General features: G+C 50.1%; 6 protein-coding genes and 1 long non-coding RNA gene across 14 annotated transcripts; 4 read left to right on the plus strand and 3 right to left on the minus strand.

Annotated features, from left to right (window-relative positions):
* Window positions 1-1,073: 1,073 nt before the first annotated feature.
* MPL (MPL proto-oncogene, thrombopoietin receptor) lies at window positions 1,074-14,592 on the plus strand. The gene is made up of 12 exons (XM_042996854.1): window positions 1,074-1,211; window positions 1,361-1,493; window positions 1,800-1,978; window positions 2,526-2,824; window positions 3,218-3,380; window positions 3,635-3,761; window positions 7,812-7,990; window positions 8,152-8,294; window positions 9,918-10,077; window positions 10,242-10,338; window positions 12,454-12,541; window positions 12,758-14,592. The coding sequence occupies exons 1-12, from the start codon at window positions 1,133-1,135 to the stop codon at window positions 13,151-13,153; spliced, it is 2,043 nt and encodes a 680-aa protein (XP_042852788.1). The 5' UTR covers window positions 1,074-1,132; the 3' UTR covers window positions 13,154-14,592.
* A 3,042-nt stretch (window positions 14,593-17,634) lies between these two features.
* Window positions 17,635-22,167, plus strand: CDC20 (cell division cycle 20). 3 transcript variants are annotated; one of them, XM_015535373.2, is made up of 11 exons: window positions 17,635-18,220; window positions 18,392-18,580; window positions 18,693-18,841; window positions 18,940-19,036; window positions 19,220-19,348; window positions 19,448-19,644; window positions 19,758-19,852; window positions 20,001-20,085; window positions 20,380-20,505; window positions 21,436-21,553; window positions 21,920-22,167. In XM_015535373.2, exons 1-11 carry the CDS (start codon window positions 18,091-18,093, stop codon window positions 22,096-22,098), a joined length of 1,494 nt encoding a protein of 497 aa, XP_015390859.1. In that variant the 5' UTR covers window positions 17,635-18,090; the 3' UTR covers window positions 22,099-22,167. The 3 variants fall into 3 exon arrangements, with proteins under 3 accessions (XP_015390859.1, XP_007077404.1, XP_007077405.1); XM_007077342.3 differs by having other exon boundaries at window positions 17,636-18,220; window positions 20,001-20,229; XM_007077343.2 differs by having other exon boundaries at window positions 18,131-18,220; window positions 18,351-18,580; window positions 20,001-20,229.
* Window positions 22,168-22,309: 142 nt separating this feature from the next.
* Window positions 22,310-41,003, minus strand: ELOVL1 (ELOVL fatty acid elongase 1). 3 transcript variants are annotated; one of them, XM_042996855.1, is made up of 9 exons: window positions 29,748-29,827; window positions 29,517-29,573; window positions 24,451-24,510; window positions 24,079-24,269; window positions 23,824-23,904; window positions 23,623-23,679; window positions 23,429-23,534; window positions 23,203-23,339; window positions 22,310-23,045 (listed from the first exon to the last, which is right to left on the minus strand). In XM_042996855.1, the coding sequence occupies exons 2-9, from the start codon at window positions 29,530-29,532 to the stop codon at window positions 22,824-22,826; spliced, it is 870 nt and encodes a 289-aa protein (XP_042852789.1). In that variant the 5' UTR covers window positions 29,533-29,573; window positions 29,748-29,827; the 3' UTR covers window positions 22,310-22,823. The 3 variants fall into 3 exon arrangements, with proteins under 3 accessions (XP_042852789.1, XP_042852792.1, XP_042852790.1); XM_042996858.1 differs by lacking the exons at window positions 29,517-29,573; window positions 29,748-29,827 and adding an exon at window positions 40,980-41,003; XM_042996856.1 differs by lacking the exons at window positions 29,517-29,573; window positions 29,748-29,827 and adding an exon at window positions 27,044-27,160.
* Window positions 40,660-45,726, minus strand: MED8 (mediator complex subunit 8). The gene is made up of 7 exons (XM_007077332.2): window positions 45,657-45,726; window positions 44,210-44,328; window positions 43,381-43,525; window positions 42,714-42,854; window positions 42,437-42,518; window positions 41,832-42,080; window positions 40,660-41,040 (listed from the first exon to the last, which is right to left on the minus strand). Exons 1-7 carry the CDS (start codon window positions 45,660-45,662, stop codon window positions 40,976-40,978), a joined length of 807 nt encoding a protein of 268 aa, XP_007077394.1. The 5' UTR covers window positions 45,663-45,726; the 3' UTR covers window positions 40,660-40,975.
* A 74-nt stretch (window positions 45,727-45,800) lies between these two features.
* Window positions 45,801-97,698, plus strand: SZT2 (SZT2 subunit of KICSTOR complex). 3 transcript variants are annotated; one of them, XM_007077329.3, is made up of 72 exons: window positions 45,801-45,893; window positions 55,814-55,939; window positions 56,713-56,886; window positions 57,186-57,356; window positions 61,439-61,570; window positions 62,311-62,452; window positions 62,837-62,943; window positions 66,444-66,654; window positions 66,885-67,055; window positions 67,470-67,704; window positions 67,895-68,024; window positions 68,776-68,918; window positions 69,152-69,304; window positions 69,443-69,557; window positions 69,772-69,989; window positions 70,086-70,301; window positions 70,687-70,765; window positions 71,010-71,104; window positions 71,574-71,742; window positions 71,943-72,057; window positions 72,172-72,285; window positions 72,454-72,624; window positions 72,791-72,885; window positions 73,133-73,256; window positions 73,360-73,524; window positions 73,614-73,818; window positions 74,115-74,230; window positions 74,341-74,587; window positions 75,476-75,617; window positions 75,779-75,871; window positions 76,023-76,101; window positions 76,207-76,497; window positions 76,646-76,787; window positions 76,975-77,082; window positions 77,170-77,233; window positions 77,456-77,641; window positions 77,988-78,155; window positions 78,247-78,325; window positions 78,460-78,531; window positions 78,714-78,915; window positions 79,710-79,809; window positions 80,490-80,619; window positions 82,393-82,545; window positions 82,628-82,730; window positions 82,820-82,925; window positions 83,012-83,123; window positions 83,750-83,868; window positions 83,973-84,137; window positions 84,391-84,475; window positions 84,634-84,798; window positions 84,887-85,054; window positions 85,409-85,554; window positions 85,979-86,145; window positions 86,273-86,370; window positions 86,462-86,594; window positions 86,706-86,836; window positions 86,940-87,040; window positions 87,114-87,290; window positions 87,494-87,761; window positions 87,843-87,922; window positions 88,010-88,135; window positions 88,260-88,459; window positions 90,568-90,658; window positions 90,804-90,884; window positions 90,967-91,041; window positions 93,495-93,708; window positions 94,114-94,267; window positions 94,421-94,543; window positions 94,652-95,057; window positions 95,187-95,303; window positions 96,621-96,689; window positions 96,826-97,698. In XM_007077329.3, exons 1-72 carry the CDS (start codon window positions 45,867-45,869, stop codon window positions 96,967-96,969), a joined length of 10,299 nt encoding a protein of 3,432 aa, XP_007077391.2. In that variant the 5' UTR covers window positions 45,801-45,866; the 3' UTR covers window positions 96,970-97,698. The 3 variants fall into 3 exon arrangements, 2 of the variants coding, with proteins under 2 accessions (XP_007077391.2, XP_042852793.1); XR_006221334.1 differs by lacking the exons at window positions 93,495-93,708; window positions 94,652-95,057; window positions 95,187-95,303; window positions 96,621-96,689; window positions 96,826-97,698 and having other exon boundaries at window positions 94,421-94,509; XM_042996859.1 differs by lacking the exons at window positions 45,801-45,893; window positions 55,814-55,939; window positions 56,713-56,886; ... (4 more) ...; window positions 66,444-66,654; window positions 66,885-67,055 and adding an exon at window positions 67,084-67,384.
* Window positions 97,696-100,390, minus strand: HYI (hydroxypyruvate isomerase (putative)). The gene is made up of 8 exons (NM_001290583.1): window positions 100,166-100,390; window positions 99,951-100,062; window positions 98,817-98,931; window positions 98,564-98,642; window positions 98,424-98,473; window positions 98,241-98,310; window positions 97,972-98,106; window positions 97,696-97,851 (listed from the first exon to the last, which is right to left on the minus strand). The coding sequence occupies exons 1-8, from the start codon at window positions 100,362-100,364 to the stop codon at window positions 97,778-97,780; spliced, it is 834 nt and encodes a 277-aa protein (NP_001277512.1). The 5' UTR covers window positions 100,365-100,390; the 3' UTR covers window positions 97,696-97,777.
* A 24,694-nt stretch (window positions 100,391-125,084) lies between these two features.
* Window positions 125,085-137,059, plus strand: LOC122241333. Of its 2 annotated transcripts, XR_006221413.1 has the most exons (6): window positions 125,085-125,164; window positions 128,606-128,738; window positions 129,012-129,145; window positions 129,967-130,181; window positions 132,226-132,450; window positions 136,531-137,059. It is a non-coding gene; the product is annotated as an uncharacterized LOC122241333 (long non-coding RNA). The 2 variants fall into 2 exon arrangements; XR_006221414.1 differs by lacking the exon at window positions 132,226-132,450.
* The last annotated feature ends 649 nt before the right edge of the window (window positions 137,060-137,708 follow it).

Consider the following 137,708-nt stretch of genomic DNA (forward strand, 5'->3'; position numbering starts at 1 on the left):
CAGGAGGAGGAGAGAAAGGTGATATTGAGGCCACTTAGCCTGCAGAGCCAGCAACGGTAGCCCCAGAGGGGCTAAATATGGGAGTTAATGTGACCTGCACTCCCCTCTACCCCTGCAAGAGTCGAAGCTCCTGAGAGGTGGCATAAAAGCCACCCATAATTAGAGCAGTCCCTGCCTGGGCTTTGGACAAGGGATCATACCTACTCTCTTGCTACTGATGTGAAGAAGATAATCACAAGCTGAGCCACTGAGACCAGTGCTTCTCAAACTTAAATGTGTATTTGAATCATCTGGGGATTTTGGTAAAGTGCAGACTCTGTTTTAGTAGGTCCAGGGTGCGGCCTAAGATCCCACATATCTAACAAGCCCCCAGGTAATGCTGTTGCTGCTGGTCTACAGACCACACTTTGAGTAGCAAAGGACTAGAGGCAGCAGTGGAGACTACACACAATGGAGGGTGCACATCCAGTTTCAGGGAGAATGTGTGCACAAAGTTACAGAACCCATTAAAGTGGAAATAGCCACCATTTTGTTATGGTTGTGAGGCAGTCATTTCCCGGTGGATTTACACCTTCCAGTAGCGTGGTGTGGTCATTAAGCACTTGGATTCTGAAGCTTGACCTCCTGAGCTTTACCTCTCAGTAGGTCTGTGATCTTGGGCAAATCTTTTAACTTCCCTGCATCTCAGTTTCCTCATCTCTATAATGGAAATAAGACTATTGTGAGGAGGAGCTGAGTCAATAGATATAAAGTCCTTAGCACGTAACAGCATAGTAAGTGCTCAGTAAATGTTGCTATTCTTGTTGATAATACGCCCTTCTATAACAGTTGACATAGAAACACACAGAGGCTTAGTCTCCTCCCGGTACACAGTCAAAAATGTAACCCCCATCTCCCTCCCAAAAGACCTGTATCTTCTCTTTCAAATTCCTCCTACCCTCCTGCCCACTCCCACTCTCCCTCCCCTGGCCCTTGGCCCCAGTGTGGTCTGGATGGGCCCCACAGGGGCAGGGACAGGGACAGGACGTGGGGCTGTATCTGACAGGAACCTGAGGGGCTGGCCCGGGAGGGGATTGGGGCCCGGCTTCCTGAGAGGAGGATGGGCTAAGGCAGGCACACAGTGCCGGAGAAGATGCCCTCCTGGGCCCTCCTGGTGGTCACCTCCTGCCTCCTCCTGGCCCCCCAAAACCTGGCACAAGTCAGCAGCCAAGGTGAGGTGTGTGGAGGGTGGAGACCACTTGTACCCAGGAAAAGGGAGCCCTGGGAGGGGTGCAAGGTAGGAGGCTCCCACTAGTCCCCTACCCTTGCCCATAAACATGCCTGGGAGGACCCAGGGCCCAACTCACCAGCTGTTCCTCAGATACCTCCTTGCTGGCCTCGGATTCAGAGCCCCTGAAATGTTTCTCTCAAACCTTTGAGGACCTCACTTGCTTCTGGGATGAGGAAGAAGCAGCACCCAATGGAACATACCAGCTGCTGTATGCTTATCCAGGGTATGTGCTGGGCTGTGCCACACTCCCCTGTATCTGTCCTGTACTTACCTCAGCCGAACCCAGCCCCTGTACCTTCCCTGCATTTGGCCCTATAAGGGGACATGCCCTCAGTAGCTACTTAAAGAACAGATGTGCTTTGGATAGTACCAGTTCAGCCCCTGCATAACCCCCAATCCCACTTATCCCAGGCACTGAGAAGAAAAATGACAGTAATGGAAATAGAAGTTGGGCTTGGGCCCAGACTTGGGTCCTCAGAGCCTGTCATGGTGGCCATGTAGGTAGAACAGACTTCTCCTACTCCCACAGGGAGAAGCCCCGTGCCTGCCCTCTTAGTTTTGAGAATGTGCTGCCCTTTGGAACTCGATACGTGTGCCAGTTTCCAGCCCAGGATGAAGTTCGCCTCTTCTTTCCACTGCACCTCTGGGTGAAGAATATGTTTCTGAACCAGACTGTGACCCAGCGGGTGCTCTTTGTGGATAGTGTGGGTAAGGGCCATCCTCATGTCACCCTGGCCCCTCTATTTGATGCCCTCATCCAGCTCCTAGGATCAGACTGGTTGTGCTCTCTTGGGGCAACATGGATGCCCTTCATTACCAGATGCTAGAGGCACCTCAAGATCCCCTTATCATTCTTCCCAGACTTGGCATCCAAAACTAGACTTCATTTCACACCAGAGACAACCTGTGCCCCACCCCCCATCATTAACCTATTCATCTACTCATTCAACAGTTACAGACTACCTACTATGTGCCAGGCACTGTGCTAGGTGACAAGGATACAGAAATGAAGAGATCCCTGCTCTTGAGGAGCACTGAGTCTAACAAACCTGAAAAGAGGCCACTGTTCTAGTGATGAAAGGAGAAAGGATAAGGAGTTTCCTTGCCCTGGCTTCCAGGAGAGCAATGGTCTGTGATCCTCTAGAACCCAGGGGCTGCCTGCAATCCAGCTTCCAGCTCCTCCCTCTACAGTCCATGGGTTGAACCATAGACTGTGGCACTCAGAGAGTTCTGATGTACCCTGTCTTGCCCTCAGGCCTGCCAGCTCCCCCAAATATCATTAAGGCTGTGGGCGGGAGCCAACCAGGGGAACTTCAGATCAGCTGGGAGACCCCAGCTCCCGAAATCAGTGCTTTCCTGAGGCACGAACTCCGCTATGGCCCCAAGGATCCCAGGAATTCCAGTGCTCTCACAGTCATGCAGCTGCTGCCCACAGAAACCTGCTGTCCAGCTCTGCAGAGACTAAACCCAGCCCCAGCTCCGCACCAGCCTCCGTGTGCTCAGCCCATGATGCCCCAACAGGATCGACCAGAGCAGACCTCCCCAACTAGAGAAGTATCCTGGCCTTCTTCTGCCCTACCTCCTATCTCCGACCCCTAATTTTGCCCCAAGAAAGGACAGGCTGTACTTCAGGGATTCCAGATTGGGTTGGTCTTTGGGGAGTTAGTATGGGCGTGGGAACCATGTCTATTTAGGAATCTCCCACTTTGGGTCATTCATACCAACAAAATTGAGTGTTTCAGGCCTTTGAGGTCATGGGGCTTTCCCTAAAAGTTCTGAACACCACTTGAAACCCACCTACCTGGCCCCTAGTCTGTGTGCATATCTATCCAGTGGGGAACTGGGCATCTCTCAACAGGTACACTGTGGGGCTTCAAATGTAAGAGATGGAGGCTGTCTTGGTTGAGAGGCAGACCTAGATTCTGAGGCTGGGATTCTTCTCCCAAGGCTTCATCTCTGACAGTGATGAGTGGAAGCTGCCTCATCTCAGGGCTCCAGCCTGGTAAATCCTACAAGCTCCAGCTGCGCAGCCAACCTGACGGGGTCTCCCTCCATGGCTCCTGGGGATCCTGGTCCCTCCCCACAACTGTGGACCTGCCTGGAGATGCAGGTGAGTCGACAAAAGAATGGGAAGATGGGGAGGAGATGGAAAAGATCTCTAGAGAGGCCTGGACTGGAAATGGAAGCTCTGAGAGCCACGGTCCTTCCTGATGACCTCAAACTTGCCACTGGACAGAGTGTACTGTATTCAAGGAGAGAACAATGAATGAAAGTAAATATTCCAAGTTATGTGTGAAGATGATCTGGATGCTCTGTAGAGCGGGAATGTGTTGGCCCTGATGGGACTTCCTTCTGTTAACTTAGTGGAGATTGGACTGCAGTGCTTTACCTTGAACCTGAAGAATGTTACCTGTCAGTGGCAGCAACAGAACCACACTAGCTCCCAAGGCTTCTTCTACCACAGCAGGGCGCGGTGCTGTCCCGGAAACAGGTGAGAGCTGAACTGCTGATTGAGCTTGATGTAGTGAGAGAGAGACAATCACACAGAGAGAGATTGTTCGTGGTCCTCTTCACTCCCCTCCTTTATCCCAAAGCCAACTGGCCTCCACGCCCTAATCCTCGGATAGATACTTTACCTTCTTAATCTCCCTCCATCCCCACTGGAATGCCTTGGTTTCGTTCAGATTTAATCATGTCACCTGGACCACTGCAACTGCCTATTTTCTCATTCACCTGCAATTTACCCCTCATGCTGCTGACAGAGTGACCTTTGTTAAACTCAAACTTTGAATGGTCTCCCCTACTCAAATAAGTACTGCAGCCCTCCATTATCTATCAAATCCAATCAAAACCTCGCCTTCAAGAATTACCACCAAGCACCTCACTGATCTGTCACCCCTCCCATATCCAATCTAAAACCATGTCTTATTGATTTTACCTATTAAATATCTCTAGAATCTGCCTGCTTTTCATCACTGCCATTCCCCTAGCTCACTTGGGCTACCAGGAAGACTTATTAACTGGGCACCTCTTGAATCCTCCAAATCATTCTCCACATAGGAACTGCAGTGATTTTTTTTTTTTTTTTTTTTTTTTAGAGAGAGAGAGAGAGAGAGCTGGAACAAGTGAGTAGGGGAGGGGGGCAGAGGGAGAGAGAGAATCTTAAACAGGCTCCTGAGCTAAAATCAAGAGTTGATCAGACATTCAACTAACTGAGCCACTCAGATGCCCCTGGAGTGATCTTTTAAAGTGCAAACATGAATATAACACTCTTGGCTTTAAAGTCTTCAATAGCTTCCCACTAATCTTGGGGAAGGAAGGAAGGAAGGAAGGAAGGAAGGAAGGAAGGAAGGAAGGAAGGAAGGAAGGAAAGATAAAGAACCCTATTGTGGCCTTATAAAGTACCGAAAGACTTAGCCCCTACCTATGCCTTCAGCTTCACCTTACATTATGCTGTCTTTTCCTCTCTGACTCTTTGGTCCCCTGTTATCTGCCATAGTCTCTCCTGCCTCTGGGTCTTTGCACTTGCTATCTACCCAGCCCTCCTGTCTTAACTTCTACTTACCCTTCAATTTTCAACTCAAATGTCACCTCCTCAGGGAACCCTCCCCTGATCCTCCCCATTGGGTCCAATTATACATACTTATTGTACCATACACCTCTCCTTCTTAAGTACTTATCATAGTTACAATTTTACATTCATACTTTATGGAGTTATTTGACCGACATTATCACTCTTTCTCAGAACTCCAATTGAGAAAGGCTGATCTTGACTATACATGATCCCTAAGGGCAAAGTCAATGTCTGCTTTTACTCACCAATGTATTCTCACCTACCACAGTGCCTAGAACATAGAGGGTACTCAGTAAACAAATGTTAAATTAATGAATACTGAAAAGAACCACCATTAACAGCTTTAATGTATTCTTCCAGTTTTTCTATGTACTTAAACATGTCTATACACAACATTTAATTTTCAATATAAGTTGGATCCCATTATATTTGTGGTTTGCTAACTTACTTTCTTTACTTAAAAATATGTCTTAGAGGGGCGCCTGGGTGGCTCAGTTGGTTAAGCATCCAACTTCAGCTCAGGTCACGATCTCACAATTCATGAGTTCGAGTCCCACATTGGGCTCTGTGCTGACAGCGCAGAGCCTGCTTGGGATTCTCTCTCTCTCTCTCTCTCTCTCTCTCTCTCTCTGCCCCTCCCTCGCTCATGCTGTGTGTGTGTCTCTCTCTCAAAGATGAATAAACATTAAAAAAAAATTTAGTATGTCTTGGAGCCCATTACAAAAAGATGTAACTCATTCTTTTAAATAACTGCACAGATTTCCATAGTCTAGAAGTGCCATGAATGGATTAAAGAGGAGCAAAACTGAAGTCATCATTTCTTCTACCAAAAGCTGCTCCTCCTTCTTTGTCTTCCACCCTACCATCAACTTGGTTTTTCAGGCCTGAAACATGGGAATCACTCTGGACTTCTGCCATTTCCCCACCCTCCAGATCCAATCAGAAATGGTCTTATCATTTCTACCTCTTCAGTAGCCCCTCAACCCATATATTTTACTCCACCCCCATTGTCACAACCCCAGTTCAGGTCCTCATCACCTCATACATGGAAACCATAAAAGTGTCCTAATAGATTTCCCTGCTTCTAGTCTGCCCTCACGAATTCTTTCCTACGACCTGCAGTTACAGTGATCTTCCCAAAGTACAATGCTAATTATGACAATTTTTCAGTTTAAAAGTCTTAAATGTCTCCATAATCACTGTAAGATTAAGCTCAAGCTCTTTACAAAGGTCATAAGGCCATCTATGACCTTAGTCTGCCCTCTCCCATTTACCACTCGCCACTAGGCCCTCTAAGCTAAGAGCATTCTGCACACTTCTAATTTCCCCCAAAGCACTATATCTCTTATCTGTGCACAAGCATGTGCCTCGTATGTCTCTTTGTCCCCTCTGCCTATCCTATTTACAGTCCAAGATGCAGTCTAAGCACTGCCTTGTCCAGGAAGTATTCTCTGACCCTCCCTGTCTGGGTTAGATTATCCTCCTTGATATGCCCCCCCAACCAGCCAGTGCACACCACAGAAAAATACCATCTGTCTGTTTTTCTGCCTCTTCCACTGGAATGAGAGCTCCTTGATTATTCCTCTATGTATTCATAGTGCCCAGCACAGTGCCTGGCACATGGTATCAATTATTTGCTGAATAAAGAAGTAAACATATAAATATATTAATAAATAATTTTAGTAACAGCTAGCCATTTGGGCATTATAATCAGGAAGGAGACATGATTCACTTGTGCAATAAACGGTTATTGAGGGTGACTATGTGGCAGGCATTGGAATAGAGTAACAAATGAAACAGAAAAGTTTCCACAATGTTGGGGCTTACATTTTAGTCAGGGGGAAAGGAAGGAGTGACAAAGAAGTAAAGAAATCAAGAAACAAGGTTATATGGTAGAGACTAAGTGGGGTGGGGGGTGGGTGCTAATCTAGACTTTATGGTCTAGAGAACCTAGAGACCACACCTAAGTGGCAAAAAAGAATGAGTCACATGAAGACCTAGAGTCAGAGCAACCCAGGGCAAGGTGAAGTGCAAAGGCAGTACATGTGGCATATCCATAGCACAGAAAGAAGGCCCATGTGGATGAAGGGTGGTAAACGGGTGTGAGAATTATAGGAGAATGGCCAGGTAGGGAAGAGTTAAATCATATAGGGCCCTGTGGTCCCCGGTATGGAGTTTGGATTCAAGGTGGGACAGAGAGCCATTGAAGGATTTTAAGCAGAAGAGTGACGTGATGTGATTTTCATTTTAAAAAGATAGGTTTCTCTGTGAAATTATAAAGAAGTACAGACAGAAGCAGAGTCACCAGTTAGAACTTTGCCTTAATCCAGGCAGGAGACAGAGGTAGTTCATCTCACATGGCAGTGTTAAAGATTTCAGTAAGTGGACAGATTTGTGATATATGCTGGACATTAGCAGATCAACACTTGGGAAGCAAATTCTGGTAGCTATGTGGAGAACAAACTGAAAGGAGTGGACAATGAAGGCAGTAAAGCCAGTTGGGGAGAATGTTGTAATAATGTTATAGTAAACTAATATATAGAGGTGACTAACAGAGCTGCTGTACAACAGATTAAAAACATAAGTATGTTTCCACCAGACAGATGAAGTCTCTTTGAAACAATCCAGTGAAGTAGGTGTTATTAATCCATTTTATCGATGAAGAAATGGAAGCAAAGATCAATCAAACAATCTACCAGAGTTGTATACCAATAAGCCAAGACATGAACTCTATAGCTCATGCTATTTTCATGTATCATCTAGCTCTTTCCCTAAGAGTTAGAGGCTGGACACCAAAGTAAAATTCAGAAAACAAAACACCATGGCAGGAAGACAGAGAAAGGTCTGGAAGCTGAGGGAGGAGTCACATTATGGTCCCTACAGGCCATATCCCCTGTGGGATGGGAATTATCAGGATTAGTCTCTGATGCAGGCCTGATTCAATAACTCTATGGGGATGATTCTTAGGGACCCCATCTGGGAGAAGTGTGAAGAGGAGAAAAATCCAGGATTACAGCCCTCCCAGTTCTCTCGCTGCCACTTCAAGTCACGAAATGACAGTGTTATTCACATCCTTGTGGAGGTGACCACAGCCCAGGGTGCTATTCACAGCTACTTGGGCTCCCCTTTCTGGATCCGCCAGGCTGGTAAGAACTTTCTTCCCTTCTCCTCCCACATAGTTCCTGCCCCGACCACTCCTGACCCCTTGCCCAGCATCACCAGTTCTGGTACTTCTGACCCATGGCCCTGGTGGCATGATATCTCATGCACAGAAGGGCTTAGGCCAGTCCTGCTGGCATCCCTGTAGTGCTCATCCCCACTCCAAACTTGCACTGGAGGGAGGTCTCCAGCGGGCAGCTGGAATTGGAATGGCAACACCCATCATCGTGGGGAGCCCGAGAGACCTGCTATCAGCTCCGATACACAGGAGAAGGCCATCAAGACTGGAAGGTACGATCGAGGGGAAAATGCCCACAGACGTCACTACACACGGTATTCCTGAGTTTTATTGGATCTGTTATCGAGAGTGAAGGTGTCCATGTATCTATGTCTGGGTTTGTAGATCTATGTTTATCTGATTCAACTGGTATCTTAATCTCTCTTTGACATTTGATACTGTTGACTACTGCCATTTAAAATTTTGCCTTCCCTTTGCCTTTGGGATCAGTTTCTCCGGATTCTCATACTATTTCTCTGGCTGAACCATCTCACTCTTTCCTGCTTTTATTCTCATTAACCACACATATATACAACTTCTTACCAGACAGCTCTACATAAAAGCCCCCAGGGGCATTTCAGACCCAGTATATCCAAAACTAAACTCATCTTCCTCCCCAAGCTTATTTTACCTTTTTATTGAGGTATAAGTTACATTCAGTAAAGTACACAGATCTTAAATATACGATTAATTTGTACATGTATACACCCATGTAACTATTACCCACATCAAGATAAAGGTTATTTCTAGCATCCCAGAAGCTCCTTGTGCCCCTTACAGTCACACACCCCCCCAAGGCAACTACTATTTTGACACCACTACTATTTTGATAAGTTTTCGCTGTTGTTGAACTTAACAAAATGGAACCATACAGTATTTCATCCTCAAACTTACTTCTCTGTTCCCTATCTGACAATGGCACTACCACTTACCCAGTTATCCAAGCCTGGAGTCATACTGGACTCTTCTTCCTTTTCCCTTGTCCCTTCCCTCCATTTATCAACAAGTAAGTTGAGTTTATTGTACCGACAGTCCTCACATCCCTACTACCACTGCCTTCGCCTCATCTTTGACCACCCAGCCTGGCCCTCCATGCTCTTAGCACACAGAACTACTCTGTAACCCCCAACCAAGCAACTCAGGCAGCCTGACATGCTTCTTCATGTTCCTATAGTCCCCTACTTATATCATCATTATAGCACTAATTACTTGTAATAATTTACTGGTTTGCATGTCTTCCTCATTAGACTTGTGAGAAACCATGTTTCATTCATCCTTTTCCCCAGTGCCCAGCCCAGCACTTGGCATATCACCAGCAGTTCCTAAGTGTTCGCCACATGATTGCTAGTCTCCCTGCCTGTCCACACGACGCTTGTTCTCTCTGTTTGGAATCTGTCCTTGTGCCCCCAGCACCTAGCATCCGCTCCTGGATGCGTGTTACTTGTGAACAATCTGTGTGGCCCTGAGTATCTGAATGTGCCCGGGGTTTCCATCGCCCGACCTGGACCCTGGTGAGCACCTCTGGCGGGATGTCCGCGTGTCCTGGTCAGTGTGTGTGTGCTTTGGGGTCAGGATGAGTAGTTAGTTCTCCGTGCAACGAGGTCTGTGTGCCAGCGTGTGTGTCGGGGCGCGTCTAAGGCCTGGCGTGCCTGGGGAGGGCGAGACCGCTGTCAGGGAGAGGCTCTCCGCCAGGATGCATGTTTTCTGTCAAGGAGGCTCGTTGAGGGGAGGGAGGGAGATCCCCGAAGATTCAAAGCTGTACGCTTCTGGCCAAAAGGATGCCAGGCTCTCGAGGCCGCGACGCCGGCAGGCCGCCGCCCGGAGCCTGCCCACCGGCTCCTTCCCCCTCCGCGCAGGTGCTGGAGCCGCCTCTCGGCGCCCGGGGAGAGACCCTGGAGCTGCGCCCGCGCTCCCGCTACCGCTTACAGCTCCGCGCCAGGCTCCACGGCCCCACCTACCAAGGCCCCTGGAGCGCCTGGTCAGATCCAGTGAGCGTAGACACTGCCTCCGAGACTGGTGAGGGCCCGGCCGGGGCAAGGCGCTCTGCGTCTGCGCTACTGGAGGGGCGCTGGCGCAGCGAGGGGCGGGCCGTGAGGGGCGGGGCCGGGGTGGGGTCTGGCCGGCCTGGGGGCGGGGCTCCAGCCTGGGGCGGCAGAGGTCAGACTGGTTTCGTCCCTTAGCCTGGATCTCCTTGGTGACCGCTCTGCTCGTGGTGCTGGGCCTCAGCACCCTCCTGGGCCTGCTGCTGCTGAGGTGGCAGTTTCCTGCGCACTACAGGTACCGCCCCGGTCACGCGGGAGACGGGACCGTGGTCCGGGTGGGGCCAGAAGCCTCTAAACAAGCATCCCAGGGTTTCTCAATGACACCCGCCCTCCCGAGGACCGCAGGGCCACACCTGTGGCTTCAGCCACCTCCGGCACGTCTCCCCTGGGAGTCGCACCGCCTGCTTACACTCTAACATGCCCGCTATCCTGGACACCTCAAACAACCCCACCTCCTGGCTCCTCATCTCAGCAACAAGGCTTCTGTCTGTCCACCCATCGCTCAGACCAGAACACTGGACACCTCCCTCCCCTTTATCTAGTCTGGCCTGGTCTGGTCATTCCACCTCCTAAACCTCCCTCAAATAGTGGCCCCCTTTTTCTAGCCCTACAGACACTACCGGGCTCACTGAAACAGAACCTCTTCTCCCTCCAATCTAGCCTCTCACAGCCACCCAAATAGTCTCTTTAAAATGCACACATGGATTGGCTACTCTCCTCCTTAAGTCTCATGACTAGCTCCCCAGGGTAGAGTCCAGACTCTGGAATGACAAGCAAGGCTGTGTAAAATCTGGCCCCTGCCAGAATTTGCACACCCTCACCCCCACACTGTGCTTCAGCCTTGCCAAACTGTTGGTGATTTCCTCCACAAATCAAGTGGTTTTACTTCTCAGTGCAGGGGATATGATGTCCCCTCTGCCAGGAATACCCTCCCTGGATGACTAATACCCTTTTACCTTTAAATAACTTTCTCCACCAACTCCTAGAAAACTTTCCTAACCCTAGCCTCTTGGCTACTCTCTTTGTGCCCAGTACAGACTTCTATCACAGTACCAGTAGCATTTTACGGTATTTATTTCTTTATATGTCTTCCCTCTACCTTACTTGGTCATCTTTAAATCCTCAGCACAAAGCCTGCCAAATAGCACATCCTTAAATAAATATTATTAATGACTTGTTTATATGGGAAGACTAAGGCTGAGAAGAAATGCCATTGGAAGTTATAAACAACTAAAGAGAGAGAAAACAAACAAAAACATTAGGATAGTATCCTTACGCTTCAGTCCCTCCATTGGTAACATCTCTTGGTTCTTGAAGGCCTAGCTCAAAAGACAAGTCCTCCAAGCAGCCTCTTTTGGTGACCCTAGGCTAGGTTAGATGTCCCTCCTCTGTGCTCCCATCTCTCCTTGAACATACATGTCTTTCTTTGAATTTTTAATCCACTCATATGTATGAGCAGACCAGATTGTAGCCTCTATGCAGGTAATCAGACCCAACAAAAAAATTGGGGGAGAGGAGGAAGGTGATGCTGCTGAACCAGGCATACTCAGTTCCTTGTCCCCAGTTTGCCAGATAAATCACTCCTCCCCTTGGAGAGATATGAATGAGGTAGCAAAAGAAGCCTGAAATGTTCAGCTAAAGTCTTTCCATGTGGAAATATGAGCCGAAAGAATTGGAGGTTCCCCCAACATACCTTAATCCATACTCTTCCCAGAGAGACCACCTTCCCCAGTGACTTGGTAATAAACCCCTCTGGTTCTCTTCATTCACCCATTCAGCTAATTTTTTGAGCACCTACTCTGGGCCAGATAGTGTTCTATACCCTGGAGGACTGAGCAAATAGACAAACTCTTTGTGCTCATGGAGTTTATATTTTAGTGGAGTGAGACAGACACCGCCCCCCCCCCCTGGCAAAATGTGTAATAATATAATACATATACAATAAGTGCTATAAAGAAAAATAAAGCAGAGCGGGAAATAGGGATGGGGAAGGGAAGTGATAGTATTTTAGACATGGCAGTCAGAGAAGGCCTCTCTGACAGGATGACATTTGAGCAGAGGCCCAAATGAAATGAGGAAACAAATCAAGAGGCAGAGAAAATGGCAAGTACAAAGGCGCTGAAGCAGGGGTGTTTGAGGATACTCAAACCCCTTTTTTGAAACTCCCCACCACTGACTGCCCTTCCCTCCTTTTCACCTATGCTCCTCTACCTTCCTTTATTGCCTTGACTACACTCTTACCTCTCCGAGCCTTACTCCCTGATCTCAGCTGCACGCCCACCTCAGTGGTCTCCTCCTCCCTCCTAATTCACTCCTGTAACTCAGTCTCCTTCTCTTCCTTCTCCCCAAGGAGTCTGAAGCATGCCCTGTGGCCCTCACTTCCAGACCTGCACCGGGTCCTAGCCCAGTACCTTAGGGATACTGCAGCACTGAGTCCAGTGAGTGCATTCCCTTCCACCCTCCCCACCACCAGCCCTGCCTGCACCCGGACCCTTTCCCCACGTACGCTTTTCCAAGACCCCTGCCCACCAGCATACCATCCCTAAGCTCTACCCCCAGCCTAACCCTCCTTCCTGCACAATCCAGGTCTTCCTCCCACAGGACCTGCTCTAATCTGGACTCCTTCCCCCCCCCCCCCCGCCCATCTCTCCCAGCCCAAGACTGCAGTCTCAGATGCCTGTGAGGAAGTGGAACCCAGCCCCCTTGAAATTCTACCCAAGTCCTCAGAGAAGACTCCCGTGGCCCTGTGTTCCTCCCAGGCCCAGATGGACTACCGAAGACTGCCTCCTTCTTGCCTGGGGACCATGCCTCTGTCTGTGTGCCCACCAATGGCTGAGATGGGGTCTTATTGTACCACTCACATTGCCAACCATTCCTACTTACCTCTAAGCTGCTGGCAGGCCCCTCTCTCCCAGTACCCTGGACAGATCCAAACCCACCAGACCTCTTTTCCCAACCTCCCTACCCACTCCAACCCCACAACACAAACCTCTCAGACCTCACGTCCATCCCCCTCTGTCTGTCCTCATAGTTGGGCTCCACGACACTGACCACTGATGACGACCTTTGGTACTGCTGCTGACATAAAGCCAGGACCCTCGCTTCTCACGCCAGGCTCATTTGACCAAGCTGTTCTAATTTTCACCCGTTTTCTCTCTCCTCTCTAATGCTGGACTCCTTGAAAAGACATCTCCACATCCCCACTTCCCATTTGCTCTTCAGATTAGTTAGTTCCCCTACTTTGCTAAGGAAACTACCCAGGCAGAGTTCACTTCAAACTATGAAATTGCAAGATCAAGTAGGATCTTATCAGTCCTCAATTTATTTGATCTCTCTGTGGCATCTGTCATGGTAGCTACTCATTTCCCCTTTAAATTCTCTCCTACCTTGGCTTCCATAATATTGCCATCTCTCCTGGCTCTGAGTATAGGAGTAGTGAAAGCATAAACTCTGGAATCAGAACTGGGTTCAATTCCTCTCTTACCCACTTGTTAGCTGTGTGACCTTGGGCACATAACTTAAAGTCTTTGAGCCTTGGTTTCTTGTTTATTAAAATAGGGATAACGACAGAACCTCACAGACTTGTGAAGAGAATTGAGATAACCCAAATACAGCACAATGCCTAGGACATAGTAAGTGTTTAATATATCTGAACTATTGTAATTATTCCTTCCTATTATTCTCTTATCCAGGCATGTTTTCCACCCCTTAATTATTATAGTTCTTCAAGAGTCTATTGATTTTCCTATAAGCTGATCATTCCAAAGTTCTTATCTGCAGCCCTGACTTCTACTACAGTACCTGTGATGCTTTATGCAAGTGACTGTTTACATGTTTGTCTCCCACTACTAGATTGTGAGCTCCTTGAAGGCAAGCAATGTGATTTATTTGTCTTTTCCCCCCAGCACCTAGAGCAGTGCTTGGCGCATGGGAGTAGGCCTTCAATAAATGTTTTCTAAATGAAGAAAATCTTTCTGGACAATGCCCCCTTAACCTCATGCCAAGCTCCCTCATTCTCTAAGCCATTCATTTTCAGCAGTAAATGTGCTTAGGCCATTCTGTTTATAGATTCCCCTGACTCATTCAAATTCACAAATAAATGGTATTTTTTGCTGGCTCCAAACATACCCACTGTATTAGTCAGGGTCTTGGCAGAAAGAGTACACTCGAACTGGGCATCTTGATGAGTTTAATAAAGGCCATAGTTATAAAGATAAGGCAGGATTTAGGAAAACCATCAAGGACTAGTGCAGCACCCAAGCCCTAGCAATAACTGGGAGCTGGTACCACCCCTAGGCATCAAGGGGTAAGGGGGGAGTGTGGTTACCAGATAGTGAGAGAGTAGCTCTAAGAGAGGGCTGCCTGACAGGAGCAGTGGCCTTTGGTAGAAAGATACAACCAACCTGTAGGGACATGGCAGGGAGGGAGCCGGGAATAAATAGCTCATGCTCACTCTACCCCCATCCTCTGTTCTCCTCTGTATTAGTTTGCTAGCACTGCTGTAACAAAGTACCACAAAGTTGGTGGCTTAAACAACAGAAATGTATTGTCTCACGGTTCTGGAGCCTGGAAGTTCAGGGTGTCATTAGGGTTGGTTCCTTCCAAGAGCTGTGAGGAACAATCTGTTCCGGGTCTCTCCCCTAGCTTCTGGTGGGTTTCCTGGCAATCTTGGTGTTCCTCGGCTTCTAGAAGCATCACCCCCAACTCTGTCTTTATCTTCACATGGCATTCTCCTGTGTGTATCTGTGTCTAAGCTTCCCCATTTTATAAGGACACCAGTTTCACTGGATTAGGGCCCACTGAAACAACCTCATCTTAACTAATTATATCTGCAATGATCCCTATTTCCAAATAAGGTTCCACTCTGGAGTATTGGGGTTAGGAATTCAACATATGAATTGGTGGGGGGTGGGGAGACGCAATTTAATCCATAGTATCCTCCCATTTGTGGAACCCAAACAGAAACCAAAGCCCAAGGTAATCCATTGAGGTAAGCCATATAAATCAGCCTCACAGGGTACAGCGCATGGTAGATAGGGACAAAGAGTGGGTCTGAATGGGACAAATGGATGACATCCAGTATACTTGTTTTCCAGAATTCCTTCCACTAGCTATGGTCAAGGCTCCAACTCTATTCCTAGGGACTCAAGACTAAGATTAGAGCCAAACCACTAAACTTCTCACCTTTACACCCACTCAGCCATCATGTCCTCACCACTTTTACTTCCTAGGGTCCATCTCCTCCATCTCTACTGAGCTATTGCTACAGCCTTCCAACTAATATCTCTGCCTCCAGTATCTCTCCTTAAACCCAACCTGTATGTTACCTCCAGACTGACTTTCCTATTCATCCCACTCCATACCTCTAAATCTTTAGCTTCACTCTTCAGAACCTGATCTCCTCCTCTTCTAGTGTTTCCCTACATTAGGATTAAAAGTGTTAACACAACGCAAAGCACATAGTAAATACTCAGTGTTTATTGAGCTATTTTTATTATCCCAACTGGGTTCTTCTACCCCCTGGATGTCACCAAATTTTATTCCTTCCATACCCTTTGCTTTCCTAGATTCAAGTCCTTCAGGTGGGAGTTCCCCCATCTAATCAGCAACTTGGCCTCTAATTATCCTTCTTTAAAGCCTTGTTCTCCTTCCCTCCAGCCTAAGACTAGTGCAGTACCCCAGCACTAGCAATGGTGGGGAGTGGGACTACCCCTAGGCATCAAGGAGGGAGGGGGGAGGGGAGTGTGGTTACTAGATTGTGAGAGAGTAGCTCTAAGAGAGGGCTGCCTGACAGGAGCAGTGACCTTTGGTAGACTAGAAAGCCTTCTTTCTTTCCTAGACTGGAAAGCTCCCTGTGTTTTCTATCCCACTTCTTCCTGGGTAAGGTAACCCAGGCACCTTGTTCTATCAGCTGGCCCTTGCCTGACTTCTTTCACCTTCCTTGGCTCTTTTGCCTTCACCTTCAAATATGCATAGGCCTGTTGGTACTGGTTCCCTCAAGTTCCCATGCTCTGCCCCTTTCTCAGTCCCAAATTTCTCACATAAGTATCCCATGCTTGCCGCCTCTACTCTGTCCCCACCCCCACCCTTCTTTCTGCTGCCCCTTCCCCAAGTATGCAGTCTTCTGATCCAGCTCTCTCCCAGGTCACTGATGACTTATATGTCAGTGGCCAAATCTGGCCTTTTCTGTCATGATTCTTCTTGACCATTTTGCATATATGAAATTCCTCCCCCCTGAAGGTCCATGTCAGTATAATCTCCACTGGCTTCTTTCATTCTTTTATTTTAAAATGTATGAATTCCCCAAGGTTGTCCCCTTACTTACCCTTTCCTTTTTCTCTACAGTTTCCCTTACTCCAGAAGCTTGCTGGCCCTGTCCTGCATTCAGATATGTTTTGTTTGGCCCTTCCCTATACAGAAACTCACTGATTCCACAATGCCCAGCAGATAGAGTTCAAACTCCTTAGCTTTTAACATTTGAGGCCCTGACCAGCCTGACTCTAGATAACCTTTTCTCTGGGTTTCAGGGGCTCCCGGTTGCCAACCCCAAGTCGTCTAGGTAATTGGAAATAAACAACAACAACAACAAACAGGAATGCTTCAAAGTCAAAGATAATAACGATAGTAAGTTTGGGCTAAGAGCCCTAGATTTTTCTCTATCATCATCAGAGTTGATCTAAGGTAATGATTGAAAACATGATTTTTCTAGCCTCTCTCTGGGACAGTATAGCATTTGGTTAGGAGTGCAGGGGCTAGCCAGATAGTTTGGCTCCACTATTTATTTTGGGCTATATGACTTTGGGCACATTTCTAACCTTTCTCTGACCCAGTTTCTTTCTCTATCAAAAGGAGATAGAGTATCTGCCCTATGGGATTAAGGATTAAGCTCAATAATGTGTGTAAACTGTTTAAACACAGTCGTTAGTAGATGGCCAATAAATGGTACCCATTATTATCTTTATTATTGCTGCTTCACCTCTAAGCACATTCACACAATTCATTCAAGTCATTATTAGCAGATTTGACTGAATGGGAGTCAAACCTGGCTTCCCACAAACTGTGTGGTCACAGGCAAATCCCTTCCCTGGGCCTTGGTTTTTCCATCTGTAAAATAGGGGTATGTTGCCAGAATGGGGAGGATGCACCACGCACAAGTTAGCCTAGTGGATCTTCAAAATTCCTGACACCTCTAAAGCCCCATGGGGGTAAAGCCACAATGTCTTTCAGAAGGCAGTTCAATCCTATCTCCAGACAGGCAAGTCTGAATCCTGATCTTTTTTCTTAACCTTAAGGAATTCATCCCTTTTTCAGCTTCATTTTCCCTGTTTGTAAAACAACAACAAAACAGTTTTTTAAAACTAACACACGTGGGGCGCCTGGGTGGCTCAGTCGGTTGAGAGTCTGGCTCAGGTCAAGATCCCAGGGTCTACGGATAGAGCCCCACATCCGGTTCCCTCAGAGAAACCCTGTTTAGGATTCTCTCTCTCCCTCTCCCTCTGCCCCTCCGCCCCCTCTCAAAAAACAAAAACAAACAAACAAACAAACAAACAAAAACCCCACACACGTTACGTCCTTCCTGGCAGTGTTCCTACAGGCACCAAACTAACTAGGTCTGACCTTCTTTCTGCTCCTAAGCTTCTCAACTCGTTCCCCACCCCTACCCACCTGCCTCCTTTCCCTTCTCTGAAGGGCTCAAGTGCTTTAGGTCACTTCTGCACTTCTGCATCATAAATACGATCCACATGGACGCTTTAACTATGAAGGGCCGAAGAGGGCAAGCTAAAGAATGAATGGAAGCGACTCCGGAATGCAGCGGCAGCTCAGGCCCCGCCCCCAGGCGCGCCCCTCCCCGCCCCTCTCTCTTTCCGACACCAGTTCTCTGGAGACAGGCCTCAACTCTCTCTCTTCAAATCACGCTCCATGACTGGATTCTCGTGAGACCTGTGACTTGCACCGGAAGACCCGCCTCCTGTGCCGTGAAAGGCCAATGGGTGAAGGCGACGGTTGCGACGGTTGGGTTTTGAAGGAGCCAATGAGTGCTCAGAGCGGAGAGTTTAAGAAGCGGAGGCCGGCACTGCAGAGACCGGTCTGGGATCGGAATCTAGTCGGAGCTGGAGGTAAGGGCCGTGTGGGTCGAGCTGGGGTGGGTATGCAGCCCGTGCTCCGAGACCCGGACGGGCTGGGGCCGACTTGGTTCTGAGTGTGTGGCCGGCGGTCCCAGGCAGAGCACGGTCGCCTCTTCCTCAGGGCTCCGCGGGCATCCACTCCAAGGACCCCTTCTCCTGCAGACGCTCCCATGGCGCAGTTCGTGTTCGAGAGTGACCTGCACTCGTTGCTGCAGCTGGATGCACCCATCCCCAATGCACCCCCTGCGCGCTGGCAGCGCAAAGCTAAGGAAGCTGCGGGACCGGCCCCCTCACCCATGCGGGCCGCCAACCGATCCCACAGCGCAGGCAGGACCCCAAGCCGAACACCCGGTCAGTGGGGTGCGGCGGGACACGGGGAGGAAGAGGGAAGGGCTGAGAGCGGCCTTCAGGCCTCCTCCCTCAGGAGACTGCTCAGATTCTGGCTTCCCTCTCCCCGGCCCAGGCAAATCTAGCTCCAAGGCACAGACCACTCCCAGCAAACCTGGTGGTGACCGCTATATCCCCCATCGCAGCGCTTCCCAGATGGAAGTGGCCAGTTTCCTCCTAAGCAAGGAGAACCAGCCTGAAAATAGCCAGACGCCCACCAAGAAGGTATGTGGCCCAGAGGGGCTTAAGGCAAGAGTGTACTTTGTGTAACTCTGTGTACTTTGGATCATGCCATCCTGCCTCACCACCACCCTTTGTGCCAGGAACATCAGAAAGCCTGGGCTTTGAATCTGAACGGCTTTGATGTGGAGGAAGCCAAGATCCTTCGGCTCAGTGGAAAACCACAAAATGCCCCAGAGGGTAAGACCTGAAGTTCTTCCTTCTTGGAGGGAGGTGTTGGCCCATTCCCAGGGTTAAGGGGAGATGCCTGTCTGCTCTTCCCACCTAAGACTGAAGGGAGGGGAGGTGCGTCTCTGGCCTTCCTCACCAGGAGCAGGGGAGGAGTCAGTTTTCCCACTGTCAAGACGTATTCGGTTGCCACAGGTTACCAGAACAGACTGAAAGTGCTTTATAGCCAGAAGGCCACGCCTGGCTCCAGCCGGAAGACCTGCCGTTACATTCCTTCCCTACCAGACCGTATCTTGGACGCCCCTGAAATCCGGAATGACTACTGTAAGTGCAGCCTTCCCTTTGCCCATTGGACAGAGGAAGAGGGCCTGGGGACCAGACGAACAAGGAAGCTCATTCTCCTCCCTTTCCCTGCTCTGGCAGACCTGAACCTTGTGGACTGGAGCTCTGGGAATGTACTGGCTGTGGCGTTAGACAACAGTGTGTACTTGTGGAGTGCTAGCTCTGGTGACATCTTGCAGCTGCTGCAAATGGAGCAGCCTGGGGACTATATATCTTCTGTGGCCTGGATAAAAGAGGGCAACTACCTAGCTGTGGGCACCAGCAGTGCCGAGGTGCAGGTGAGACTTATCCCTGTGCTGCAGTTCTGTTGTGCCCAGACAGGGGGCTTGTCCAGCAGGAGGATGTTAATGGCAAGTTGCAATCTCTGATCCTAGCAGCCTTCTCTCTCTAGCTATGGGATGTGCAGCAGCAGAAGCGGCTTCGAAACATGACCAGTCATTCGGCTCGAGTGGGCTCCCTATGCTGGAACAGCTATATCCTGTCCAGGTTAGTGGTTTTAGCTAGTCTGTTGCAAAATCAATGTGCGATTTTTGCCAGCTCTCCCCAGATGTACACCTCTGAATGGAAGCAGTTCAGTCCTGCTGGCAGTGTTTGGCCCTGCCACAGAACCTGATTCCGTTCTTCCCTCCTGCAGCGGCTCACGCTCTGGCCATATCCACCACCATGATGTTCGGGTAGCAGAACACCATGTGGCCACACTGACCGGCCACAGCCAGGAGGTGTGTGGGCTGCGCTGGGCCCCAGACGGACGACATTTGGCCAGTGGTGGCAATGATAACGTGGTCAATGTGTGGCCTAGTGCTCCTGGAGAGGGTGGCTGGGTTCCCCTGCAGACATTCACCCAGCATCAAGGGGCTGTCAAGGTGAGAATGGGGCTAGGTTGGGTCCTCTGCTTACCCTCACCCAGAACCTGGGGACTGTTAAGGGGAGATGGGACAGCAGGATTAGACGGGATAACCCTGTGACCAGTGTCTAGCTCTAGTACCTGCTGACCCCACCTTTATCCTACCTAGGCTGTAGCCTGGTGTCCCTGGCAGTCCAACGTCCTGGCAACTGGAGGGGGTACCAGTGACCGACACATTCGCATCTGGAACGTCTGCTCTGGGGCGTGTCTGAGTGCTGTGGATGCCCAATCCCAGGTAGTCTTTTACCTGTTCCAGCCCCTCCCTCCCAGAAGGTGTTCTCACTCTGTGTGGTCTTCCGTGGGCAACTGTGTTCCTTCCAGTGGCTTCATCAACTCTATGCCCGATGGTTTCCAAAATTCTGACTCCGCTCTCATTCATGATCTCCAGGCCACACTTCTGTCTGTGGCTTGACTCCAACCTCAGGTCCTATAGGTGGCACCATCCTAATATGCCCTAAATTAAATTTGTCACTTCTTATTTCCCTGAAATGTGTTCCTCCTCCTCTTAATTGTTTGAGAGGGATAGAACTTACTCAGAAATCTGGAGAACTTCCTAGAATCTTTCATTATCTTCCCTTAGTCACCAAGACACATCATTTTTGCCTCAGAATATCATTCACGTGTGTCTCTCCCCTAAGCCTCACTTTTCTTCTCACTGGAGGCCCCCTGCACTGGTCTCACAGCATTCTTTTCTTATCTTCTGCAGTCTGTCCTCTGCACTGGGTCTGGGTGGTCTGTGACTGTGCTAAAGCCCTGCAGTAGCTCCCTATCACCTACAGCAACTTAATCCACATCCATTGGAATGAAATTTGAAGCCCTTGATGGTGGGTCTCCCACCCACTCCAGGTTCCTCCCCTTCTACCCTCCTCTCCCCCATGCAGCCTTCATTCTAGACTTTGACTCTGGAGCCAGAGTTCAAATTCTGGCTCTGTCACCTTCTAGACTCGCATGTGATCTTAGGCAACTTGCTGAAGTTCCTTCTGCTTGATTCTTTACCTGTAAAATGGATAACAATTTTTTAACTCTGAAAAAACTTTTGTAAGAACTGTGGTTATTCAAGTCTGAGTCTGTGACACCTGGCAGGGTGCCTAATGCTCGAATGGAGTTAGTTCTGATTTGAGTAGCATCGGCTCTGTTGAGCCCACATGCCATTCTCTCTCCACAGGTGTGCTCCATCCTCTGGTCTCCCCACTACAAGGAGCTCATCTCGGGCCACGGCTTTGCCCAGAACCAGTTGGTTATTTGGAAATACCCAACCATGGCCAAGGTGGCTGAGCTTAAAGGTAGGTTCCAAATAACAGGAGCCAGACACAAAAGGCCACATATCATATGACTGTTGAAATGTCCAGAAGAGGCAAATGCAAAGAAATAAAAACAGACTGATGGTTGCTAGGGGCTATGGGGAGAAGGTGGTGAGGAGTGATGAAAATGTTCTGGAATTACTGTTGTGATGGTTGCACAACTTTGGGAATACTAAAAGCCAATGAATTGCATACTTTAAAAGGATGAGTTTTATGGTATGTGAATTAAATACCTCAGAGGTGTTTAAAAAAAAAAAAAAAAAAGGTAGGTGGCCCTCAATATTGGAGGCTGTAGGTATGTCTACATTCCTATGCTCTACTCTCACTTTTTTCATCCTCACGCCCCAGGTCACACTGCCCGGGTCCTAAGTCTGACCATGAGCCCAGACGGGGCCACGGTGGCATCGGCAGCAGCAGATGAGACCCTGAGGCTGTGGCGCTGCTTTGAGTTGGACCCTGCACGGCGGCGGGAGCGGGAGAAAGCCAGTGCAGCCAAAAGCAGCCTCATTCACCAAGGCATCCGTTGAGGACCAACTCATCACCTCAGTTTTTTGTTTTTGTTTTTTATTTTTCTAATAAAGTCATGTCTCTCTCTCTCCTCCTTGCATGACCTCTGTCCCAGCCTTCCCAGAGCCTCCTCTCTGCTGTCTGTCATCAGAGAGCCAGAACCATCCCTCCTGTTTGCAGATAATAAGGCTAGCACCTCTTTCATTCACACATGTACACACACAGCCTCGGTGGTTTTCTCTGTCACTTTTAATGGAGACATAAGCGAGGGAGCAGCCTCCACAGGCTGTATTCCCAGGCCCCCCACCCACCCTGACCTTTGGCCAAGAAGCTTCTGCTTCAGCGTGGGTAGAGGAGGGATCCTGGGTCCACAGTGACAGATTATTGCTGACCTCTTCGGTGTGAGGAAAAAGGCCACAAGACCCTGGTTGAGGGCCAGTCCTGAGTGCTCCTCTCCCAAGTTTAAGGCAGGGAGGGGGAAATAAGTATCCAGCCCTTTCAAGCCCCCAGCTCCAGAGTGGCAGAGGGCAATGAGGCCACATCCTTGGAGCTGGCCAGGAGAAGTGGGTGAGGAACGGAAGCTGTGGTCCCTGTGTACCAGCTGTGGGGAGGGGAGGACCTGTCCCCTGCTCAGTCCTGACCACATAAGCCCTGGTCACAGGTATAGGTGGGAAGAAAAATGTCAGATGCTGCCCAAGGCACAGTCCTGAGGCACTTAGGTGGGCGCCTAGGTAGGCCATGTTTCTCAGTTGGCCTTGACTTTGGCAGTACCTGGAGCTCCATTTTGCTGAAGTACACGGGGGAGCCGTTTGCCTTTGGTGTAGGAGTGATACCAGAAGTTGGAGAACAGCACGAAGAAGATGGTACCGTACATCCAGATGAGGTGGATGATGACCGGATACTGGTAGTTACAGCTAGGCATGAAGTAGTATTGGGAGATGTGCAGGGAGACCAGGACGAACTGGATCTAGAATGGAGGAAGGCAAGGGTCAGAGGGAACAGTGAGAGGTGGCAGAGAAAGACTGAATGTGGAGTGTGGAGGGATGGGGTCAAAGGTAAGGCAAGTTGGATAAAGGTAGGATCCAGACCAGAAGGTTGGGACAGTTATGGGCCAGGCCCCTCACCAGCTGGATGGCTGTCATGTGCTTTTTCCACCACAGGTAAGGCTGAGCCACAGGGCCAAGGGCAGACAACCCATAGTACAGGTACATGACGACATGCACAGAGGAGTTGATCATGGCGTGGAAAGAGCCCATTCCTCCTGTGAGGGTACAATGAACGAGGTCAGAAGAATTGAGCTGCTGGTCCTCAATGCCCGCCCTTCTTCCCCCGGTGGCCTTCACCACTCACCTGGGGCAATTTTTACCCCCCACCACCAGCTCCAAGGAAGCACTGAGTGGTGGAAGACATGTAGAAAGGTCACCTGTCCGTCTTTTTTCCGGAGGATAAAGATCACCTGAGAAGAGTGGGGAAAGGAAAGGGGTTTCTGAGCCAGGGCCTCTCCTTTCTCCCTACAGGTTCTCACCTCTCCTATAACCACTCACCGTGTCCATCAGTTCGATGAACTTGGAGAAGAGGAAGAGCCAGGCCACTCGAACCATCTGCAAGAAGTCAGGCAGCCTTAGGACACCCATGCTACTCCAAAAACTTCCCTAAATTGGGCCAGGAGCCCAAGTCACACCCAAACTCCTATCCCCAGGTTGCTTATAACCTAGCCACCCCACACTACGCCTGTCCCTACTTACCCTTAGTGCCTCCGGGCTGTTGGAATAGTCCACAGGATCGCAGCGCCAGGTGTAAGTACTCAGCCAGCCAGACATCAAGAACTAGGAAGGGGTGTGGATTAGACCACCAGAGTTCCACCCTGCCCAATCCCTCTTGCTATCTAGCTGAAGAAATGGATTTCGGCCTCTCTGGAAAGGAGATGCCATGCTCTGGCCACAAGGCCTGCCCCTTATCCTGCCAGCAGGAATTAAAACCTAGACATGCCAGGGGCCCACCTCATAGACAATGTAGAGGGAGAGCGCCACCAGGGAGAAGTTGTAGACAATCATGAAGCCCCGGAGCTGGAAGGGCTTCCGATTGGCCATGATGCGAGGCCCAAGTGAGAGAACGAAGTACACGTAGGTCAGGAGGATGGAGGTCATTAGCAGGGGGGACCCCATCAGAGGGTAGCCCTGGACCCGAGGATCTGTAGAATAAGGGTCAAGGAGTCAGAAAGGGTCACGGGGTCCCAAAGGGTGCCCACCAGGTGTACAGACATGGGGCCAGGTCACAAAGGGTCAACGGGTTCACAGGGACTCTCCATTAGGAGACAGCCCTAGATCCAGGGATCCCAGGACAGGAGAAAAGAAGGGTAGACGGCATCTTACCTGCATACTTCATCATCTCCTGGTACAAGTTCACAACTGCCTCCATCCTGGCTAAGGATTCTGGGGAGGTATGGAGGGTGGGTGTCAGGGCTGACCGTGCCCCCATCCCACCCTTGACCCACAGACAGGAAGCAGACCAGATGAGACAACTCCCGACACCTCCCTGCATAAAGGACAGAAGACTGACAGGAAGGAATTGCTGGGGATTGGGGGTAGGAAGCCGTCTGGCCAGGGCACCGCTTCCCCGCACATCCCGCCTGCCTGCTGGGAAGGACAGATCCCGCCCTCCGCTCCACACCTCACTAGCCTCCCCTCACTCTCTGCTCCTCCAGAGATTCTCACCCCCAGACCTCTCCTCCCCTCTTTCACTGCAGGGGAACTCTCCAAGTCCGGTCTCTTTCCGGAGAGTCTTACCTCTCCTCTCCGGAATGACCGCTTCTCCCTTCCCCACCAGTCTCCCACCTCTTCAGCTCTGGTTCTGTCTTCTCCCCAGGGATCCTCCCCTTCAACCGCTCCGGTCCACCTTCGGGATGCTGGTCTCTCGGGACGCCGGTTCCCTCCTGCCCCTTCCTCCTCTCCTCTGCCCTCCCGGGCTCTCACCTCCAGCGTCTCTCGCAACTCCTGGCTCTCCTCCTCTCCGGCACCCCTTCCAGCCCTTCCACTCCGGAGCCTTTGAGACTGAGGAGCCTTTGAGACTCCAGCCCCGGCTCCACCTGTCTGACTAGATCTGGCAGAGCCCCGCCCTCCGCCCGCCCCCGCTGCACTGCGCATGAGGTGGAGGGTGGGGCCAGGCCACAGGTCAGGGCCCGGAGGAGCAGGACCCACCAGGATTGAGAAAGCCAAGTAAAGCATGGGGCTCACCACCTACCCACCCACCCACCTTGGACAGCCAGATGACCTAAAGCTCTAGCTTAGTTTTGAGTCAGAAACCTCACGGGACTTCAGCCCAGGGCTCACCTTGGCCCCAAGAGAACTGCTGAAAACCCACACCCAGCATCTTCTCCTAAACTAGCCAGAAAGTCTCAGTTTGTCCTGCTTCAGAATGGGTGCAATCACCCTTCTCTCCCTGGGAGGGGCAGGGAAGCCAGTGGCATGTGAGGAGGTGGGTGAGTGGGGGAGGTCTCAGGAATCTTCCCCTCCTTTAGGGAGGGTCCTAATGAGCTAGGCCCTCTCCCCCTCAGAGCCTGAAGGAATGTCGGGGGAGGGCGCACTGGGACACAAAAGCTCTGGCCGGTCCCCAGGAGAGCCTGGGATGCCGGGGCGGTCCCTGAGGGACGAGCCTTGCCCTAAAACGGCCAGGGCAGCAGATGCTCTGCGAGCTGCCTGCCCGCCAGTCTGCCAGGTTCCCTCCGTCCAGACAACAACGTGAAAAATACAACGAGTGAAAAATACACCTTCTGACACATCCACTGAGGCTGCACCCGTGCCCCTCCCACACTCACGGGGCACACATCTCACAGATGCTCCCCCAGCCTCCGTGACGACCCCCAGCTGCACCCACCACTGTCAGGCCCCAAGTCCTCCTGTATGCACAGAGCACCTCTAGCATGGCTCTCCCCACCACCACCATCGACAGACTGACCACCGCCCCCCCCGCCCCCCCCCCGCGCACATATGTACACACGGAGCCCTCACACCTCCTGCTGGTGACAACCACCCTCCTCTGACACACCACCCAAACAAGCCTCCACGGACTTTGACATGCAGTTCCTGATACTCAGACCTGCTCCTCACTCCATTCACGCTGGCAACACACCCAGAACACTCTTCGTTGGTCCTGCATCACCATGTGCAAACGGCCCACACGCAGGTTTACGGGTTTACTCACACGTACGCGAGTCACAGATAAATGTGGTCACAGACATAAACTCGAACACTCCACTTTGAGGTGAATGAACATAAAACCACCCACACCGCACGCAGACACACACCTGCCTTGGGTCATGCATGCAGGTCTCTTTTCATGGATGACCTTCGTCATTCATTCATTCCCAACCAGATTTTGTTGGTCCGCTGCCTCTCCTGTGGTAGGGCCTACCTGGCATAGGCCTGCACTCAGACACACAGTTCCTCCCTGACCCATGTGAGTTTGCCAGCTGGTTATCTCTCCCGCTCTCTCTCAGCCACCACTCAAGTTCACCTCCCACAAACACTCATGCGCCCTGAAGGTCAGGAGTGGCTCTAGGCTCCGGAGAGGACCTCTCCCCAAGCTTGAGAAGCACTGGGTGTGTCTCCGGTAGGGGAACTCGGTTGGGTGCTTCCTTCCTTTAAGATGGATGGAAGGGAAAAGGAGACAGGCAAAGGAAGGGGGAGGGGAAGGGAGAAGAGAGGAGCAGGGAGCCAAGGAGAGGGAGGGTAAGAGGCACCGGGGGACGAGACCCAGAGGTGGTGGAAGAAGGCCTAGGTTTGAGCAAACGGGAGCCGGGATCGGAGGGAGCCTGCCGGCCAGGGCCGGCCCCAGAGAGCTGGGACCTCCCACCCACGGTCCGGGAACAGCCTCGCCCACAGGCTGGGCAGGGCAGGGCAGGGCAGGGCCAGCTAGGCAGGGTGCCCGGGCACGTGGGCAGCCCGCCCGTGGAAGGTCCAGACTCACCAGTGGGGGGCCAGGCGGGCAGGAGTGGAGGGCTTGGAAGGAGCAGGGCCAGAGAGAAGTCCCCAGGGCCAGCCTGCCTGCCACTTCCTCATCTGCTGGGCCGACTTTCTGTCACCAGAGGGGGACAGGGCGGGCCGGGCGGGGGGCGCCTGCTGATTGGCCCCGACTGGGCTCGGCCCGAGGGGCGGGCGCAGGGGCGGGCCGCCAGATTCCGGGGCAGGAAGCACGCCCAGCCCGGACTCCCCACCCCTTCCCTCGGCATCTGGCCGCTCGCCTCCATCAGGTCGCCCTGGGCCGGCCCTGGCCCGCCAGAGGTGCACCTTGCTTCTTCCCGACCCTCAGTCTTATTCTGGGCCCTCTGGTGACTGTCCACCCACGTGACCAACACATCCTCTGTTTGTGGCAGGCCCACCCAGCTTAGGACCCTGAGGAAAGTTCCAGGACTAAGCAGACCTCTCCCCCTGAGCTTTCACTCCAGAGGGTGATGGGAGGGTTGGACCGAGGCAGTGTGTGTTCTATGGGCTGACCTGGGGTGGCAGGGAGGTCTCAGCCAGAGGGAGCAGCTGTGTAAGGAAGCCTTCCCTGGGAGCCCATAAACTTGGATGAACCCTAGCATTAGGGACTGCTAGGAGGATTTGGCTGTGGGAGAATACAAATGACCCGAGGTGGGAACAGTGAATCACTAGCTAAACTGGCCTTGAGGGTAGTGAAAAAGGGGGGGGGGGGGGAGGGGGGCAAAAGGAAGTGAAGCCAGCTGTGGCTGAAAGGCCCTAGGGCCTGAAGGCCAACCAGGGCACTTTGGTTCTATTCTGGAAGTAGAGGAGAAACAGCGAAGCTTTCTGAGGAGGCTGCAATGAGGCTTGTATTATCAAATATTTATTGATATTTGTCTCACACTTACCGTGTGTGAGACTGTGGCAAATACCAGGGACACATCAATGAACCAGGCAGATGCTGTCCCTGCATGGGGTTTGGGTTTGCCTCTAGCTGAGTCATTTCACTCTGGCAGCCAGGGTGATGAGGCTATTGAGGCAGCCCAGGTGAGAGAAAACAGCCTGACGTAAGAAGGTTTGGAAACTGATGGGATAGGAGAGGCAGACACTGGAGATGTCCCAAGACAGGTGCACTCTCTATATATACTTAGCTGTCCATCCGCCTTCCTGCACTCTCCCCTCCTAGCTCCACACACTAACCTACTAGACTGAACTGGGATAAGGGCTAAGTTTTAGCAAAATGAAACCTGTATCTCTGGCAGCTCCTGGAGCAGTCCTTTGCATATAGTGACCCAATAACTGCTTGTCAGATTGGATGGTGTAGATGTGGACAGAAAGGGAATTCGGAAGAAACAATGGTTTGGAAGAAACAGTAGTGCGTAAATGGTGGAATGTATCTGTGCGAAAGTTTAGTCTTAGAGGTAAGAGGTCAGAGCCAAAGAACAGCTATGATCCGGCCCATTAGTAACTACCCTGGAAAGGAAATAGCAGAAGGACTCAAAAGGCTCAAATTTCTTAGTGTTGTTACACTAAGGCCTCCCTGATCTGGCCCCGTCTCCCACTCTACCTGTGTCCTGTGCATATCCTGTGCTTTACCTTCCCCAAGGATGTCAACATCTGTCACACACGCCCACTGCTCCAGGCCTGGCCCCTGGCTCAATACAAGGTATAAACAGCTCTCCCAAGGTAGTAAATCACTCCACCCCTCACTGAAAGCCTAATGTGTTCCAGGTATATTTTAGTGGCTTTGGGGTCACACCTGACTCCACAGGCCCAAGTTTAAACCTTCCAGGGAGTACATGCGTAACCTTCTGCGAGTTGCCGAACCTCTATGAAATGGGAGCCACAGTGCCTACCTTGCTATGGCGAAGATTAAAGGAGTGAGGTCACGTTAAGCGCTTGGCACTGTTTCTGTTCTCACTGGTTCATAGATAGGGTGGAGAGCAACTAGCACATCAAGAATACACCAATATAGGGGCACCTGAGTGGCTCAGGTGGTTAAGCGTCCAACTCTTGATCCTGGCTCAGGTTATTATCTCACAGTTCGTAAGTTTGAGCCCCGTGTGAGGCTCATGCTTGGGATTCTGTCTCTCCTTCTCCTTATCCCTCACCTGCTTGTGCTCTCCCTCTCTCTCAAAATAAATAAATAAACTTAGAAGGAGAAAAGAAGAAGAAGAGGAAGGAGGAGGAGGAGGAGGGGAGCCTGGGTAGCTTAGTCAGTTAAGTGTCAGACTTTGGCTCAGGTCATGATCTCACGGTTTGTGAGTTTGAGCCCCACATTGGGCTCTCTGCTGTCAGCATGGAGCCCACTTCAGATCCTCTGTCCCCCTCTCTCTCTCTGCACCTCCCCTGCTCACACTCTCTCAAAAATAAAATAACAAAAGCATTAAAAATGAATACACCAATATTAATAACCAATATGTCAATATTGTATGCATATTCATGAGCATTTGTGTAACCAGTATTTCCTACATGCATACCGTGTGCACACACCATTCTGAGAGCACTACTGGAGGGGCTTTGGATTCGGCGTCCATCTAGAGGCGAATTAGAAACAAACGAAGCAGATTATCAGGGATGATGTAACAGTCCCAGAGGTCAAACATAGTAGAGACAGTTGTAGAGACTACAACTACCATTTATTCACCCGTGGTACATGTCCACAGCAAGCCCCCAGTCAATGTTGACAGATTAAGTGAATGAACACGCACCAAGGCTCACTTCGCTCAGTTCCTGTCCTGGTCCTGGGAGAAAGCATCTTCCAATATCTGAGAGAGGTCATCTAGCCCCAAGTCCTACCAAATGGCATCTGCATGGCCCTGGGTTTCCTGCAAAACATTCGCGGTCTAGAGGAGAAGACAGATGTCTGAGTAACCAATTATAGTGGCATGTGGTGAGTGTTCCCACAGAGATAAACCCAGAGAGTTATGAGAGCATGAGGAGGGGCACCTCACCCCAGGGTGGGGGTGAGTTCTTGAAGGCTTCACAGAAATGGCACCAAAGCTGAGCCTTAAAGGACACGTTCTAAAGCAAGGAAATGCATTGCCGGCAGAGAGAAGCAAGTGTGTGAAGGCATAGAAGCAGGAGATGTGGTGGGTTTGGGGAGCTCTAATAGTCTGATGTGGCTCAAGCTCAGAGGACATAGAGGTATGGGCAGGAATTGGTTTATAAAAAGCCCTGTATGCCAGGGTAAGAAGTTTGGATTTGTGTTATTCAGCCCTGGCTGCACACTGTCTATCACCTGGGGAGCTTTTAAAATATCAACGTCTGGCTCTCACCTTCTAATGGCTGTTTTTAATGGGAAGCGGCTTGAGCACGTTTACGTGCTATATGGAGAAAGATCCAGCATCCACATGGAGAGATTAGCCTTTGGCTAAGGGGAACACCTCACAGATGGCCACGTCAGGGGACTCTCAGGGGACTGGGAGAGAAGGAGGCTGTTTGGGGCCTGCAGAGAAGCTGGGTGGAAGGTTACCAGCATGAGGGGCAGGCTGATGAACTGGAGAAACTGAAGGGGTCCCGGAACTCAGTCTTGATAAGGATGAAGGCCAGGTGGTGAGGAGGGGGTGTGGGGGGAAGAATGCCCAGTAGAGCTGTCTAACAACTCCCCCTCCTTCATGCGGCCTTCCTAATTGGAAGTAAGGTGACTTCCCCCAGGGTCCCACACGACCTGACTCACTCCTCACTCACTGCTCTCTCAGGGGCCCTTCTCCATCCTCATTCCCCAGAAAACCACTGATGTACTTTCTGCAAGGGTTCAATCTGAAACCACCCTCCGTGTGGATGCTAACAACTCAGTTCCCTTGATTATCTGAGGCTTTACATGTTCCAACAGAAAAATGCAAAGGAAGCGGGTCAAAGAAGCAGGAACAACAATGAGGAACAAATGGGAAAAGGCGTGCCTGTGCGCGCACGCGTATGTGGGGTGGGGGGGCGAGCAGGTGGAGCAGTGGGTGGGGGGACAGAGCATGGAGACACAGGGAGTCGTGGGTTAAAGACAATAGGAGTTGAGGGTCGGGGCGCCTGGGTGGCTCAGTCAGTTAAGCGTCCGACTTCAGCTCAGGTCATGATCCTGTGGTCCGTGGGTTCGAGCCCCGTGTCAGGCTCTGTGCTGACAGCTCAGAGCCTGGAGCCTGTTTCAGATTCTGTGTCTCCCTCTTTCTCTGACCCTCCCTTGTTCATGCTCTTTCTCTGTCTCAAAAATAAATAAATGTTAAAAAAAAATTTTTTTTTTAAAAATAGGAGCTGAGGGTCTATAGGCTAACAGACACCAGGACCCTCCCCTGTTCATGCTTTCTCTGTCTCAAAAATAAATAAATGTTTTAAAAAAAAATTTTTTTTTTTTAAATAGGAGCTGAGGGTCTATAGGCTAACAGACACCAGGAGTGGCAGGTGGAGACGGAAGCAGTCTCCTGGGGGCTGGGACAGACTTCCCTTCACTGTCCTGTAAAGGACAAAGGGCACTTTCTACACCCTCACCACACAGAGGAGTTGGGGGGAGGGCTGAGTCCGTGAGGACAGGGGAGTAAAGAAAGGGTGAAGGGTTTGTCAGTTAATCATTCTGCATATCCCTGGGCCTTCACCAGCTAGTTAGTGTCCTCCGCCTATGGCTGAAGGAACCAGGGCTGGAAAGACATCCAGCTGGCAGAAGGGAGAGGATGCGTGCAAGCGCTCATCACAACTGTCAGTGGGTAGCCAATGCCTACATGCTGTGGGCAGCATTCAGGGTTCACAGAACAGAACTAAAGACACTCAGGTAGGGGGAGAGGACTGTGATAGAACCTGCAGAAAAGGCTCTGGAGGGAGAAAAGGGGAGACTCTTTCCTCCAGGGGAAGTCATCAGGATGGAGGAAAGACAGGTAGCCAGATCTGGAAGATGTGTGAGCAAGGCCGAACGGCGAAGAGAGAAAATGTAGCTTATTTTCAATACCTTCTCCGGCAAGAATGGGGCCAGCTGCTTTCCATATGCTCTTATGGTTCAGTCCCGTAAGGTAACTACTGTTATCACTGCTTTGTGGATGAAAAGAACAGAATCAGAAAGGGTGATGGAGTTTTCTCAAGGCCACGTGGTAAGTAAGGGAGAAGCAACACAGGTGCTCCAGGCTGAGGAAAAGGTGTGGACAAAGGGATGGAAGTAGGAACACGCAGGACAGGTGTAGAGAATCGCTGCACCTGATGCTGCTTGGCCAAAGGATATGCTGCTGAATAAGAGGCCTTCATATGCAAGAAGGTTAAGAAGTAGGCCGGCCCCAAACCATGAAGTGGTCTGAATGAAAGTAGGAGGAGTTTTGTTTGTACTGGGGTGTCCCCAAGGATTTTTAAGAAAGGGGTTGGTAGGATCCCCATTGTTCTTTACAAAGACAAACCTGGAGACGGTAAGATATATAACATCAGGGGGAAAGGAAAGGAAGGAGGGCCAGCTGGGAGACCAGCCCCGATGCACAGGTGTGACACGCCCAGGGCTGTATCTAAAGTAAGGGGAGTGAGCAGGGAGAGAAGACAGAGCAGAGAGAAACCCAGAATTGACAGTAAGATGGTTGTGCGGGATCACTCAGGTGGAGCAGGGTGAGGAATTGAATACCTTTGGGGACACGTGGATTGTGAGGGAGGGTTGCACACTGCACAATCTTAAATACAGTTCTGTAAGTTTAGAAGAACAGGTGGGGCTCGAGGCAAAAAAAGAAAAAAAACATCCAAAGATTCTCTGAAATCACACAAAGTGGACTGTGGGAGCTCAGACACTTCCCCCACCCCCTTGTTTTCATTTCCTTTAGGGAATCCCTGCCCCACTCCATTGGCCTGGGAATCATGGTTCTTCCCACTTCCCCCAATCCAAGCTCCTCATGGCACAGAATCCCAGCAAGAATAATCAGAGTTCCTGGGTGAGATGAGCCCCTACTGTTGTCAAGTGGAAAAACACAGAGACAGAGAGCCTCGGACATCGGACATCCATCGGACATCGGACCCTTGAGCCCACCTACAGCCAGTCACCTTTCAACTTCCATTCCACATAACCCAAACACAATGGGGGCCCCCTTCCTTTGTTTTTGGTTAGGCTAGTTTAATTTTAATGTGCTGTAACCAAAGCACTCTAACAGGCCATGATGCAATAAAAATGAAATTCCTCAGGAGAGAGTAAGGGAAGAGAATAGGAGTTTGCATTTGAATGCTGACTCTATACCCAAATGGCCTTTTATGCCCTTCTAAGAAGTTTGGACCTTACCCTGTAGAAAAGCAAGAGCTACTTAAAGTTCTAACTTTAATTTTCAATATGTTCAGTTGCAGGTACGTTTTTGAGGTCTGTGCTATAATCCCATCTTACAGAGGTGGAAACTGAGGTTCTTGGAAGTGAAGTAACTTGCCTAAGGTCACACAACAGATGTGTCCAGGTCAGGAGGTGGTAGGCGACAGGAGTAGGGGACACTGGAAGGATGAGTTATTCACTAGATGAACAAGGGGGCCTGGAGCAGGAAAAAGAGAGGGCAGACAGTCCAAGGAGAGGGTAGGGCATGTGCAAGCTGTGGAGGTGTGAGACAGCACCTGACTCCCAGGTCAAGGCCTGGCTGAAGCACTTCCAGCGTAACGGCAAGAACAGTGGAGTTGCCGTGACAAAACAAGGCCCGTGGAACTGGTGGGAGTGTGAAGAGAAGCAAGCAGGAGCTCAGGACTGCGATTCCCCGGGGGTGGGGGAAGACAACAGCAGCCCAGGAAGACCTGAGCACACACCTAGTAAGCGTGGACAAATGAGGAGGGAACTCATCACACCTGCACAGAGACATCTAGGAGAGGAGTAGGGCCCCCGGTAGGGTCAGAATGTAGGCAGACTGTGGACTGAGTCTTCAGCTGGTTTATTCAGTTTAGAAGGGAGGACACAGAACATTTCAGGTGAGGGAGCTTGTCATTTGGTCTCAAATCAAAATCAAAGTATACAGTGGGAGAGTATAGGTGTCAAATAAGGGGGAGAAAGAAAATTCACTAAAGTAAATTCAAAAATGACTTATCACACCAGGTAAACCAATGTAAAAATGTTCCAGGGACTGCTCTGCATGAGCTGAGACACGGTGGGAGATCAGATGTGCACAGAGGATCTCTTAGGAGGCGGAGCTCCTGATGGCAGGCATGGTGTGAGCACACACAAGGTGCAGAGGAGGGAGAAGTTATGTCCTCACAAAGGGACTCATGAATCACTGGTTTAAGCAGCAATTCTGGACATTAGAGTTCTAGACACTACCCTGAGGATAGTGGATATTTATTGAGCTTCTATTGTCAGGCACCATTCTGAGCACTTTGTACGTATTCATCTATTTAAACTTCACAGCAACTCTACAATATAGCCACTAATATTATCCCCAGGAATAAGGAAGTTGAGGCAGAGAGAGGTAAATTAACTTGTCCAAGTTCAAACAGCTAGTAAGTGGCACAGTTAGGATTAGAATCCAGGCAGTCTAAACCTGTTCTCTTTTTTTTAAATGTTTATTTATCTATTTTGAGAAAGAGACTGCAAGTAGGGGAGGGGCAGACAGAGGGGGAGAGAGAATCCCGAGCCGCTTCCACGCCATCGGTGCACGAGTCTGACACAGGCCCAATCCCATGAACGAGATCATGACCTGAGCCAAAATCAAGAGTGGGACACAACCAACTGAGCCACCAAGGCCCCCCTGAACCTGCTCTTTTAACCAAAATGCTACATTATACTCTCTCTCCAAAGTCAACCAAATCATCATACCACTGATAATAGCAGCGGCTACTATCAGATGCTATGATGGGTCTGATGCTATAGTGTGCCAGACACATACATCTCATGCCAAAGCTCACACAGCTAGCTATCAGGTAGAACTGGAATTCAAATGCTGACAGTTCAGTCTGCTTGAACTTGGGGGACAATAAAAAGCATAAAAGAGAAGGTAACTGACCTTACTTAGTTGGCGTGGTGCTGAGTTGTGCCCACACTGGGTTGTCAGGAGGCTTCACAGAGGAATGGGTCACTGGCTGAGTTTTGAAAGATGATTGGGTATTCATCAGACAGAATGATGGGGGCAAAGTGTTACTTGCAGAGGGATCAGTGGGAATAAAGGAATGGAGGCCAGAAAGAGTTTGTCACTTTCAGGAAATCTCCAGCAGTTTGTATGGCTTGGAAATAGGGTGGATGGCAGGACAATATGGAAAATAAGTCAGGAGAAGCAGTCAGGGGGCTAGATCACATAGAATCTTACTTGCCTTTCCAGGAAATGTGAGCTGCTTTTTCAAACCTTTCCAATGAAGTAAATGTAATGACAGAAAGAAAGAAAGAAAGAAAGAAAGAAAGAAAGAAAGAAAGAATCCTAGGAAATCTGGTAGCTTACTCTGAACCCCTTCAGAGTAGGACTTTCTTGAAGTGTATTTTCTCTTCATAATGCATACATGATAGTTTTGTGTTGTCTGTTTAAATTACTCCTGGGAAAAGGAGTGTACCAGCATGATTTGATCCTGGTACTTTGTGCCTTGGCCACACTGCCCCACCAACCTGCCAGCTATGTGGACTCCAGCTTAAGAAACACAAGGTGGGAACTATCAAAAGAATTTTCATCAGGGGCGCCTGGGTGGCTCAGTCGGTTGAGTGTCCAACTTCAGCTTAGGTCATGATCTCACAGCTCGTGAGTTCGAGCCCCACGTCAGGCTCTGGTGCTGACAGCTCGGAGCCTGGAGCCTGCTTCAGATTCTGTGTCTCCCTCTATCTCTGCCCCTAACCCACTCACATTCTGTCTCTGTCTCTCTCAAAAATAAATAAACATTAAAAAAAAATTTAAAAAAAGAATTTTCATCAAAGGGAGCAATGTGATCAGATCCACAGTTTACCCGGGAGCCAATGCAACCCGGCATATGCGTTGGAGTGGGAGACAGGGAGTCTGAAAAACTCTTTTGGGGAAAGAGGCCTAAGTTGCAGGGCGGGATGAACAGATATTGGGGAGCCAGAATGGGCAGAATTTGGTAACTGACTGGGTCATGGGGGGACCAGGGACACAGAGAATGAAGGGTTTAGGATGGCTTCCACAGACTTGGCTTAGGTCACACCCAGGAAATGGAAAAAAAAAAAAAAAAAAAAAACAGGTTCAGAGGGAAGGATGGCTGGACTTAAACGTGCAGTATCTGAGGTACCTATGGATCCTGGGGCAGAGAGCTCTGAGCTGAAAATGAAACTTAATTTGAGTTACAAACAGAAAACGTAGTGGTCACAGAGACAGCAGGCAGAAGGACAGAAGGCCAAAAGCTGCAGAGAAGGAATGGTTAGTGAGGTAGGCGCCAAGTGGGGAGAAAGATGAAAAGGTAATGGTCAGCACTGTCAAACACCATGGAGATGACCTAAGATGGGCATTGAAAATAATTCTGGATTTAGCCATGAGGTCAGCAGTGATGTCTGAAGAGGAGTTCCAGAGGAGTGGTAGAAGGAATGGGAGGGGTGGAGGAAGAGGCAGTGATTGGAGCCCTGTATATCAAGAGCCTGGCTGTGAGTCAGTGAGTAGACAGGTGAGGTCAAGGAGTAACATGGAAAAGACACAGGACACAGGGGGCCATGAAAATGGGAGCAGCCCAAAGTAGTAAAAAACAAACAAACAAAAAACACAGGTAGTGCACGTGCAGGGGTGTGGGCAAGAGAAGACCTCAGACAGGAGATTCAGGTGAGAACAAGGGAAGGTGGTAGAGCGGCAGAGGGCAGGCAGGGAGGGGAGCAGCCCAGACTCTGATCAGGTTCTGATTCAGTAGGACAGGCTATCATCCCATGGAAAATGTCATTCACTGCTTTCACTGGAAGAGTCTCTCTGGTACACAGATTTTGCCCAGGGGATAGAGAGGGATGCTGGACAGTGGGAAGGTAAATTCTGACATACATCCATGTGTCTCTGGGGTAACTTACCACCTCTTTGATGAATTTTCACTAGAGAACCAGTGCAAGCTAGAAAACAATTGAGGGAAGTGGTCTAGAGGGAGGCTGGTAATGTTAACTTGCAGGTGATGGAGAGGGAGCTTCAGGGATAGTTTGTAGGGGGTTGAAGGATTCAGGGGCTGAGCTAGGAAAATTTCAGTTTATCTTATATAACATAGGCAATGTGGAAAACAATCAAAATGTATGGGGACAGGACAGGTAGGCTTGGGAATCATGGCCAGAGACTTTAAAGCTAGGAAGGATATCTGGGATCAGCCAGGTGAGAAAACGGAGACCCAGGGAAGTCAGGTGCCTTGTCCATAATGCACTTGGGGAAGCTGCCATGTCCAAATGGTAGGTGGCACTTGAGAGCTTGTGAACTCATGTAGAGACCATTATAGAGATCCAGCTCTGCCTCAGTGACTCACAGGAGTTCAAGAACAAGAGAGAGAGAAGTTAAAGGGGAAAAGAGAGGAAGAGAAAAAGAAGGTCCTGTGGGACACATACACACATTGAAGGGATAGGCGCCATGGCCCCCATCAGATGGGCTGGAGAGGGTACCTTCTGTTTCAACTAGAAAGCCCCACGTGAAGAGCGGCAAATTCTTTCCGACTGTTCCCCCTGTGTTTGAGGCCATCAAGCCAGAGCCACATCAAGCCTCCATGGGTTGGCATGATGAACTCTCAGGAGTGATCCGAAAAGGGACCGCAGTCTCTGGCCCATTGTTAAACTTCAATAGGCTATCCTCCCAAATTTGGAACAGATGGAAGAAAATGTACATCCCTTAATCATTTCTCTGGATAGTAATCAGGATTTGACCCAGGGTGGGCGTTTGGAAGGATTCAGCCTCCGTCCTGCCCGGTGCTGGGATCAGCTCACACGGCTCCTGTGTCCACAGGGCACAGAGAATACATTGTCCCTAAGGGGGATTATTCTGTACAAGAAGCTCAGACAAAGGGAGAGGTTGTTCCCAGCTGCCTGGGGGAGGTGAGAATGGAGTGGGAAAAGGGCCCAGCCTTGCACTAGGGCATTCCTGCAGAGTTCAGCTTCATGCCTGACAGCGGCACAGGAGGTATGTAATACAGCCCTTCCAGTTCAGTCCTAAAGCCAGAATCTCTTACAGAGCTGGAAGGAGCTGTTTCACAAGAAGGTACAAGGTCAGGTAAAGTTGGCTAGGTAGGGCAGCAATAGACATCGTAAGAGAAAGAGAATAGGGTGACTGGAGCAATGAGTAAACAGGAGGATCCACAATGACAGAATGCCAGCCACAGGGCAAACCTGGAGAGGAAGCAGTCCTAGACAATGGTTGTCATGTCAGTGTGGATTAAGTAAGCTTCTGCCTTAAGCAGGGTGAACTCTGTGCTGCAGTAAGATCTCATGGTTTCACAGTTGCGTCTTTCTCCATCCTAGGCATAAACCTGGGGTACAATGACCTAATCTCGTTCTCCAAGGGCCCAAGAGGAGAAAACAGTCCCCAAGCAAAACAGAGCAGTCAGAAACAGGAACACCATCAAAGTGGGGCAAGAGAGCCATCTTTTACGAATCCTACGTCTGAACAAGTAAGCAGGTCCTGTCCTCTTCTTCAAAGGGAATTCCATATATATCCCCTCCTGAGGGAATGAGTGTGTGAGCGGAGGGAGATACCATCCGCTGAGGCGTTTACTGGGCTGTCTGAATCCTGAAGCTGGCGATGCTACGTAGGTGTGTGTACTCCAGAGGATCTGGGAGTGGGAGGGAGTTGCAAATGAGAACATGTGCTTCCAGAGTACAGAATACAGAGATGTGAGTGCCTTCGGAGTAAAGAATGTGTGCTTCAGGTCACCAGATGTAGGTGAGGTCCTGCATGTGTTCCCGTTGGGGCAGGAGGATATTTCCACTCTGGGAGGACAAGGAACCCATTTCAAATGGGATTACCTGGGACAACAAAGAAACTTCGGGTTGGTACCTCTCAATAGGAGGGAATCTTCTGGTGGAATTAAGGACAGCAGTCACCAAAAGATGATCCAGGGCTTGTGGAGAAGTACCACTTGAACTCCACTCAACATGATAGTTAGCTCTGAGACTTCCAGCAGGAAGGGAAAAGGTAAGATCAGGAACACCCCAGTGGGCTGACAGAGTAATAAAGCAGTACTGTTGAAATGGAGGAAAGGTCCGGCATTGTCTTAGAGCTGGTAACAGGACTCCCCGCGCTATTGTGTGCTACGATTAGTGCGCTTTATGGGTACCATTTCTTGTCTTGATGGAACAGGAATGGATGTGACATCAGGGACCACTTTTCCAGTACTTTGCTGCCACAGCCTGGCAGAACTCTGCCCGGCACCAAACAAATGCCAGAGTACTGGTGTGCGACAGAAGAGAACAGAAAAAAGGCAGCTGGAAGGTATGAACAGGCTCTCCTCAAACCTCTCGGGACTTTTAGATCAAAGATAATCAGAGCTAAGAAAACGTTTGAGAGAGAACAAATTAGAATTGCCTTGCATCAACTTTGAAAGTCTCTGACATATAGTCTCTGACCTCGCTATAGCTCTCTTATAAATCGCTATCGGCTAACACTGACACGATGGCCATCAATTTAAATAACTTTATTCAGGGGCACCTGGGTTGCTTAGTTGGTTAAGTGGCCGACTTCAGCTCAGGTCATGATCTCAGTTCGTGGGTTCGAGCCCCGCATTGGGCTCTGTGCTGACAGCTCAGAGCTTGGAGCCTGCTTCGGATTCTGTGTCTCCCTCTCTCTCTGCCCCTCTCCTGCTCACATTCTGTCTCTCAAATATGAATAAACGTTAAAAAAGAAAATTTTAATAATTTTATTCAGAGAAACCCTTTGGTCTTCTGCTGACTCAACACCTGCCCCTGCCTGCAAAGGAGCCCCCTTAGGCTACAGACCTGACTCACTCTGCTCTTCAGCTTTATAAAAGCAGGCGAAGGTACTGGTGGCTGTTCCCACCCACCAGCAGTCTGGCTCAGGTTTGATCACAGTTTCAGTGGACTGGAGGAAAGCCATCCTGGCTGGAGTCCAGGAATTAGGTACTATTATGAGGATAACTAACCCCTGATGAACCATGGTGTGAAGTGGAATTCCCCTCCCCCTCCAAAGTAAGAAAATCTTTCGTGTGTATGGAGTGGGGTAAAGGACAGAGGACTTTGTAACTAGCTCCCAGGGAACAGCTGAACTGGCTTCTTAGAGGAGAGGAGGAGAGCAGGCCCAAGCTTCACCAGAGCTGCAGCTGGACCGTCAGACCCAGTTCAGAAGACTTGTTGCCTGCAGGTTGGAGAGACGGCCGGGATGGAAGCTGAGCAGGGAAGCCTACAGAGCCAGTGTGCCTCTAAGGACACATAAAGGTTGTGACAGTTTCCGGGAGCACAAAATCAGCACAGGCTTTCAAACAGAACAGAGCAGTCCATGACCTTGTGTCTAGCACCTCACCACTGACACGAAGCACTATCACATCACCCTAAGTTCTGGATCGAGGATTGAGGAGGGCAGTAGGGAGATGTGGCTGTAGAAGCTATCATTTATTGGGGCGCCTCGGTGGCTCAGTCAGTTACGCATCCGACTCTCGGTTTTGGCTCAGGTCATGAGCTCACAGTTTGTGGGTTTGAGCCCCGCGTTGGGCTCCATGCTAACAGCGCGGAGCCTGCTTGGGATTCTCTCTCTCTCTGCCCCTCCCCTGCTCGCTCTTTTGTCTTTCTCTCTCTCAACATAAAAAACAAAAAAAAACAAAAAAAAACCACTATCATTTATTGAATACCCATTATTTCACACACTGTACTAAGTGTTTTACATTCATTTTCTCATTTTAATCCTCACAACAACCCTATGAGGTAGGTTATCACCATTTATAAACAAGAAAACGGGTTCAGAAAAATTAGGTCACTTGCCCAAGGTCACACAGTCAGTCAGTGGTGAAGCTGGGATTTGTCTGGTGCTGAAAGCTCACATTCTTTTTATTGTACACATCTAGTTCCGCTTTGGGCAAAAGGCAATTTCACTGCCCACCTCTGCAAAGAGCACCTGGGAGTGGGGATTGCCAGCCACACTCACCGCTGGTAGGGATGCATTGAAGCTGACTTGATGTTGGTTTTTATTCCACTTGGCATTTTTCCTGAAAGGAACACAAAGAAAGATACCTGAAGCACAGTAAGATTTTCACGATAAATCAGACAGGTGGTCTCTCAAGTTCCCTTCTGCCACCACTCTCATCTCAGAACCTCTGCAGCCCCGGGTAGCAACGATCAGAGGTGTGGTTCTTGACCAGCCCTCTCCCTGAAGGTGTCTGGGAGGGAGGGGCTCATAGGGAAGGGGTCAGAACACACCCCAGCAGTCTCCTGCTCAGCTACTCCCAGACAAAACAGCTAGACCCCATTTAATGTCACAGGTGGAAGAGTATGTTCTCTCTAATTGTAATTGTTCCTTTTCTTAGACAGCTTTGAAAGAAAATGCCTCTTCCAGCTACTCACGTCTGAATTCCCCCACACCGTTCTCGCAACTATCAACTGGAAGCAGAAAGACAAGACACAGAGAAGAGTACGTGGAGCTTGCCTATTTGTCAATCCTCAGTGCACCTAGCAGATGGTCTCCACTGAAGGTTGACCATTGCTTTCTTTAAGAAACGACCCTGACGGCACACATGATACCCAGAGTAAATGGGACAGAAAGGTATTTGAGACAGAACTCTATAATGGGGATGGGAGGTGCAGTCTCTGCTGCTCCAAGTTCTTCCTTTCTCTGGTGCCTGCTACAGAGTCGCAAATGAGATTTTTACTCCTGAAAAGTGTTTTCTGGGTCACAGTTCAAAAAGAAAAGGAGAAAATCTCCAGCTCTGAGATGGTGGGGGCCCATTCCATCCAGCTTATCCCTACTTCCCTGCTCAAGGTCATCCCCTGCCCACCTTACCTGTTTGACCTGCTTGGGCCATCTGCACCCCACTGAGCATTGGCTGCTGCTGGCTTGGAGCTCCTGCCATCTGCACTTGCTGTAATCCTGAGGCTCCTGCAAGGATTGTGCCGGCTCCTGGCTGGCCTGGCTGGCCAGGACCACTGCTACCTGAAGGTCTCCAGTTAGACAGCCCCTTCCCAAAGGCCACAGCTGCTACTAAGGCATTGGTGTCTGCAGGGTTAAAGGTCTGCTTGTTCGGCCGAAGACCTGAAGAAAAAGGTTAAGCGAGGAGCCTGAGGTTCGCCTCTGACCCTGGACTGAACGTAGCAGCAGGAAGACCAATATGGGCACCAGGGCCTGAGCAGCGTCCACACTCAATGGCAGCCCCGAGGAAGAGCCAAAAGACCCCCACAACTATCTGGGAGCTCTCCCTTCTCATTTTACCCACACCCTCCACCTGCTCTAGGGCAAGCCCTAACTACAAAAAGCTAACAGAACGGAGCATACCCTTTCCTAAGCAGTTCATTCTTACGTCCTCACCTCGCCACTACCCAAACCACCATTCCTATCCCAATGATCTATCCTCCTTTTCCTTCTTCATTTCGCCACCAGTCCCTCCATACCTCCACTCTCTGATTCCCGCTCCTCTTTGCTGATTTTCTCCAGGAGGTTTGAGCACATTTTATTCAAGCTCTGGATCTGCTTCTGTAACAAACATACATTTGTGCAGAGATCAGGCCATTGACCAGAAATGATGACGGTGAAGTTTCTTCCTTGTGCTCCTCCAGGGGCAACTTATGGGTAAACCATGCATCCCTACCAGGTGCACACGGTAAATCCTAGCTTCTCACGATGGGGTTCGGGGCGCTAGGGGGCAGCAGGGCAGGGACTCAGTCCAACCTGAGCCACATCAGCACCAATACGGGCAGCATCTGTTGTTAGTTGCTTCTCTTGCTCTTCAACCTCAGGATCAGGCTTGGTTCTCAGATGGTCAGGGACCACCTCATGGCTGAAAACAGGCACTCGTCCTTCAGTCTGCCGCTGTAACACACAGATTTTACTGATCCTCCTATGCAATTCACGAAGAGTTGATCTGGCCCGATATACAGTTCCTTCCATAGGCAAATAGTACATTTTCAGGGAAGACTACACCTGACACTTCCAATACCTAGCTTCCTAGGACACTAGTCCGCTTACTCCATGCTTCATTTCTGTCTCCTCACACAGGTTTCTACCAGACCCAGGGGCAAGTTTCCCTTCGCTACATTTTAATAAAAGATTGAAATAGACAAAATCACAACAGAACATACCTCTTGCTCAAGATAGGTCTTGGAGAAGAAAGATCTTTGCCTTGGGGACATAAGCCTCAGGGTTATTTGGTACTATTGGGGAGTGGCTCCTCAACTCTAGAGGGACAAAAAGCAAGGTCTCCAAAATGCAGCCTTTGCTTTCTACTGCCACAAACTACTCCTCATTCAGAACTTCTAAAGTAACCCAGCAACAATTATGCTCTAAGTTCTCATCTAAGAATTTAATTTCCCACACTGTACCCTTCTCCTCTTCTTACCATGAGATCCTCATCTCGGTCTGGGGACAACACCAGAGGGATGATAACCTGGTTACGGAACAGTGGTGTCTTTTCGTGCTTCAAGACCTTGTTCAAAGTATTCAACTGTCCAGAGAGCAAGGCAAAGCTGTCCAGAACAGAGGGCCTGGTGGTGATAAGGAAGCGTCAGAATGTCTCAGTCAAGTAGCCTTGAAGGGGTCCTTCAGACTAGGAACACCCAGGCTCACCCCAAAAAGACTCACTGCACTACAGCTGGACTGGGCAGGTACCAGACTGGCTCCCAGGGATTGTGGGGTTAGGAAAGAGGGACATACTTTCAGTTTCTAGCAGAGATGGAGAAATAAGGCAGTTTGTTACTTGAATGGGGTGAGATCCAGTGGCAAAATAAGAACCATGGCTATATTTATCACTAAAAACTCAGAAACTGGGTAAAATTCTCCTTTCCGGCCTGAAAATAGGATCCACACTTCCATAGTAGGTTGAACCTGAAAAGACTCAGCAGCAACTGTGGTAAGAGACCCAAGATGAACACTGCATTCTTACTATAGTGGGTGGATTACTGAGGGAGTACCTCCTCCCAGAGATGTCAAAGGGTGAGAATCAAAAGCTAAAAAGACCTTGGGTTGGGAAACTAGGCATTTCTCTACTTCCTTGCCACAGAGGCCCTAAGCCAAATTTCACTTGTTAAACGTTGGGAAACCCAGCTCTTACCAAACCAAAAGATGTTTGCAAAGTGATAAACTGTGATATCACTGGAGATACCCGGTCCACCAGGAGGCCTAGCCCCCCACCCATGGAGCCCTCCTTGGCTTACCCTGGCAACCCTTACCAGGTCAGCCGGTCATACTCGTTCTCCAACTTGTAAATGAAACTCCCCAGTGAGTTCTTCAGATCAGCCACTTGACTCAGCAGTGCATCTAATGATGCCTCAAGCTGCTTCTCCTCCCTCTGCACCAACAGGAACAGGTGGGTTACCCAGATAGGTGTATGACACATACAGAGGAAGGCTGAAGAGCCAGGATGGCAGTGTGCAACACCAGTCGAGAAACACAGGATCTCACTGGCATAGGAGAGCGTGGTTTTCTATCTTTGGTATTTGGGTTACAGACAGCATCAACCCTCAGACCTTTCAATCCATTCGCCTGACCTCAATTCCTCCTTTCTCTCATCGTCTCCTAATTCACGTCTGGCTTTTCTCTGTGTTAGATACACTCTATACTCTCTCACTGAGACATTTTCACCAGACCTAATGCCTGGGCTTTATAATCTTTTGTGAACCCCTGCAGCACGTGTACTCCAACTTCTCCTGTACTAGAACCTGCCTTGTGAGCGTGGCAGTCTTGCCAAAGACACAATCCCTGGGAAACCTACCTACACATGAAGGTTTCCCTGAATACCAGGCTTGTACCACCACCGCCCACCCCCACCCCCACCTCCCACTCTTCATTTGCCCTCAGCATTTGATGTTTTCAAGCTTCTTCTTGCTGAATTAATCGGCACCCATTTTTTTCTCAATGCCAGTATTTCTGTATCTCTTTCACAAGCTCAGTCAACTGAACAACATTTACTGACAGCGGACCAGGTGCAAGAAAGTAAGTGGCAAGTGAAAAACAAAATAAAACAAAATGCATATGCTCCTGAGCACCAGAGAAACAATTTTAAATGCTAGGGTATCCGCAAAGCGTTTTCCTCCATCTGGGGTCTCCAGTTTTACTTCATTTCTCCATCCTTAATAACTAACCGGCTCAGCCTGGGAAGAAAGATGCAAAATTGTCTTGCAAACTCGCCAACGTTCAAGACAGGGGCCTGGATCCTGGGTTCCACCCACAGCCTCAGATTATAATTAGCTTAGCTTTTGGCCACCGCCCCCCGCCCAACAATTCCTTCACCTCTCGGGCTGCTCTCCAATTCCAGATCCCCTGTTACGTCTGCATCCAACAGAGTCCATCCAACGACCTAGGCCGGGGCCTGAGCCAACACGCCTCCTTCTTGAGCCATCTTCCTTGGATCGCATTTCAACTTTGCCAGTTTACAGCCTGACCCTTTCGCGCACCCCAGCAAGTCAGCGGGGCCTCTTTCCACACGACTCGGCAGTCCGGGCCCCACCCCCACCTCTCCAGTCGGTCGCGCCCCCCATCCCGCGGTCCCTTACTCGTCAGCTGCGGGCTCTAACCCCTCCTCTCAGCCCCAACTCCTCACCCTCCCCTCGGCCAGCCCGCTATCGACCCCGCTACCCGAAACCAGCTAGCGGTCAACAGTCCCAAGCCCGCTCTCACCTGCATTGCGGCGTCAGTGTAGGCGGCAACGACTTCCCCTTCCGGTTTCCTAGTCCGAGAGCCTCGCTGAGAGGTCTTCGTCCCCCAATCAGGAAACTCAGAACTCGGTCCTCCCACTCACTTCCGGTTCCTGCGGGACGCTTGTAGCCGGGTCAGGGGTCACGAGTGGAGCATCTTCTCTGGCCCGGGCCGGCGCGGGAGGGCTGTGTGATGGCCTCGGAGCGCCCGGAGCCGGAGGTGAGGGGCGGGCGGGTGCAAGGCTGGGCACTGGGCCCCGAGCTCCGAGGAGGAGGATCCGGCGGCCTGGCACGGCGGTGGCCTCCTCCCCGTCTGGGGGAGGCCCTGCCCCGTAGGCCCGACCATTGAACCTCCTTCCCTCGGCCCGCAGTTTTGTCGGGGGGCTGGAGCAGAAACCCGTCGCCGTCGCTTTGTTTTGGTTACTGAAATTTCAGACACGTCGCTGACTCTGGGGCTTTCGTATTCTTTGATCTTAATAATGCTATTAACAAAATCTGTAGTTTGATTTTCTGCTGCAGTTTCCGTGGGCAGCACGGCAGTAGACATCGATGGTTTATGCATTTCTCCAAACATCGGAATGCCGTAGACAGCATGAATTAATTTAGTTCTAGCGCTCGTGCATTTGGGGAGCAGCTTTGGTTTCGCGAAAAAACATTTTTGACTCGGAGTGAAACCTCGTCCAGCATTGGCACTGCCATTTAGCTATCTGTGCAACTTTGGGCAAGTCTTGATTTCCAGGATCCTGTTTCTTTCTTCATAAAATACCTGTCTTATGGTGTGTTGTGAGGACTTGACGTGTTAAACCAGAAAATGCACAGGAGGCATCGATTAGGTGCCAAGGACCACGCGAGGAACTCATACATGCATTACGTTATTAAAACTTAGGCGAAGAATGTGGCAGTATCCGTTCTCATTTACAGATAAAGGAATTGAAAAGTGAGGGAGGTTAAGTACCTTACCCAAGTGCTCCTCAGCTGGGGACTAGCAGAGTTGAAGTTAGAAGACCTGAGCATAAAATCTCTCAGCTTTGGAAAAAACGGAACACTAGAACAGGTGCCCAGTGATGTAGGAGAATATATGAGTAGGTGGGAAGGGTCAAGGATGTGTAGAATGACAAAAATAGAAGTCATTTATTGAATGAGTACTGCATGCCAGGCACCATTCTAGATGCTTTGCCAATATCAATTAATCCTCTTGTCCTAGACACTTTTATCATCTCCCATCTTTCAGTTGTGGAAATTGAAACACAGAGATCCTTGCAGCATAGTTACACAGCTAGTAAGTAGGGGAGCCAGGACTCCCAAAACAGGTGGCCTGGTCCCAGATCTTGTGTTTTTAACCATAGTGATTATAGTGTAAATAATAAAATAGCCACAGGATGGTAAGTCTCCAGTTTGTTGGGATTTGGTGTTATGAAACCCAAGATTAAGTAGGAAACTCTACCCTATTTTAAAGAATCAGACATGTTCACAAAGAAGCCATACATCTGAAATGTCAATACTGAGAAAGACTGAAAGAATTTGGAGTACCTCTCCGCAAGAATTAAGATGAGAGGAAATGGAGGCACCTGGGTGGCTCAGTAGGTAACGGTTAAGCGGTTAAGCATTCAACTTAGCTCAGGTCATGATCTTTCGGTTCACAAGTTCAAGCCTCGCCTCAGGCTCTGTGCTGACGGCTCAGAGCCTGGAGCCTGCTTCAGATTCTGTGCCTCCCTCTCTCTCTGCCCCTCCCCTGCTCTCTCTGTCTCTCTGGTCTCTCTCTCTCTCTCTCTCTCAAAAATAAATAAACATTTAAAAAACAACAGCAGTGGGACGCCTGGGTGGCTTAGTTCGGCTCAGGTCATGATCTCGTGGTCCGTGAGTTCGAGCCCTGCGTCGGGCTCTGTGCTGACAGCTCAGAGCCTAGCCTGGAGCCTGTTTCGGATTCTGTGTCTCCCTCTCTCTGACCCTCCCCCGTTCATGCTCTGTCTCTCTCTGTCTCAAAAATAAATAAACGTTAAAAAAAAAAAAAAAAGAAATGAACTTTTAAAAAAATAAAAATTAAAAAAAATAAAAAATAAATAAAAAACAACAGCAGCAAAGATGAGAGGAAATGGGATGTTGTAGCAAAATACGACATACCTTTCAGGCAGGTGGTGTAAAACAGCACTGTCCAATAGAAATCTAATAGAAGGCGTGTATGCAAATTTTCTAGTAGACACATTTAAAATGGTAAAACGAAACAGAGGAAATCAATTTTAATAATGTATTTTATTTATATATATTTCCAAGATATTATTTCAACAGGTAATAAGTATTAAAAACTATGAGCTACTTATCATTCTTTTTTGTACCAAATCTTTAAAAATCCAGTGTGTATTTTACACTTGGAGCACATCTCATTTTGGACTTTTGGACTCACAACATTTCAGGTTCTCAGTAGCCCCATTTGGTAGTGGCTACCGTATTGATCAGTGCAGATCTATAGTAGCTTGGAGTCAAGACACATACTTCTGGGAGCCTCATTCAGCCAAATGTTAAGCATCTGTTAAGTTCTTGATTTGCATTCCTGAAAATTTTATCTCAGAAAGTAAAGGGAGTGAAGTTTGCCCCTGGGCAGAAAAGTCACTGACTTTGAGAGGTTGTTACAATCCGAAGAGACAAAATTGGGCATAGTCAGATTTAAGAAATCATTCATTCATCATATATTTAAAATAGTTTATGAGTGCTGTGGATTCAGAATCGTTCTAAGTATCAGGGTGGATACCGAGCAGTGTGAGACAGACATGTCCTCTATTTTAATAGAGTAAACAAACATTGAATTATAATAAGGGCTGCAAAGGAAAACTACAGAATGAATGAGTGTTTAAAAGAGGTTCTTAACTGACTTTGTTAAGAAGTGTGTGGGGCGGGGGTGGTTTGGGATGCCTTCTCAGAGAAATGACACTTCAGCCTGAAGACCAAGTAGAAGTTGGCCACGAGAAGAGGCAGAGCGCATCACAGGCAGAGGCAATAGTGAAAATCCTGATGTGAGAAGGAGCGTAGAGCCCTCAGAGAACAGAAGCAGCAGCTGCTAGTGTGGGTGCAATGTGACAATGAGAACAGCTAACACTTCCAGAGTGCTTACTAAGTATCACCTAATCCTTGTAAAATCTCCACAAAATAGGCACTATTATTTTCCTGATGGCACAGATGAGGAAACTAAGGCACAGTAACTTCACCAAGGCCTTGTATTAATAAGCAGCAACAGAACAAACGTTTGATCCCTCTAGGTGCTCTAAATTGGCAAGAGATTGGTAAGAGATGAGAAGAAGATTCAGGCTGAGTCCATGCTAGAGGTTCAGGACTTATGTGGCATAAGTCCAGTGGTAAGGAGCCTTCAGACAGTTCAAGGGAGAAAATGTCTACATGACTTCATGGGATTCTTTATTTTTATTTATTTATTTATTTTTTTTATTAGCATGAGCGCACGTGAGCGGGGAAGAGAGGCAGAGAGAGACAGAGAGAATCCCACGACCCTGGAATCATGACCTGAGCCAGTGTCAAGAGTCGGATGCAGCCGACTGAGCCATCCAGGCGCTCCTCATGGGATTCTGTTAGAAAACAGCATAATGGTTGGAAAAGGCTTCAAAAATTATTTATACCTTAACCACAAAGGGACAGGTGCAAAGAACAAACAAAAAACAAATTGAGACGGGCGATGTTTCCGTCATCCTGATATATATGGTATGCAGTACAGTGCCTAATAATGTATTATTCATCTTGTAAATGGTATGTAGGCCTCAATAAATGTTCCAGAGAATGACAGGCTTCCTCTACCATTGTTCTCATTCTCACGTTTAATTGCAGCAACATCCTTATGAAGTAGATATTCTTACCCACATGTTATCGATGAAGAAGCTGAGTCCTGGAAAAATTAAGTAACTTGTTCAAGTTCACATAGATAGCAAGTAGTAGAACCAGATTTCAATCCAGGTCTCTGACTCTGAAACCCTGCTTTCTCTTTGCCAGATTAGTCCCAAGAGTAATGCATTTCAGACTCAGGGAGATTACGTATTAGGGCATTGAAGCTCCATGTGAGTGTGGATGCCGAGAGAATACAGCTAAGTCAGGGTTTGTCAAAGCGGAAGAATCACTTGGGGAGCTTGTTAAATTTAGATTCCTGAGTCCTGTCAACTCGAATTCGGTTGGTTTGGCTGGGGCCCAGGAATCTGTATCTTAATAAGCACCTTGCCACTCTCATGCACCTGGTCCTTGGATCATACTATGAAAAATACTATTTTAGCTGCTTAAATTCTTATGTTTTCTGGTTCTGATCAATTACATCTTGAATGTGAGGCAAACTTCAAGATGATGGTTTGAACATGTTGCTGTTGACTTTGAAGGGTCATGTTTGAGGGAGAAATGTGAGAAAGATTAAGTTGGGCCAATGTTCCTGGTTTCAAGAGAGTGGATTCTGTAAGAACTGGTTGATGAACTAACTACGTAAGCTTCACTTGGCCTTGGACAGTCAGTCCATCATTCAAAATAACCTTTGTTTGTTTGTTTGTTTGTTTGTTTGTTTGTTTTAGTTTGAGACAGCATGTGTGAGCACAAGCAGAGGAGGGGCAGAGAGAGAGAGAGAGTGAGTGAGTTCCAAGCAGGCTCCACACTCAGCAGGAGCCTGACACAGGGGCTTGATCCCACAGTCCTGGGATCAGGACCTGAGTCAAAACCAAGCATCAGTCGCTCAACCGACTGAGCCACCCAGCACCCCTGTCATTCAAAATAACTTCGAAGACAAGGTAGAGAAATGGAAGCTGTACTGTAATGAAATTAAGGTGTCTACTAACTAATAATCTAAAGAACATTTACTAATAGCACAGCACCCATCTGTGTCTTCCATCCGCTTTATCTCCCCTTTTCCTCTTCACTTAGCAAACCCTAGTCAACCTTCAGTGTCACTGTCTCCTAAGATCCTAGCTTGGGTCAGGTTACTTTGTTATATGCTGCCATAGAACCACTTTCTTTTCCTTTGGCACACTTACTCAGTTTGTAATCATATAGTTAGTAGAATGATTATTTGATTAATTTTTTCTCCATTACAGGGTAAATGTTATGAGAGCAGAGAATGCCAGTTTTTGCTTTTCATGGTATCCTTAGGACCTAGCCTGGTGCTAGCCTGTAGCTGGCCCTCCATAAATTTGTTGACCGATGAATGAATGCACACCCACCTTGTCTTTGTCCTCTTTGGACAGGAATGAGGACTTGATGGCATCCTGATGAAATTAGCAGGGAAATTAAGCTGGAAAGAGATTTGCTAAAAGACAAAACAGGACTCTAGGTTTTACAATAGAATAAGAGACTGAATTTATCCAATATAACAGGACTAATTGAATAACTGGATGTGTCCCAAAAAGCCAGCTGCATGAGGACAGAACAGAGGATGTGTCTTAACAGCAACACAAGTGAAAAAGTTACGGAGGTTCCCTGCGCCAACAGTATGGTAAAAGTCAGTCGAACTTAGGAGACTCTGAATCTGTGCCCTCACCTGGGTATTGTGTTCCATCCTAGCCCCCACATTTTGAGTTGAAAAACAGACCAGCCAGAGTTCATAGGCATATGATCTAAGATATAGTGGGGAAACTTGAAACAATGCTCTTTAAGATTTACCTGAAGAACTCAGGAGATGTTTATTACAGAGAAACAGAGACTCAGGGCTGCCATCGGATGTTTGATAGATTCTCCTTTGGCAGAGGGTCAGACTTTCCTTTGGGTTTTATCCAGGGGTAAAACCAGAAATGGGTTAGATGTTTTCAAGAGAACAGATCTCAAGAATGGGTCAAGATTATATCAAGAAGACAGATTCTGGTTTAGTGTGAGGAAACATCCAGCTATGCCAGGTAAATGGGGACGAGCAAAAAAGCTGAAGTGAATGGCTGTGCGGGACTCTTTCCAGACATAAAGCAGCAACTGATCAATGAATTGCTTGTTTTCACTTGTTACACTAACGCGTACATTTATACTTTTCACACGCCATTGGGATACATGGTAGTGTTTTATGGAGGAGGAAAATAAAGTTCAAGCCCAGAGGCTTAGCTATCAAATCACACTTTCTTTCAAAACAAATCGATTAGAACTTACACCAACAGCCCTTCCCCAGATTCCAAGAACTGTAAAAAAGAGATAATATTTGAAAAGAAAATAGTAGTGAAAACCTGGTAAAAACAACTTTGGTGGAACCAAAAGAAAAACCCAGACATAAAATAGGCTCGTTTTTCTATAAAGTGGATGAGGAAGGATGGGATCTCTTGGACAACACAGAGCAGACGTTGCTAAAAATGAAAAGTTGGGAATCAGTGGTAAGAAATTCAGAACATAGCTCAAAACAGAAGAAACATAGCTTGGGAGAGCCATTTCCCTCACACATTCGGTCAACAAATATTTGAACACCTAGTACGTCTTGGCATTGTGCTGGTTGCTAGGGATACAGCAAAGGACAACATATAGACAAAAGCTTCTACCTCCTTAGAGCTTCTAGACTTGCAGGGGAAACAAAATTTACAAAGTACACAAATTCTTCATTATAAACTGGTGGGTGCCATGAAGAATTCTAAACTGCTTTGTGACTGTGTGACAGAAGTGAAACCTGTCATGCCTAACATAGTGCAGGGGATCATAGGTTCGTTCGTGAAACCCAGAATCACCAACATTTTAGACCTAGAAGGTGGAGTGACCAAGTGTTCCCAATTGTTCTTATGGTGCTGACCCACGGGTGTGTGTTCTCCTCTGTTTAATCCAGCTCAGTATGGGCCCAGATTCCTTCCTATGGTGTTTTCTTGCATAGCTGAAACAGGCTGGCATTTGGGGGAAAAAAAGTCTTTACTAACTACCAAAGAAGAACCAGAGGAATATAGTACTGGGATTAGTGTTAAGATTATCTCACCTTGAGAAGAGTTGTAGAGAAAAAGAGTTGTACTGATTATTAGCTTTAAACATCAACTTTGCTTTGCTTAGAACATATGGCAGATTCACTTACTTATTCAGCAAATTGTATGGAGCATCTGATGTGCCAGGCACTGCTGTAGGCTCTGAAGATAGAATGATAAACAAAGGACTGCTGAATGCAGGTATCCTTCCTATTCTGATAGTACTCCCGGCCCCAGCCCATCCTTTCCTAGATAAGAGCCTTGGCAGGGATCCAGCACCATCAGTTAGACAAGAGTGGGCATCAATCTCACACCCACACCTGCTCAGCCAGTCCAGAGGGAGAGCTTGACTGGTTTAGGAGAGCATCCCATCCTGAGACCAAGGTCAAGCAGAGGGCAAGTGACTGCTGCACATTCCTTCTTGGCCGGTAGACCCTTTGCTGTTTCTAGCATCTTGGTGATAAGGGTGTACAATCTTAAGGGACCTTTTGAGGGGAATGGTGGTTAGAAATGATGGTAAATACCTGTATCTGATTTTTCTCACTAACTTGGAAATCATTCTGCAACTTACCGGTTTCCAGGGCTATCTTAGTCGTCCTTGATACAGTTTCGTTCCTTCCTCCCCACTGCTTCCAATTAATCACTGATTGTTGTCTTATTCTAAAGGGTCCTTAAAATGGCAGCTAAGCTCACTTGTCTTGAAGGTTGCGTTAGCTGAGTGTGTGTGTGTGTGTGTGTGTGTGTGTGTGTGTGTGTGTAAAACCAGGCTTTGTCGATGAAAGGCAGTACTGGCTTTACATTCTGGCACAAGTGCTGTCTCATCGGAGACCAGTCTCAAACAGTTCACAGAATGGCTACTATGAGTAGCTCTGGTCTAGGCCACTGCCATCTCCCCTGGTTGTCAGGGGATCTTTCTGAATCACATGGTAGCCAGAGGGAATTTTTTTTTTTTTAATGCAGATAAAATATTATAGCTCTGTGAAAAAAAAGTTCAGTAGCTTGCTCCAACTCTTGGGAAAAATCCTTGGCCAGCACCTACCTTAGCCTGGCGTACAGAAGCAGCACAATAGAGAATAGTGTGATTTTAGGTAGTATAGAGACGTAACACAAAATAATATTGAATCCTATATCGATATTTCAGTTGTCTTTTTGTCTTTCTGATTATGGCGGAGCATCCTTTATGCTTGTAGAGACCCATCGTGTTCCTTCTCGGGACCACTTCAAATCTTTTCTGTTCTTAAACCCCCAGTTTTATCCGCTTGTCACTCTTCAGTAGTTGGGCTTTGCAGCTCATGAGGCCTGGGTCTGACTTCTGACCCTGCACCTACTAATTGTGTTAAATCATTTCACTTTTTTGGACCTCCGTTTGTTTCTGTTAAGTGTTTTATGTGGGGCCTGATTGAGTGTACCAGTGTGAAGAGCCTTCTATTATGCCCGGTAATAACCTGGTGATAGTTCACTTTTATAATATTCTTTCTGAGCACCAGGCATTGTGCTGAGCACTTCCTATACCTGATTTCGCTTAGCCCCCTTAACAACACTGTTAGATCGGTATTAGGGTTATATCCATTTTACAAATGAGGGCACTGAGGCTTAAGGAGGTTAATTAAGTACCTTTTCCCCGATCTCACAGGCTAAAAAGAGGCCAAATTGGGATTCACACCAGGCTGTCTGAAACTGAAGTTCTTGCACTTAGCGTCTCCAGGGGACTGTTGAATATATTACAGGTGCTCAAGAAATGGGAGTTTCCTGCCTGCTTCCACCTATGCCATTTTCCAGTACCTGTTTCTGTGTGTGTGTGTGTGTGTGTGTGTGTGTGTGTGTGTTTGAGAGAGAGAGAGGGAGAGAGAGAGAGAGAGGAAGAGCAAGCATGAGCAGGGGAGAGAGGCAGAGGAAGAGGGAGAGAGAAGATCTTAAGCAGGCTCTGTGACCCTGAGCTGAAATCGAGAGTCAGATGCTTAACCAACTGAGCCACGAGGTGCCCCTGTTTTGTGTCTTTTGAAGCAGCCCTTCTGTCCTGAAGAAGAATGGCTTTCTTCATCTTTAGTCATTGTGTCTGCTTTCCACACTCCTCTCTGCCATCAACCATCCTTCGTTATTGCTTTTCCAGGGCTTTTTCTATTTCTTCAAATTTCCCCATTCGGGGGGAAGAAACCTTCACTTCCTTTCAGTACCACATTTCTTAACAGTTATTGGCTTCTGTTTGTTTCTACCACCCTCTTCAGTCCTCACCGCCTGGCCCTTCCCCTCACCGGCCAGGGACCCAGGGGGAGAAATTTGCAATTTGTCTAAACCAGAAGGAGAGTCGTCTTTTCATCAGAGGCTAGAGTAAGGGAATAAAGGAATTTCAGGTAAAGATTGGTCAGGAAAAAATGTTGGGGGAGTTCAGGGCAGTGGACCCTTATTTTCTCTGTGAAACAGTGGGTGAGTTTATCTGCCAGGCCCCCAGGGGCTGAGAGATGGGAAAAGGTTCTGAAGGGGATGGGAGAGGTTGCTCACCAGGGAGAAGTGAAGGGATAGGTAAAGTCCTGCTGGAGCTGGTGCCCCTGGGAAAGTGACAGGTTTCTCTCTGTCAGAGTGCCGCTGGCATGGTATATGTGTGGATGAGGGAGAGCGTCGAATTCATCCCGAGCCAAGATTCGGCTCATGAGTGGAAGGACAAGGACACCGGTAAGGGAACTGATGCCTGTCCGGACACCGCGGAGCCAGCTGCCTCTGAGGCAGTGGTGGGAAGGAGCTGGAGCACTGACCACTGAGAAGTGTGGAGGGTGGGGAAAATGTGGGTCGTGACCCACAGGAGTTTAATTTTGAGGCAGTCAGCGGGCTTGCTAGTCACCCAGTGAAGAGTCCTTTAGGGGCCGCTGTCGTCAAGGCTTATTAGGAGGAAGTGTCCAGCATTACTGAGTATCTGCTTTGTTGTCAGCAATTTGCCAAGCATAGGGACACACACATAGAGCAAGACACAATCCCCACCCTTAATGAGCTTGTAGCTTATAGGAAAAACACCTACACATTCAATAATGTTAAAAGGGCACTTGGTCAACACAGAAGTACACATAAGGGGAATGGGACCAGAGAACTGAGTCCTTGGGAACACGTTGCCCTGAGGGGGGAGCTAATTTTTCTCCTCTGCTGCCTTGCCTCTCCCTTACGTGTTGTGAACTCCTTGAACAAGTCACTTGCACAGCGATCTATGTATACCAGGAACTCAGTGAATTTTTCTAGATTATTTCTAATGTCTCTTTGTCTCCAGGTGGAAGAAGCTGGGCAGGTGTTCCTGTTGATGAAAAAAGATTATCGAATCTCCCGAAATGTCCGCCTGGCTTGGTTCCTCAATCACCTGCATCAAACTGTGCAGGCTACACCTCAGGAGATGCTGGTGAGGCCCAGAAACCTACAGGATGGGAGGGGCTGGCTCAGAAGGATCTGCTTTTTTAAGGGGGTCCTAGAAACAGGATAGGAGACGAACTCTAATGGGTCTCATTCTAGAAGGGGCAAGTGACTTTTCCCAGAAAATGATTCCACCCAGGAAATTTTAATTTTCCAAATAGGAAGAGTATATAGTTGGGTTGCAGGAGATAGAACCAGTGGTTTGCCATTTTGGATACAAGAGTTCAGGTCCTGGACGGGGCGCCTGGGTAGCTCAGTCGGCTCAGGTCATGATCTCACAGTTCATGAGTTTGAGTCCCATGTCAGGCTCTGTGCTGACAGCTCAGAGCCCAGAGCCTGCTTCGGATTCTGTGTCTCCCTCCCTCTGTCCTTCTGGTGCACACACTTTCTCTCTCTCTCTCTCTCTCTCTCAAAAATAAACATTTTTTTTTTAATTTTTTTTAACGTTTATTTATTTTTGAGACAGAGAGAGACAGAGCATGAATGGGGGAGGGTCAGAGAGAGAGGGAGACACAGAATCTGAAACAGGCTCCAGGCTCTGAGCTGTCAGCACAGAGCCCGACGCGGGGCTCGAACTCACGGACCGCAAGATCATGACCTGAGCCGAAGTCGGTCGCTTAACCGACTGAGCCACCCAGGCGCCCCAAAAATAAACATTTTAAAAAAGTTTTTTAAAAAAGGAAGAAGAAGAAGTTCAGGTCCAGGAAATAAAGGGGTGACTCTTCCCTGACCCTTTCCTTTTCTCTCTGTCCTAATTGTCAGCTCCAGTCTGAGCAGGAGTTGGAAGTCCTCAGCGTCCTGCCCCCTGGGTGGCAGCCAGATGAACCAGTGGTCCCAAGGCCATTCCTCCTTGTACCTTCTACCCGGGTTACCTTCCTGGCTTGGCAGTACCGATTTGTCATTGAGCTCGACCTTAGCCCGTCTACTGGCATTGTGGTAAGGGACTAAAGGGAGACAGTGGGAAGAAGGAATAAGGGATGGAGTAGGGGGTGAGGAGGAGAGGGAGAGGCCTCAGAGATGTGAAAAGTGATCCCAGTCTACCATCGTGGAAAGGAAACAGGCTTTTAAATGGTCAGCGTTTGAAGACGTCCCATTCCACACGTGGCACTGTATTTGGGGGTGTGACCAACTTTAAGATGGGAGTTCCACTGACCCACGGAAGCTGCTTGTTTCTGCCCTCTGCTCAGGGCTGCTTTTGCTCACATTCGAGAGATCTTTCTCTGCATTGCCCTCAGGATGATTCCACAGGGGAGATCTTGTTTGATGAAGTTTTCCATGCGCTCTCCCGCTGCCTAGGCGGGCTGCTTCGACCCTTCCGAGTGCCCGGATCTTGCATTGACTTCCAGCCTGAGATCTACATAACTATCCAGGCCTACTCCTCAATCATTGGCCTGCAGGCCCACCAGGTATCGCATCCTTTCTCCAAGTTTGTACCCTCAGACCTCATTTCTGGTAGTCCATTGACTAAGTCCTTATTCTGTCTCTACTGTCTATTTTCAAAGTCCCAACCTGTTTACCAATCGTCTCTGAGTCTGTCTCCTCTTGAGAAGGATCCATTCCTCAGCTCTTAAAGAGCCTTCTCGGGGCACCTGGGTGGCTCAGTCGGTTAAGCGCCGACTTCAGCTCAGGTCACGATCTCGCGGTCTGTGAGTTCGAGCCCCGCATCGGGCTCTGGGCTGATGGCTCAGAGCCTGGAGCCTACTTCCGGTTCTGTGTCTCCCTCTCTCTCTGCCCCTCCCCCGTTCATGCTCTGTCTCTCTCTGTCTCAAAAATAAATAAACGTTAAAAAAAATTTTTTTTTAAAAAGAGCCTTCTCACGAGCTTTAGGTCCGTTGGCCTTGATTGGACAAATGCCTCTCCCACTCCTTCTGCAAGGCTGTGGTTCTGGCCACTGGATGTCTGTTTCATGCTGCCACTACCACCCTCCTTTTAATTTGATTAGAGGGTTTGCTTATATCCTGACTCCTGGCACTACCTCTAGGAGATGATCTTTTAGAATAATTTTATGATTTTGAAATGTAACAAATGCCCAGAACCATAATTTCTTCCAACGACAGAGGAGGGTCATCTTCCCTGAGGGCCCTGTGAAGTGCCGGGTGTTATGCTGACCATACAGATAATTACGAGCCTTATCCAACACCCAAACAGGCCATCACAAGACACTCCTTTTGGAGAATGGCCAGGTCTGTTACTGGAATATCTGTTTTTGGCTTAGATAAGCAGTGGCCCAGTTTCCCCTCATCTGCTCTTAACCACCTTCAACTCACTGTTAGGGGCTTACCCTGAAACTGCCTCTAATGGCCATGTTGTCACCTTGGCTGTCAAACTCGCTTTGAGATAGGGATGCAAGGAACAGCTCCTGAGGACCCGAGATCTACAAGGCAGTCGGTGCATGTCTGGATCCCAGCCCACTGCTGTGGATTAAAGTGCTCTCCTAGCACAGCTGTTAGGACTGTTGCTTGTGGCCTGCATCCCCAGACAGAGGCCGGGCTTCTCAGGCACTGATGGCCAAGACCGGGAAAGCATGAGTGTTAGGTAATCACTCCACACTTGGTTCATTTCGGCAAACACTTACTGAAGCCTGATCTATGCGAGGCCTGGGCTAGATCCTGCAGTCACAGATGAATCAGGCACTGTCCCTGTCCTGATGGGAGGACTTGAGATTTTAGTAGGGGAGACAGATATTAAAGGAGGTAATTTCGGTCGAATGTGATAAAGACACTAGTTAAGTAATGACTCGAATGCTGTGGGAGCACCAAGAGGGAGCAGCCAGCCAAACCCAGGGAAGACTTTTGGACAGAGAGGCATTTGAACTGAGTGTTGAAGGAAAGATTGAGGTTAGCCCTTCAAAGAAGGGGAGTGGGCTTTCCAGACAGAGGGGCCAGCAAAAGCAAAGCTGCAGAGCTGTGAGATTGTGCTCTTGGTCACAGGTGCTCTAGGGGACTACACATTATTCTGTTTGACACAGTAGTATTTGAATGTGGAGGTGGGGAGTGGTGGTAAAGAGGAGATGAGAGAGAAGTAGAGGCAGAATTATGAGAGACCCTGAATGTCATGGCTAAGAACTATAGGAGAGTTTAGTGTGGTGATGATGACAAGCGCTGGATCTAGATTCACACCCCCTGTATTTGCTTGCTGTGTGCCCTTATGCAAATAACTTAATCTCTCTGTACATCTGTCTTTTCTTCAAAATGGGAAGATTAACAGTACTGATATTATGTGGTGACTGAGTTCATATATATCAAGCATTTAGAACAGTGCCTGCCCCATAGAAAACACGGAAAAGTTAGCTATTAAAACTGTTCATTGTTATTCTAACTGTTAAAAATGGAAGGTTTTTAAGTGGACAGTTATGAGATCAGATTTGTACACTGGGAAGATCAGGCTGGTTTGTAGCCAGGAAGAAAGATGGACTGGGGGGCAAATTCTGCATTGGGAAGAACAGGCCGAAGATTATTGCAGTACAGGAGGGGAGGTGAGCCCTGAACAAGGCCAACAGCTATGGAGAAGGAGCAGGCTTACTCAGTTTAAGCCCTCAGGGCCACTTGTCAGCCCTGGGCTAGCTTCCTCACCATCTCTAAAGCTCCCCAAGATGTATTCTACTGTTCCTTAAAACAGAACAAAAAAAAGAGGCACCTGGGTGGCTCAGCTGGTTGAGTGTCCAACTCTTGATTTTGCTCAGGTCATGATCCCAGGGTCATGGGATTGAGCTCAGCATGGAGCCCACTCTGCTTGGGATTCTCTCCCTCTGCCCCACTCCCCCCACTCACATGCAAGTGCGTGCATGCACGTGCTCTCTCTCTCTCTCAAATAACATTTAAAAAAATAAAAAACAGAACAAGTTAAATCACCTTTATAATGTATGTCCATTGGAGGAAACTTGAAAAATACATAAAATATAAAGAAAAACAAAGCTTACCCATAATACACCACCCAGAAATAACTACAATTAACATTTTATGGAATTTCCTTCTTGCCTTTGAGTACTTGTTTATCCTCCCTCGCCACCACCATCCAAAGAGAGGAGAAGAAACTATTAGGCTGATTCCAGACACATAATTTTACATCCTGCTTTTTAAATCTATAATATGGGCATTCTTCCTTGTCACTAAGTATTCTTTGAAAATATGATTTTTTTTTTTTAACGTTTATTTATTTTTGAGACAGAGAGAGACAGAGCATGAACAGGGGAGGGTCAGAGAGAGAGGGAGACACAGAATCCGAAACAGGCTCCAGGCTCTGTGTGGTCAGTACAGAGCCCGACGCGGGGCTCAAACTCACGGACAGCGAGATCATGACCTGAGCCGAAGTTGGCCGCCCAACCGACTGAGCCACCCAGGTGCCCCTGAAAATATGATTTTTAATTGCTGCTTGGTTTGATATTTCATCACAATTTATCGTTATATATTTGGCCAAACCCTAGTGTAGGATTCTTGGGCTGACCCCCTTTTCACATCTAAACAATATAGCTGTGAACATCTTTCTCACCTTATAACCCCAGTCCCTACTATTCCTCTGATTCCATTTTTCTTCTCTTAGGCCTGTGGACTTACAGAGTCCCCCTCTCCCGGCTGTGACCACCCATTTCCCCAGTTCCGAATAGGGACTGAAGAAGTAGGTGTCGCGCAGGAGGGCAGGGGTAGGGGAGTAGTGGGCCTGTGAAAAGGTTGTAGGAGTCTGAAAGGAGAGTTCCCAGGGACCACCAGGCCTGTATGAAATTTCTAGGATGGGGGCACTTCATTTATGTTGAAAGGAGGAGGAAAGGAACCCCATGGAGAGAGAATGAAGGCATTAGGCAAGAGGTCCAAGATTAGTTGGAGAGATTAGCTTTTGGGAAACAGAAGAGGATGAGGAATCGTTTCTTCAGAGTTTCAAAAGAAGAACAAGGACACAGATACAAACTTCGAGCAAATATTGTGGGTGTTTTCGGTGGTTGGAAAGTAGTACCCCCCTGGGGTTAAGGCAAGCAGGGAGTTCCTGCTGACTGGTTTCCTTTCTTTATGAAAGGGGGGGTAGGAGTTACCTGCTGAGGGGAAAAGGAAGGAAGGAACATTCACAGGGAAGATGATGTTGTACCTAAAAGAAAAAAGGTCCAGAGCTGCCTCTGTGTGCAGTGCTTCAAGATCAACAAGAATAAAAATGTATGAGTCGGAATGAGAAAGGCTTTGCCAGGCTGAGGTGGGGCTGTCCGATGACCCAAGATGGAAGCTCTTATGGCACCCCCATGTGGGAGCTTGGGGAAACCCAGTGTGCAGGACCGTAAGCAGAGGAAGGTTGTGAACCCAGATGAAGATAACTAACGGCCTGGTATCCCCGGTGGAGTAGATGATCTGACACGAGAAGAACTGGCTGTGGATTTAGTCACCCTGCTTGCACGAGAAGTCAGGAGCGCCTAGAGAGAGCTGTGGAGATACATAGGCACACCAGAAGAGTACTTTCCAGTGTCCCCCTGACCTTCATGTCTTGGTCTTTCCCATGTGCTTCTCAGGTGCTGGTACAGGGCTGCCTTTTGGACCCTTCCCAGCGGGAGGTGTTCCTGCAGCAGGTATATGAACAGCTCTGTCTCTTTGAGGACAAGGTGGCCACCATGCTGCAGCAGCAGTATGACCCTCAGAGTCAGGTATGTGGGAGAAAAAGTGGGTGGAGACCACTTAGAAAGAGGAGCTGTTAAGGGACAGAGGGGAGAGAGGAAGGACAAGCCCCAGTACAGAGGGAAGAGAGGTCAGGGAAAGGGGCTAAGAGCCAGAGTGAGCCAAGGTTAGAAGCGCTGGTGAGTGCACGCAACAGGTTCCCTGCTGGAGGAGGAGGGCTCAGATACATTCCCAAGACACACGTTCTTGCCAGGAGAAAACGTGAAGACCGTGTGCTGGTGTCTTTTTCAGTCCTAGATCTCCTCCCCCAGTGGATCTGAGAAGGTGATCGTGTGTGGCTTTGATCGCTACGATTTTGTTCAGTCAGGGATAAAGCTGCTTGAACTCACTAGAATGCACTTGGCTCATTCCTTTGGATATCCTAGAAGTAGCCAAGCAAATTGAGTGCTCTATGTCTGAAGACTTAATTCGATTGATGTATAAAATATTTCATAATCGTGATGGGAAAGGGGCCATAAAAGGTGGAGAAGCCTGCTCCAGTATAATCTGGTGCTTCATCTGGTGTCCGACTCCCTGTCAGCATCTGAGCACATGCTAGGAGAGCAAGCACAGTCAGGACTTGGCTGCATGGCAAGGGGTTGAGGTCCTCACAGGAGTAGGCCTGTCAGGCCTGGGCGGCAGTGCTGGGCTGTAAATTCTGGCTTTGCTGTGGATGGGAGGGACGGTAATTCTCTCTGACCCATTCTGTCTCATCTGTAACTCGGGCCAGGCCGAAGACCAGTCCCCAGACTCGGGGGAGCCCCCTGGCCGGAAGGTGGGAGTCTCCATGGTGACAGCTGACCTTGGGTTGGTCAGTATGATTCGTCAGGGCATCTTGGCACTGCAGTTGCTCCCCTCAAACTCTAGTGCAGGTCAGTAGAAGGACCTTTGGTGGGGCTGGGGAAATAGGAGGGTACGGGAAGGGGGCATTAGCAGTATAGATACAGGTTCCAGGGGATCAGTGGGCCCCAGAGAAGAGGATCTGTCTCCTTGTGTGTGTGTTTGAGCATCTCTCTCAAGCACCCCCAGCTCTGACAACCATCCAGGACCCTAGTGGGAGGGAGTCGAGCTCCAAGGACATCACTTTGGAGACTGGGGTCCAGCACTCAGGAGGGAGAAGCAGAAGGGAAGGGTGTGGATCATAAAACACATCAGTCGGTAGACACTGAGGTCTGAAGGGCCCCATCAGTTGGATGCCCCCCTGTAGCTTTGATCTGGTCAGTGTCCCCAGATCTGTCTGATATTTCCTGCTCCAGGTATCATCGTGATCACAGATGGGGTGACCAGTGTCCCTGATGTTGCTGTCTGTGAGACATTGCTGAACCAGCTTCGCAGTGGCACCGTGGCTTGTTCCTTTGTGCAGGTGAGGACTTTCTAGAAAGGATGAGAGGGAAGTGTGGTATATCACAAAGTTGGATATGCCTGGTTACTTTCTTACAGGGGATGATTTCCCACATAAAGCCAATAACGTAGTTGCTTGTGTGTCGGTGGGGGGAATAGGTGTCCTGTCTAGAACATGATAGATGGGGGCGCCTGGGTGGCTCAGTCGGTTGAGCGGCCGACTTCGGCTCAGGTCACGATCTCGCGGTCTGTGAGTTCGAGCCCCGCGTCAGGCTCTGTGCTGACAGCTCGGAGCCTGGAGCCTATTTCGGATTCTGTGTCTCCCTCTCTCTGACCCTCCCCCGTTCATGCTGTGTCTCTCTCTGTCTCAAAAATAAATAAACGTTAAAAAAAAAATTAAAAAAAAAAATGGAACAGGATAGATGGCAGTGGTGGGAGAGGACTCTCATCTTTGTCCTCAGGGTGTGGGGAAACAGCATGTTATAGTAAAAAGAGTGCAAGTTTTGAAATTTGACAGCCATTTCCAGCCTCATCTCCCCCATTAGATGAGTGATTACCATTTTCATTGCAAGGATCAGAAAACCCAAAAACTAGCTTGAGCAAAGGAAGGAATAGGAATTTTCAGTGAACCACAGCCAGTTTGGATTGATGGACTGTAGGGTGGGAGGCAAAGCACTCTGGGAAACAAGGCTGGAGGGTAGGCACTGGCCAGAACACGAAGAGCTGGTTCTGCTGTATTACGGCATTTCAGCATAACTCTGTGGGTGACGTGGGTAAGTATAAGGAAAGCCACTAGTTGGGTTTATGTTTTATAAAGGTCACTCTTGCTGTTGCGTGAAATCCGGAGTGGAGGCCGGGAGATTATTAATTGTGGTGGTCAGTGTGAGAGAGGAGCAGGGCTTAAATTAGGGGGATAAAGGGTAAGAGACAAGGGGATAGAATTGAGAAAATGAAGAGGTGGAGTCAGCATGACTTATGATTAGCAAGGTGTGAGGGGTGAGCAAGAAAGAGAGGTTAAAGATGTCTCTAAGTTTGTGACTCCAGTGGTGGCTGGGTAGCCAGCAGAGCAAACGAGGAGAAGCAGCTGGGGTGGAGTGAGGACAAGATGATGAGCCCAAGTTTGTGCATGTTGCATTTGAGGCGCTTATGGATCCATGGGATAGCAGTTGGAAGCATCACCTTCGGGGTTAGGCATACTTGGCCTGAATCCCGCCTCTGCTTATTAGCTGTGTGACACTGGGCATATCACTTGATTCTTGGTCGGATTCATTTGTAAGTGGAGATTATAATGGTGCCTACTTCACTGGGTGCGACAATGCATTTAAAGTGCTCGGCAGAGTGCATAATTATGTAATAGATGGCTGCTATTCATAGCAGTTAGCAGTTGGAGATGCAGATCTGGTACTCAGGAGACAGCACTAGTTGAGAGAGTTAGAATTTGTCAGCCTACAGATGGTGATTGAGAAGAGAAGAGGGTCCCTGAAGAACCTTGGGGAATACCGGTGTTTAAAGGTCTTTTGTAAGAAGAGAACCCAGCAAAGAATGAAGGGAAATAATCAGACAAGAACCAGGAGGTTCTCATGTCAAAGGAGTCAGAGTTTGGGGAGGAAAGAAGTAGTTAACAGTGTGAGATGGCAGCAGAAAGATCGTGTAAAATGAGGAATGAACAGTACCCTTTGGATTTGGTGATTAAGAGGTCACGGGGATCTTCTTCAGGTCATTTCAGTGAAGAGGTGGCCAGGGAAATGATTGCAGTGGATGGAAGAGGGTTAACACAGGGAATTTGGCTGCTCAGATCAAGTGGGGGAACAAGAGCGAGAACAGTAGCCAGAGGGAAGTGCAGGGTGGAAGAGACAGATGCTTGGTTCTGTTCTGTTTGGTTTTGTGTTTTTAAATGTTTATTTATCTTTGAGAGAGAACATGAGTAAGAGCACGAGCGGGGAAGGGGCAGAGAGCAAGGGGGACAGAGGATTCCAAGCGGGCTCCGTGCAGACAGCAGAGAGCCCGGTGCGGAGCTTGAACTCATGAACCGTGAGATCATGACCTGAGCCAAAGTCGGACGCTTAACTGCCCAAGCCACCCAGGCGCCCCTGTTGTTTTGTTGTTTTAAGCTAGATACCAGCATGTTTCTGAGGAACCGTGAGGAAGCAGGATTTGAAAATAAGGGAAAGAAAAGGAAACCTGATGGAGTAAAGTCTCTACATTGACAGGACGGTGTTGGCTCAAGAAGTAGATCAAGGGACTCTTTTGGAGTGGATAGAAGTGAAGATGTAGATAATTCTGCTAAGGGTCTCTGGTCTCTCCCTGAAGGAAAAGGGAAGGGTAAGTACTGTGAGGGAGGCCAGAGTTGGGAGAACAGGATTGAGGACAGCCCTGAAGGACTTGCTGGGTTGGGTGTCATATGTTCTGATGTGGTGTCAGCCTATACACCATTGCACTTGTCTCCATTTGGGACCCAGGTATAGAGGTTGTGATCCTAGTTGGGCTTTTAAGGGGGAAGAGGAGTAAAGTCAAGAGGGCCAGGGATAGACTTGGAAAGAGTAGAGGTTCGAGGGCTGGCAGTCTTAATGAGGTCAGAGAGCAGCAGGAGAAGGAGGATGGAAGGAATCCAAAGAGATAAAATTGTGTGTAATCAGTAGGATGTGGCAACTGAAATTGCAAAAATGAAGTGGTTCCAAGTGAAGCTAAGAGCCAGCATGTAGCCAGCAGGCAAGTGAGTGGAATAGAGTTCGTTTCTGCAGATGAGGGTTCAGGAACTCTGAGAGGCCAGGGATATGAATGAACCTTCTAGAATAGGTCTGTCATCATTTTCTGAAGGGGCCAGCTAGTCAGTATTTTAAGCTTTGCTGGCCAAACGGATGTCGCAGCTACTCAGCTCTGCTCTTACCGTATTGAAGCAGTCATAGACAAGATGAATGGGAATGGCTGTGTTCCAATAAAACTTTATTTACAAAAATGGCTGATGTGCTAGATTTGGCACACAGGTTATGTGTAGTTTGCCAATCTCTGATCTACAGGCTTCGGGTTCAAAATATGGCCCATGGACCAGCAGCATTGGCATCACCACAGAGCTTGTTAGGAATGGGAAATCTTAGGCCCATCCCAGACCTACTGCACTTTAACAATATCCCCAGGTGTTTTGCACTTGATCTTAGCCAAAAGGCCGAGAAGCGATTCCCCAGGTGTTTTGTACCCTAAGGTTTGAGAAGCATTTTGTTAGAGACGCTGACGTCTCTCGGATGGTGACAGGAAGCCAATGAACCATTTCTCACAATCTTTAGTGAGTGGTGCAGTCTGGTGTTTGACGTTCTGAAAAAGGGCATGGCCAGATGGAATGGGCTTCAGACAGGAGCCCAGGGAAGGAAAGTTGCAGAGCAGTGTTCTTTCCTGGGAGAATGTTGACCCTCTTCCCGCTCTGTCATCTGGGAGATGGGCGCAGCCACCCAGCCCAGTCTCTTCCACTTTTTTGTTCTTCCTTCTCAGGTGCCTCTTTTGGTGCCTTTAATTCCTCATTTTCTCTAGGTGGGAGGAGTTTACTCTTATGACTGCAGTTTTGGCCACGTGCCCAATGTGGAATTGATGAAGTTCATCGCAATGGCCACGTTTGGTTCCTACCTGTCCACTTGTCCTGAGCCAGAACCAGGCAGCCTGGGTCTGACTGTCTACCACCGGGCATTTCTCCTCTACTCCTTCCTTCGCAGTGGGGAAGCCCTGAATCCTGAGTATTACTGCGGTGAGGATCAGACTGGGGCAAGTGGGGCTGGCAGGGGAGTGTAGCACGGACCCAGAGGTGATTCGGGAATGGTTTGAGAGTTCTGGTCCCTAGAGAGATTGAGCGCGTGCCTGAGGCTGACTGTTCTGACACTCTTCTCTCCCCGGGATTTCAGCATAGCCCCTCCCCCTAGATCTCTGTAGGCTCACAGAGAACCGCCTGCCTCTTGCACATCCTTGCTGGTCTTCTAGGCTCTCAGCACCGCTTATTTAACGAGCACCTGGTCTCTGCAAGCAGCAACCCTGCCTTGGCTCTGCGCCGGAAGAAGCACACTGAGAAGGAGGTACCAGCCGACCTGGTCAGCACCGTGTCTGTACGGCTTCGAGAGGGCTACAGTGTTCGAGAAGTCACCCTGGCCAAAGGTAAGGGTCACTAAACCCTGCCACATCATACAAGGGTCAGACCTGCTGGGCAAAGCAGAAGCCACCTCGGTATCACACATGAGATTCTGCTTGTCATTTGAGACACATGGGTTCTGAGCTGCCTTCAGGGGTTAGTCTTCTTAGCATTTAGCTTCCCAGTTCCATCTCCTTTGCCAGAGAGAAGTCAGCTGAGGTTGGTGTGGTGTCCTGAACTTGGCTCTGTTTTCAGATCACTCCTGTAAACTTCTGTTTGTGGCAGTTGGCAGGCTCTAGGCCTGAAATCTCTGGAACCATGCTTGGAACCTTTAGCCAGGCTAGAGTTCCATGAGGTAGGTGGGGGTTTCGGATAGAACTCAGTCCCAGGCTGGAGTCCTGTCCCTTCTTCCCCTGAGTAGCCTCCTGCTTCCCCTGAAGGAGGGTCTCAGCTGGAGGTGAAGCTGGTGCTGCTGTGGAAACACAACATGCGCATTGAGTATGTGGCTGTGGCGCCCTGGCCCCTGGAGCCGGAGGGCCCTCGAGGAACACGGGTGGAAGTGACGATGGAAGGCGGCTATGACATTCTGCATGATGTGTCCTGTGCGCTAAGGCAACCCATTCGCTCACTATATCGTACCCATGTTATCCGGCGGTTCTGGAACACGTTGCAGAGGTGAGTGAGGTCACCACTCAGTGAGCGACGCCGTTTGTTGTGTGGGAGGGACAGAGGTGTGAAACTGGGAGCTGGAGAGAGTGCCCCTGAGGAGCAGGCTTGTGTCGAGGGTCCCAGGTGCCCCCCCGCGCTGCCTTCCTCCGTACCCGCCACAGTCAGGTGTGACTCAGGGCCAGCCCTTGTTCTGCAGCATTAACCAGACGGACCAGATGCTAGCCCACCTTCAGTCCTTCTCTTCGGTCCCAGAACATTTCACGCTTCCTGACAGCACCAAGAGTGGGGTGCCACTCTTCTATATCCCTCCTGGCTCCACCACCCCGGTGAGTAGCCCTGATGCTCGGGATCCCTGCTTCATGCCCGCCCATGTTGGACTGGCACAGCTTCTGGAGCCCAGAACCACCTTCTCTTTCTTTCCCTCGTGTCTGAGGCACCTGGACCAGAATTCTAAGCTTTATCCCTGAGAGCAATTCTCCCTCCTTCCAAGTTCCTGGCAGAGAAGGGTCTGTAGAGAGAGGCTGTCCTCGACAGACCACGGGTGTCGTGTAGGTGGTGGCATCCCAGCTGACTGTGAGCCCCTTCGCCCCATCTCCATGTGACATACTCTGGCTTTCTCTGGCAACTCTATTTTCCACCAGTGCCAACCACCCTCAACTGTGCGCCTCCTGAAGACCATAGCTTCCTTTGTCCTGTGCTTATTTCGCACTCAGCCCACAGTTGTCAGCCTTGAACCATGAGGGGGGGTTTATGCTGGCGTGTGGTGGCCTCATCCCGAGTTCCTCCCATCATTTAGCAGCATTCCTCTTAAGTCAGTGACGGAAACGTGGCAGGCTCCATCCTTTGCCTGGATTTACCTCTAAAGGGCTACACGGTCTGTTTCTGAGCTCATCCTAATCTGGCCTTCATACTAGAGGCCTCTGTTTTTCGCTTCTGTCTCAAGCTGGGCTCTAAGTTCCTTTGGCCGTAAACCACTGCCATCTCCGACCCCTGGGCCCCGTGGTCCTGTTCGCTGTTTGGAGGTTGTGCCCTCTTTGTCCACAAGTGCTTCTATAGGACAGGCCTTCCTGTCCCCAGGTGCTCTCCCTGCAGCACAGCGGATCTGACTCATCCCACGCCCAGTTCGCTGCCTACTGGAAGCCAGTGCTGTCCATGGATGCTAATTCGTGGCAGCGATGGCTGCACATGCATCGCCTAGTACTGATCCTGGAGCACGACACGTGGGTACCCTCCACGGGCTGAGGGGACAGGGGGTGATGGGAAAGGGGAACAGCAGATGAGCCCTCACCAACTTTAGCCAAGGAAAAACGATGACCCTTTCCTTTCCTGGTCTTCCTGCTCGTCCACCCCCACATCCTCAGATAGCACCCAGAAGAGAGAAGTAGCAATTTATCTGTTTTTTGTCCCCAAGCTTGGGGCTGTGAGATGTGACCTCTGTGCACCTGTCTTCCAGACCAATTCCCAAGCACTTGCACACTCCCGGCAGCAATGGGCGCTACAGCACTGTGCAGTGCAGGATCTCTCACTCCTCGCTGACCTCTCTGCTCCGGGACTGGAGCAGCTTCGTGCTGGTCGAGGGCTATTCCTATGTGAAGCTGCTCTCCAGGTGGGCAAAATGATGTCCCCTCACTCCTCCCCCTCCACTGCATCCCATGTCTCTTCCTCTGACCCCAGACCTCCCCCCTCCTTCTCAACCCACTTACTCCCAGTCTAGGGCTGCTCACTCACCCCCATTTTTCCTTAGTGCCCCAGACCAGCCCCCCTCCTCCTTCTACATGGTCCGCATCATTTCCAAGGCCCCATGCATGGTTCTTCGTCTGGGTTTTCCCATCGGCACACCGGCCCAGGCCCGGCACAAGGTAAGCTGGGCACTGCCTGACTCCCAGACCTAGGAGCCCTGTAGAGTGGACTAGCTCCTTCCCCACAAACTGCACAAGGCCAGGGCCAGTGGAGAAAGGAGCCCCCAGGCCAAGGAATGCTTGGAGTAGAGGGCTGAATCACTTTATCTGGGGACCCTTTCTCCCAGATCTATAGGAGACGGGGTTAGGAGGATCTGATCACATTTCTTCCCAGATCGTGTCGGGCTTGCGGGAAGAGATCCTGCGGCTGCGTTTCCCCCACCGGGTGCAAAGCAAGGAGCCAACACCCAAGGTCAAACGAAAAGGGCTGGGGGGTGTTGGTGGGGGCAGCTCTCCCTCCAAGTCCCCCCCCATGCTGGGCCCGCAGCAGGCCCTGTCTGACCGGCCCTGCCTTGTGGTCCTGCATAAACCCCTGGACAAGCTACTCATCAGGTTGGTGTAGAGGCTGGGGCCCAGGCCGGGGCACGTGGGAGGGCTGGGGCGTAGCTGGGAATGAGCGGAGATCAAGCGATTGCCTCCATTGTCCAGGTATGAGAAGCTACCCCTGGACTACCGGGCACCCTTCTTACTGACGCTGGAGCCACCAGGGCCACTGCCGTTGGTGTCAGGCCGCTCAGCCTCCTCTAGCCTAGCGTCGCTGTCCCGCTACCTCTACCACCAGCGCTGGCTCTGGAGCATCCCATCGGGCCTGGTCCCCGCACTGCCACTCAGCGCCATCGCGCAGCTCCTCTCTGTCCTCACCGAGTATGTTACCCAAGCCTGGCCAGGCAGCTCAGGGCAGGGAGAGAGCAAGCATAGACTCTGGGTGACCGCTGGCAGGAAGCCTGAGTCAGAGCCCGCCCCCCATCTCTAAGCCTCTGAGCCACTGCTGTTCTGCACAGGATTTAGCGCAGAGCAGCGCCTGCCACTGCCCTCCCCTGCCCCTCCCCCAGGTCTGTTCACTTTGGCCTGTGCAGCTAGAGCTGTTGCACCTGAGGCACCAGTAGTCTGAACAGGGCTGTCAGCACACGGGTCTGCCTGGATGGCTGCTGGGAGGTGGGCACGGAAGTGGCATGGGGCGGGGGGACGGACTCTGAGCATCTCTCTCCCATCTCATCCTGTCGCCGCCCCCACCTTTACGGGGCTTCAGAGTCCGACTGTCAGAAGGGTTCCACTTTGCCTGCAGTGGGGAAGGAATCATCAACATGGTCCTGGAGCTTCCAATTCAGGTGTGTGCCATCCCTTGTGACACCTCCCCAACAAGGTCTGTCACTGGAGGGACACTTGCCTCTGAGCTGCATTGGGGCTGCTGGAAACGGTGCCTCATGGGGACCCTGTGGCCAGAGGACCCAGAGCCTGAGGCCAGTCCCAGGACAATGTGGCAAGGGGCTAGAGTTCTGGGGGCCAGAGCTGGGCCGGGCCAAGTCTCTGGCTTGGCTGAGGTTTACCCAAGATCTCCCATTCTGCCCCCAGAATGAGCCCCTGGGGCAGGCTGCAGGCGAAGAGAGGCACACATGTGTTGTCCAGTACATCCTCTTCCCCCCACACTCTACCTCCACCAAAGACAGGTGAGACCCGGGTCTGCCTGGAGAGCTGCCTCTCTCCACATTCTCCCTTCTCCTTACTACCCCTGAAGTTCTGTCTCCCGGGCTGCAGGAGAGTCGGGGTAAGGGTGCTGTTTGTTGTTTGTTTGTTTGTTTGTTTGTTTGTTTTAAGTTTTTTGGGGGGAGGCGGGAGGGGCAGAGAGAGAGAGAGAGAGAGAGAGAGAGAGAATCCCAAGCAGGCTCCACACTGTCAGCCCTATGTGGGGCTCGATCTCACAAACTGTGAGATCATGACCTGAGCCAAAATCAAGAGTCTGACGCTTAACTGAGCCACCCAGGCACCCCATCAGACGTTTCCTCAGGCAGACACGGGCCCAGAGAGGCCACGCGCAAGTTGTGTTCAACCTGTGTGCCTTCAGTGAACTGACCCCCTGCCATTCAGTTGTGGATCGGACTCTCCGCTCTGCCAGGCTCAGGGCTCCTCCTCCTTTAGCTTCTCGACAGATGATGACAACGATGTGGAGGTGGAGGCCCTGGAAGGAGACTCAGAGCTCAACCTGGTCACCGAGGTGTGGGTAGAGCCGCAGTATGGGCGAGTGGGGCCTGGCCCCGAGAGCTGGAAGCACCTGCGGGACCTGACATACTCTGAGATCCCTCGAGCTGTGAGTGACCTCTGAAGCAGCCCCACACCTTACCGGGTTAGCTACCGTCCCTCTGGAGTACCACAGCTGTGGGCTTCCTGGTCCCTCTGAATCTCTGTGTTCTGCATGTCTGTGACTGTGTGGGCTTCCTTGAGAGCTGGACACCAGAGTACTCTGGGCTAGGACAGGCTGACCCCTGACCTCTGCTGTTTGTCCCCTAGCTCCACCCTCGGGACGCTGCCTGCATAGGCTCCATGCTGAGCTTTGAATACCTGATACAGCTGTGCCAGAGCAAGGAATGGAGTCCCCTGCCCCCAGAGCCGAGGATCTCTAATGGTCAGTGGGGAAGGGGCTCCTGGGATGGAACAGGAAAGTGTGTGGGGAGAAGGCAACCGTAGCTGGGGAGTCCGGGTCTCACTGTGGCTATCGTCCTCCTTCCCTGCCTCCTAGGATTGGACCAGGGAGGAGATACCTGTGTCCACGAGATCCCTTTCCATTTTGACCTAATGGGACTGTTGCCTCAGTGTCAGCAGCTCCAGATGTTCTTCCTTCTGCTTTCCAGAGGTGGGTGAACTTCGTACTTACTCACCCACACGTAGAGGGTCAGCATGCGTGGGAACATTGGGACAGGAGGAGGCTTGGAGGCTGCAGGAGGGCTGCCATGGTCAGGGCTGAGCCAGGGGGCTGGCCGGCAGGAGGCTCTTGGTGCTGAGCGGAGTGTATGTCGGGCAGAACCAGAGGGTGTCCCTCTCGCCGAGGGGCCCTGTCCCACCAACGACATGGTGCTGTGCCTGCTGCACAGCTGCCTGGGGCAGGAGCTGAGTGACCGGGAGATCCCACTGACCACTGCTGACCAGGCCACCTTCTTGAGTGAGGTGTTGCGGCGGACCTGCCACGGTCCAGGTGAGCTCCTGCCTCTTTCCCGAACAGCACGCTCTGGCCCAGCCCCATTTCCCCACCCCTCAGGGGGGCTTCTGTCTTTGGGTTTTGGTCTCCCCCTCTCTTCACCTCAGAGCCCTGCCTCTATGCCAGCCCTGCCCTCTTCCACCCACCTCTACCCCCATCGTAGGTCCGGAGGAGTCTCCCGTGGGGGCCCACGGGATCCTAAAGGATCAAGCAGTCAGCAGCGCCCAGGCCGCTGGAGACTCAGCGCTTCCTCCCCTGGTCAGCACTGATTTGTCTCCTTCAGCCCCTTTTCACACTGACCTCCTTCTATTACCACATATTCGTGCCACCCCTACCCCAGCTTTCTATCACCAGGGATACTGAATGCCTCCTGCCAGTGACAGGGTACTGAGTTCCCCTTTGCCCTGCATCTTGCACTCTATACCTAAGGCTGCGCTCCAGGGTGGAGGGAGGGAGCAGGGGTTGGGCGGTCCTTTACAGATTGTTCTGATTTTCTGTCTTAAAGGTTATAGGCCCTCCTGAGACTCTCAAGCCTCTCATCTCTACCCATTCCCCTCAGTGGCGCTGCTATGCAAGGCTTGTGACTCCCCAGCATGTGTTTCTGACTTTCCTCCCAGCTACCTTCTCAGGTACCACCCAATGGCCTTTATCACTGGCCTCAGATACAAAACCCTCTTCTCCGTCACCAGCCCACCAGGCAGCTCTAACTTATGTCTCTCTTTTCGTCTTCAGATGTCCAACATCTGGCTGCCTGTGGCCTGGAGGGACCCTCTCAAGAGGAGACAAAGCCTAAGTTTGGGGATGGGAGCGGGGCCCCCAGCCTGAAAGACCTGGGAGGAACTGGGGTGAGGGCTACAAAGGCCCAGGTTCCCACACTCAGCGTCACTCCAGCTGGAGGTAAGGCCGCTGACTCTGAAGTCAGTTAAGCAGGAGCAGGATTGGGAACAAATAGAAGGCTTGGAGACCATGTGACCCTCTTCCCACAGACACTGCCCAGATTCCAGGAGACCTAAGCCCACCTTTCCGTCGGGACTTACAGGCTTACGCTGGGCGTCAGGCTCCACAGACAGAGGGTGCAGATGGTCCCCGGACCCGGTGTCCTGTTTACATCTATAGCTGTGCCCTGGAAGCACTGAGGGAGCAAATGGTTGGCCTGCAGCCCCCTCAGGCACCCCGAGACCTCATCTTCCGGTGAGTACCCTCAATGTGGACCTAGGTCCTCCCCCAACCGTGGCTCCCAGCCAAGGCTCATGACCATAGTCCAGGGCATGGACAGACAGGCTGACCATCAGTGGTCAGAACTCAGTTTCTTAGCCAGGTCCTGCCAGCCCCTTGCTCAGCTTCCTTCAGCAAATCAAGTGAACTTGCTGGGCTGTGAATATATTCAGTAGAGGTGTACAGACCCTCCAGTGGAGTGTGGGTAGACGGCGAGTCAGAGATGTCACTAAGGAGACCTGGCCGAGCTCTCTCTTTGCTCCCGTTCCTAGGACTCAGTTCCTCGATCAGCCCTCCCCATCCTCAGTCTGGATGGAGCCCAGGCACAAGGAGGCAGCCAATCATTGTGCCTTGCTACAGGAGCACGCACAGCGATGCTACGTCCGTGGTGAGGAGGGGGCCGCCTGAGGGAGCCTCAGGGAGGAGTGGGGCTTCGCAGGATTACGGGGATGGGAACTGGAGAGGCCATTCCGGTCGTGGCCCCTTCCTCTTCCTCAGGACTGTTCCGGAGTTTGCAGCAAGCACAGAGCGTCACCTCACAGGACTTGCTGATAGCGGTAGATGCCTGCGAGGAGCTACTACAAGAAGTAGACATCACCCCTTTCCTGCTTGCACTGTGCGGCCACATTCGGGTTTTGCCTCAGGCACCCCCAAGCCCTGGGCCTCTTAGCCCTGGGCCTTTCAGCAGCAGCATCGAGGAGGGCCCTGAGCCTCGGGAACGAGCTGTCCTGGCTTCTGAGTCCAGGTTAGGATTGTCCCTTAGTGATGTGTCCGGGGTGCACAAAGGTCCTGTAAACAGAGACCTTCCCATCTGGGGGAACGGCCACGCACGATCGTGCCCACACACCAAGGAGGCAGTTGCTTCGTCGCTGGCTTCCTGCTCCCACCTGTTTGGCATAGACCCGAGTCTCCTCCCCGTCTCTTCTGTTCTGGTGTGGAGTATTGAGCTGGGTTAGGAGTAGGGAGTTGCCACTCGCCATCAATGAAAGTAGAAGCTTGTTCTGAGGATGCTCATACAATAGTAATAATCTCTGGAACTACCTGTGAGTTTCGCAGAGTGTTGCCCTCACTGCTGAGTCCCTAGCTCACCTCGGGCCCAGCAGGTCCCTGAAGGGAGAAAGGCAAGCAGGCAGACGGCTGTGTCTGGCACCTGCCATCCTGCCGTGCCTGCCGCATATTAGCATCGGGGAAGCGGCAGACACAGAGGGAGGAGTGTGCTGATGACACTCAGGTCTGCACTCCAGCCAGTTCCCTGTCTGGAGCCCTAGATCCCCCACCTTTCATGCCCCGAAATCAGTGCATCTTCTTCCCACCAGACCTTGCTTCCCCACCTGTTCTCCTTCCGTGGTGAGTGAGATCACCCTCCACCCAGTGGTCTAAGTCAGAAAACTGGGAGTCACCTGTACTCATTCCTCTGCGTCACAGCAATGTCCGGTCGTTAACAAACACGGAGGTTCGAGCCAAAATAGGTCGGCTTGTTCTCCTCGCCTCTTCCACTGCCCGTGCCATTGTGCTGAGCACGCTTGCTAGAGACAGGTGTGGGCTGCGCCTAGTAGGGAAGCAGCCTCCTCTAGGGCTCGCTGATTCTTAACACCTCCTTAACGCACCCTTCACCCCCTCCCTGACCACTCAGCATAGAGACTGAGGACCTCAGCGAGCCTGAGTTTCAGAGCAGCCGTGTCCCTGGGATTCCAGACCCTAGCCTGGAGATCTCTCTGACAGACGTCTGCCAGCTCCGAGGAGAGGCACATGATGCCCTTCATAGCCTCATCCAGGTGGGACGCTTGGTGAGGGCAGAAGAGGGGTGGAGCCCTGCCTGCACCGGGCGCAGTGTTCTCTCCTGGGGTGGGGGTATGTAGCTGTCTATTCTAAGGTAGGGGATAGTGTTCTGCTGAGGGCTGGCTGACATAACAGCCTCTTTCTAACCCCAAAACAGGAGAAGTTCCTGGAGATCAGTGGTCTCTACTTCCGCACGGTGCCCTCCAATCCCCACTACTTCTTCTATTGCCCTCCATCCAGCAGGCGAGAGGTGAGCGGCTTCCTCCCTTCCTCTCTCGGACCCCCGACCTGTAGCCCAGAGGCCCCACTGGGCCCACCCAGGTCCTCTTGACGCTTGGCTCCCTGGGGTCCAGATGTGGCTCTTGTCCTGCGTTGGATAAAGCTCTCTTTGTTTTGTTCAGGATGAGGGCCCCCGGGACACAGTAGACAGAAAAGTCAGTGACCTGGAGTTTTCGGAGGCTGAACTCCTAGGAGAAGAAGGTGTGTGGACAATGGATAGAGATGAGAAGGCTGCTTAAAGCCAGGATTCAGGGCCCTCCACTGCCAGCCTCTCCCATTAACCACACGACATGCATCCATGTCTAGGAGACACAGCCTGCTGTGTGGTCACTGAGAGTGACCCAGAGCTAGAGGTGGAGTATCGTGAGAGCCGTGAACCAGACCTGGGGCCAGCTGGGCTCGACTCTGCCTCGCTGTCAGATGCGGACACTGTGAACCCTGATGAAGACTCCTTCAGTATCCTGGGGGGTGATTCACCTACCGGGCCTGAGGGCCTGGTACATGACCTGCCACCTCTCTTCCTGCACCTCACGTGCTCTGTGCGGCTGCGCGGGCAGCACAGCTCAGTACCTGTGTGCAGCCTGCCCACCTGCCTGGGTGAGTTTGGGGTGCCCAAGGGAAGGCCACAGGTCCCAGTACAGCCTGCCTGCCTGTCTGTGGGTGGACGTAACTCATTAGCACTGAGAACTTGAAGTCTGTGCTTGTCCCCAGGCTCCAGCAACCCCTGACTCTCCCCCTCTCCCAGGCCAGGTCCTTTCCAGTCTGGAGGGCCCCCCCATTGGAGGCCGCGTGCCCCTGAGGGACCTCAGTATTACGCTGGACGTCTTTGTGCTGACACTGCCTCTGGAAGTGGAGCTTCCCCCGACCTCGGACCCTCAGCACCACCGGTGTGGCAGCAAGTCTCGTGGGGGGATCTGGGGCCTTGTTTGGGTAGGGGCCCTTTAAAGGAATCTAGAGGTACTTGAGGGCTCTAGGACCCCTTAAAGAGTCCAAGAAAGGAGTGCTAAGGAAGCCCTAGGAGGAGAGTAGCTGCCGTGGCTGCTGATCTTTGACCTTCGCTCCCACTCTGTTCAGGTCCACATCTGAAAGCAGTGCTTCCTTCCCACGATCCCCGGGGCAGCCATCATCTTTAAGGTCGGATGATGGCCTGGGGCCCCCAATGCCACCCCCAGAAGAAGACAGGTACTTCCCTTTGTCCCGCTCAGAGTTCCTCACTTCCTGTCCGTTTTGTTTTCTGGAAACCAACATCTAAACCTTTCTTCCACTTAGGCACCCTGGACTGTCCAATTTGGCCACACCCCACAGACTGGCTATTGAGACCACCATGAGTGAGGTGAGGGCCTTCCCTCCCCCAGCCTAACTGACAGCCCCTCAGCACTGTAACCGATACCCTCTCCCTCATATGAGTAAGCTAAGGCGCCCCTTTATTCTGGGATCAGAGTAGGGCTGCCCTCAATCTGTGAGGCAGAGTACCTTCTAGTCTGGGAGTGAGGTGATGTGCCAGGCAGCGAGGGAGGTGCCCTTGGCCACTCCCCTGATCGCTCTCTGACTGTAGATCCACTGGTTGCTGGAAGACGAGATGGTAGCGGCCCTCCGAAGAGGGGGCATCCCCCAGAGCCCTACCCTGCACCGTGCAGCTGCCCACATCCATAGCTCTCTTGGACGCTCCACCTGCCTTCGCCAGACCCTGCCACTGAGTTTTGTGTTTGGGCCAGAACGTTCCCTCACACAATTCAAGGAGGTATGCTACCCTCAGAACACCCCCTGGTCATCCTGGGGCCCATTCTTCCCTGGACTCCAGATACGGAAGGAGACTGGCCTCCCTCCAGAACAGCCTCCTCACCACATCGTCCCTCACCCCATGCCTGGGAAGGGTGGGAAGAGACCCGGCTCCCCTCCTTGCCACTAGGCCTGTTGAACCTTAGGCAATTCGCTGAACCTCTGCATACCTCAGCAATGGGGATGCCGGTGTCTGCTTTACCAGATGATTGTGGGGGTCTGCTGAGGAAGCGGGGGGTTGGAGGGGGAGGGCGTGAATAGGGAGGGCTGCTCCTGCCTAAACTGTGACCTTGGCTCCTGCTCCCCAGGAGTTCCGCCGCCTTCACCTCCCTGGCCACATTCTTCTTGAGGATCCTGACAGTGGCTTCTTCTTTGTGGCAGTTGGCCAACAGCCAGGAGGGTCCCAAGGGGAGCTCCCTTCAGCAGCCTGGGCTTGGCACAGCCATGAGGACAAGGCCGAAGGCATCGAAGCGGAGGTGGGCCTTTCCTGGGATGACCTGGGAATGGAGGGGGTGGAGGTGGGTGTGTGGGGCCTATATTCAGTCCTGAATTTCTGCCTAACCTTAGGCCCTGACAGCCAGCCCCCAAGCCCCTGGCTCCCCAGAGGGTTCTGATGGCACGCCCCTCCTCAGCCTGCCACAGGGAGGTAAGAGAAGACTTGGGCAACAAAGTCTGGGGGCTAGGACCAGGGACTTGCAGATCCCTGGCCCTGCTTCCATTTTCAGAGGGTGGTCCTAAACAGGATCACTAGACATTCCAGGATTTTCCTTCTCTTCCCAGGGAGACAGCCTGGGCCTAGCCGGGGGCTGAGCCTTATGTCCAGTCAGGGCAGTGTGGACTCTGACCACCTAGGTAAGCCGGGGCGATGGGCGGAGGCCTCTGAGCTGATAGGAAGCAGACTCAGGGCTGTGCAGCAGAAGGACTGGGCAGGGGGCATCAGAAAGGACTAACATGGAAGGGCCCATCAAGCCTGATATGCTCGGAGGCTCAGATGAGCCAAAGGACGGGGCTGAACTTCGGCACATTTGAAACAGGTTATGATGGTGGCAGCAGTGGCTCAGACAGCGAGGGCCCCAATGAGACCCTGGGGGAGAAGCCTCCCTTCACGTTGCGGACCCCACCTGGGCAGGCACCTCCACAGCCTTCACTCTCAGGCCTCCCTGGGCCCTGCCTGCCTGACTTCTGGCTCATCGTCCGCATACTACAGGATCGTGTAGAAGTGTATGCACATGCGCGGTAAGTAGGGTCCTGCGCCTGACTCTGAGGTTAGCTGCTTTCCCCTGGTCCCACAACACTCCTCTCTGATATCACTCAAAAGTAAAACTTGGGACTGAGGGTTTGTATTCTAAGGCTGGGGGGTCCTGACCCCTTCCCACAGCCTATATATAGCAAAGCAGGTTACTCTTTGCTTTCCTAACAGAGGTAAAAAGCTGGTAGGATTTGGGCTCCTCGTCAAGCATTAAGAGCATCTACAGTTCAGAGCAGCTTCAGAAGTTGATATGGGAATAATAGGTAATATTTCACAAGTGCTTATTATGCAGCAGACAGTGTTCTAAGTGTTCTACCTGGATCAGCTCCTTTCATCTATGAAATAGTCCTCGAAAGTATTATTCTCCTTATGGCATGGATGACAAAACTCAAGCACAGAGAAATTAAATACTTGCCTAAGGTCACAGTAAAGGGCAGAGCCAGAATTCACAGGTAGGCCTCTGGTTAGATATGGCTCTCATCACAGAGTGGAGGGAGTTTGAGAAGGGAAGACCGCCATTCTGATCAAGATTGGAGAATGGAGAAGAGGTGCACCGTGTGAAGGAAGCCTTGGGGTTGGTGTGCTGCCCACGTGAGGGCTGACAAAGCAAGCGTGGAGCCTATGCTGCCATAATTGCTACCGAGAATTCTGTTTCTCCTCTTTCCCAGCATTTGCTTCTCTTTGTCCAGTCCTACTCCCTTTTCGTGATTTCTCTTGGCCTCAGCTCTCAAGCCCCCCGCCCCCACCCCAGAAGTGTGTCTGATCCATCCCTCCCCTCTAGGAGCCTGATTCGGGAGGATGGGGGACCAGGCACCGAGTGTCGCCACCTGCAGCAGCTCCTGGTGAGGCGAGTTGGGGAGATCTGCAGGGAGGTCAACCAGGTAAGGGACGGCTGGGGGCAGGGCTCTCTAGGCACGGGACACTGTTCAGATGAGGAAGGAGTTTCCAGGAACTTGACCTTCACAGGCTCTTGATCCATCTTGGCCATTTTCTTCGACACCTGGTTACCGGGGTACTATTACTCCACGGACTCTACAAACTGGGAACGCTCCCTCACTCGTCCCAGTAACGCGGGTTACTCTCCCAGACCCTGACTATGAGCTGTCCCTTCTGGTTGCACTGTGCCAGTGTTAGGGATAGAATAGTGAACTGCACAGGGAAAATTCTCTGGAGCTTGTGTCGAGTGGGGCAGAGAGGCATTGAACAACTGAATAGTATGAATTGTATCCATTACAATTGTGAAGAATTAGGAGAGCAAATGACAGTCTTGACCTCCTGAAGTGTCAGGGGAAGAGTTGATTTTTAAGCTGAGACCTGAAGGATGGGGAACACGTTCTGGCAAAGAAGAGGGATGAGTTCTAACGGGGGTTCAGAGCCCAGTGACTATGGGGCACATCTCTGACCCCCCACCCCGACCCCCACCCCAATGATTACTGATGCTCTGCTGACCACTGACCCCCAGTAATAACAGGCATCAGCTCTGGCCTTTGATCACCCCTGACCACCACCACCAATTTATGAGAAATATTTCATTTCCCTCATACCTGGCTCCTTCTCCCAGCGACTGCTTCTGCAGGACCTCCATGACAGTCATGTGTGTAACTCTCTTCTGGTGGCCGAGAGTGAAGAAGATCTATGGCGCAGCGAGACCCCCTTCCACTCCCGTCAGCGGGCACCGCTGCCCAGCGATGGTGAGACCCCACCCAGGAGCCTCCCTCACGGGCTGCTGCCCTCTCTGTATCCATTCTTGGGTGAAAAGACAAGGGCGGAGGCACCGTGACCTGGTCATCAGTGCCAGGAGAGCAGGGAGGATAGGACAGAAAAGGATTGCTGAGTTGGGTTCTTGAAGAGTTCCTCTGTGTTGTCAGTGAAAGTAGTTTTAGCAGGGAGGTGGGACTAGGAACCAGAGAAACAGAAGCGAAGATAATTACACAGCTGGAGCAGAGAATAGCTACTCATTCAAGTGGCGGAGACTAGAGGAAGATGGGAGGCAACGGAGGAACTTGACAGTGAGGTAGAGACTCGCACATTTATGTTCCACAGGGAAAGAGCCAGTAGAGAAGGAAAGGTTGAAGAATATAGGAGAAAAGGGACTGTGGAAGGGGCACCGGCTGTGACCTGTCTTCCCGAGGGCGTGCCTCTGCCTGGCCCCACCTTCTTTTCCAAAATGACCGTCTTTCCCCTTTGGGTAACAGACAGGGCCGAAGAATGGAGTGAGGGAGTGTGGACTTATAGGCCAAGTCACAGGGGGGAGAAGGCCAGAGGGGAGGAGGCTAAGGCCAGTAGGAGGATGTGTCTTCCAGTTGGCTGTCCCTCCAGACAGGCAGGTACAAGATCCCTTTGGGATTCCTCAGATTTCTGGTCATGGTTGGGAAACATGGTAATTCTCAAGATGCTAATTGAAGTCTTGACACTTCTGTGGTCTTCTCTTACTCCTGATGACCTCTCACCCCAGCTCAGAGGGGAAACCCACATCATGGCATTCCTTTGCAGTTCTCCCTTCTGGTTTAAAAGTAAAATCAGACCGCTTCTTAATTGTAACATTCTCCACAAGTCTGTGGGCAAATGTCCCTAACAGTCCTGGACACTGCATCTCTCTGCACATCCTGAGATGTGCTCCATATCAAAGCAGAAGTCCCCTAATTAGCGGACTTCCCGGGGAGTTGATGGCATCTTCTACAAATTGAGCATGAGCCAGGACAGCCAAGTGCTTTTGCTTCAAAATGACTTCTAGCAGCCTGAGATGTAAGACCGGTTGGAGCCCAGAGATGGCTGCTCCTCGTTATAGTCTCTCCGTGTGGTTTTGCCGAAGGTCTTAGCAACCAGCATTCCATTTCAATCTCTGCAGCCCCCTGTGTGGCCCGTACACCACTCACACCCGGCAGCAGCTTCTCTGAGAAACCAGATCGCCACCTTGGCCCTACTGGAAGGTTCCGCATCAACCTGGGAACCTGGCAGGGGTCCGACGAGGCACTGGACCGTGTCCTTGGGCTCTCGCATTGTGTCCTACCGCCCTAGGGGTTCCCTGGGATAGCTGTCCTCCAGAGCATTTTCCCTGACTCTGCTGTGAGCGCTGTGAGCGTGTGTCTGCACTCACATCCTCTCCGTTCCAACGGGGTTCTTGTTGCCACTCCCTGTGAGCACACAGATGTATTATAACATGTTCTAGTATAACACAGTCAGAGTGTCTTGGCATTATCTCTGGGATTTTCCTGTGCTCTGCCTTACCTGACGCCTCTTCTTAGCTCCTTCTTCACACCTCCCGAGAGCCTCTGTGCTGTCACCTGGCTTCCCAAGAGCATGGTCCTGCCTTGTTGCCCAGAATGACCGTCTTGCCCCTGCGGGCTAATAGACAGGGCCAAGGAGTCCTGGGGAGTGAGGACAAGTAGGCAGTTCATTAGTGTGAAGTAGCAAGGGCAGAGGGCCGTGTCCCGCTTCTGATCCAGTGTCTCCCTTCTCCCCAGATTACGCTGCTGACGAGAGTTGTACGCCCCGAGGGTACCTAGCAGCCACCATGCAGTTTGTCCCTGGCCATTTCTCCTGTGACGTTGTGTGGAAAACCGTGATTCGAGTCCATTCGCGCCTGAAAATGGGGCCCAGCATGGGGGTCTCTCGGGGTGTGTGATGGGCATGAGAGGGCGGGTGGAGTGGGAGGGAATGTGGAGAGGGGAGCGTCCTGAGCCCCTGTTACTCGCACAGCCATCCAGGCCCTGCGCTCTGTGCTCAATGCCTTCTCTGTGGTGAACCGGAAGAATATGTTTGTCTATCAGGAACGAGCAACGAAGGCTGTGTACTACCTGAGGTATGTGGGTCCTGGGAAGACAGGGCAAAGCATGGATCAAGGACGGAGGCAGAGGAGGTATGTCCAAAGACTCTGCCTCTCTTTTCCAGACTTCTGGAGACGTCCTGCAGTGAGCGGCCTTGGGAAGGTGATGCCCTGCCCCCCTCCCTAGCTCTGTCCCGAAGCCAGGAGCCCATCTACTCTGAGGAAGCCTCGGCATGTATCACCCCCATATCCTGGTGCCCTGTGCTCCCCTCATACTCTACCCCCTGGAGCCGGGCCCTGACCAAGTTTCCCTGCAGGGTCCTCGTTCTCCCCTGGACATGGCTTCTAGCCGCGGTTCAGATGCTGCTCGTCCTGTGGGCCAGGTGGACAGGCATATCCAGCTGCTTGTGCATGGCGTAGGACAGGCAGGTACGCACTGTGAGGAGGGGGCAGGAGTGTAACCAGATGAGGTTCCGGAATTCCCCGAGACTTCTTTTGGTACCTTCCCACTCTAGCTCATGCTGTGCTCTGGGTTTCCCTCAGGCCAGAGCTGGGTGGGACAGACAGACTCCGGTGATGTTTAGAGGGTAGGCCCTGTAGCTGAATGAAATGCAGCTTGGGGAAGAGAAGCCGTTAAAAGTGATATCAGGTATCTAGCCTGGGTGACTATGTGTAGATGGTGTTCTATTGATAGGTCTGGGGTGAAGGTGATGGGTTCGGTTTGGGATATGTTGAGCATGGGGCATCCAGTAGGTGACTGGGTGTTCCAGCTGATATTTATAGCTGGTTTCACGTGTACCAGGTCTTGGGCTAAGACTGTTACATATGAGGTAGATGTTATTATTTCTCCCGTCTTATGGATGAGGACACTGAGGCTTTGAGAGGTGAGACTCACTTGTCCACAGTTACACAGTAAACTAGAACTTGGCAGCGCTAGAAACTAGTGCTGGCTGCCTCCAGTGTGTGGGGGAATGTTCAAGGCTGGGGTTTAAGGGCCGTACTGGGGGTTGCTGGATCCTCGGTTGGTGTCTCCACCTTACCATGGCTGTGTCAAGGTCCCGAGATTACAGATGAGCTGGTACGGGTTCTGCGTCGGCGCCTGGACGAGGCCACCCTGGATGTCATCACAGTCATGCTGGTTCGGAACTGCAAGCTGACACCGGCTGACGTGGAGGTCAGCTCCCTCCCAGCCTCCAACATCCCTCCAAGGCTCGGGTATAGGGACCATCTCCGCTGTACCCTCTCCGTGCAGCTCTGACTCCCCTTCCCACTCTGCAGTTCATCCAGCCCCCCGGAAGTCTCCCCTCAGAAGTGCTGCATCTGGCCCTGCCTGCCTCCTGCAGGCCCTGGCTTCCTGCCCTGGCCTGGTACCTGCGGCAGAACTTGCTCATCTTCCTGCACTCTCCCAAGTACACGGACAGCAACAGCCGGAACCACTTCCAGGTGAGGTTTCAGTCCCTCCCATGCACAGATGCCCCCACTCACCCCCTTGCCGTTGTAACCGTTTTCTACAGGTGTCACGTGCTTACCTTTGCCCGTGGACCTGTATACACCCATGCCTCCCCCACCCCCTGCACCTTTATTGTCTTCCTGTGCTCCCGGGTGTGCCTGTCTGCCATCCCCCACTGTGGACACCACCCCCTGATGGCTTCTGTCCCATCCGCTTAGTCTTAGTGCTCTGTGCTTGTCTCCCCAGCACCCGCTCCCACCGCAGGGCGGCCTCCCCGACTTGGACATCTACTTGTATAACAAGCCTGGCGGACAGGGCACCGGGGGCAAAGGTACAAGGCAGGCCTGTGCCACTGCTGACTGTGGGAAAGCCTTTCTTGTCTTGTGGCTGACAGGGCCTTTTCCAGCCTTGCAGCTCTGGGCGATCCAGAGGGGGCGACAGGATGTCTGGAGGTCTCAGACCTGAGCCTTCCTGTGGATTTCTACCCAGGGGTTGCCTGCATCACTCTAGCCTTCGTGGATGAAGGGGGGAACCCCATCTCACTGGCATCATGGCCCCCCTCCTCTCCGGGGCCCCTAGACCCACTGCAAGAGGAGGAATTTGAGCAGCTGACCCAGGTCACCCGCTGCCCGATTGTGCCAGACAGTTCTTCAGGTGGGGCAGCTTGGTCAGAGGAGGGGGTGTATAGTTAATGCTCTGGGAACAAGAGGCACCCCCAGGTCACCTCCATTCTTTCCTTCAGCTCAGAATGGGGCCCCGCGGCTTCGACTGGATGTGTGGGAGAAGGGGAACATCAGTATCGTACAGCTAGAGGAAAAGCTCCGAGGAGCAGCTCGCCAGGCCCTGGCTGATGGCATTATGGAACTGCGGCTGCTGCCAGCCTCGCTGTGTACAGAGGATACATCTCCGGGTACGTGGGGTCCAGAGAACACCCCAGGCCCCTGGAAGACAGTGGTAGCTGGTGAGATTGCAAAGATGGGGGTCCAGGAAGGCATCACAGAGGCTCCCTCCAAAATACAGATTCATGGTTGTCCTTTATCTTCCCTGCATCAGCAAGGTGACACGCCAGCAAAATGCACACATGCAGTTGGTCACCCACTTAGAGAGGGATATCTGCTCACAAACGTGTGGCTATCAGTTGCACATACTGTCATTCACTAACAGGTAGAGTAAGGGACAAGTCACTCTAGGGGCTTGGGGCTAGGTTGTCGGAAATAGGGATTGACGGTCAGTGACAGGCTTCTGTAATGTCTGATGTCCGCAGGAAGTCTCAGGAGCGGGTCGTTGGAAACCAAGAGCCCTGCAGGCCGAGCTAGCACCTTTCCCCCTGGCCCTGGCCCTGGCCCTGGCCCTGGGGAGCCTGTGACTCCCCCCAGCAAGGCTGGCCGGCGTAGCTTCTGGGATATGCTGGTAATGGGAGGATGGGAAGAAGTGGTGAAGTTGGCATCTACCTTCTTGCCTGCTTCCTAGCCCTCCTACCTTCCCCTGCAGACCTTGCTCCAGATCACCTGTCATATAAACGATCCTGTCGTTAGGGGTTTGCAGAATGTGGCAGGTTCTCTCTGACAGAGAGCCTCAGCGTATCAAGTGCCTTCGCTTCCCTTTTTCTTACGGGGCCCTCACAGTAGCCTGCAGGATAAGTAGGGCTTTTCCCAACGTGGGTGCCGAAGCTCAGGAAAGCTGAGTAGTCTGCCCAAAGCTCCTTAGTGAGCCTGCAGCAACGCCAGGGCCTGCACCAAGCCCTCCAGGCTCTTGTTACTTTTCCACGATGCCCCCATCCTTCATGCCATCCCCCTTCCCGACGGCTCTTCCTCATTCACTGCCTTGCCCCCAGAGTAAAACAGAATGTGGGGACTTGGGTTCCCCCAAAACAACGGATGACATTGTCCTGGATCGGCCAGAAGACACCCGGGGCCGGAGGCGTCACAAAACTGAAAGTGTTCGGACTCCGGGTGGAACTGAGCGGGCACCGGGCCCGGATTCTGGAGCCCAGAGACAAAGGTTTGTGTGTGTTGTGGTGTCCTGTTGTGTCATGGGAGGGTGTGAAGTCACAGGTGAGTATCGAGTTTGTGTAAACACACTCGTGTCACATATGGATGTGAGGGTCTCACTCCTACTGTGTCTTCAGACGCCGGACCACACAGCTAGAAGAGGGCGAGGTGGGGACCCTGCAGCCTGTGTTTGCTCGTGTGACTCAGCGCTGGATGGAGTTTATGGTTCAGATCGGTGAGACCCTAGGCCCCCCTCCCCTGTACTCAACCCCATGGCCTGGTCCCCATCCTGCAGCCCCGTCATGACTTCTCTGCGCTGGTTCCAGGTTGTGCCTCAGTGTCCAGAAGCTCCACCCACATGGTGTCCCGATTCCTCCTTCCATCTGTCCTTTCTGAGTTCACCGCTCTTGTTACTTCCATGGCTGCAGACACCAGCGTCCGTGTCTTTGAGCAGCATTTGTGAGTTTGGGGTCTCATGGAGGCTGAGCTAGGGCAGGTGGGGGCTAGGCCTGGGAGGTGGTGGCCAGAGAATAGAGCCACGGGTGGTCTGCTTTCTGTCCCTCCCTCCAGGGGTTCAGAGCCTGAGATCTTCAGTCCTTGCTCCCTTGGACAACTGGGCCCAACCCCACGCCCAGCAGCTGAGAGACATCTGCTGCTTCTGGGCAGGAACTTCTTGCAGTGGAGGAGACCAACCCAGCAGGGTGAGGGCATGGCCTAGTGGGGGTGAGTTCAGATAGCTGTGGGGGCAGGGTGGGCTCAAGGGGATCTGCCTCCAGACCCCTATCGAGCCGCTCCCTCCTCTAGCCGCCAAGGCCATGCAGCGCTTCGAGCCAGGAGGTGATGGGAGCTCTGGGCGAAGTGCTCCCCGGCAGAGGTTCCTGCTGTTGGAGGTCGTGGACAAGAAGGTAGATGTGGGGCCAGCGGCTGGGTCTGAGAAGGGGTTCGGTGATCTCCCTGACCCTGACCCCTGACTTCCAGCTGCAGCTGCTGACCTACAACTGGGCTCCAGACCTGGGAGCGGCATTGGGCCGAGCGCTGGTTCGCCTCGTGCAGTGGCAGAACTCACGTGCCCATCTCATCTTCTGCCTCCTCAGCCAGAAGCTCGGGCTCTTCCATCATTACGGCCAGTTGGACTTCCCGGTGCGGGATGAAAAGGTGCCCGTTGCTTGGGCCCCCTCCTCTAGTTCTGGTTCCTGAGGGATTAGTTCAAGGAAGTGCCAGTCCGAGAGCAGGGGAGAGGGGACAGACTGAGGGCAGAGGTAGTGGGGAGGGTGAGTCTGAGAAAGGAGGCCATGGGGTGAGCGAGAGGATCTGAGGGCAAAGGCCACGAACCCATTGTGACACTCTGTCTCTCTCAGGAGCCAAACCCATTTCTGCTGCCAACCATGGAAGCAGAGACCCTCATCCGGAGTGCAAGCCCCCCTCTGAGCCGTGAACAGGGCCGGCTGAGTGCATCCTCTCGGGGTGGGGGCCCCCTTCCCCTGGACACATTCCCCTTCGATGAGGCCCTGCGGGATATCACAGCTGCCCGCCCCAGCTCCTCACTCGGTCCTGTGCCCAGACCCCCTGATCCCGTCACCTACCATGGACAACAGTTCCTGGAGATCAAGATGGCCGAGCGCAGAGGTGAGGGCACTGGGCCGGGCAGAATGTGGGAGAGAGAGGGCTGACAGCTCCCGGGCCGTTACCAATGCCTGCAACCCCCAGAGCTGGAGCGCCAGATGAAGATGGAGAACCTGTTCGTGACCTGGCAGCAGCGTTCTGCCCCTGCCAGCATGCCCATCAGTGTGAGTGGCCCGAGCCCGTGCCCTCCGTGAGCATCCTGTGACCCTCTCCTGGCCACCGTTCTGGTATTCACCGCCCCATGTCCCCAGGCTGCGGAGCTGGAGACCCTGAAGCAGTCGTCCCGCCTGGTGCATTACTGTGCGACAGCCCTGCTCTTCGACCCGGCTGCCTGGCTGCACGGGCCCCCAGAGACCTCTGGGCCCCCCGAGGGCCAGGTGAGGCTGGGGACTCCTGGGCTTCTCCCACGGGACCTCCGTTTACCTGCAGTGCCCTCCATTCCTCCCCCACTGTGGCGTGTTTGACGGCGGCTAGAGCCTCCCTTAATCTCCACTCCCACAGCGGCGCCATCGCCCCGAGTCAGGCTCCGGGAGCCGCGAGGCCCCCGCAGGCTGCGAGCCCTCAGATGTGCCTCCGCCAGGTGCCCGTGAGGAGCCTTGGCTGAAGGAGCTGAGCTTGGCTTTCCTGCAGCAGTACGTGCAGTATCTGCAGAGCATGGGCTTTGTGCTGGTGCCGCTGCGGCCCCCCTCACCCGCCCGCAGGTGAGCCCGTCTCTTCCTTCCCCCCACCCCGCTCCCCTCCGCCGCGGGCCAGGCCCCACACACCCTTGCTCTCTTCACACGGGTCCCGTTGGAACAACTGGGTTCTCGTGCACGTTCATCCCACCGGGCTGAACATATGCATGAGGATCTTGGACGCTTTCGTGCAGGCCTCCCGCACGTCGTCTAAACCTCGCGGCCACGTTTGTTCGCGGAGCCGTGTACATCCTCACAGGGTTCATGCCCGCGTACGTCTTGTTGCTTACGTGCCGGTGTACAACCACGCATGTGAAGCTCCCAGGCTTCTGAATCTGGGGCTTACTGATTCCTGGCCAGATCCTGCATGGGCCCCTCCTGGTATTTCACATGCTTCGTGGCCCAGGAAGCCCTTCATGGCCCCAGGAAGCTAGTGGTCTCTCTCAACAGAGACCCCTGTGTCTGGCCTGCTTGTGGGCAGTTGTGACAGACCTGAGTCTTGGGAAGTAGGCAGCTCTTCTGTCATCACCTTTCCTCTCCCCAGAGCACATGAAACATCCATAGCCACCTTCCCTGTTCTGTGTCAAATCTCAAATCCCCGTTTCCGTGGCCCCTGCTTTATGTTCATCTCAACATCTGGGCCTCCAGAGTCTGCGTTCCCAGCCCCTTCCCAGTGGCCATGGGAACATATCTCTTCACATGGCACGGTTACTTTTGGGTCTCCACGTTTGTGAGTTTATCAAGGCGTTCTCTCCCTCCTCTCTGTTTTTAAGCTGGTAAGTTGTACTTCCTTCCTCAAGACACCACTTGGCCCAGAAAGCCAATTCCAACTCCTTAGCATTTCTGAAACCAGTGTTCCAGCTGCCAGGCCTCCCTTGCTCTTCCAGGCATTAGGAGGAGAGGACAGGCCTGTGCCTCTGGGACCTCACCCCTCTCGTTTCTGGGCAACAGGGACTGAGCAGGAGCTCTGCTTGCTGTCTAGACAGGTCCCCCTAAAGGAGTGTCTCTGAGAGACTTCAGCGTCCATACTTTCCATTCAGTGAAGCTCTTCCCGAAACTCTGGATTCCTTTTTTTTTTTTTTTTTTAATTTTTTAATTTTTTAATTTTTTAAATTTTTTTTAATGTTTATTCATTTTTGCGAGAGAGAGAATGTGAGCGGGGGAGGAGCAGAGAGAAAGGGAGACACAGAATCTGAAGCAGGCTCCAGGCTCTGAGCTGTCAGCGTAGAGCCCGACACGGGGCTCAGACCCACAAACCATGAGATCGTGACCTGAGCCAAAGTCGGACGCTTAACCGACTGAGCCACCCAGGCGCCCCTGGATTCCTTTTTAAAACAAAAGACACTGGGTTGAAAAATACATTTCTAGAGCAAAATTTATTGTCAGGCCTTCCTTTCTCATCAGTCTTTAACCATTTCCAATCGCTGCCTAAGTCTTGTCCCAATTTCCTTGAGGATTAAATGAGACGCTGCTTTTCCCCAGAGGCTTTGACACTCCCCACCCCAGACTGCCAGCAAGAACTCTGGCAGTTTATAGCTCCTGAAGTGATGAGTGTGTCCCACTGGTCCCTATTTCCCTTCTTCACAGTACCTTCCCTGCTTCTCTGCTCCCCTTGCCTCTGAGTTGAGCAGACCTATGGGACACTGAAGCTGCCGTTTCTTAGTCAAAAAAAAAAAAAAGCCTTTTTCCCTCTCAGCAAAAGTGCCTAACTACGGCCTCAAGCATGTGCTTGAATTTTCCTCCTGAAATCTTAGACGTGCATCAGCCTCTCCGTCCCCCCGCTCCCACTGCCCCCAGTACGCATCACGGTGTCTCCCCACAGTCCCAGCAGCCTCTCTCGCACCCTCACCTGACCCTCCTTCTCTCACTGGTAGAGCGAGGCCTGCTGTCCCCCTCCCCATGGAGTACTCCTCTGGCTTCCCCTGACCGCAGCAGCTGCTGTGGAGAGAATCCTGCCCCACACTCTAGACCTGGACTCTGGTCTCGGCCACTTACCCGACACGGGAGCCCAGGCAGCTCCATCCCCTCTCTGGCCCTGTTTCCACCCCTGCTCGCCCATGAAATGGATTCTAGGTGTGCAGGCCATACCGCCTCACCCGCTGGCCTGCCTCATCCTCTTGTTCTGTTTCCTGCAGCACCAGCCGGCTGCGGGCCATGGCTATCCTTGGAACAGAGGGGCGTGGTTCCTTCTCCTGCCCTAAAACCAAGACTGATGGGAGCCCCAAGGTAATGCATCATTGTGTACCTTCACTGACAGTGAAACCCATGAGGCCCCAGACCCAAGCTAGCATCCCTGATCCTCCCCTGCGGGTTCGAGGCTGGTGAATCTCCAACCCCTGCCCCTGAACCCCGGTTTGTCTCCTTTCTTTAGAGCACTGGCTCTCCAGTCACCACCTACCACCTACAGAGGGCACTGCCCGGGGGCATCATCCTCATGGAGCTGGCTTTTCAGGTGAGCAGGAGGAGCACTGAGTAGGGAGAGCCAGATCCATCTGTCTCTTGCCCCCCTGACCTCATCTTCACCCTCTCTCCAGGGCTGTTACTTCTGTGTCAAACAGTTCGCCCTAGAATGTTCCCGAATCCCCATGGGGCAAGCTGTCAACTCTCAGGTATGTGGTAGGAACAGAGGGAATAGGGGGTCTCGGGCATACTCAGCACATCCCCAGTGTGCTGTGGCCAGTAAGAGGAACACAGATAGTCTGGCCCAGTGGTGATCTGTTGCTGTGGGCTGGCCAAGTCAGTGGTCATTCTGGTGCCATGACTGGGTCATCCACCCATCAGTGTCACTGTGTCGATGGCCCGGAGCTGTTATTCAACCATAGCACTGGAGGCAGAAGGCAGTCCAGCACCGTGGCTGGTCTGGCACTGACAGGAGCCTGGCACTGTGGTTAAGCCATAACCAGAGATGGTCAGCTAGCACATTTGAACATAGTGGGTAGCCTGACACATGGGTAGGCCAGTGCCAAGGGCAGTCCTGGCCTAATCTAGAGCTGGAGACAGCCAGACTTTGTCAGTGTCATCACTAACACTTAGAGTGAGGACCAGAGTTCCCAGCCACACAGCATACCCCTGGCCCTTAGTTGTTATTTACATCCCTGTCGGCCTCGGGGCAGAGCCCTGTACCGGTGAGGGCCACACAACTCAGGAGTGCTCAGAATGAGTCAGAGGATTGAGTGAGGTCAGGGACCTAAAGCCCTCTGTACTTGAGTTAGTTCAGCTCCTTCAGGTCATCAGGCATGTCATATGAGGGCCTGTACCTTCTCTGTGCCTCTCATCTAGTTTGAGATCAAGGTCTGACTGGGCCTAGTCAGACTCCTCATATCTGGAATGCTCACGTCCAGCCCATAGATGGTTGCCTTTGACTTGAGTGTGGATCCCTAGTCCACTCATCACAAGATAAGGTGACCTAGAAAAGCGTGGGGACTTTACGTGCAGGAACCTACCTGGGCCAGAGCGCTATGAAGGGAGCTCTGGACGAGCAGGTACGCTGTCCGTGTAGTGCTGTACTGGCGGGGAAGACCCACCCCCGTGACTCTCTCGAGCTTCTTGAAGTCCTTCTTGAAGTGGCTTCTCTGCCCCTGATTTCCATCCAGTTTGGCTCGCTTTGCCCCTACTTGTGTAATCTCTGACCCTACTTAGATTTGTAAATTGTTTTATTGTTGCTGTTGTTTATTAAGTGTGGAGTATGTGCTCAGCGGAGAGTTTTCCTCCTGCTGCACACTTGAGGAAACCGATGTGCATGGATATTAATTGCCTGGGCACATGCTAGTTGGTGGCAGTACTGGGGTTGGAATCTAGGTCTGGGGGACGTGAGCCCTAAGGTAACACATCATCGTGTGCCTTCCTAACAGTGAAATCAGTGATGTCCCAGACACCAGTGTCCCCGAACCTTCCTTTCTTCCTCTTCCCCTCCTCCGTGAGCATCCTGTGACATTTCTTCGGCCGCCTCTCTGGTGCTCATGATAATCGTAGTCCTTGGTTATTTCAGTTTATCACAAGCTCTCTAGCTTTAGAAAGACCTTTACTTTATATTCATGTACATGAGGAAACTAAGGCTGAGAGACCATGACTCAGCCAAGATCACACAGCTCCCCTGGCCCCTAGGCTGTCACTTCTTTGACAGCCAGTTATTTCCTTTCCTAGTAACTCCTGTGCCCAGTGCTTCTGATGGAATGGTCGTGTAGATTCTGCCATCCCAGCACCGCAGATCCAGCCGCTAACACTCTCAGTGATGGTGATTTCCACCAAGAGAAGCACCAGCTCTGTGTCTCTGCCTTCCTTCCTTCCTCCGTTTGTGGTTCATTCATTCGCAGATCAATTAGAGGAGGCCTACCCCGGCCTAGCCTTCGCAGGATATCCCAGATGAAGCTTTACGATTGAGTAGGAGTTAGCCACATTTGGGGAGCAGGGAGAGCAGCATTCCAGGCAGAGAGAACAAGCAGTTACAAAAGTGTGAAGAGAATGTATGATGTACTGGGAAGAGCGGTGCTTTGATGGGAAGGTAAAGCTGGAGAGATGGGAGGGGCCGGGAAAGACTTTCTAATAGTAAATTACACACCTGGCCTACCCGGATCACCCTGTTTAAAACTGCAGCTGCTTTACTAGATTTTCCACAACCCCACCTTCTAGCGTACTGCCTCCTCATTTATTCTGCCTAACAGTTATCATCCTACCTACCCACTTACTAGAACGGGAGCTCTTGAAGGTAGGGTTTGCTTGTTTCCCGCTGTATCCCCAGCACCCGGAACAGTACCTAGTAAGACACTGAACAAGGATTTTTTGCGTCAGTGAATCTGCCTCAGACTTTATTGGAATCTGGGATAGAGTGAAAAGGCCCATCTATCAAAATGGTCGTGGTTTCACGTCAACAGAGTCACGATACTGTATGAAACAGGGGACGTAATGAGGAGGGCTCCCCATAGAAGTTAACTCCGGCAGACGGGGTTCCCCCAGGCCCACAGCAACAGGGTGAATCTTGAACCTCCCATTGATGGGAGAGAAATGGGAATGTGCTGGGCCGTGTGCCATATCCTGACCCAGTCCCCTGCCGCCACCTCCCCAGCTGTCCATGCTGTTCACTGAGGAATGTGACAAGGTGCGGGACCTGATGCACGTGCACTCATTCAGCTACGACTTCCACCTGCGCCTGGTGCACCAACACGTCCTGGGTGCCCACCTAGTGCTGCGACATGGCTACCACCTCACCACCTTCCTGCGACACTTCCTGGCCCACCACCCTGATGGGCCCCACTTTGGTCGTAATCACATTTACCAAGGTCTGTGCCCAAGGGCAAGCCAGTGAACCAGAAATAGACCACAGGGTGTCTCCAAGCCAGGGCCGACGGGACCACTTCCTGGGGCCAGACCTAGTCTCTGCACCTCCTGTCCTGTATTGTTAATCGCCTCAGGTCACTTGGACCCTGTCCCCATGTCTCTGGTTTGTGTCTTTATCTTAAGTTCTTCACGCTGTTTCACATCAAAGCTTAGATCCTGTGTCATGTGTACCCTGCCCTCTGTCTCTCCCGAGCCACTTTTGTCCCATCTCGATGTTCCACAGGAGCTCCCCAGAAAAACAGAGCCAGGCCACTTGTCGATCAGAGCCTTAGGGACTTCTAACCTCCTGCCCCACCCATGCAGTGTGTCTGTCCCAGGCTCAGCATCTCCTGTAACTTGCCCCTCAGGGACCCTGGAGCTTTCCACACCACTCATTGCTGCCCACCAGCTGTATAACTACGTGGCCGACCATGCCAGCTCCTACCACATGAAGCCATTGCGGATGGCGCGGCCAGGAGGCCCAGAACATAATGAATATGCCCTGGTATCAGCGTGGCACAGGTAGAGTGGCAAGGGGGCACCAGCATGTGATCTGGTGAAGCTGAGGTCGAGGCCATCCTGGCAGTAGGGAGACAGAGTCTCGAGCAGGAGGGAGGAGGGGGTTGGCTTCATTAGAACCTCAGTGTTGGCATCTCACCCACCCTCATTGTACAGCTCTGGCTCCTACCTGGACTCTGAGGGACTTCGTCACCAGGATGACTTTGATGTGTCTCTGCTTGTGTGTCACTGTGCTGCACCCTTTGAAGAGCAAGGAGAAGCTGAGCGGCACGTTCTGCGGTCAGCAGATCCCCCACCTTGACTATGCTCGTTGTCCAGCTCCCCTGTGCCCTTGCTCTGAGCGTCTCCTGTTGCGATCACCACATTCATACCCCTCCCGCCCCCCAGGCTGCAGTTCTTCGTGGTGCTCACCAGCCAACGAGAGCTCTTCCCCAGGCTCACTGCCGACATGCGCCGGTTCCGGAAGCCACCCAGACTGCCCCCTGAGCCGGAAACTCCCGGGAGCTCAGCTGGTAGCCCCGGGGAGGCCTCAGGGCTTGGCCTGGCCTCTGGACCAGCTCCCCTGTTCCCCCCATTGGCTACGGAGGTAGGCGTGGCACGGGCACGGCTGGCTCAGCTGGTCCGGCTGGCCGGAGGGCACTGCCGCCGGGACACCCTCTGGAAGCGCCTCTTTTTGCTGGAGCCTCCAGGGCCTGACCGGCTACGGCTAGGGGGGCGCCTGGCCCTGGCTGAGCTGGAGGAGCTACTGGAAGCAGTCCATGCCAAATCCATCGGGGACATTGACCCCCAGCTGGTAAGCAGCTGTGGATTCTGGAAGGGGCTGGTTTGGATACTAGGAATCCTACCAGCAGCCAGGGTAGAGGGTGCAGAGGCCTCGGGTGGCTCTGGGACAGCAGATCCAGCCCCATGGACCTTCCCCTAGGACTGCTTCCTGTCTATGACGGTCTCCTGGTACCAGAGCCTGATCAAGGTTCTCCTAAGCCGTTTTCCTCAGAGCTGTCGCCATTTCCAGAGCCCAGACTTGGGAACTCAGTACCTGGTAAGTCTCCCTGATCCTCCCCTGAAAGGGGAGACACAGCGGAAGTCCTCATCAGAGAGATGACAGGTGTCCCCCGAAGGAGCCCCAGCCTGCCTGAACAAGGTCTGCTCTGGAAAGAGGCCTAGATGAAATGAGACTACCCGGATCCATGTAAAACCCTTCAAGCACTTGACCCTCAACATGGGATTCGTGAAAACAGCCTAGAGCTCTGTCCTCAAAAGCTCACAAAAACACAAACCTTTGGCTAGAGATCCCGAGGGCCAAGCTCTGGAACTTCATCAGTGGTTGGTCTTAGGGGCAGGAATCCCAGAAAGGGCCTCTGGAGCTTTAAAGCCCCGTTACCCAAAGTGTGGTCCTCAGGCCGGCAGCAGCAATGGCACCTGGGAGCTTGCCAGAATGCAAACTCTCAGGCCCCACCCCAGACTCAGAACGTGCCTCCTAGCCCGATGCCCAGGGGCGTGTGAGAGACTGAAAACACTGCCTGGGCCAGGTAGAAAAGGGTTCACGAGAGCATGGGAATTAAGAGACTGAAGAGGTGGGCCTGACAAAAGCAGTGGTTCTGGGGAGGAGACGTGCAGAAGAGGGCTTCAAAAGTAGGAGTTGGTCTGTAGAGAGGGGTCCTGCAACCCTGCTTGTGGAGAAGGGTAGTTTCAGGGTGGGAAGGGGCATCTTTGGATGTGGACGTGAGTTGGTCTAGCTGCAGTTGTGCAGGGGGTGTGAGCAGATGGGGTGCTTCTGCGGGTGGTGGGAGCCTGAAGTAGGAGCAGCCTTGGGGGACAGGTGACAAGTGGAGTCTGAAGTCGTGAGGCCCTCCCAGGACCATATTCTAGAAGGTATATGGATGCCAGGAACTGGAGCCCAGGAGGGAGACCTGGGCAGCATCTACATGAACTGAAGCCTGGGAGTAGAAGGAATCATGTGGAAGGGATTGCAGAGCTGAGCATAGGGACAGACAGACGTAAGTCCCAGGGGAGGTCAAAGAGATACGAGACCCAGGACAGGAGGCAAGGAGGGGTCGTGTCAAGTGTAGAGAACTCTCCTTCATTGATACACTTCGGCTTTGTGCGCGGCCTCTCGGTAGATGACCTCTGAAACAGACTTCCGGTCAGGCTGACTGGGAGTCAGTGAGGACGAGGACTGAGGTTCAGTTTAGAGACAAGGTCCTGGGTGACTGTGGAATGCGGGTGGGCGCAGGTTTGGTGATGGACGCAGGCCTTCCTCAAATGGGTCCCACTTCCAGAATGCCCTCGAGGAAGAGGGATGCTGCCTCAGGTGAGACAGACCTCACTCCCCACCTCACTTTGTCTTTCATTGCAGGTTGTGCTGAATCAGAAGTTCACAGACTGTTTTGTGCTGGTGTTTCTGGATTCCCACTTGGGAAAGACGGTGAGCACAGGGGGGAGGGGCTTTGCGTCAGCCCAGTGGGAGGCTCTGCCCGGAGCCTGCTGAGGCTGGGGAGCCCTGCCCCCGGTACCCACTCTGCCCTCCACTCACCATGGCACCCCCACCATGTTCCCCACAGTCTCTGACAGTGGTTTTCCGAGAGCCCTTCCCGGTGCAGCCCCAGGACAGTGAGAGCCCTCCTGCCCAGCTGGTCTCCACCTACCACCACCTGGAGTCCGTCATCAACACAGCTTGCTTCACCCTCTGGACCCGCCTCCTGTGAGGCCCAGACCAGTGAATGTCATCCTTACTCAAACCATGGATCTGTGAGACTGTCCACTTGAAGCAGGACTGACCAGCCCTTCTGGGCCCAGACACTGACAGACACCGAAGGCTTTGTGACTAGATCTCAGGGGCCTGAGTCGCAGCCTAGCAGTAGGAGCTGCCCCGCTGAGCACCTGCCAGGGTGACCGGCCCAGGGCTCCAGAGGGTCAGGTCAGTTCCCTGAGGTGCCCATCTCCTCTCAGGCCCCTGGACCCTCCCCAGAAAGGGACTCCACCTGCCTGCTGCCCTGGGGGAGTCCCAGGAATTCACACCAGGTGCCAAGCACTCACCCCTGAGAGCTCCTCTGCCTGAATGCTGCCTCCCAAGTCTTTGATTGCTTTCAGCCTCCCTGCATTTTGAGCCCTCTGGTCTTCATTTCCCACGTGAACGGCATCGCCGAACATTGTTGTTGAGATAACGACAACTTGGTTCCCATCCCAGCTCTGCTTCTGAAGCCCCTGTGACCACAGGCAAGCCCCATTGCTCTCGGACCCGTGGTTTCTGGTGTGTTAATGAAGAGGTGGGCTCGAAAACCCCCATCTCCACAGCGACACTGGCACAACGGACTGGAGGACTTGAGTGTGAGCTGTACGTCCCTTCTCAACAGGAGGGAAGTAACCCAGGGAGACAGAAGTTTAGACACCGTGTGTCCTCCCCCGACCCAATAACACACAGAGGAAAACGTTCAGCAGGTGGTCTTTTAATTCAGGAGATTTGGGATGCTTGGTGCACTGTCCCACAGAGGCAGGTGGGTGCCGGGCAGGACCTCACTGGCCAGCCTGTGGGCGGCCCCGCCTATCCCAGTAGGAACGAAGCCATTTCAGGCCCTCTGCTGTGTCTCCTGAGGAGAGAGGGAGGCCGTGGCATCTCGACCCGTGGGGAGAAAAACAGCCATGACTGCTAACTATCCCTCAGAGCTCCGTTCCCCAGCCCTAGGCCTGGAGCCCCAGCACCCCCTCACCTTGAGGCTGGTACTCGCAGCCCACAAAGCCCTTGTAGCCTTCATCCTCCAGCAGTTGGAATAGATAGGGGAAGTTCAGCTCTCCAGGGCTGTCAGGTTCCCCCCGGCCCGGGACCTGTGCCACCTGCACGTGCCCTGGAGACAGATGTGGGCAGATGTGGGGCCCACGCTCCAGCTGGGGCCCGAGGGACAGATGCGAGGGTCTGAAGGGGTGGGAGGATAGAGGGAGTAACACAGCAGACAACAAGGAGCCAAGAGACCCCTCTCACCAACAAGGGGTAGGAACTCCCGGATGTTTCCTGTCAGGTTGCCATCCATGATCTGCCAGTGGAATATGTCCTGCGTAGAGATTACTACAGTCAGAGGCCCTGCAGGGCCCTTTCCCTCACCCCATTCTTCCCAGATGTGGAGAACACGGGCCTTCTGTGAAGCACTCCCTTTCTTCCACTCACCATCTGTAACTGGAGGTTGGGTCTTCCGACCTTCTGTAAGATGGCTGCCGCTGGGAGAGAAAGTGGGGAGGGGGTCGTGAGACACAAGGAGAGCACAAGGATCACATGGGACTGGAGGGGGCACAAGGCTGCAGTCCTACCCTGCTGGGGCGTGTCCAGGAAGTACTGAGGGTCAGTGCTGCGGGTATTGATGGGCTCCAGCAGTCCCACGAGGCTCTCCTAGCATGGTGGACCTGTGTCCCATCAGTCAGTCACTGGTGAAGCCCCTCCCCGTTCCCTGTGAGCTGGGCTAGTGCCCGGCCTTGTGCCTCATCTGTTCTGCCCACCGTGTGCCCCCTCTGCACACATGGGCATTCGTGTAAGTATCGTGTGTCCGTTTGTTCTTGGTCTCACCTGAGCCAAAACCCCAGCCGCGTGCCTCAGGTTCTCCAGAAAAACTGTCTCCATTTCACTCCTGACTGCTGCTCGGTCAGCACCCTGGGGTACTCGGCCAGCCATCAGGTGAATCCTGGGGGGAGACAGCACTGGTGGGGGCTGGGGAGTCCGTCCTGGAAGCAGGGCCCTCCTTTGGCTCCCTGTGGGCATCTCCTCCAGCTGCCTTCCCCCCATCTCCCCTGCTAGTGATCACCTGGCAGTGATGCCCTCCGGCACCCTCACACTCCATGGTCAGCCTGAGGCCGTGCCCTTCCCCAGATGCCTTCTGAGAGACACCCCGTCTTCCTGCTTCAGAGACCTCTCACTCGGCTCTCCCTGTCCATCTCCTTTCCAGTGGTCCTCTCCTCAGGCTGTAAACGTGTCAGCCTCCCTTTCTAGAAATTATTTTGACCCTTTCCCATGAGTATTCCATGCTGCTTGTCTCCACTTCCTGCATCTGCTCCTTAGATTCTTCCCTTCTGCTTTCTGCCCCCACCACTCGCCAGTAATGACCCGTTTCCAGTTCCACTTCAGCCCATTCGCACTCGGTGGGATGTGTTTATTTGATCAACCCCATGGTGTGCCTTCTACCTCCTCCTGTTACCACCTGATCTTTCTCGGCCACACTCAACTCCAAAAGGTCACATTTCCAACCTTAGGAATTCTGCTGAGCAAACGAAGCCTTCCCTAGTCTCTCTCTGCTGCATCCTCGCCTCCAGTGCTCCTTCCATCAAGAGACCCTGTTCAACATCACTACCTGTAAGAAGCTTCCTCTGATCCCAGACAGGTGCCTACTCTGCTCCCACAGCTGCCATGAACTGACCCTTCCTCAACTGGATCTCTGTATGTTTAGCTGGCTACCTCCCTGGTCAGACAGCCCCCAGCACAGGATCCCAGGATGAAAGAGTAGCAAACAGGAGAACCGCACACGACAGATAAAATCCAAAGGCAACTGACAAAGGACCAGGACTGAAGGAGTGGAAAGGCCAGTGCGCTCGGACTCCGAGCTCTCTGACCTGGCGTCCTGTTCTCCCAGACCCCAAACGTGAGGCAGGGTCTGGGAGGAGACAGGGCAAGAAGGGGAGGGGGGTGGAGGAGAAGAGCATAGGATACCTGGGACAGCCCAGAGCCTTGGCGTACAGCACCGCCTGCTCCAGCCCCTCTCGGAAGGCCGCTTGCCTCCCGGGAACGGCCCCCAGCCCCATCTCCCCTTTCTCTCGGTCCCCTGAGGAGAGAACGGGCGTCAGCTGCGGCTAGCGTCCCCGGCGCTCCCCGTCCCCGTCCCCCTCCCCCCCCGACCGCCGCCCCGGTTCGGCCCCGCGGCGCACCGGGGGGCGTGTTGATCAGCACCAGCCGCAGGCCCGCTTCCCGCGCCGCGCGCGCCAGCGACTCGGGCGACTCCGAGTACGGCCAGGCGACCTCGGCGGCCTCGAAGCCCGAGCTGCCCGCCGCCCGGAGCCGCGCGGGGAGGCCGGGGAGCTCGGGGAACAGCCACGACACGTTGGCCGAGAAGCGGAGCGGAGCCATAGCGGCCAGGGGACACGCTCGCGGGGCAGAGTCCGGGGCCGGAAGGCGGAAGCGGGCGGGGCGGGGGCGGGGCGGGCGCGTGTCGGGAGGCCGACCGAGCGGGGGCGCGCTGGCGCCGCGAGCCGAGCCACCAGCCGTCCGCGCCTGCCTTTTCAGGTTAGAAAAGCAGCGAGCGGGGAAAGACCGCGGATGGTCCAGAAAAGTGACGTTTTTCGAGACCGGAGAAGGGGAAAGGCGGGGAGAGGCCAGAGGGCCGAGCGGAAGGAGCTGGGTCCGGGCGTGGGCGGGACAGCCCCCCAGCTGCGCGGGGCAGGCTGGGCCTGGGACTCCTGGGCCGAGAGCTGGCGGAGAGGGGCGAGAGGGCCCAGTTAAATTCGAGAAACGTGAACTTTAGCAAAGACTTAGTATTTTCCCTCATTATAAACACTGTATCTGTTCTTTACGCAGTGTTTGAGGGCTACAAGACCAAATCGGGGGCATTTAAATCACCAGTCAGCGCACCGCTACCCATTAACTCTCCCTTACAGATTAAAAAATAAACTAAGTGCAGGTTTTTTTCTTAGAGACTTCTGATCATACTGTACATACAGTTTTATGGTCTGCTTTTTAATTTAATATGATTTTGTGAGCATTTCCCGTGTTCTTCAATATCCTTAAAAGTCCTTGCATTTGCTGCTCATTGTCGCATACCCAGGCAGCCCAGAATTTATCCTTTATTGATGGTCATTAGGGCTTTTCAATATTTGTGTGTGTGCGTATGCTGTAAAAGTACTTTAAAGCACCTCTTGGTTCCATCTCTGAATCTTTTTCTTAGGTTCCTTTGAAATGTCCATTACAGTATTTGCCGGCCCAAAGTCCTGTAGGAAAACTGGCCCCACCAGTGGTCTCTGCACTGAGGGGCTATGGACGGGCAGTTCCCCCTTATCCCTAGCTGATTGGGCCACAGGAGGACGTCTGATCCAAGTGCAGCCAAGGCTTCCGCTGGTCTAAGACCCCTTACTTGCCTGGTTTGGGAAGATGATCTGGCCAATCAGATTCTCTTCTTCAAGGTTCGTAGGAGAAAGTCAACTAAGAGGTGGTCTTGCCGGAAGATGATTGTGGCTGTAGAAACAAAATAAGCAGGAGTCAGGTGGAAAGCTAGCTCAGAGATGAGGGTAAGCAAGCACTAGAACAGTATGGGTAGAGGTAGCAACTTGAGAACCTCTGTGTAGAGTCCCCCAGGCTAGCCAACCCCACAGCTGCGGGGGGACTGTGCACTTCCCAAGCTGGGATGTTGACTCTTAGCTGGGCTCTTGTATTTGTAGCCTCTTCATGTTTCTTGAGACAATTTGAATGCGTTTATTTCATCCTCAGTAACCCAAACGATTGGGCAGGTTCACATGGTCAGCAAATAGGTGATTAAGGTCTCAATACTCTGCTAAAATGCTTTTAAAAACTGTAAGTTTAGGGGCTCCTGGATGGCTCAGTCGGTTAAGCACCCGACTGGATTTCTGCTCAGGTCCCGATCTCACGGTTCATGGGTTCAAGCCCCATGTTGGGTTCTGCGCAGACAGTGTGGAACCTGCTTAGGATTCTCTTTCCCACCCTCTCTGCGCTTCCCTCCCTCCTTAAAATAAATAAATTTAAAAATATATATATTTTGTAAGTTATATTCCAACAATACATGAGTGGAAGTCACCTTGGTCTGTTTTCTGTGCTAGCTTTGAGAGAAGGAAGCTCCAAGTACAACATTCGGCACACCCAACCTCCACTGTCTGTTCTGTCATTGCTTGCCTCCACCCCAAGTCAGGCCCGCTCAGACACCTGGGGTCCAGGCCAGCATCAGAGTTAATCCATGTGGCTAGCAAGTTCTATTTCTTCAGCTCTGCCTCTAAGAACGGACTGCCACCAGCTATTATGATCACCTGATCTCTTGCCCATTTGTTATGCTTGGAACTTGGACTTGTCCTGAAACGTGTTTCTCGGGTATAGTCCAATCAGGATGTGACCTCACTAAGTTTAACATTTTAATCAGTCCCAACTCCAGCATGTTTACAGTCCAATGTTGACCGTACAGAATAACATCTAAGGAAAGTAATTCCTTTTTAACACTTCTTTGTAACACTTCTCTGAGTCTGTGAAAAGCCCCACCTGCTGGGGTCTAACCAGGAACAAAATTTGAGCAACATCAGTGGTCCACTCCTTCTTTGCATGTATACTGTTTAGGGCAGCAGAAATGATGTATAAACTAGAGGTGTATGACTCCTTTTCCCCTCTAATTCTCTTCAACACCTTCCTATGATACATCAAAATAAACGCAAAAGGAGTACGGTGCCCATGAAAATTATTTTCTTTATTCACCATTTGGCTTTCTACCATATACCACTTTGCAACACAGGTATTACACTAAGTTATTATTACAGATCTTGACTCTATGCATCTAACTTTTATCCAAAGAACTCAGTATGACAATGAGTTAAGGTAACAACAATTTGTAAATAGTTACATGGATGATGGCGAAAATTTGAGTGTAGAGTTCAGAGTCTTGTTTGATCACCGGATTGCACTTGCCAGTGTGGTTAAAAAAATTATATACACATGCACACACACACCTGCTGTGAAATACAAATCCAAACCTTAATGAAACTCATTTTACACCTTCCGGGTTGGCAAAAACAATTTTTTTTAATGTTTATTTATTTTGAGAGGGAGAGAGCAAGCGGGAGAGGGGCAGAGAGAGAGGGGGACAGAGGGTCTGAAGTGGATTCTGAGCTGCCATTAGAGAACCCGACTTGGGGCTTTAACTCGAGAACCCCCATGACCTGAGACAAAGTCGGACGCTTAACCGACCGAGCCACCCAGGTACCCCCAGGTTTGCAAAAAATACTAAGCCAGACATTACCAAATATCGGATTGGATTTGGAACAACTGAAACATTTATTCACTGCTGGTAGACGTGTGAATCACTACAATCACTTTGGAAAACAATCTGGATTACCTCTTCAGGCTGAGCCTTTATATACATTTGATCCCACAGTTCCTTTCCCAGGTATATCCCCTGAAGACATGTTTGCAAGGGTGGACCAGGAAACCAGTGATGATCATGGCAGCACTATTTATGTAGCAAAAATACAAAACTAACCCAATTGGCCACTAATACGTATACATGTGAGTTGCAGGATAGCCATCCAGTGTTGTATGCAAAAGTGAAGGGAAAGCTGGTGGCTCAAATAATAAAATGGAGTTTGCTCTTGTATTCGAGTGATCTCTGAAGAGTTTGGAGAAGTTCGGGTCAAATTCGAAACATCAGTGTGAACATATCAGCTAGATACATCTCAGAAACATCATCTTGAGTGAAAAGCAAAATACAGAGAGTGTGATCCCATTTATATAAAGTCAAAAGCAAGGAAAACCAAACAATATCTTGTGTAAGGATACAAGCATCTGTGGCAGAACTGTGAAGACGGGCAAGTGAATAATGATCACAAAATACAGGATGATGGTGAACCCCAGACGCGGAGGCAAGAGGGGCTCATTGGAGGCTTCAGAAGTAATGGCCATCCCCTTTCTCTTATACTGGCTGAGATGATCACGCATCTACGCACCTCCATTTTATCACTATTCTTTATATCTCACTTGTATTTTATAAATACCATTTTGTATGTTTCAGATTTAATAAAAATGAATTTTTAAGAACCTCTGTACACATGGGGTGCCTGGGTGGCTCAGTGGGTTAGGCATCCGACTTCGGCTCAGGTCATGATCTCACGGTCCGTGAGTTCGAGCCCCGAGTCAGGCTCTGTGCTGACAGCTCAGAGCCTGGAGCTGCTTCGGATTCTGTGTCTCCCCTTCTCTCCGCCCCTCCCCTGCTCACGCTCTGTCTCTCTCTCTCTCAAAAATAAATAAACATTAAAAATTTTTTTAAAAACTTCTGTAAGCATTACTGCCACCTGTTAGCACATTTTATATTAACATCCTTCTGGTAGTATCATCATAACCTCAAGGCTTTTTCTTTTTCTTTTTTTTAATGTATTTATTTGTCTTGAGAGATAGTGTGTGTGAGCAGGAGAGGGGCAGAGAGAGAGAACCCCAAGCAGGCTTGATCCCACCAACCCTGAGATCATGACCTGAGTCGAAACCACCAATCAGATGTTTAACCAACTGAGCCACCCAGGTGCCCCTCAAGCCTTTTTCTATAGACTCAGCTTGTTTGTAATAGACTATAATCACCACTTTTTTGGATTCAATGTGTCACTGCTCCGTGCAGTGGTCTTTTATTGTGTTACCTGCTTAGAACCTATGGTAGACAGCCTATAAAATGCCCCCCCCCCAATGATGTCTGCCTCCCAGTCTTCCCACCCTCTCCCCTTGAATGCGGGCTGGACCTAGCAACTTACTTCTAACAATACGGCAAAAGTGGTACAATGTCACCTCAGAGATTCGGTTATAAAAAGGCTGTGGCTTCTGTCTTGGGTGCCCTTTCTCGCTCTTCTACTCACTCGCTCTGCAGAAAACCAGCTGCCAGATTGTGAGCTGCCTGATGGAAAGGGCTGTAAGTCAAGGGACTAATGTCTCTGGCTAACAGCCAGCAAGGATCTGAGACCTGCCAACAGCCATGTGAGTGAGCTTGGAAGAAAGTCTGCTGCCATTAAGCCTAAAGACTGTACCTCCAATAATATCTTAATTGCAGCCTCGTGACAGATAAGGTTTGAATCAGAGATACCAGCTAAGCTACACCTGGATTCCTGACCTATAGAAACTCTTTGATGTTCGTTGTTTCAAGACACTAAGTTTTCAGGTAATTTGTTAGCAGCAATAGATAACAAATAAAGGATGGCTTTCTTCTTCTGGGATGAGTTCCTTGGTTTGGCAGAACAATTTTGACCATTTCTTCCCCGTAAGGTATAAATGGGTGCTGCCATTTTTTTGATATGATTCTCTCCTCCAAGTCACATGAGCTGGTCAATGAATGGGCACCTGACCCAAGTTGGATCAACCATATAACCTGTTACAGACATTGTAGGTCACCTACCCAACTTCTATTCCATCTTTTCTCCTTCCTAATGGAACCATAGCTCCTGGGGACAGCCCGCCAGAAAGGATAAAGCGAACGTACAGAGCAAAGTAGCAAAGAAAAACCAAGAGGCATTATGTTCAGCGCTTGGGAACTGTAAGGGAATCAACCAGGCTGGTCTTTCTACTTCATCTTAACTCTTTCTAAAAACAAGGTATCCCAGGACTAACTTGCTTCTTTCATCCCAAGATCCAGAATAGTGCACATTTCAGGAAATACTTGCTTCTCTGGGTACTGGGACTATGTATTTATAGCATTTTCTAAATTTATATAATTTCATATAGCCTGTATCAGAGTCTTAATCTTTCAAAGTCATGAGTTTATGCTGATGTTTTTTATTTCACCCAATCTTTTTTTTTTTTAATTTTTTGTTGTTTTTTATTTATTTTTTGAGAGAGACAGAGCACGAGCAGGGGAGGGGCAGAGAGCGAGGGAGACAGAATCCGAAGCAGGCTCCAGGCTCTGAGCTGTCAGCCTGACGTGGGGCTTGAACTCACAAACTGAGATCATGACCTGAGCCGAAGTCAGAGGCTTAACCGACAGAGCCACCCAGGCGCCCCGATTTCACCCAATCTTCATTAAGCTCTTTCCTACCTTGTTCTAATACAAGAGCATCTTCATTTCTATTTAACTTTCTTTTTCGAGCTACTGGTCTTTATATCACTTTTACACGGTATGGTCATATTGGGCTCCACATATCATGTTATGTGTTTTCACATCCAACCGTGCCTAGATTTAAGAATATCGATATTCAAGTGTTACTCTATTATTTTTTTTTTGAGCCATTGAGTCTGTATTGCTAAGGCTTTGGAACTTAACTTTCCTGCTTTATTCAGTATGCCAGCAACAATCCATATCACACAGATTTATGATTGCTTGTGACTGTGTCAAGAAGGAAACTAAATCTTTGGTAAAAATTTTTCTTTCATAGTTTTCTATTGTATCCAAGCACATCATAGAGAAATATCCGTGGTACATTTACATTAGGACTCTATCGCTAAAACTTCAGCACATTTAAATAGAATCATCTCGTATACACAGTACATTGAATAACATCATTATACAAAACAGCATTGAATCATTTTATGAAACTTGTTTGCATGAGTGATCATATAATATTCTTGGAAGAGTATTATAATATTTGCTGTTTCGTGTTATAGACCCTTATCTTTCAAAGGGGAGTCCTATAACTGACCCTTTAGTTTCTTTCTTTTTTTTTTTAAGTTGATTTATTTATTTTGAAAGAGAGAGAGAGAGAGTGCAAGTCCGGAAGGGTCAGAGAGAGAGAAAGAGAGAGAATCCCAAGCAGGCTCCACGCCACCAGTCAGAGCCCGATGCAGGGCTCGAACTCACAAACCCTGAGATCATGACCTGATCCAAGGTTGGACACTTAACCAACTGAGCCACCCAGGTACCCCTAGTTTCTATTCTATTACTGGTGGTTGGATCACACCCAGACGCTTTCTTGTGCCCTTCTCTTACATATGCATGCTATCAGTAACACACAAGGCCTTGACAGCCTTAACTAATTACACACCCATCCACGTGCAAACTTTAAACTTGGTTAAATACAACCAGTCTATATGTGACTCAAAGGGTACAGGTGTGAATATTCAAAAAAGTGTTTTTTACATTTGGATTTTTGAAAAATCTCAGCAACTCTGACTACAAAATCCTGTCCTTCCCTTGTTTAATTTTTAATTTTTACACACATGAATTCTACTCATGGTGTTATGTGTATATTTTTTGCAGCTTGTTTTTTTCCAGTATATAATCCAATATATGTAGGAAGTCATTTTTTAGGAAAATATGAATAAACTCCGTTTACCTTACTGTTCTCTTCCCCTTTCTCTGGCCATTCTTTCAACAGCATTTGATTCCAAAATATGAAGTTTTTTTTGTTTGTTTTTTTAAGATTTCATTATTAGGTAATCTCCATACGCAACGTGGGGCTCAAACTCAACCCCTAGATTAAGAGTCACATGTTCAGGGCACCTGGGTAGCTCAGTGGGTTAAGCATCTGACTCTTTATCTCAGCTCAGGTCATGATCTCATGGTTCAGGAGTTTAAGCCCCTCATTGGTCTCTGTGCTGACAGCACAGAGCCTCCTTGGGGTTCTGTCTGTCCCTCTCTATGCCCCTTCCCACTCACGCACATGCACTCTTGCTCCCAAAAATAAATACATAAACTTAAAAAAAAAAAAAGAGTCACATGTTCTATCGACAGAGCCAGCTAGGCACCCCCACCCAAATATGAAGGTTTTTTGTTTTTCTGTTTTCATTTAAGTAATCTACACCCCATGTGGGGCTTGAGCTCATGACCATGAGATCAAGAGTCACATGCTCTTCCAACTGAGACAGCCTGGTGCCCCCAAATATGAAGATTTTTATCATTCCCCTCTTGATGGACAAGATTGCCTCCAAATCGTCACTATTACAAACAATAAACATGCTTGTATATGGGTTGGGTTTTTTTTGCTTGTGTACAAATATGAATATTTTTCTTGCATCTATCCCGTAAGTGGACTTGTGGTGTCAGAGGACATGTACATTTAAAGCTCTAATTCACCACTAAATTACTCTTTGAAGGGCTTTCTCAATTCACATTCCTTCTGACAGTCTGTTAGAGAACCTGTTCCCCTCCATCTTCATCAACACTCAAGAATATCAGTTTTTTTTTAATTTTTTATGTTTATTCATTTTTTGAAAGAGAGAGACAGAGCACAAGCAGGGGTGGGACAGAGAGAGAGGGGGATACAGAATCTGAAGCAGGCTCCAGGCTCTGAGCTGTCAGCACAGAGCGCGACGCAGGGCTCGATCTCACGATCCGCGAGATCATGACCTGAGCTGAAGTCGGATGCTCGACCGACTGAGCCACCCAGGTGCCCCAGAATATCAGTTTTTAAGATTTTTGCCAACCTGAAAGGGAAGAAACATTTAAAAACTCAAGTCCTTGATTATTACTGAGATCAAAGATCTTTCCAGATGTTTCTTTGCCATTGTTATTCCCTCTTCTGTGAATTGCTTATCGGTAGCCTCTGTCCACTTCTCAACCGGATTCCCAGTGTCCTAATGCGTCGATTTGTAGGTGTTCTTTATAGAAAGTCCAGATATTATGTCTTCAGGTTTTTTGCTTATCTCTCACTTTATTTAAAGCAACATTTAGGAGTCCTGCCTTTCACGGAGCTTCCTGTTCCTGTGTAGAAGGAGGCCTGCCCTCCATGGGGAAGGCTCCGGGCCTCCTGTCCCACCTTCTCTGTCTTCCCCACTGGAAGGAGTGACTCATGTGCTTGGTAACTTGGGCCCGAAGGAGTAGCCAAATTGCTCAGCTCAGTCTCTTCCTCCCTGTTGTCTGTGAGAAAGCACACATCCCAGTCTGCCCAGGCCACCGGTGTCCCAGGGCCGGTCCCCCCGAGGGCGGGCCATCAGCAAACCTGCTTGCCTCGCAGACCTAAGCCATATTGTCCAGCCTCGGTTGTGGTAGTCATAAAAGTAATATTTGTATCTCCATCTGTCCCACACTCCTGTGTCTATCTCTTGATGGGTTTTTGTATCAGTCAGAGTCCAAACAGAAAACAGATGGCACATTCAAATTAGGATAATTCAAGAGGTTTTCTTTAAAGGCACTATTTAGGAAGGTGTGGGCAGGGTGTAGGGGAGATACCTGAGATAGCTCAGCAAGGTAGGGCTGGTGCCAGCAGCTCTGCCACCGTCCCTAGGCCCGAAAAGGTGAAAGGTTTGGGGGGGTGGTGACTCCAATCTGGCGGAAAGGTCATGTAGAGATAGCCGCCTTCCAAGTTGCAGAAGCCCTCAGTTGAAGGACACTGACAGCTTGAAGCAGCCTGTAGAGTGGAAGCCTGAGAAATGCACACCCTGACCTTGCTCTCCTTTCCCCTTCAAATCTCCCGCTTCCCTCCGGCCTAGGTCAACCACACGTCACCAGAGAACAAAGGGAACCCGCTGATGTAATCAACATAGGCCCGCCTCCTTGGACAGTGAGCAAGGAGGAAATAAGCTCTGGAGGGACAAACAGTGTATCTGGCCCCGTTCGTCTCTCTTCCTCCCTCAGGATACATGCTTACCCTTCATCTGAGTGAAAAACTCAACGTCCCAGTCAACGGGATGCACAAAATCCCATTGGCTACTGTTTTACCACGAGACAATCTCAGCCCGGCATCAGCCCTCCTGAAAGCTAAAACTTTACTACCACTGATGTTCTTTGGATAAGGAATCAGGTGAAAGTGAGGAGCGTGTGTCAGCAGAATTTGGAAATGGCCTCTCCAACTCCTGCTCCCTGGTGTTTGCACACCTTCTCGCGGATATTCAACCAAGCCCTAATCTAGGTACTGCTATAAAGAGATTCTGCAGATATAATTAAGGTCCCAAACCAGTTATGAAAGGGAGATTGTCCCGGGTGAGCCTGACCTAATCAGATGAGTTTTTGAAAGGGTGAGAGCTCTTCCTGGAGAAGATCTGGATATATGGAGGCCTCAGTTCTATGGCCACAGGGAACTGGACTCTGCCACAACCATGTGCACCTGAGAGAGGACCCTGAGCTCCAGACGAGAATGCAACCTAACTCTGATATTGGCCTTTTGAGCTGAGAACCCAGGCAGGCATGGTGAACGTGGTGACCTCTGACCTCCAGAATGTGAGCTAACGAGTGGTATTCGTGATAACTCCTCGGGTAGCCACAGAAACCAAACAGGGGCAGACAGTAAAGTCACAGAAGCATAGCTGTTACCGTCCACATGATTGTAGCTCGTCATAAGGCCTAAATCGTATCCCGGGCGGTCTGCTTCCAATGCTCCATCCAAGTTCGCTTTGTCCTCCTCCAGCACCTCAACGGGATGAGCTTCCCTACCTGGTGCAATGACTCGTACCTTCCTTCCCGTAGCAGCTGTGTTCTCAGTTTTCCACCGACCAGAGCCTTGTATCCTCGCCCCCTGCTGGGCAGCAACGCAGTCTCCCCCTGGTGACCAGGAACAGTTACCCCAGGCCAGCTAGAGAACCTCTTCCCTGGCTGTGTAGTGACCTGAGGAACCTAAAATGAGCAGAGTACATTTCAGCTGCTAGTTCATTAGCACCGTGGCCATGCTTTCTGGTGGAAGAATTACTACTGTGCACAGTAGAACCTTCAGATCCACTAAAGCCTACGGTTCTTTTTTGTTTGTTTGTTTTCAATGTTTTATTTATTTGGGGGGGGGGGGGAGGCGGGGGGGGGGGGACACAGAATCCGAAACAGGCTCCAGGCTCTGAGCTGTCAGCAGAGAGCCCAACTTGGGGCTTCAACCCACAAGCAGCAAGATCATGACCTGACCTGAAGTTGGACGCTTAACCGACTGAGCCACTCAGGTGCCCCGAACCTTTGAGGTTTTTTATGTGCCCCTTTTCGAAGGCAAATGTGTCCTCCCTGAACCCAGAGGTAATTGCTATCCCAAATAGGTGTTGATTACTTCATTGCTTCTCTTTATAGTTTTATTATATATATTTTTTTTTAATTTTTTAAATATTTATTTGTTTTTGAGAGAGAGAGCATGAGCGGGGCAGGGGCAGAGAGAGAGGGAGACACAGACTCCGAAGCAGACTCCAGGCTCTGAGCCGTCAGCACAGAGCCCGACACGGGGCTCGAACCCACGAACCGTGAGATCATGACCTGAGCCAACATTGGACGCTTAACTGAACCACCCACGTGCCTCGGTGTTATTTTTAATGTTTATTTATTTCGAGAGAGAGAGAGAGAGGGAGAGAGTTTGAGCGAGTGGGGGGAGGGGCAGAGAGCGAGGTTAGAGAGAGTCCCAAGCAAGTTCCGTGCTTTCAGTGCAGAGCCTGACTCAGGGCTCGATCCCGCAGACCATGAGATCATGACCTGAGCTGAAACCAAGAGTCAGACACTTAACCGGCCGAGCCACCCAGGTCCTCCAATAGTTTTATTATATATATTTTACTATGTAATATTATATATAATACTACACATTGTTTAGTTTAGCCTGTGTTGTGAAATTACACTGTATGTTTTCTTTGGGGATTTGCTTTCTGTCCTGACATTAATGCGTGAGACTCATTCTTGCTAATGCGCGTTGCTAGTTGGTTTTTACGGCTATGTTACGTTGTATTACATTGTACGGATGTATTGCAGTTGATTTGTTCTCCGGTTGATGGGTATTTGAGTTTCCAGTTTTCCATAATCATGAGTAAGGCGGCTGTAAACGTTTGTGTATAGATTGTAGTGCAAACACAAGTTTTCATTTTCCTCAGAAAAATACCTAGGTGTGTGATTGCTGAGAGACATGTTAAGTATGTGTTTAACTTTGTGAGACACTCCACCAAATTGTTTCCCAGAGTGGCTCTGCCTTTTCGGCAGGCTCGCAGGCGCCCTGGGAGAGTCCCAGCCTCTCTGTCTCACCATCACCACTGACTGCTGTCAGCTCTGATCTCCTGGCTTCGTGAACCATCTTGACAGATGCATGGCAGTGTCCGGCGGTGTTTTTCTTTGCTCTTCCCTAAGACCTAATGATGTCGAGCATCTTTTGATTTGCTGATTTGCTATCCAAATATCTTTTTTTTTTAATTTTTTTTTAACGTTTATTTATTTTTGAGACAGAGAGAGACAGAGCATGAACGGGGGAGGGGCAGAGAGAGAGGGAGACACAGAATCCGAAGCAGGCTCCAGGCTCTGAGCCATCAGCCCAGAGCCCGATGCAGGGCTCGAACTCATGGACTGTGAGATCGTGACCCGGGGTGAAGTCGGACGCTTAACCGACTGAAACACCCAGGCGCCCCTCCAAATATCTTTTTGAGGGAAGTGTCTGTTAAAAGTATTTGCCTACTTTTAAATTGAGCTATTTTGTTATTACTGAGTTTTGAGAGGTTTGGTTTTTTTTTTATGTATTCTAGACACATATCCTTTGTCACATACGTGTTTTGCAAATATTTCCTCCCAGTCTGTGACTTGACTTTTCATTCTTCAACAGTGCCTTCCACAGAGCAGAAATGTTTCATTTTGATGAAGCCTGACTTTTTTAATTAAAGTTTTTATTTATGTTTTTAAAAAATGAATCATGCTTTTGGCATCATATATAAAAAAGCCTTTGCCTACTCCCAGGACACAGTCATTTTCTTTCATGTTTTCTTCAAGAAGTTTTATAGTGGTAGGTTTTACATTGAGCCTACAATCCATTTCGAGTTAATTTTGGTATAAAGTGAAAGGGGTGGGCCAAAGTTCAGTTTTCACATGTGAATATTCGATTGTCCCAGCGCTGTTTTTTTGAAAATAGCATCCTTTCTGCACATTTGCCTTTGCAACTTTGTAAAAAAAAACAAATTGACCACAATACGGGCAGGTCCATTTCTGGACTTTAGTCTTCCTTCCCACTTTACTTTTACTTTCTAGAAGTTCTGTTTACTTTCTAGAAGTTCTGTTTAGTTTCTTTTCAACTCTGCCTAATCCTTTCTTGATGGTCTGTTACCCCCTTGTCAAACTTTTGATGTCTTTTGTATTTCTTTAAAGAGATTAAGTTCATATATTCTATTCTCTGTATGATCATTCTAGTAGCTGTCAGATGCATGGGTCTGATTCTGCCATGCATTGTTTCTGCTGATACACACGTAGTGTCTTCTTACCTCCTATGTTTGAGGGCTTTTAAAAATGTATGCAGGGGCACCTGGCTGGCTCAGTCAGTTGAGCATATGACCCTTGATCTCAGGGTTGCGAGTTCAAGCCCAATGCTGGGTGTAAAGATTACTTAAAAATATCATTGGAGGGGTGCCTGGGTGGCTCAGTCGGTTAAGCATCTGACTTGGGCTCAGGTCATGATCTCACAGTTCGTGAGTTTGAGCCCCACGTTGGGCTCTGTGCTGACAGCTCGGAGCCTGGAGCCTCCTTTGGATTCTATCTCCCTCTCTCTCTGCCCCTCCCCCACTCATGCTCTGTGTCTCAAAAATAAATAAACGTTAAAAAAATTTTTATAATATCTTTGGAAACGTATCTGTGGGAGGTGAGGCCTCGGTGAAAATGTGTCCCACTATGGAGACCTCTTCCATATTTGCTTCTGCCAACTGACTGGAGGCACCACAAACTTAAAATCACTTCAGCTAAGTTTTAGGCTTGAGGGTTTTTTTTAACACGAAGTTATGGGGCATCACTTCCAAGTGAGGATGGCCCCAGGTTTGGAGACAGGGTATCCTCATTGTCTTTTTCTGTTAGTCGCATTTTTCCAGTTCAGTCATGTCTCTAGTTCACGTGCAAGGAATCCCGCCATCACGTAGAGGGTTCCCGTCCAAACTCTTTGCCAGTCACAAAAGTGGTATCCTTTAAACTTTTAAAGCATTTCATCCTGGGTGCCTGGGTGGCTCAGTAGGTTAAGCTTCTGACTCTTGATTTCAGCTCAGGTCATGATCTCACAGTCCGTGGGATCGAGCTGCACGTCGGGCTCTCCACTGACAGTGCACAGCCTGACTGAGACTCTCTCTCTGCCTCTCCCCTGCTTGCTCTCTCTCTCGAAATAAATAAATAAACTTTAATTAATTAATTAATTAAAACATTTCATCCCTATTTCCTGTTGCTCATTGGGGCAGGACATTAAAAGACTCATGGAAACCTACTTCTAAGTGAAATATCCTCAAAATTAAAAATTGTAAGAATATTGACTCCTTTAGGGGCTCTGGGATTTTTGCTCCTGTGTATTGCTTTATGAATAAATCACACATATCTCAAAATCTATATTACAAAGTTTTTTTCTAACAATCCAATTTTATCACTTGATCAGAGGGAAGAGGGAGCCAGGTCTTCTGACATACAGATGAAGCAAACACAGGTCAGCATCATTTTGCATTTTAAAAAAATCATAAATTTCAAAGGAGGAAGAATTCATAACTTTGGATTCTCAAAACCAAAAATCATACTGGAACAGAATTTAATATCAGTTTAAAGACCAAGTCAATTTTCCATCGGGCAAATTCATTCCAGTGGATGGAAAACGGAATATGTTGCAAAATAATTTACAGTGTGTTTAAAAATAGGCAGAGAGCACACACTGCTCAGCCCCATTCACGTATAGACAGACTTTAGAAAGAACAGCAGTTCTCACAACATAAATTTATATTTTCTTATTTATTTATTTATTTATTTATTTACTTACTTACTTATTTTTAGTAATCTCTACACCAAACATGGGGTTCAAACTCATGACCCCAAGATTAAGAGTCACATGCTCTTCTAACTGAGCCAGCCAGGCAAACCCACACATTTACATTTTCAACCATGTTAAACTGTGACTTGGGAAGCACAATTTTAAGGAAATAATTTCTGAAGCCTTATAATCAGTTTTTTAGTTGATTGGCTCTCACCCAAGTGAAAATATCAAAGAGAACCTCTAGAAGAAAGCTCTTTGTTCCAAATATCAATCCCACTTAGAAGAAAAGATATTAGGGTAGGGGGGAGTTAAACACACGTTTTAAAGATCCATTTTTATTTTAACCAATGACTGAAATACATGGGTGGGGTGGCGGGACCTCCTCCTGGTTCTTCTATTGAGGTAAAATTTATGTACGTTCAAGTATCATTGCAATCAAGATATTAACCGTTTCCATTACATAGGAAAGCTGCCCATGCCCAGTTCCAGTCACCCCCACCCTCACCCGCACCCTCACCCCCAGAGGTAGCTACTATTCTCACATCTGTTGTCATAGCTCAGTTTGTCCGGTTCGTACATTGGAAAACTCTTCTGTAAAGAGACAAATGGTAACTATTTCAGGCTTTGTGGGCCACTTATGATTGTGTCACTACTACGTCTCCTCCTTTTCCTTTACAATCTTCTAAAAATGCAAAAACCGCTCTGAGCTCAAGGTCACCCAGAAGCAGGCATTGGGCCAGATTTGACCAATGGGCCGTGATCTAGAACCCCATATAAGTGGAATCATGCAGTATGTATTCTTTTAGTCTGGCTTCTTTACTTAACATACTTTTAAGATTCAAACCATGTTATTGCATTGATCAGTTACCCTTTTTACTCATTCGGGGTGTGTTGATTTTTTTCTGTATTACCTGTTTCTCTTTCATTGTTTTCTCCTTTCCTCTTTTTTATTTCCTTTCTCTTTTATTATTTGAGTTTAATTGACTCTTCTCTTCCTAACATTTTAAGGTGAAAAATTAGATAATTGTTTTGTTTTCTAGAATTAGCATTGACAGCTATAAATGTCCTTCTAAGTGTTGCTTTAGCTGCATTCCCCAAATTTTGAGATGGTATAATTTCTTTTTTTTTTTTTAATTTTAACGTTTATTTTTATTTTTGAGACAGAGAGAGACAGAGCATGAACAGGGGAGGGGCAGAGAGAGAGGGAGACACAGAATCTGAAACAGGCTCCAGGCTCTGAGTGGTCAGCACAGAGCCCGACATGGGGCTCGAACTCACGGACCGTGAGATCATGACTTGAGCCGAAGTCGGATGCTTAACCGACCGAGCCACCCAGGCGCCCCGAGATGGTATAATTTCATCATCACTCACTTCAAAATATTTTTTCATATCCTTTGTAATCTTTTACTGACCTACAGGTTAAAAGTGTGTCCTCTAATATCTAAATGTTTGGGTGTTTTCTAGCTTTTACGTTTATTTTTGTTTTTAACTTAATTCCATGGTGATCAAAGAACATACTCTGTATGGTTTAAGTCCTTCGAAATTCACTGAGACTTGTCCTATTGCCTAGAAAATAGGCTACTTTGGTAAAAGTTCCTTGTGCACTTGAACAGAAAATGTATTCTGAGGTTTTGAAATCAGTGTTCTGTAAATGTCGATTAGGTCAAATTGGTTGATAATTTTGTTTAAATTTTCTGTATCCTTACTATTTTTTTTAATTTTTTTAAAATGTTTTTATTTATTTTTGAGACAGAGACAGAGCACGAGCCAGGGGAGGGGCAGAGAGAGAGGGAGACATAGAATCTGAAGTAGGCTCCAGGCTCTGAGTTGTCAGCACAGAGCTCGACGCTGGGCTCGAACTCACAGAGTATGAGATCATGACCTGAGCTAAAGTCAGATGCTTAACCAACTGAGCCACCCAGGCGCCCCTGTATCCTTACTATTTTTAGTGCTTCTTTGATCAATCACCAAGAAGAGACAACAATGTGAAATATGTATACGTACCTGTATCAGTCAGCTTAGGCTGCCATAACAAAATACTACAACTGGGTGGCTTAAACCACAGACATTTATTTCTCATAGTTCTGGAGGCTGTGAAGTCCAGCATCAAAGCGTGAGCAGATTCAGTCCATAGTGAGAGCCATCTTCCTGGCTTGCAAACAGCCAGACTTGCTGTATCTTCACATGGCTGAGAAAGGAAGAGCTGTGTCTCTTCCTCTTCTTATATGGACAATAATTTCATCATGAGGGCCCCACCCTCATGACTTCATCTAAACCTAATTATCTGCCAAAAGCTCTACCTACAAATACCATCACTTTGTGGATTAAGGCTTCGACATATAAATTTGGGGAGGGGGACACAAACATTCAGTCCATAACAGCAGCTAACAACAGAGCTTCAGATACATAAAGCAAAATTGATAGAACTATCAAGAGAACTAGTCAAATCCACAATCACTGGAGATTTCACCCTCTTTCTTGAAAGGCCGATCCTGGGGCGCCTGAGTGGCTCAGGTTAAGCATCCGACTTCAGCTCAGGTCATGATCTCACAGTTCATGGGTTCGAGCCCCATGTCTGGCTCTGTTCTGACAGCTCAGAGCCTGGAGCCCGTTTCAGATTCTGTGTCTCCTCTCTCTCTCTGCCCCTCCCCTGTTCATGCTCTGTCTCTGTCTCAAAAATGAAAAATAAACAGTAAAAAAAAAAATAAAATAAAATAAAAAGAAAGGCCGATCCTTTTATCACTAAGAAGTGATATCTTGGGGTGCCTGGGTGGCTCAGTCGGTTAAGTGTCCAACTCTTGATTTGGGCTCAGGTCATGATCTCATGGTTTATGAGATCAAGCCCCCACATTGGGCTCTGCATTGATGGCCCAGAGCCTGCTTAGGATTCTCTCCTTCTCTCTCTGCCTCTACCCCACTCGTACTCTCTCTCTCTCTGTCTCTCAAAGGAAACAAATAAACTTAAAAAAAAAAAGAATGATATCTTTATCTCTGATAATATTCCTTTTCTAATATTGATACAGCAATAACCGATTTCTTACCCTTCCAGTCAAGACAGAGTAGCAGGGACCAGATTTATCCTCTCACTGGAAACAAACAAATGAAAATAAACAAAATACGTGGGACAGAAGTTTTCAAGACAGCCAACATCAGGCAAAGAAAAATAGTGATCCCTGCAAGATGGGAGACAAATGACTTAAATCCTATGATTGTCCAAACTTATCGCCTTGGGAGAGCTGCTAGGTCATGTCATAAATAGGGGGAACTTGGGCAGAACATGAGCGATGCCCTGAGTTGAGAAGATGGAACTGAGAGTCTGGAGACAAGGAAGCTAGAGTTCATAGAAGAGAATACGAGAGAGTAGAGAGCTGCACAAAGAGAAGACCCTGAAGATTGACAGAGGACTCCGCTCCAGCATTCAACAGAGTCACCGTCGGCACATGCGTGTGAGGACAACCTCTGAGGCTAGAGAAAGAATCATCCAAAAGGATTAGAGGGAACAGTGCCTGGCGCTCACACAAGGCTAGGCTAGAAAACTAAATTCACCAGATACTAGGCACAGTATTCAAGCATTTTGTAGAATGCCCCAGGAGTGGGGAATAATTAGTCTTAGATTGCACTGCTGCGCCTATTTTCAAGTATGCTATTCAATGGTTTAGGTGTATTCACAGAGTTGTGCAGCCATCACCACAATCAATTTTGAAACATCATCATCATCCCACCCAAAACACCTCATGCCCCCTAGTTTCCCTTCTTTCTGCTGCCAAGCGCCTCCTAGGCCCTAGTCAACCAGTAATCTACTTACTGTCTCCACAGACTTGCCTATCCTGGACATGTCATATAAACAGAATGTTTTAGGGGCGCCTGGGTGGCTCAGTCGGTTAGGCGGCCGACTTCGGCTCGGGTCATGATCTCACGGTCCGTGAGTTCAAGCCCTGCGACGGGCTCTGTGCTGACGGCTCAGAGCCTGGAGCCTGTTTCGGATTCTGTGTCTCCCTCCCCCTGACCCTCCCCCGTTCGTGCTCTATCTCTCTCTGTCTCAAAAATAAATAAACATTAAAAAAAAAAAATTTAAACAGAATGTTTTATCATGGGGGCCTTTTGGGTCCGGCTCCTGTCACTTAACGTAATGTTTTCAAGATTCATCCATGTTATAGCCCGTATCAATACTTCATTTCTTTTATTCCATTTCGTGGACATACGAATTTCACTCATCAGTCGATGGCTACTGAGTTGTTTCTACTTTGGGGCTATAATGAATAATACTGCCACGAACATGTGTGTGTGAGTCACGTCCTTTCATTTTTCTTGAGTGTCACCTAGGAGTTTACGTGTTGGGGTCATATGGTAACTCCGTATTTCAACATTTGATGAACTGCTGTATTGTTTTCCAAAGTGACCTGTTTTACATTCCACTGGCAAAGTATAAAGTTCCATCCTAGTGAGCGCATCTCTTTGTGCTTTTGATTTGCACTTCCCTGATGGTGAATGATGTTGAGATCTTTTTCTGTGCTTATTGGCCATTCGTATATCTTCTTTGGATTCTATCGGCTTTTTACCTTTATCAGCAGAAGGGAGTGGGACAAGGACATGATAACAGCCAGCGGCAGGTTGGTTGTGGCAACGTCACTTTCCTTTGAGGGATGGCAGGGGTCTATCAGACAGGTTACCTCCCCAGTCCCAACCTGATTGGCTGGTTTAAGATTCTGTTTCCGGAAGAAGCTCCAACTGTAGTTAAGTCTCATTTTGGCCATGCGGGACTTTGCATAAGTGACTCCATTTGGGGACCTATTGTCTTGTTTTTAAGAACTGCTTCTCCTGAAGTAGGCAGCTATTGAAGTCTCTGTTCAGCTCTTTTAGGCTTCCAGCTGTTTTTTCTCCCTTAATCTCTTTGGAGTCTCTCCACTCATGTAGTTTAGGGATCAGCCAAGGATTTTAGAAAAACATATATATAGCTTTAGTGCTGCCCCTTCTGTAACCCCCTCCTTTCTGGTTTTCCCTCCTCAATGTCCTGCTGCTCTGACAGCCCCCAGCTCTGTCCTGTGACTACTCAGGCTACAGCTTTCTGTGTTCTCTCTATCCCTATGTTTTGCAACAACTGGGAAGTACTCTCTGAGGAGAAACCATATAAATGTGGATCTCACCCACACGTTGCCTTATTCCAAGAATCGAATCCCCTCAAGCTTCTGCCTGCTTTTTGTCATTCTCCAGTGCCTTCCAGGCATCTTTAAAAATATTTTGATGAGAGTTTATCATTTTTATCTGCAAGAGGACTAATCTGTGGTAGACCACACTGCCAATACCCAAAGTTAGGACTCTGTTCCTGCACTATTAACCTTTTTATATTAGTTATAAAAAGTATTTATTATCCGGGTGCCTGGCTGGCTCAGGTGGTAGAACATGCAACTCTGGATCTCACGGTTGTGAATTTGAGCCCCATGTTGGATGTAGAGATTATTTTGGTTTTTTAAATTTATTTAGTTATTACTTTGAGAGAGCATGCGCGCACACAAGCGAGGGAGGGGCAGAGAGAGAGGGAGGCAGAGAATCCCAAGCAGACTCCACCCTGTCAGCACAGAGCCCGACGAAGGTCTCTTTCTTACGAACCGCGAGATCACGTCCTGAGCAGAGACCAAGAGTTAGACGCCAGACTGACTGAGACACCCAGGTGTCCCGGCTATAGAGGTTACTTTAAAAAATAAAATAAAATCTTTGTGGTGCCTGGGTGACTCAGTTGGTTGGGTGTCCCACTCTTGGTCTTGGCTCAGGTTACGATCTCATGTTTTGTGAGATCAAGCCCTGCGTCGGGCTCTGTGCTGACAGCACAGAGTCTGCTTGGAATTCTCTCTCCCTCTGTCTCTGCCACTCCCCAACTTGCACTCACACACTCTCTCTCAAAATAAACATTTAAAAAATAAATAAAATAAAATAAATTCTTTAAAAAAGTATTTATTGGGGCGCCTGGGTGGCTCAGTCGGTTAAGCATCCGACTTCGGCTCAGGTCATGATCTCGCGGTCCGTGAGTTCGAGCCCCGCGTCGGGCTCTGTGCTGACAGCTCGGAGCCTGGAACCTGTTTCAGATTCTGTGTCTCCCTCTCTCTCTGACCCTCCCCCGTTCATGCTGTCTCTCCCTGTCTCAAAAATAAATAAACGTTAAAAAAAAAAAATTTAAAAATTTTAAAAAAAATAAAAAAATAAAAAAGTATTTGTTATCTATTTTACTATACAACTAATAAATACTCATATGTTAAAAAATTGTCAAATGGTACAGAAGCATCAAAGGAAAAATCAGTTTTTAAGGAATTAAAAAATACATCATTTTTTTGGGGGGGCATAAGGGAGCAAGGGGCAGAGAGAGAGGGAGAGAGAGAAGTGGGGCTCACCCTAAGCGGGGTTCGAACCCACAAACCGTGAGATCATAACCTGAGCCAGAGTTGGGTGCTTAACCGAGTAAGCCGCCTAGGTGCCCCCATCACTTTACTTGTTTCTAGTTATTCACATCTCATCCCCTTCTCCAATAATAGTTTGATATTTCTCCTTTATAAACACACACACACACACACACACACACACACGAATGATATGACACTATCCATGTTATTTGACAATCCGCATTTTGTTCACTTGCTGCGTGTTTCAGAGTCTTTCTATAGGTACCTATTTATTCTTTCGTCACATATTCATACAGCATTTGCTGTGTGTCAGGCACCATTCTAGGTCCTGGCAACCAAATCTGTGAACCAAACATGCACAAAACTGGCTTCCGCAGGGTGGGAGGCGATGGATCAGAAACAAGCAATACATACAATAACGTGTTAAGTGCTGTGGAGAGAAATCAAGTGAGAGAGGCAATAGAGAGTCTCGGCCCTCTGGGTGGGTCAGGAGTTGGCAATTTTTCAAAGGATAAACAAGGAAGGCCTCACTCACACTGTGATGTCTGAGCAGACTCGTAAGAAGGGAGGCCGTAGGAGAAAAGAACTTTCCAGACAGAGATGGAGCAGGAGCAAAGTCTCAGCAGGAACATGCTAGCATGTTTGGGGAACAATAAAGAGGCTGCTGTGTGAGAGAGCAGAGTGAGAGAAGCAGCAGTAATAGAATATTAAGTCAGACTGCTACAGAGGGCCAGGTGACCCTGGCCTTGGAGGCCGCTGTAGCTGTCAATCTCTGCATGACATTCCATGGAAGGAGGCATTTTGACCCCTCAAACCACTAGTGTGTTTTCTTCCGTTGGTACCACACGGCGTTCCCATTGAACCCGGCCCCCACAGTCCAATGAATGCTTTTCTACTCTGTTGATGGACTAGTTGGCCTGGGTCTTTCTCAGGAGAGCTGCAAACCCAGCTCTGGTTTCCCCAAAACAATGCCATGCGGAGGTACCCTGACCTAAAGGGCAGCTTTCCCTGTGATCTCCTGGATACTCATTTTAAGCCCGCAGTCCACCTGCCTTCACGGTAGTCCCTCCCTCGGAAACCATCGTCTTCTTCCTACCGGCAGACGTGCATCAACACTTCAGTGCTCCACCCGACCAGGTCAGGTCTCCCCTAATGTCAAACATCAGAGAAGGGGGGGTTATCACCGTCATCCCTTCCTCCTCACAGGCCTGGGGTTTCCGATGCAAATCAGTTTTACCCTCTCCTCACAGTCCAAGCCTCCATACCAAGGGCATATGTAAGAATCCTGCTTTTTCGAAGCCACAGAAGGCTTCATCTCTCCATTCCCTCAGGGCAAGGGGCTCCGATCTAACACACACTCCCATAAATAATGGATACCACTAAGGTTCTCCTTCCCTGAATGGAGGAGACTTGTTTCAAGGTGAAACACTAAATCCACCTAAGCAGAGAAGAGGGACGGCTGCTTGGCACTCTCTTACATATGGATATATTGTAATTTAATTGATTGTTCCTCTACTTTGGGGTATTTGTTTCCCTCCTTTTTGATTATTATAAATAATTCTGCAAGAGTATCTTGGCATGAGTGCAGATATTTCTGTAGAATAGATTCTTGAAAGCACACTTGCTGGGTCAGAAAGACACATGCATTTAAATGTAAAACATTCCCAAATTGCCCTACCAAAACGGCTTTACCGATTTTTACTCCCGTGAGAACGTTTCTCCACTCCATCATCATCACGAAATATTAAGAATCATTTTTCACTTTTGATATTAATATTGTTTCCACTTCCATATCTCTGATGACTAGTGAGCTTCAACATGTTTTTACGGTTTTTGACCGTTTTCCTTTTTCTGTGAGCTGACTGTTACCTTTGCTTATTTTTCTGCCGGGTAGTTTGTCATTTGCTTCTCTTGCACACGTTATTTTTAAGTTTATTCCTAGGCATGTTGAAGTGATTGTTGTTAATTGATTGCTACAGACAAATAGAAACACTATTGATTTTGGTGTGTTGGCATCCTTTCTGAACATTTTTCTTGATTTTAATAGTTTTACAGTTATCATTCCTTTCCTAGGGAGACCATTGTATCGTTTGCAAATAAGTTTACTGTAATTACTGTTGTATTTGGACTTGTGCCTACTGCTTTATTCTATATTTTCTACCGATCACGCCTTCTGATTTCCTTTTTCCTCTCCCTGCCTTTTGAGGCTTTATAGCACAATTTTGATTCTTTTGTGATCTGGACGTTCTGCATTCTGTTTCTTCCCTTCTAGTGGTTATCCTTATTTTGTTAAATACTGAAACAATATACCTGAACTCCACTCCTTATCCCTTATGTCCCCTGTTTTGTTGAAGTCATTTGAAATCTTAGTATCAGATTATTTTTTTAAATCTCTTTTCACATTCTACCCCTGTTACTTAGGAATCCTTTACTTTCTGCTTTTTTGCTTTATAGAATGTCCTGGGGGCACCTAGCTGGCTGTCAGTAGAGCATGAGACTCTTGGTCTCAGGGTGATGAGTTCGAGCCCCACGTTGGGCATAGAGATTACTTTTTAAAAAGCCTTAGGATGTTCTGGTTTTGGGGTGCCTGAGTGGCTCAGTCAGTTGAGTGTCTGGCTCTTGGTTTCAGCTCGGGTCGTGATCTCATGGCTTGTGAGTTTGAGCCCCCTCTGTGCTAGCAGAGGAAAGCCTGCTTGGGATTCTCTGTCTCTCTCTTTTTCTCTCTGTCCCTCCTGCACGGGCACACACACACTCTTTCTCTCTCTCATAAATAAACATTAAAAAAAAAAAAAGAATATTCTGTTTTCTTTTGTCACCTCCGATGGTTTAAAAGGTTGTGATCCTGTTTTTAATTTTACTAGTGATTGACTTTTATATCACCAGATATATTCTTAAACCTTTATTTCCCTGATTAGAAAAGTTGAGAAGAGTCAATTTCTCCTAACTCCCTTCCTCTGCCTCAGATGATGATTTCGGCTCCCTCCACCTGCCTTGCCCTCTCCCCACATGCTTCTCAGTCTTTGAAAATGTAATGGGGTTTATAAATCCAACTTGCATTTCAACCTTATTTATCTTTTTTGTTGCTGTTCAATTCTTTATGATATATTTAGTTGGTTTTAATGCTTACAACTAAATCTTTTATAGTATTATAATGTTCCCACTTTCAAGTTCTTGATTTTAATTCATCTCTTGAGCAGCTGAAGTGCGTTCTCAAGTTGTTTACTTGGAGAGAACACATGAGTGGTACATTCTTTTCTACGTCCTTCTCTGTAAATCTGGAATATACTTCTGTTCTTTGTGCACGTGAATGACAGTTCGTTGGGCACAGATTTCTTGTGTCACCATCTTTTTTTCTCAAACCTATAACCACTGCTCCCGTCTTCTCGAGTTTAGAAATGCTGAGGCGAAGCCTAAATTTTCCCTTTGTCACCTGACTTAATGTATGGATCCGTATAATATTTTCCTTCCGTCTTAGAAAAAAATAATTCCTTCATTGCCAGGTTATGCCCTTATATGATTCTTTATTAATTTTCCCCTGGAACCCGTTGATTTATTTACCTCATCATTTTTCCGCATAGGAAGGCATCTTCCACTGGACATGGGAGTATTACTTCCGTTTATTTGATTGTAATGATTGTAAATATCTCTTGGCTGTGACCTCCCCTCCATCATCCCGCTCTAGGGCGGATGCAGCAACCTTCAAACTAGTCTCTCCCCTTTCACTCGAGCCCCTATTCCTTTTTCGTTCTCTACCCTCATTTATGACCCTGGAGGCCGTGCACCCTGACCCCTCTGTTCACCACTCTGAACACTAGCTCTCCACTGCTCTCAGCAAAAGATCCAAAACCCAAGTGCGGCCAATGCAGCCTCTGGTGAGTGCCCTCCGCCCGCCATCTCAGGTCCCACTACCTCCCCCTGTTCCCTCCTCTCCAGCCCTGCTGTCCTCCTCCCTCCAGCCCCACCTTCACAGACTCTGCTCTCCCCGCCCTGGCTCCCTGGCGGCCTGCAACTCCTCTGTGTTCTTTAGAGGTCAGCTTCAATGTCGCTTCCTGAGGAAACTCTCCCGGACTCCCACACCTCCTCTCTGCCACGTCCGGAACTTTGTCCTTTGTTCATTTTTTTCCAGTAAACATTTATCCAGTGTCCACTGTTCTAGAGCCTGAAGATACGTCAGCGAACACCAAAGACGAAGGTCCCGCCCTTATGGAGCTCCAGTCTACAGGTATTCTTCATAGCACTTCTCCGAATTACTACGTAAAATAATTGACTGTGGACTTTTTATTCTGCTTCCCCCACCAACTGGTGAAGCTCTCTGAGGGCAGGGATGAGATCTACTTGTTTACTCTCATAGCTTTAGGGTAAACGACAATGCCTGGTATGTGACAGACACTCAGTACAGGTTTGGTGACTGGCATAATGTTCTCGGTAGACGTTGGGACTCTTTCCACTACAATCCATCTCAAACTCGTGATAGCAAGAGAAGAGGGGAGGGGTGTGGATTCATCACCTCACTCTCGCACCCTGCACAGCTGGATCCAGAGCGCCCTTCGCGCCAGCGAGACGCCCTCTGCTCCCCTCTGTGTGCCCATCTCATCCTCTCCAGCCCTGGATGGATTGCCCCTGTGTTGCCAGGGGAGATCGACGCTGCCAGTTCCAAATCCACCGACTCCCCCCTTTTGTTTCTCTCACCGTCTGCATGTTTGCAAGACCCAGACAACTGGTGATTGGCCCAGCTTAGGTCACATGCCTTTCCTGACCACTCACAGCATCGGAGAGAAAGGGGGAATTCTGATTGGCCAAGCCTGAGTGGAAGTCAGGTGGGCAGGACCCCGTGAGGGTCTCCCTGAGGGTCTGGGGAAAGTCAGGTAGGCAGCGCACCATGACCTTCACACTAAGATATCTCAGAGTTCAGGAGGGATCCCCCCAAAGGAGTATCAGGTGTTACCAACAGGAAGAAAGAAACGTGCTCCAAGGCCAAAAGCAGTAATTACCCATTTCTCACAGGATGGGTTTTGTGGTACTCTTCCCTTTCTGCAGCCAGGGCTCTTGCACACGTCTCTCCCCCTCAGCCTGCCCCTTCTGTCCTTCCCTTAGTAGCTGTTTCCTGAAGGTGCTGTCCTCATGCTGAGCATAGGCAATGGAGGAGTCCAGGGAACCTTGAGCCTGCGATACACAAAGCCACCTTTTGGCTTCAGATGGCTCTTTGAAACTCTGGGGAGCTCTGTTACCTCGTGCTGTCCTCGTGCTGTAGCACTGGAGAAGTGCTACACAGACCCAGCCAAACCACGTTGCACCTCTGTCATCAGACCTGGTTAGGAGTTAGTGGTTAGGAGTTAGTAGTAGTTACTAGTTAGATGTCAGTTAAGCTGACATCTAAAGAACACAGAGGAGTTGCAGGCCACCAGGGCAGGGAGAGCAGAGTCTGTGAAGGTGGGGCTGGAGGGAGGAGGCCAGCAGGGCTGAAAAGGAGGGAACAGGGGGAGGTTGTGGGACCTGAGATGGCAGGGGGAGGGGGCACTCACCAGTACAGGTCCGCAGAACTCCCAGTCTGATTTCACGCGCGAGGTGCTAGCTCTCCATGGAGAGTGGGGCTACCCAGATATCCGGTCCCTGGCTGGGTTCCAAAGTCAGGCCCAGGCGGAAGCCCGCGGCGTGCAAGTGCAGTGCCCTCTGCATTTGCTGCATCGATACAGAGGCCACGGGGCCCAGGCCACACTGTTTTGAAGGCACTGCACGCTCCGTTGTCATGCAACACAGAGTTAGGGGCTGGGTTCAGATTATTACGAACAGGACGCCCACTTACAGGAGAGTCCAGTGGGCTTGTCCCAAGTTGCACAATGTGTAGGGTGATTCTTCACTGTGCAAGACTGTCCTGAGTTTCTAGAGCAGCAGCATCTCTTACACCTGACCGCTAAAAAATGCCAAGGACTCCCCCCCACTGCGAAGACAAGCAAAAATACTCCAATACGGGGCACCTGGGTGGCTCAGTCAGTTAAGAGTCTGACTCTCGTTTTCCGCTCAGGTCATGATCTTGCTGTTCGTGAGCTGGAGCCCTGAGTTGGGCTCTGCGCTGACAGGGAGGAGCCTACTTGGGATTCTCTGTCTCCTTTCTGCCCCTCCCCTACTCATGCTCGCTCTCTGTCTCTCTCTCGCTCTCTCTCAAAAATAAATAAACATTAAAAAAATAAACAGGGGTGTCTGGACGGCTCCGTCGCTTGGGCATCCGACTTCGACACAGGTCATGATCTCACAGCTCGTGGGTTAGAGCCCCACGTCGGGCTCTGTGCTGACAGCTCAGAGCCTGCAGCCTGCTTGGGGTTCTGTGTCTCCCCCTCTCTCTGTCCCTCCCCTGCTCATGCTCTCTGTCTCTCTCTCTTAAAAATAAACATTAAAAAATTAAAAAAACCCAAAAAACTATAATACTCCAATACATTTTCTAAACTCTTCCTGGGGGGTCGCCTATAGACTCTTCCTCATCTTATGAAGACCAAATGATGGCTTAGCTCTCCCCACACCCCCACGTTCTGCCAGTATCCTGAGTGACTTCACTGTCCTCGTGGACAACACATGGAGCAAACCCAGAGTAGGTCGAGGGAAGGCTGGCCTTCGTTTTGCTTAGAACTTTTCCAATACCTGCTCACCATTTTGGAAAACCACTGAGAGCAAAGTCCCTGGAGATATTTTCACGCCAGAGACTACATTTGTAGCCACGGTGCTCACGGCACTTCCACATTCATATAAAGGGAAGTGACCCCTTCGTTATGGCCTCGGGGCGGTCATGCCTGAGCGTTTACACACTGAGCCACAAGTGCATCATCATCACACTTCATTCTCCCTGTGTTTCTCCTTTATGTTACTCTTGGGGCCTTACTTAGACACTTTTGACGTTTGAACGGTTTGGAAGGCTGAAACTATGATGCTGTAGGTGATATTACCTATGCATTTATTTCAGGATAATGAAGGGGATGTTAGGAAACAATTTGTGAGAAATGTGTGTTGGGTGTGATCGCCTTGAGAACAACAGGTCTAGAAGCTTGGCAGATGACAGCAACAAGAGGGGATATTTTTCTGTTCAGAACCATCTTAACTTTCCTTAATAACAGACCCATGGTGAAGGCATAATCTGCCTTGGGCCAGACTTATCGGTCTTTGATACGACTGGGGACCCAATAGCTGCTAAAGTGTAGATGTCTCCACCTTTTCCCTCACAAGCATCACACGTAAGACTTCCCTGCTCCCCAAACGGCCAGCCCTGGAGAGGAGAGTCCTGTGTGTGTGTGGCGGGGGGGGGATAAGCTCACACAACCATGGAGAGAGGGTCCCTCTTCTACTCGCCAGGGGTCTGGATCACTTACACTTCCTGGGGTCCCATTGAGTCCCTCATTTTTTTCCTGAAGTCCCTGTAGCTCTGAAGGCTTCATACTTCATGGGCCGGGGATCAAATTCGGGGCAAGCACATGGGCTCCCCAATCCCCCTTTTCCCCAGATATGTGCCCCCTGAAACGTCCCCCAACCAGGGAGGTCTAGTTCCAGGACCTGGCCAGTTGGAGGTGGTCTCCAAAGCAATAAAGCCTGCCCTCTCCATCCTGCTGGATGAGAGCTGGGAGCCTTCTCTGAGTCCTAAAGCCATTCTCCTGTGCTAACCACCTCTCCTGGGCTGCAGAGGGTCGTGTTTGTCCTGGAAAACAGAGGAGCAGAAACAGAAGGACTTCATTGGGATTCTGAGCACAGGGGCCTCTCTCACGCCTCCACTTGAACCTTCTCTGGATTTCGCTGGCTTATCATGTCGCCTGCATGTGAGTGGACCGAATAGATCTTCCTCTGACAGCCTAGAGGCCAGTTCCTGTGTGCCTCTATGTTTCTGCATCCTGGAAAAACAGAATTCCAACTCCCAAGGCAGCGATGGATAGTGTGGGTTTTCCTGAGGGTTTGTGAGATGACAGAGGCGTCCTAATGCTCCCCACGTGCTCCTTCCCCTGCGCCACATCCCTCCCCTCTCTGCAGCCTCTCTTCCTTGCTCTCTCTCCATGGTGCCTCCAGCCTCCTTACCCATTCTCTCTCAAAATCAGTGTGCAAAACTCTGGCATCAATGGCCAGATAGAAGCTACCGGCCACTCACCCAGCGTTCCCTGGGAGGCCTTGGTCCACCTCCCCACCGTCTCCTGCTCGGCAGATGCTTGTGGTCTTTCGTAAAGAGCTGTAGGTATGCTATTTGCTTGTGTCCTAGTCTTGTTGGGCTCAAGCCCAGCCCACTGTCCCCTTCTCCCTCTTCTCCCCAATCTCGCCTTCACCCCTGAAGCTTTGCTTGAGGATGTGCTCACCAGCCCCAGCCTGGCTCTTTACCTAATCTTCTCTCCAGGGCCTCTCCTCGGACCCCAGCTGGCCCACCAGCGACCCTCAGTGGTTACCAAAGCCTTTGGGTGACGCCTGGGAGCTGAGGACTGTGAGACGGCGGTGGAGGCAAAGCCCTTCTTCCAGCCTACCGCTCTGTCTCTCACTCCCTCACTCCAAAACGAGCAACCAGAGCGGATGCCCTGCCTTCTTCAGCCCCCCTTCCTCAGGAGAAAGGCAATGTGTGCCATGCTCTTTCCCAGTGGACGCAGTCTGCTAAAAGATGCCCTTCACTGCCTCGCTCCGTACATGTTCACGGGGCAGGAGAGAGTGGAGGATTTTATGCCACAAAGCCCGGGGCTGTCCTGAGTTGTCCCTAAGACCACCGGACATTTGCTGAGGCCTTAGAGGTGCCGAGAGACGCAGTAATCCCAATGGATCACTCCAAAGACAAAGTAGGGAGTGGTATCTAGCCAGGTCTAAGGCCTGAGGGGCCCTCAGATGAGGGGCTTATCTCCCCCCTCCCCAGGCTTCACCTGTTGAGAACTGGACCCACATCACCACCACCTCCCGATGGCTGTCCCCTGACCCCAACCTCCCTCTCTTGCTCCTCACTAAAAGCTGGAATTCTGGAGGGTCTAAAATTGTTCAGGAAGGCCTGGTTTCCCACACTGACTGGCTTCACCATTCCAGATTCTCAAAGCTGAGCCTGTGCACCTTGTGAAACAACTTCCCCCAAACGTTCCCAGAGACCTGGCACAGGTGTGAGAGCGCCTCCCCACCCCCGGTGACCTGGGGTCACTAACTCAGCACTGGAATGGCACCTTTGTGAGGCCCTGTCACAGCTGTCAGCTCACAGGACCACAGACACTTGGGCTGGTTCCTCAGAAGCAAACCCTAAAAGGAAGGTACGTGTTCCGGTGATCTAAGAGCTCCCAGGCCAAAGGAGTGGGGCCAGGTGACGGGAGGGGAGAAGGCTGAGAGGGGGTCAAGTGAAGTGGAATATTGAGCCAAGTCCCACAGAGGGTAATCTGACCCCACAGTGGGCTTTGGAGGTGGTGTGGGCCACCCCCAGGATTGTCCTGACAGGGAGCAGGGGAGCCCCACTGTCACTGGTAAAGGCTGCCCCTGCCCCCAGGTCAGTCCCCAGGCCCTTGCCTGAGCCCAGTCTCAGGCTGGCTGCTCCAGCAGGCTGCTGGGTGTGAAAGCCCTCCGGGAGCTGGTGTGCAGAAAAACGATCGAGGGGACTATGGGCTGAGTGCTGACCTTGCCGGCTACAGCCTCTCTCTGATGACCTTCTAGTGCAAACTCTTAATAGCAGAGACTGCTGTGCTGCCATACTCCTCTGGCATGTTCTAGCCCCTACTCTAGCCCATCTCCCATCCTTGGGGCCAAGTGCCCTGTCGCTCCCCCGGCATCTGCTCAGCCAGCAGGCAAAGAAGGACTGGACCCCAAACTAGTTCAGCTGTATCTCTTCCCACCTCTTCGCCCCTCCAGGAAAAGACTCAACCCCCTAAAAAATTATAAGTCTGTCAAGGCTGGAGTTTCCTGCTTCCTTATAATGGGAGGAACACAGATCCCTTCCACAGAAAGGGTAGCCTGGAGCATATCACATGACCCGCAGATCAGGCAGCCTCTAGACAGGTGGGGTCTGTCTTGGACAAAACCAACCTCAGTCCATCAGCCAAGTGACTGGTGGATTCCTCTGTGCCCCGTGAGGGCTGAAACTTGCCCCTCTGTTCCACCCACCACCTTCCCTCGATGATACTCTTTTCTTCCTCCTTATCCTCTGCTGTCTCCAGATTAAGTGTTGTAGAGAGGGCTTGCCACACCCCCATGTCATGAGCGGTTCACCCTGACCTGGGATCAAGGCCTCACTGGACTCGCATTCCAAAGGGCACCACCAGACGCCCACCTTGCCATCCTCCTCCTCACCCTTGGTCTCCCACCTGGTCCTCTCAAGGAGAGGGCTGGCTCCTCCTTGGCTTCACTGGGGACATTTCCTCTTCGGCTGATCATGGGGGTGACAGTCAATGTCCTCATATGTGTTTTCCCATCCCTCCAGGTCTCTCTTGGGCGGAAGCTTGGTGGGGCTCACGATCTTAAGCGCTCTGGCCTCTGGCTGCATGTCATAAATGGTCAGGGATCCTGAGCAGTCCCCTCTCAGATAAGGGGTTTCCTTTAGCGCTAAGCTGTCTCTTGCCTACCTGGGGCCAACAGATCCATTATGAAACCCAATCTCCAGTTTGCAACCCTGGCTCTCTGTATGTGGTGAATTAGCAAGAAACTTCCCCATTGCAGGTATAGCCTGCAAAGGTGAAAATATTTGCCACTGACCGTTTATAGGAAACCTTTGCCAAGCCCTGGCCTAAACAGTATCATCAGGAGTCTACCTCTATTCTTGCCTGATGGCGTTGTCCATTCCTCTCACCCCTGTCCCCCAAGCTACAGAGGCTGAGCGTGGCTGAGGCGTGGTTCCCAAGTGACAGTCAGAGTGTGGTCACCAGGAGGGTAGATGGCTGCTGAGCAGGCCAAAACAACAGATGTCTGCTCGGCAGGCTCTGATCTCGTTTTCCGTGCAGCGTGAAACCAAGCTGCCGTGGCGGCGAAACATCAGCCACCTGGAATTTATCCTTCAGCTTGGTGGCATACAGAGTGAGACTGTCCCTGCGTGTCCCCTTGTCGTCAAGCCCCAAGTTAGATCGATAGTGGCCGTGGCTCCAGGACAGCTATCGCGATAGAGAGGGCATAGCCGGTGGCACCGTTCCCAGGGCAGCGTAGGGATTAGGGTGGCCGCTCACCAGCACTGCTGCCGTGTGGGATGTGGATAGAGCATTCCAGGCGCGCTTAATAAAGTTCTGTGAGATCCCTCGGCTCGAGGTCCCTTTGGGAGAGCGGTCCTAGCCTTGCCATTACAATTCTGTTGGTAAAACCTTTCTCAAAATCTCACAGCTTCTGAGTGAGGATGTTTAAAAACAGGAAACGCGTAAGCTGAGAACCTCTCCCAGCACACCCCTGCCACAGAGGAAGCTTCTTGATCCCTGGTGGGATACCCAGGCACAGGAGGAGCGGTGCCATCCTGAGTTCGACTGTTGGGTTTCAGAAGACAACAATCGAAACACGGTTTCTAAGAGCGTGCCACTCTGAGTCATCTCCTGACAAGCTGGGTGGTGAGCAGTGAGTGTTGTCCACGTAATGCACAGGGCGCAGGTGTCCCATTTTATTCCTCTGGCCATCTCGGGCCAGAGGAACCGTGCCCTAATTAGCCCCAGCATCTGTTCCCTCCCCAAGGCCCGAAATCATCAGGCGTGGACCTCGGTGCCACAGGGCAGCCTTTCTGAACGGTACCAACTGCTTCCACAGTCCGTTTACGAGGTGCACAGAGTCCAGCGCGATGGCCAAAAATCAGGGCGGTCAGGCCATAGGAGGACTTTTGTATCCTTTCTGCCAAAAGGCCCCACTTCTTCCCCTACTCTCAACAACGGCTCACTCCCTAGTAAGGCTCTTTGCTCATTCCCCACCTCCATATGCAGCTGGGAGGTAGATTTGGGTCATGTAATTCAAGGTTGCAAGTACAGCTTCAGAGGGTTGCCCCAGGCTGTCCGCCAAGCCTCTTTTCCGGACCCCTTTGCCTGTCCAGTTGGCCTACACTCCCTCATTAAAGATGGTCTCAGCGACCCGAGGATGCGACCCTTGTAGCATAGCAGCTGTGCCTCAGAGTATATGACAACAATCCTGGAATTACACGCTAGGAGCCTCCACCCCATCTGGCATTCCTTCTAATATCCAATTCGACACGAGTAAGTGAGACAGGTAGCAACCCACCCTGGAAGGTCGCTCCATATCCATATTCCCTAAATATATCCTCGATAATCCACTTCCAGCATTAAAAACTCTATAGTCTGTTAACTCTATAGTCTGGGCCTCACTGCCAGATGGGCTTTGATGAGCAAATATCATAATTTTATTAACCCCATTGACCTAATGACCTAACACTACCTTTTATCCTTTTGTCTTAGACCATAGTTGTCTGCGTAGCATCTTTTCCTTTGGAGTCCTGTCCCTCCTTCATTCCATGTGGTGTAGATGGCACTGATCCCCACTGGATCCCTACCTCCAGAACCCAAAGACGAGGAGGCCTACAGACCATTCCATTTCTCTAGCCTTAGTGATTAGTTCAGGGATAGGCACACACAAAGCTGGGCCTACCTGATTCTTCCCCTGGGAGTTTTCTGTTAGACCTCTCAAGAAAGTACACACTCATTCCCAGAAAGTACAAGCTGGAGCTGTCTGGGGCTATCTCATTGTCCCCATGGAAGAAAAATTCTACACTAGAAGATTATGAGGCTGGGGCACCTAGGTGGCTCAGTTGGTTAAGCATCCAACTTTGGCTCAGGTCATGATGTCACAGTTCATGAGTTCGGGCCCCACATTGGGCTCTGCACTAAAATCGTGGGGCCTGCTTGTGACTTTCTCTCTCTCTCAAAATAAATAAACTTAAAAAAAAAAAAAAGAGGGGCGCCTGGGTGGCTCAGTCGGTTAAGCATCCGATTTCAGCTCAGGTCATGATCTCACGGTTCGTGGGTTCAAGCCCCGCGTCGGGCTCTGTGCTGACAGCTCAGAGCCTGGAGTCTGTTTCAGATTCTGTGTCTCTCTGCCCCTCCCCCACTTGCACTCTGTCTCTCTCTGTCTCAAAAATAAATAAACATTAAAAAAAAATTAAAAAAAAAAAAGAGAAGAGAAATGAGGCCAACAAGCCAATCCAATCAGAGATTAAATAGAGCTGAGAGATGAACAGACATTTCTGTTCAGAAATGAGCAGAGACAAAGAAAGAGATAACTCTGATGACCATGACTTGAGCCCCCGGCCCCAGCCATTTCAGAGTATCTATCCTTCAAGTAAAATGTTATAAGCCCCCAATCTTATTTCATCTTTGTTTAGAATCGTAGTTGAAACCAGAGGTCTCAATAACAAGAAATAAGGAATCTTAAGAGAATGAGAGGTTCCTGGCATGAGAGCTTTTGTGAATGCAAAGCATCGGTGGGATATAATTTTTTGTGTGGCAAAGACTAGGAGCGGGTTAAAAGGTACAAGGAACAGAAAGAGAGAGAAGGAGAATATTAACCATATGGAGTTTAGATCTTATTTCAAATTACATTTATTCTTATTTTGTGTCTTGTCGTGATGATATTGAGTAGTTTGTATGCAAGAACCTCTCCTATAATATTCTACTCTAACTACAATGGTTTATTGTTTTATAACCCTTAACCTTGAGACTATGATGCTTGTTTATTGTAGAAAGTTGTATTTACTCATTGTAAGTTTATTATAGGATATTGAACTTTCCATCAATCTTGTAATATTTAACCTGCTGAGTATGACTTCAGCGGTCTTGTTTTATTTAAACCAACCAGCAGTATAGGAAGGGTAGAGTTTCTAGGCATTTAGGAAAAGTAGTTGTAAGTTCTTTCCCCCTCACACAAGTTATGCAAAAAAAGCAAGTACTGATTACAGCAAAGTCCCATTAAAGCACCATACAATAGTGGGGCTCCTCAGTGGCTCAGTCGGTTGGGCCTCTGACCCTTGCTAATGGCTCAGGTCATGACCTCATGGTTCGTGAGTTGGAGCCCCTGCATCAGGCTCTGCACTGACAGCATGGAGCCTGCTTGGGACTCTCTCTCTCCCTCTCCCTCTGCCCCTCCACTGCTCTCTGTCTCTCTCTCTCTCAAAATAAAAATAAATAAACTTAAAAAGAATGCAACACAATGGCTAACATTGTTGCATGATACATAGGAAAGTTGTGAGTTCTTATCACAAGGAGAGAACTTTCTTCCTCTTTTCTTTTTTTAATTTTTTTAACATTTATTTATTTTTGAGACAGAGAGAGACAGAGCATGAGCAGGGGAGGGTCAGAGAGAGAGGGAGACATAGATTCCGAAACAGGCTCCAGGCTCTGAGCTGTCAGCCCAGAGCCCGATGCGGGGCTCGAACTCACGGACTGCGAGATCATGACCTGAGCCGAAGTCAGACACCCAACCGACTGAGCCACCCAGGCACCCCTTTTTCCTCTCTTTTTGAAAAAATTTTGGGGCGCCTGGGTGGCTCAGTCGGTTAAGCGGCCGACTTTGGCTCAGGTCACGATCTCGCGGTCCGTGAGTTCGAGCCCCGCATCGGGCTCTGGGCTGACAGCTCAGAGCCTGGAGCCTGTTTCAGATTCTGTGTCTCCCTCTCTCTCTGCCCCTCCCCTGTTCATGCTCTGTCTCTCTCTGTCTCAAAAATAAATAAACATTAAAAAAAAAAAATTTTACGTATACGAGAAGATGAATGTTAGCTGACCCTATTATGGTAATCATTTCACAATACATGTAAACCAAACCATCATGATGTATACTTTAAACTTGTACAGTGATGCGTGCCAATTACTTCTCAATGGGCTTTTCCCTTCTGTAAATGAATCGTTCTTTTTTACTAGTATATATTTTTTTTAATTTAAGTAATCTCTCTCCCCAATGTGGGGCTGGAACTCACAACCCAGAAATCAAGAGTCGCACGCTCTACTGCCTGAGCCAGCCAGGTGCCCCAAGGCATAGACACATTGACTCAACTTTCCCAAGGCCACACCAATCTTCTTTTCTTTGCCACGTGCAGTGGAAAGAATCCTGACTAATATACCTGCCAGGAGGGAGTGGTGAGGGAGGCCAAGGCTAGATGCGTCGGCAGAGTGAATACAGGTGCACAAACTCGCTGATCCCTGGGGTTCTGAACACCCTAACCTCTTTCAGGGCTCGGGGCTACGCCACATATTTTAGAGATTCTTGGGCACTGGCACTGACCCAACACTGATTCCTAGAGCTCTACGTTGCCCCTAAGGCCCACTGGTTAGAGTGGGAGTGTATGGGGTTGGGGCAAATGGAGATCTAAACCTGGGTCCACCTTACAGGAGGCCTCAAGAGGCCCCAACCCTAATCCCACCATCATTCTCCTAGTTCCAGAGCGTGCAGCCGGAGTGCACAGCCCTGCCAGCTCCTGATCCCCTCTACCCAGATCCCTGACTATATGGATTGAGAGCTTTTCCTATAGGAAGGACCTATGTGAGTTACTGGGTTCTCCCTCCCTACGAAACAAAATAAAATGTATACTACATCCCCCGGACAATTATAGATGTTAGTGAAAGCGCTAACAACTTGAAATATACAGAGTTAGTGATTCCCATCACATGACAACTAATTCTCTTTTTTTTTTTTTTTTTGGTACAGCCAAAGAAGGAGGAGTCTTGGAGAATGGCCAAGGGTCATCACATGCCTCTTAGCGATAACTACAGCTGCTGCTCAAGATTTGTTCTGATCGAATGTGTCCACACAGCTCCCTGCCCAGGCTGCCACCCCTCCACACTGTCTGGCTGGGTGGTTGAACCGTCCGTTCTCAGCAGTTACACCCTCCAGCAGCTCCAGAGCCAGACGTCACTGTGGCCTCCACCTGGTCTCTCCTCTCTTTTCCTTCTCCTGCCGGATGTCCACTTCTCCTCAGTATATTCCTCACCGCCCCCCGGATGCCACAATGGGGCACCCACCTGGCTCACCTCAGTGGCATGGTTGGGTCCACTCCCGACCTGCTTTGGTCAATAATTCTGGGTGTTTTTCACTCCAATACCACACTCCAAATGTGGAAGGGATGGAGAAGCACTGTTTACTGTAAGTGACCAATTAACCAGAAACACACATACCTAAATCACAGAAAAAAATGTACAAAATCGTGGCTGACTTCTGACTTGAGCTTTTTTCCAACCTGGACAAGAGTGTCCAGAGAACGGTTTTTAGGAATGGCTGGACCCCTAACAGCACCTCAGTAAGCAAGGGGCTTTTCACGCAGGCTCTGCCTGCATCGAAAATGCCCACCCACTCGATGCTGGGAGGAAAAACTTCTCTCAAACTCTCCTGTTCTCTTCTTCAGCTCCACCTATGTGTGTCCCAGAATCCCTTTCCTTCCCTCCTGCAGGAGCCTGGCTCCGTGGATTCTGGTACAAGCTGTCAGGGGTTTGGTTCCCTTTGGTTTCACACCAGCTGAGGAGGGGTCGGGGCGGGGCTAAGCCGTTGGTTAGAGGATCTACGAGAAAGAAAGACTTTCATCGGTCTCCTCTGGGCATCTGGCCAAGATGCTGTGTGCTATTATGCAGAAAGAGCTGTTGACTCTTGGGTCAGGAGTCACGTGGCCACATGGCCCTTTTGTCACTCTGGTCTCTGTATGTCCCATGCTTCAGGAAGGCACATACGGGCCCCAAAGAGACCTAGTACTACCACAGTTGTTGTTTCTATCTCAGAGCGGTTTCCACAATCTCCCCCTGACTTTGAGATGGGAATCCAAGTTTCATTACAGCCCAGTCCTGATCAATCTTCATTTCTTTGTGCTGGAAATCTGCAAGCTTGGCAGTCTGAGG

Source organism: Panthera tigris, chromosome C1, assembly GCF_018350195.1.
Source record: "Panthera tigris isolate Pti1 chromosome C1, P.tigris_Pti1_mat1.1, whole genome shotgun sequence".
In the NCBI taxonomy this organism is placed as follows: Eukaryota; Metazoa; Chordata; class Mammalia; order Carnivora; family Felidae; genus Panthera; species Panthera tigris.

What these genes read in the sequence shown, in the direction of transcription:
- MPL (XM_042996854.1), top strand. Translation starts at nt 1,133, where the DNA reads ATGCCCTCCTGGGCCCTCCTGGTGGTCACCTCCTGCCTCCTCCTGGCC. An exon ending in AGACCTCCCCAACTAGAGAA is followed by an intron (nt 2,825 to 3,217) that starts GTATCCTGGCCT and finishes TCTTCTCCCAAG; the next exon opens with GCTTCATCTCTGACAGTGAT. An exon ending in AGACACTGCCTCCGAGACTG is followed by an intron (nt 10,078 to 10,241) that starts GTGAGGGCCCGG and finishes TTCGTCCCTTAG; the next exon opens with CCTGGATCTCCTTGGTGACC.
- CDC20 (XM_007077342.3), top strand. Translation starts at nt 18,091, where the DNA reads ATGGGTGAAGGCGACGGTTGCGACGGTTGGGTTTTGAAGGAGCCAATG. An exon ending in TGAAATCCGGAATGACTACT is followed by an intron (nt 19,349 to 19,447) that starts GTAAGTGCAGCC and finishes CTGCTCTGGCAG; the next exon opens with ACCTGAACCTTGTGGACTGG. An exon ending in CTGTGGATGCCCAATCCCAG is followed by an intron (nt 20,506 to 21,435) that starts GTAGTCTTTTAC and finishes CTCTCTCCACAG; the next exon opens with GTGTGCTCCATCCTCTGGTC.
- ELOVL1 (XM_042996855.1), bottom strand. An exon ending in CCCTCTACATTGTCTATGAG is followed by an intron (nt 23,905 to 24,078) that starts GTGGGCCCCTGG and finishes ACCCCTTCCTAG; the next exon opens with TTCTTGATGTCTGGCTGGCT. An exon ending in GGGGGTAAAAATTGCCCCAG is followed by an intron (nt 23,340 to 23,428) that starts GTGAGTGGTGAA and finishes GTACCCTCACAG; the next exon opens with GAGGAATGGGCTCTTTCCAC.
- MED8 (XM_007077332.2), bottom strand. An exon ending in ACCGAGATGAGGATCTCATG is followed by an intron (nt 42,855 to 43,380) that starts GTAAGAAGAGGA and finishes TGTGTGTTACAG; the next exon opens with CGGCAGACTGAAGGACGAGT. An exon ending in GGCCCAAGCAGGTCAAACAG is followed by an intron (nt 41,041 to 41,831) that starts GTAAGGTGGGCA and finishes TGTTCCTTTCAG; the next exon opens with GAAAAATGCCAAGTGGAATA.
- SZT2 (XM_007077329.3), top strand. Translation starts at nt 45,867, where the DNA reads ATGGCCTCGGAGCGCCCGGAGCCGGAG. An exon ending in TTGGCCTGCAGGCCCACCAG is followed by an intron (nt 57,357 to 61,438) that starts GTATCGCATCCT and finishes TGTGCTTCTCAG; the next exon opens with GTGCTGGTACAGGGCTGCCT. An exon ending in CCCCTCAAACTCTAGTGCAG is followed by an intron (nt 62,453 to 62,836) that starts GTCAGTAGAAGG and finishes TTCCTGCTCCAG; the next exon opens with GTATCATCGTGATCACAGAT.
- HYI (NM_001290583.1), bottom strand. Translation starts at nt 100,364, where the DNA reads ATGGCTCCGCTCCGCTTCTCGGCCAACGTGTCGTGGCTGTTCCCCGAG. An exon ending in CCAACCTCCAGTTACAGATG is followed by an intron (nt 98,311 to 98,423) that starts GTGAGTGGAAGA and finishes ATCTCTACGCAG; the next exon opens with GACATATTCCACTGGCAGAT. An exon ending in CTGCGAGTACCAGCCTCAAG is followed by an intron (nt 97,852 to 97,971) that starts GTGAGGGGGTGC and finishes CTCTCTCCTCAG; the next exon opens with GAGACACAGCAGAGGGCCTG.